The 124,047-nt window shown below is 42.1% G+C and overlaps 3 protein-coding genes across 4 annotated transcripts; 1 reads left to right on the top strand and 2 right to left on the bottom strand.

The window, feature by feature from the left end:
• Positions 1-29,542: 29,542 nt before the first annotated feature.
• LOC105982750 (cytochrome b-c1 complex subunit 7) lies at positions 29,543-33,557 on the bottom strand. Its single transcript, XM_013012422.1, has 4 exons — positions 33,493-33,557; positions 31,075-31,146; positions 30,650-30,816; positions 29,543-29,730 (listed from the first exon to the last, which is right to left on the bottom strand). The coding sequence occupies exons 1-4, from the start codon at positions 33,509-33,511 to the stop codon at positions 29,653-29,655; spliced, it is 336 nt and encodes a 111-aa protein (XP_012867876.1). The 5' UTR covers positions 33,512-33,557; the 3' UTR covers positions 29,543-29,652.
• Positions 33,558-35,633: 2,076 nt separating this feature from the next.
• Positions 35,634-52,438, bottom strand: Mterf3 (mitochondrial transcription termination factor 3). Of its 2 annotated transcripts, none has more exons than XM_013012583.1 (8): positions 52,215-52,354; positions 48,121-48,460; positions 47,242-47,394; positions 43,307-43,496; positions 40,836-40,983; positions 40,405-40,476; positions 39,199-39,360; positions 35,634-35,902 (listed from the first exon to the last, which is right to left on the bottom strand). In XM_013012583.1, exons 2-8 carry the CDS (start codon positions 48,443-48,445, stop codon positions 35,708-35,710), a joined length of 1,245 nt encoding a protein of 414 aa, XP_012868037.1. In that variant the 5' UTR covers positions 48,446-48,460; positions 52,215-52,354; the 3' UTR covers positions 35,634-35,707. The 2 variants fall into 2 exon arrangements, with proteins under 2 accessions (XP_012868037.1, XP_012868038.1); XM_013012584.1 differs by having other exon boundaries at positions 35,698-35,844; positions 52,215-52,438.
• A 121-nt stretch (positions 52,439-52,559) lies between these two features.
• Positions 52,560-106,189, top strand: Ptdss1 (phosphatidylserine synthase 1). Its single transcript, XM_013012533.1, has 13 exons — positions 52,560-52,915; positions 64,978-65,069; positions 71,292-71,336; positions 74,246-74,370; positions 79,615-79,773; positions 83,349-83,500; positions 86,532-86,673; positions 88,762-88,874; positions 91,455-91,520; positions 98,486-98,585; positions 102,427-102,495; positions 103,143-103,203; positions 105,115-106,189. The coding sequence occupies exons 1-13, from the start codon at positions 52,737-52,739 to the stop codon at positions 105,222-105,224; spliced, it is 1,413 nt and encodes a 470-aa protein (XP_012867987.1). The 5' UTR covers positions 52,560-52,736; the 3' UTR covers positions 105,225-106,189.
• Positions 106,190-124,047: the final 17,858 nt, after the last annotated feature.

Here is a 124,047-nt window from a genome sequence, read left to right as displayed (position 1 = left end):
CTGTCCCTCAGCTCTTCAGCTCAAGGCTAGTGCTCTACCACTTGAGCCACAGCGCCACTTCCAGTTTTCTGGTGGTTTATTGGAGATAAAAGTCTCATGGACTTTCCTGCCCGGGCTGGCTTTGACCTGTGATCCTCAGATCTCAGCCTCCTGAGTAGCTAGGATTACAGGTGTGACCCACCAGACCCAGCTTCATCTTTGCATTTCTGGGCCTGCAACTACTAAGGGGAAAAGGAAGAGAGACAGAGACAGAGAGACAGAGAGAGATTTGTCAAAGATGGTGAGTTTGAGATACTAAAACAGAGGGAAGAGAGAGTACTTCTACAATTGGTAGTCAACTTAATGTAAGGTCAAGATGGCAGGAACACTGAAATACCAGAGGAAAGCATGTAATTCCAATAGAGACAGAGGGAGGGAACGGTGGGAGGAAACAGAGTAAACTTTTTTGGTATTTGCTGCTGGTAACAAGGTAATAGGCGACAGTAGAAGCAATCTGATTCTCTAGATATTATAAACACAGCTAGGATTCTTCTCCTCATTTGTTGAATAATTCTGAGAGCACGTGCTGGACCTTATACGCTTATATGGCTGAGCCAACTTTGCATAGTACACATTTTCTGTAGAAATCAATACATGCACCAGATAGCTGGACAAATAGACAGGCTATTAGTGGTTTTTGCCACAAAAGCTATCTACCTCATGCCTAAATGGGATTTGTTGAATGTTCCTCTTTACCTGGCCTAGGTCTGTGCCAGTTGTGGGACCAGAAGACAAGCAATTCGATGTCCTATTTAACTGGTTAAAAAGTAGTTGTATAAAATCACCAGGTATCATTTTCATAGGGAACCAATTCACTCTCACCAAGTAATTCTAGAGTTAGGAAGCTTTCCAAAGAATTCCTGCAGAGCTATACCGGAATAAAATTTGGCCCTTCGTGAATATAAAATGTCAATTTTATTTAAACAGTTATAGCACTTTGGGTCTCTTCTGCTGACTCTAATATTCTCCTTGTCTATATTCTTTGGACACATTTTTCACCTCCTGCTCAAAGAGTTTAGTTGCTTCATCTTCTTGCTGGTGCCACCTCTCCCCTTCTAGAAAGTTCTGTTGGAACAATGGCATGACCTTTGCTTAGTAGCTTGTCAGTGGATTTCACAGATAGGTCATCCCATATCTCCCACATTAACCTCCATATCCCATCATTTCTTCAGCTCCGGAACTCAGTCACTGTCTTCATAAGGTAAGGGATGGGTAGCATTACCTTTCCACCATCTCCTCAATGAAAGGTTAATGTTTTTGAGACAGGGTTTCACCATATTATGCGGGCTAGTTTTGGATTCATCGTGTATTCAAGACTGACCATGGACTCGCAATCCTCTTGCTTCAACTCCTAAGGGCTAAGGCAACAGGTTGTACCACCACACCCAGAAATACAATTTTTGAGACACCAGAATTTGAATTCAGGGTTTGGCACTTGCTTGACAAATACTCTACCACTGAGCCACACTCCTAGTCCCTTTTGCTTCAGTTATTTTTCAGGTAGAATCACATTCATTTTCACATGAGCCAGATCTTCCTACTTAATCATTCCAAATAGCTTGAGATGATCGTTACATGTTACATGAGGTAGGGCCCCATGATCTTTTTGTCCAGGCTGACCTCAAACTACAATTCTCCAGATTTTCACCTCTCAGATAATCAAGATTATAGTTATGAGCCACCAGGTCTAGCTATAATCAAATTTTTGATTAGGGGAAAAAATAACCTAATGTATGCACCAAGAAGTAACCATGGTGTTTGTATTTCTATGCCAGGCTTACTGAAGTATGGTGGAGGGTGATGGATTTCTCTCAGTGATGAGAGAAATAGAATAATGGGAAAGTCAGGGGTACAATGGTTTCCAAGGCTAGGGGTCTCGGCAAAGACTATGCTAGGCAGTATCTCAGCAATGGTTTTGTCTGTGCCACTATCTTGGGCCCAGCTAAGGAAGGTAATAACTTTAGTCCTTTTCTCTACCAACCCCTTTTCTAAGATCAAATAGCCAACCCTCTGCCCTCACCAGGAAGGACTGGTTTACACTGTGAGGCATATCACGGCCGTGACGGCAGCCTACATCCTTATCCTAAAACCTCCCCTATGCTCTTTCTAACCTTCATCTCTGAACACTTTGCAAGAAAAAGCTGTGCTTACTGCTGCCATTATTTACTGTGCTTTCTCCTCTCCCAAATTCGCTTCGATGTCACCCAAGTGGGTGCAGTCCACCTCACTTTACTGCTCAAAACCTCTCCCCTGGCTTCCATGGTGCACTAGGCCAACTTCCGGGAGTGCTAACTAGTCATTTCTATCTTTTTAATAAGATGTGTGTGTGTGTGTTTATTGGCAGTGTTGGGGATCAAACTCAGGTTCCTTGCACAAGTTAGACAAGTGTTCTATTCCATCCCCAATCAGACATATTCTGAGAAAAATAGCAGGCTTTTATTGAAAATTTAACCCATGCCAGACAACGCACCTGCATCGTCTAGCTCCCTACCCTCTCATAGTACTCATTCCATATCTGGCTGGAAATATCTAGTGATTCATAGGATGGTTTTGTCTCCTATAGTGAAAGGTAAACTCCTCAACTAGAAGATCTTAATCTGTTCTCTTTTAGACCACTAAGAAAAGAAAAAGAACAGTAATAAGTAGAGTCAATCCCTAGTATCAGAGGTGCACTGGTTACAAGATAGGATACTCAAATCTGAGGACACAGGAGTCCTAATGGTATTGTATCTGCATATAACACATCATCTCATAGGCTCTCCATCATCTTAGATCACTCATAATCCTTTATGCTAAATAAGGGCCATGTAAGTAGGTGTTACTGTATTGTTCAAGGAATAATGACATAAAAGAATCTGTACGTGTTTGGTGTAGCTGCAGTTAAATAAATATTTTTGATCCACAGTTGGTTGAAGCCACATGTGTAGAACCCACAGGTACAGAGAGCTGATTACTATATGTTTTCTTGCATTACAGCAAGCACATAATGCATGCCTATAGAGTGAATGAATGAATGAATGCATGAATAGATGAATTCTGCAAGGAATTGTGGAGTCTTCAAGAACACAGATTGTGTTTCACTCATCCATCAACCTCCAGCATCTCCTATGGTGGACCTAGGACCAAAGAGGAGCTTAAGGGAAATTAGAGGTGCATGCAAAGAGCCACTGACTTCCACTGAGTGTGCAGGTGCAGTGCTCTGCTCTGTCTAAGGTACAATGCTTCTCTTTGGTCTCACCATGGAGAAAGTAGTTGCCATGGTCCTTACTTAGGAAGGAACAAGTCTTAATGTTAGGGAGATGACACACTGACCAAAGTTATAGGCAGGTGAAGGGCAGACTTTAGATTTGAGCCCATTTCTTAAATCATTATCTACATTTCTTCTTACACCCTGTTGCCTCTCTCTCTCGCCCAGCTATATTTAAACAAATGGACATTCAACTCATACAAAATCCTATCATCAATAAAGTAAATTAAAGTAAAAGGTAGACACATTTTTTCTAAGACATCTCTTTTACTCTCCCTGGTTTTTAAATTTATTTTTTTCCCTTCACTCCATGATATTTACAGAGAAGGTAGGATAGAAAGGATTATGATGCCATTGAAGCCAATTGTGCATATGAAGGCACGTATGCAAAGCACTTTGATTATCAGGCTAAGGCCATTGTGGTTTTCATATTAGTCATACTTGTTTGCAGCGAGATTCATGAGCTTGCTCTGTACCTCTTTCAACTTAACCATAGCCATGTTTAAATTTATTTTCTTTTAAAATGGGATCTCATGGACTCTATATTAGTCTATCCTTGAATTTGTGTTGTTTGGGAAGCATCCATTGGGGTATGAAGAACACATCACTGGGTTCTTGCCCAAACTCTGTTCATGAAGGTCTGTTTGGACACTGGCAGTATTTTGCAAGAGAAGGGAAGCTTGGACTGCTTTTTTTGCACAATCACTGATTTTTAAATCTTTTGCATTCTTGAAAGCCTGAAATCAGTACCAATGCCAGAGGACGTCATCATTTTGGTGGTGGAGATCCATGCGCTCAAAGTCAATTAAGGACACTTAAGGAGACAAGTACCATGAGGCAGATGTTTGTGCTCCTTTGACTCAATAACCAGGGCCACCATGTTCACGTCAATGTTGCATGTCAATGAAAACAAAATTAACCAAAGTAAGACCTTTTGCCCACTTGTTTCAAAGCTAACCTGCCTCAGCTCTAAATAAATCCTGCATGTGGTTGACTCTCTAGTTTCTATCTGCAGCTTAAGTCTCTCACATGGACCTTGCAGCATTGTATCTGTATCTATTTGGATGTCTTGTTCAGATATAACATGCCCCAAATGAAGCTCATAATGGGCATGACCCCATAGCTGGCCATGCCCCGCTTCCTACCCACAGTTGTTTCTACTGCCCTCTACCCTACCTGAGGAATGGCAGCTCTACTGTTCCAATGGCTCAGGCAAAAAAAGTCTTTATCATCCCTACTCCTTCCTTCTCCCCTTCCACACATCAGAGCTAGCAAACAGCCTCTTGATTTTAACCTTCAGAAGATGTCCAGAAACCAGCCTCTTCTCACTACCTTCTTTTCTGCAAACCTGTCCTAGTCACCATGATGGTGACTGTCCATCACCATCTCTCCACCATCTCTTATTTGGGAGAGAGAGTGCAGTGTTGGCAATCTAGTTCAGGGCCTCGTACATGCCAGACAAGCACTAAGCTACACATCCACCCCAGTTTTCACTTGAACTCTTGAAATCATCTCCTAAACTTGTTCACTGCTTCTGTCCTTGGTGCTCCTCAACCCGGCCTAATACCCATGTGTGTGTGTGTGGGGTGTGTGTGTGTGTGTGTGTGTGTGTGTGTGTTGGTACTGGTATGCTTAAATTCAAGAGTTTTATACTCCCACTCAACTTGATTGCTCACTACTGTTGCTTTTCCAGCCATGCCTCCAGACTGGCTTTTTGCTGATTGTTTTGGAGATGAAATCTCTCAGAATTTTTTTGCCTGGCTTCAAACCAAGATTCTCAAATCTAGCTTCCTGAGTAGTTAGAATTGCAGACTCAAAGAGCAATTGGTTCAAAGTGATTTTTTAAAGTGAAAGTCAGATCATATTGATCTATAGCTTGAAGCTCTCAGCTGTCCCTCAGGTCATTCAGAAGACAAGTCAAATTCCTGAGGCCTGTAGTACTTCCCTTGGGTTCCAGTAACAAATTACTACAATGTTGGGGGCTTAGAAGCACAGAAATTTATTCTCTCATAGTTCTGAGGTACAAAGTCTGGAATCAAAGTGTCCAAAGGACCATAAGCCTTTTGCAATTTCTAGAGGCAAGTATGTTTCCTACTTCCTCCAGCTTCTGGTGTCTGCTGCTACTCTTTGGCCTATAGCCACGTGTCTTTTGGATGTGACTAATATGAAAACCACAATGGCCTTAGCCTGATAATCAAGGTGCTTTGCATACGTGCCCTCATATGCACAATTGGTTTCAATGGCTGTCCTTTCCATCCTACCTTCTCTGTAAATACCATGGAATGAAGGGAAAAATAAATTTAAAAACGAGGGAGAGTAGAAGAGATGACTTAGAAAAAATGTGTCTTTTACTTTGATTTACTTTGTTGATGATAGGATTTTGTATGAGTTGAACGTCCATTTGTTTAAATATAGTTCTTGAGAGAGAGGCAACAGGGTGCAAGAATGAATGTAGGTATTGATTTCAGAACTGGGTTCAAATCTAAAGTCTGCCCTTCACCTGCCTATAACTTTGGTCAGTGTGTCATCTCCCTAACACTAAGATTTATCCCTTCCTAAGTGGGGACAATAGCAAGCAACTACTTCCTCCACCGTGAGGCCAAAGAGAAGCATTGTGCCTTAGAGCAGAGCACACCAGCCCATCATCTTGTCCTCTGGTGTCTGTCCTACAAGAATACATGTGATTGCATTTAGAGCCCACCCAGGTAATCCAGAACAGGCTTTCCTCTCAAGATCCTTAACTAAACCCTATTTGCACCACGAACATTTCACATAAAGGAACAAAAGGACTTAGGGCATGGATATATATATATATATATATGGTGGTGATGGTTGTGAGGGCTGAACTCTGGGCCTGGGCGCTGTCCCTCAGCTCTTCAGCTCAAGGCTAGGGCCCTACCACTTGAGCCACAGCACCACTTCTGGCTTTTTTCTGCTTATGTGGTGCTGAGGAATCGAACCCAGGGCCTCATGCATACGAGGCAAGCACTCTACCACTGAGCCACCTTCCCAGCCCCTGGATATATATTTTGAGGCAGCCACTATTTGATCCTCCATAGGGTCCTTTATGATCTCTCTCCCTCACCTTTCTGGCTTCATTTCACCTGTTCTGTCTTCTCCATACTCATTGCCGTCTTTCTTTCTTTCTTTCTTTCTGTCTTCCTTCCTTCCTTCCTTCCTTCCTTCCTTTCTTTCTTCCTTCCTTCCTTTCTTTCTTTCTTTCTGTCTGTCTGTCTTTCTTTCTGTCTTTCTTTTCTTGTACATTTTTTATTGTGAAAATACTGTACAGAGGGGTTACAGTTACATGCGCAAGGTAATGGAGTACATTTCCTATTGAGCATTGTTGACTCCTTTGGTTTTCCCCTACCATCCCTTCCCTCCCACCTCTACAACTACCTCCTCCCCCACCCCACCAAAGCTGTAAAGTTTGTTTTCAACATAGTGTCTTGTACATCTCGTTGTCAACCTGTATCCCTATTTAAACATTTTGTTTTCTCCCTTCTCCTCCCTGAATGTGCTCTCTTTCTTATACTTTGTGTAGTCCAAGTCACTCTTGCCACAGGTTCTTGTACCTGGTATCTCCTCCACTAGAATGAGATAGAGCTGAAAGGAGAGAAAAACTTGCAGTTAGGCCATGTGAGGCCCTTGGAATTTTGCAAGATGCCAAGGCACCACAAAATATGAGATCGTCAATTTAAACCAATGGCTCCCCAGGCTTGGGATGTCATTTGGTGTTTTTTTTTAACTTTGTTTTGTTTTGTTGCCAATCCTGGGACTTGAACTCAGGGCCTGGGCACTGTCCCTGAGCCTCTCTGTGCTCAAGGCTAGTGCTCTACCATTTGAGTCACAGTGCCACTTCCGGCTTTTTCTGTTTATGTGGTATTGAGGAATCGAATGCACAGCTTCATGCATGCTAGGCAAGCACTCTACCAATAAGCCACATTCCCAGCCCTGTCATTTGGTTTTGAGTGCCCTTACTTCTAGGCTAATGCCAAGAAAAGAAGCTGATGTGAACACTAGAGCACTATTCCATTGGTTTTGAGAGAACATTTAAAAATATACTGTTGGGGAACTAGAACGTTACCAAACCTTGCAAGGAAAGCCAGATAGATGGATATCTTATCTTGTGCCTGCTATTAAATATAAGTGGCACAATTTTTCTGAGACTTGCCTTTTCCACAGACCTCTCAGTAGAGGTACTTTGTGAAAGGTAACAATGCCTTCTCATTTCTGGCTAATTCTCAGACTTCTGCTTAGACCAGTGACAAGCCAGGAAATATCCTCGTGCTCTGGAAGACTTGGAGATACCCAGGTGCTGACACTCAGAATCATGAGCAGCTCCCATGTTTATTCACAACTCTCATCTTCTCACTCAGCATACATTCTCTCCAGTATCTGCCACCAGGGCTCTAAAGATATTTCTCTGGTTACCTGCCCAACTTATCATCCTGGTGCTCCAGAGAAGGAAGACCAGGATGAGAAGGTGGCTTTCCCACCTGTATGGTGGATATTTCCACATGGAGCCACTCATTCATTATCCACACACTTATCAGATATGTATTGGATAGTAAGTGTTCTAGATACAAAATTACATGAGAGGACATTATTTGCCTTTATGGTCTTTATGATAGCAGGATGTCATTTGGGCACATAAGCTCCACAAGCCCAATATACAACCCTCATCTTCTTTATTAAAATTTTATTTATTTATTTATTTATTTTGGGTCCAATTGTGGGGCCTGAACTCTGGGCCTGGGCGCTGTCCCTCAGCTCTTCAGCTCAAGGCTAGCACTCTACCACTTGAGCCACAGCGTCACTTCCGGCTTTTTTTTTTTTTTTTTGCTTATGTGGTGCTGAGGAATAGAACCCAAGGCCTCAGACATGCAAGGCAAGCGCTCTACCACTGAGCCACCTTCCCAGCCCTACAACCCTCATCTTCTATCTGTATGCCTATTCCTTCATATCTGAGAGAAGAAATCACCATCTCACCACGTGCTAAAACTTACAACTTTTTCTGTCTTCATCATCCTCTGTTGATTTTTACCTTTCTACCTTTGGCCTGGTTCTATCACCACTTGTCAAGCAAGAGCATCACAAAATTATTGAAACCAAGTTGTGTTGGCTAGACATGAATTTGATGGCAATACCGGAACCTCTATGCTTTCTCTTCTATATGTTAAGTAATCAGTTGTAATATCCCCATTAGCCTGGATGACGGTTGACAAAGAGTTGTACTTTGTGCTTTACTAACATTTACCTTTTGTCTTTAAAACGCGTCTCTTCCTCAGAGTTCTCATCTTCCGTGGGACAGTTCCTAAGACTTCAGAAAGTCTGACAACTCGATTGTGTAGAAGATTGAAACAAACCAACTGACATGGTCTGGTTTTTTAAGGCCAGGTTGGAGGTAGGGAAAGAAACATCTTTGCTGCTTAGAAAGATGCTGATGGTGCTATTCAGAAAGGCACTCTAAGGATTGCAGTTTTAAAACAAACTCTAATAACAAAACACTCCCAGCCAAAAGAGAAAGCTGATCTCCCAACCGAAACGGTGCCAGCAATACCTCCTCCCGTCCTTCAGTGACACAGCTGACACTCTCTGACGCATCTCCCACCCCACTTGTGGGAGAGCCCATCAGTTCCCTTTGAATGAAATCTTTATTCAGATGTTTCAGCACTCCAGGGAGAGGGGAGGGAGAGGACAAGAGATGAGTTTCAGAAACAAAAAAAAAAAAAAGGACCCAAGAGCCAAGTTTCTGTTCTTGTTACTGTTCAGGTTTTGGCCCCGTGAATTCAGTCTCAATTCCATGTTTTTCATTAAACCAGTTTGCTTGGCAAAAGTCGAATGATAAACACAAAGCTCTGAGGTCAGTCTCACCTGACGTAGAAGGAAGGCTACACTGGGAAGCTCAGCTTTCTGCGGTGCAGAAACTTTGGAAGCCACCGATCTGCCCTTGACAACAAGAGGCAAAGATGTGGGTCAGATAATGTGTTTTTCTTTACCAACAGATGCATCTAGGACTCCCCCCCACCCCCAACTTCAAAACTTTGCACACAAGCAATGCTTTGTTGATCACTAGGTGCTGGTGGTCAGGTGAGGGAGGACAAGGCTGATGGGGGCTGAGGATAGCATGGACATGTGAGATTTACCCAGAGGCCAAGCTCTGCTCTGTAGTTGTCAATATGTGACTAAATGTTATTTTTCCTGCCTCTTACCCTTCAGCTACTCAGAGGTGCCACCTCTTGAAAGGGCAGGTTATTAGGGAAACAGAAATGAGCAGAGGTCTCCACCTCCTCTGACCAGCCGGTCAGTCTGGTGTTGACTTGTTAGGAACCAGACTACTATCCTAACACTGCCCTCCAGGGCATGCTTCCTGGCCAGCTGCTTGTCTCCAGGTAAAACCCATCCCCTTGATTTCTTCTACCACACTGGTCATACCAAAATGAAGAAAATACATGAGGAGAAGTCTGTTTCAGCACTGGCGATCTGTCAAGGTGAATGTTTAGTTCTGTGAACTCATAAGGGGCAGTACTCTGTATGCCAGCCTGCTTCTTCAGCGCTGTCTTATGAAATGTGTAATAGAACGTACAAGTGAGTTTTCATAGATGAGGGAGCAGGAGTCCAGAGAGGTTAAGTGACTTGCTGATTAGCAGCAGATCTGGGACTTGAACCCAGGCAACCTGACTTGAAAGCCTTCTAACCATGTCCACACAGGCCCAGCCTATCTCCTAAGTAAAGGTATGTGGGATACCAGGTAGCCCCAACATTTCCTCTCTCTCTCCCTCCCTCCCCCTAATATTTCTGCTTCTATCTGTGTGTCTGTGTGTCTGTCTGTCTCTCTCTCTTTTTCTGTCTCTCACACCCCCGCCCCACACCACATTTTCATTCCCATGGTTGACAGGCAGCATGCTCAGGTTTCTAGGAAGAGCAGAAGAACCACAGGGGAGAAGGCAGTAGTCACAGAATTTCCTTGGACCTGGTCCTGCCAAAGACGCAGATCTCTACCTGCCAGCCTGCCAGCCCATGCATCAGAGAGGCTTCAGGACACTCTAGCACAGCACCTTCATTGCTGGTGCTCACTGGCAAGGAAGGAGAGAGAAAGTCAGATAGCTGCCTCACATGAAGAGGGGACGGGGACGCCAGGGCGTAAGACATGCATGTGTCCATCCATGGCTCACTAAGGTCACGCCACTTGAATTCAGCTCATGAACAGGTTCAGGCTCAAAGCACAGCCAAAAGGGCTAACAACGCCATCTTAGCCTGGTGGATCTATCAGGTATCATAACTGGAGTGCTTCTGCCTCAAGCATGCTCATCCGCTCTCATTATTCTGGGGCAGGTTAGTCCAAGATGAAGACACTAGTAGATTTGCTGTTTGAGGGCCTCCTCCTGGGGGTGGTAGAGATAAATGAAATAACCGCACAAAAGATGGAAAGAACAGGTGCCTGACAATAGCCAGGGACAGTTTTTGCCAAGCATCCTGTCCCACCATTGAGGCTGACTTTGGTTGAGGACACTTCACAGTACAGAAGCTGACAGTCCCCAGCCAGCAACCCCAACAGGGACTTCTTAATTATACCAGTTAGCCAGGGGCCGCATTTCCATTTCATTACAGTTGTGGTTTCATTGCCACACCTCCCTGCGAAGTTCCATCTTGTCCCTGAAGACACTTATTAGGGAAACCACTCCTCATTTCCTGATCTTGGAAAGGCCCTCCCATTGTGTGGAAAATTCCATAATTATGTGCATATACTTAGCATAATCATTAAACCCTGCTCATGTTAAGACTAGGGACCCAGGGGCATTTGATTGTTTGACCAAGCATCCTATCCTCGCTTCTCTTGGGGGTATATACTTTATGATCAGTTCTGCTTTAGTAAAATCTAGCTTTGGCTGAATAAATCTGCTCTGTGAAACATGCTTCTGTATGCCAAAGGCCTGCCATCCATTTCTCCTAACCTGTAGACAGCCATCTTCTATCTTCCTATGGTGGAGACAGGAAGAAAGTTCTCTTGTTGGTGGTGCTAGGGTTTGACCTCAGGGTTTCAAGCATGATAGGCAGGCACTCCACCCTGCTTCCAGCCCGTTTTACTTTGGTTATTTTTGAGATAGTCTTATTTTTTGCCCCCTCCTTGGCTAGACTATAATCCTCCCAGTTATGCTTCCCACCACAGTTGGGATGATAGGAGTGTGCCATCACATCCAGCTGTTGAGATAGGGTCTTACGAGCAACCCCCCCCCGCCCCCGCAGGCTGGTCTCAATCCTCAGTCCTCCCAATCTTTGCTTCCTGAGTATTAAAGGATTATAAGCAGAAGCCACTGGCTCCCAGGTTGTGAATCTTCTTATAAGGTACTAACCCTATAGAAGATACAGCACTCTCCTCCAGTGGTTCCATCTCCAAGTGCCATTTCATTAATGGTTAGGTTTTCAGCATATGGACTTGAGAGGGACATACACATTTTGTTTGTGCTTTACTAGCATCATCAAAAAAAATCACACAGTTGCAAGGTGTGATGGCTCGCATCTGTAATCCTTGATACTTAGGAGAAGGAGATTGAGAAGATCAAAGCCCAAGGCCAGCCCAGGCAAGAAGTACAAGACCCCATTCCCCCCCCCCGCAAAAAAATCTTGGTTGTCCCAAGTCTGTCGTTCCAGCTATGAGGGAAACATAACTAGGAGAGAGACAGTTGGGACATAGCTCAAGTGGTAGAGTGCTTGTCTAGAAGGAATATGGTCTAGCTCATCCCAGGCATAAATGCAAAAAGTTATTCATAAACCACTAAGCCAGACACTAGTGCCTGACATTTATAATCCTAGCTACTTGATAGGCTAAGAGAAAGAAAACTAAAGTTCAAAGATAGTCTGGATAGAAAATTTCATGAGACTGTTTCTCCATCACAACAGGTGCAGTGATATATGTCAGTCATCCTACAATACATGATATGTTGAGACTAGGTGAATCATGGAGCCAGAAGCATTTACCAGACTCCATCTTCACAGAGGGAAGCTGTATGAGTGGCTTGCCTGGGATCCCAGCATCGATGGTAAGCATAAATTAGGGCCAGGTGTAGGAATTGAGACCCTATCCTAAAAAATAGGGCTGGAGATGTGGCTGAGCCTAGTCCCTGAGCTCAAACTCCAATACATATATATCTGCATAATCTTTCTCTATATATGTAAGGGTATATGTATGTATAAGAATATATGTGTAGATATAGATTAGATGGATGGGGAGACAAAAAGACAGACAGAGATAGAGAGATGACAGTGTAGGTCTAGAAAGTTCACCAACCCCCATCTTGTTCTCAAATGGCTAGCTCATTGTTGGCATGTCACCGAGATGGACAGTTTATTTGTTTTGCGCACCAATGTTACCAGTACCATAGAAATACTCAGAGCTTTGGAGTTCAAAGCATCACACACCACCACAGAACCCTAATCTGCCTGTACCTTCTTCCTGAAGATGCAGGAAACTTGGATGTATCCAAGCATGTAGTATCTCTAGATTCTGATTAACCCAAGCTGCCTCTGTCAGTGCTCAGTAGAAATGGGAGTCATGTATCACCAAAGATCTCATAGTACAAATAATTCTGGGTTGAGATAGAAGGTTTTCAAAAATATCAAAGAGAAACCTAAAAATAATACGTTTCCATTTTTGCTTAATTCAGGTACAATGTCTCAACTTAAAAAAAATCATCAAATGAAAGAATCTCTATATATTTAAACAGTTTTACCAACCCCAACCCTCTATGCTCAGTCTCCAGAGATTTTTTTTCTTCCAAAATATTTGAGCTACGGAGTTGAGGTTATAAATTCCCTCAAGCCCCGAAGTCACAAGTTGGAGTGTCATAGTCTCATGTTGATATTTTGCTTTCAAGTCAACCAAGCTATAATTTGAAACAGTTGTTCATTGGAAAATCCATTTTCTTACTTTTTCTGATCTTCAGATAACAGTCTTGACAGAAGATTAAAATATGGGTCAGCAAGTTAAGTGATATGTTTAAGGTCATCAACAAAATCTTATATCAAAATTTTATTATAATTGGAAAAAAAACAATTCAGGGGAAATTGTAAAATGAAGTGTTACCCCAAACTAACTGCTCCCTCTTGGGCCCACTCACTATTACCCAGTATTACAAATATTTGAGTAAAGGGAAGACAGAAGGTGTTGTCTAACTCAGAAAGAAGTTCCAGTGAGTAGCTCATCATGTTCTTCACTTTCTCCACGAAGCTTGTTCCTGATAAAAGACATCTGATGCAATCCTTTCAACTCCACTTTTGATCACCAAGTTTTCAAGTTGATTTCAGAGTGTTCTGCCAGCAAATTCAACCCAAAATATTTTATAGATGATAACAATTATATTATTAAAAGAGGAGTTGAACGGAGGGAATGGAGGCATGACTCAGGTGGTAGAGTACCAGTGAGGGAAAATATCAGATGCAAAGTTTAAGTCCCAGTCACTTAAAAAAGAAAAGAAAAGAAGAAAGAAGCTGGTCAGGCTATAAGGTACACAGAACAGGGCTTTCCAGCTAGATGAATGATGCTCAGAAGTAGAAAAGAGGTGAAGAAATGAGCGGAAAAAGAACTTTAGAATCTTTAATGATCATAGTTACAAAAAAAGTGAAGAGGAGCAGGTGTTAGAGGAAGGTCTGGGACTGGCTTTTAAACATAGGAACTATAAACAGGCTTACAATTAGGAAATCTTTGGAGATCCTTAGCCAGGGTCATCCAAATGATTCTGATGTGTTTGTTTGTTTGTTTGCACAGATAAACCTGAATCTCATGGGTAGAGTCTGAGTGTGTTTGTTGTGGAGAAAGAAGCTCAAGTGGATAAAATATACACCCTGGGTTAAAAACTGCTTATCTATTAACCCTTCTTGATTTTCTCCTTATAGCACTAAAGTGTTAAGTTTTTCAATGCTATTACTCTTTGAAAACTGTGCTCTGTTTAGAAAAAAATGCATTGAAAAACTGAAAAATTAGGGCTGGGAAGGTGGCTCAGTGGTAGAGTGCTTGCCTTGCATTCATGAGGTCCTGGACCACATAAACAGAAAAAGCTGGTAGTGGCACTGTGGCTAGCTTTGAGCCGAAGATCTCAAAAGGACAGTGTCCAGGCCCACAACCAAAACAAAACAATACAAAATCTGAAAAATCTAGTCGTCCCCAATAGACTTCAAAAGACCCGTAGCCTGGAGCTCTGAAAACATATACAAAATTACTGTTCAATCTTATTTTTACCAAACTTATTTTTATTTTGTTTTATTTTTGTTAGTACCAGGATTTATAGTTAGAGTCCATGCTTGCTCAGGTGGTGCTCTACCACTTGAGACATACCTCCAGTCCTGCTTCTTTTGGTGCTTAGTTGGACATGGAGTTTCTTGGCACCTTTTATATGGTCTGGCTCCTATAGGCATGACTTGCTGGACCCTGGCTTCATGTGTGGTTTTTAATAATTTTAGTGTTATATGTTTGTTTTGAAAGGTTTTCTTCTAGTTATCAAGAATGTACATGATACTCCATCATTGGACAGTATTTCTTGGACAGTCACCACCCATCCTTGCTACTATAGACAATGTTGAAACAAACACCCTTATATATAATTGTGTGTGTGTGTGTGTGTGTGTGGTGGGTGGTGGTGGCGGTGGGACTGGAGTTTGAACTTAAGATGTTCTACCACTGAGTGATGCTTCCAGACATTTTTTACACTGATTATTTTAAGACAGGGTCTCACTTTTTGCCTGGACTTTCAAGATCAAGATCCAAGATCCACCTATGTTATGCTTCGCATTGTAGCTGAGAAGATGGACACGTGCTACCATGTCCAGCTTCTACCCTGAGGTAGGGTACACTTTTCTGCCTGGGATGGCCTGCATCATGATACTCCTGATCTATCTTGGCTTCCCAAGTAGCTAAGATAACAGGTGTCACCCACCAACGCAGCAATTTTTGTTGTGGTAAAGCTAAGTCTGCATTGTTACAGCTGCCATAAAGAACTAATACCTTCTTCTTGATTTCTGTGGGGTTTTCCCAATACAAAATTTCTTAAGACTGCCTCTTAACCTCTGGCCTAGTGCTGTGTCACCATTCTCTGTGTTCCCATATCCACCCTTTCTCCCATACCCTGAGTTGTGAGCGTCTGCTCACTGAGCTATCCCTTCTGTCCACACAAGAACTCAGTTAGGACAAGGGCTGCATAGATGTAGCATGTATGAATAAATATTGATTGCATGAACAAACAAACATATAAAAATGTGCAAATAAGGTAGAAATGGCTTAAGGGAAAGAAACTTTGGATAGATGCCTCTTCATATTAGACTCCTTTTCTCTTGACAATCTTTTAAGTTTTCTATTCTCTGAAAATAAAACTCTGTGCTGGCTTATGACATACAATAGGTCAGAGATATGCCTTGGATCAAATCAAAGGCAGTGATGTGTTTGAGACAGTGTTAATCCAAAGGGGATGGAAATGTCCTCCGATAACACTGGGTGTGGCTGTGTTTCTCTCACCTGCCTACAATTGTAAGGCGTTGCAGTAACTGTTTGCAAAATGCTGATGGTCTGATAGGCTCAGCTTTGTTCAGATTGCTGTGGAACATGTGTTTAGGCCATTTGGGCTTAGAGACATCACTTCTTGGCATTACAGGAAACCCTAAATTAATTTCTCCCCATTCCACCAGCTAGGTTCCCTGTCTAAATTGTCTAAGCCAGCAGGGTTTAGCCCACAAAAATTCCAAAGTACAAGTGCACAAAGATATTTACTGTGGCTCTCTTTGTAATAGCCCAGAATTGGAAGCAATCCAAATGTCAGCCAACAGCTAAATGGTTGAATAAATTATGGTAGATTCATAACCCACAGAGTTATGCATTCCTCAAAGAGAATAAGGTTGTTTCATACATTGCACTTCTGTCGTAAACATAGTTCACAGCGTCTCCTGGTCTTAACTGTCCGCCCACCCCCCACCATGTCCCAGTACCAGCTGTGCTTCCCTTTCTGAGGCTAGGGTCTGTACTGTATCATCTGGATTCAGTATGGTGGCCATCTCCATCAGTGCCACCCAAAGTCATTCCTACCCGGTCCTTTGCATTTGCTGTTCTCTCAGTTGGTTCTTCTAGACCAATATTTCTCAGCCTTGATTACACAACAAAGCCCTCTAACCTGGGCTGCATCCCAAACAAATTAATTCAGAATCTCCAAGGTCTCCAAGGTAGAACTCAGGCATCACTTTCTGGTTGTTTTGCTTTTGTTGTTTGTTTTTAAGGCCCCTCCCCCAGGTGGTCCTCTGTCCAGACCAACTTGTGCACCAGGGTGGTGTCAGATGGTGGCTTCTCTCCAGCATTCAAGGCAGAGTTCAAATGTCATCTTCATATAAGTTCACTATTTAACACCATTTTAAAAACAAAGGGTTTCAACTCACAGAGTGAGTTTAAGGAGTAAACAAAACACACACTGAAATTTAATTTGTAAATGTAAAAATGATAACTATGAATTGCACACATTGAACAATGCAATAAAAAAAGGCAGTGAACTACTTCCCTGCTTTTGTTTACTTTCTTTCTGGAGCTTTCCCCGCCCCCCCCCCAGTCAATTAGATACATGTGTCTTCTTTTCTGTTGCTAATAAACTTTAATACATGATAAAAGCAAAAACAAGAGAGTTGCCAGGCACTGGTGGTTCAAGGCCTGTAATTTGAGCTACTCAAGAGGCTGAGATCTGAGGATTGCAGTTGGACACCTGCTGGGGGAGGAAAGGCCAAGAGACTCTCATCTCCAATTAACCATACATGCACACAACAAAGCTGGAAGTGGAGCTATGACTCAAGTGGTAGAGTGCTAGCCTTGTACAAAAAAGCTCAGGGACAATGTCCAGGCTTTGAATTCAAGCCCCAAGACTGGCATAAAGCAAAGCAAAGCAGAACAGAACAAAAAATAAAAATAGTATAAAAACACCCCAAATCAAAAATTTAGCAAAGGGCCTGAATATGTCTTTGTGAAGCAGACATAAAAATAGCCAATCAGTAATGAGCAGTTCACGGCAGGTGAAAACCACAGTGCAATATCACCCACACTATTAGGATGGCTCTTAGGAAAAGACAAAGGAAGTAGTGGGAAGCATATGAGAAAAGGACTGTTTGCATATGACCAGTAGACATGCAACTATTACAGAAAACAGCAGGAAGGTGCCTCCAAAAGTTAGAAATAGAATTAGCACTTGATCCAGCCATCTCCTGTCTGGATATAAAATTACTACCTGGGAAAGACATCTATACCTACATCTAAAGATGTCTACATCTACACCTCAAGCACATGCACCTCTGTCCCCAACAGTAAAGATACAGAAACAAGTGAAATGTTTGCCAACAGATGAATGGATAAAGAAACTGCAGTGTGTATCTACAATGAAATATTATTCAGTCTCTAAAAGGAACAAGCTCTTGCCATTAGCAACAACATGAGTTAGGCCCCCAAAAGATGTTCCACGTTGTGAAATAAGCCAGATACAGAAAGAAATATCCTGAGCAATCTCATTGACATGTGGACTCAAAAAAGTCAAATATACACTGGATAGAACAGTGGTTCTCAGAGGTTGGGAAGTGGGGAATGATGGGAAAACTTGTCCAAGGATGGAGACTCACTAAGCACCAGTAGCTCACACCTGCAAATTGGGTAACTCAGGAGGCTGAGATCCAAGAATCGTGCTTCAAAGCCAGCCTGAGTAGAAAAATTCCTGAGACTTTCCCCTCCAGTTAATCACCCAAAAGTGATAAGTGGAGCTATGGTTCAAATAGTAGAATACCAGCCTTAAATGAAAAAGCTAAGAGACAATACACAGGTCCTGAGTTCAAGCCTCAGTACCAGCTAAATAAATAAATACACAAGTACATACATACATACGTACATAGACACAGATTCATAAGTGTGTATGATGAATAAATCTCACAATACTGCATTGTGTACTGATATTTTGCTAGGAGAAGAGATTTCATGTGCTCTTGCCCCATGAACACAAAAGAAGCTGGAGGTGGGTATTTTAATTTGCTTGATGGTAACAATCATCTCAAGACACTGCCTGCGTAGCAAAAGATTATACTGGACATCTTACATAAAGGTAGGACAGCCCAGCAGAAGTAGAGTGCACTGAACTTCCATTCTACTGTTCTCCCTTGCTGTGATCTTGTACCAGTTACTTCCCATCTCTTAGCCTCTGAAAGTGAACAGGAATGCACACCTTAGGGGACATTTTCAAATGTCTGAAGCAATGAGACTATGAGTGGTACCCAGCGAACACCCCGTAAATAGCACTCATTATTGTTAAAGAATAAACCATTGGTTAAAGCAGTCAGTGCTTCAAAAATTCCAAGCAAAGTAGGAATGCCAGGTGTCTGGGGGTCAGGGAGAGCTCCTTGGGGAAAGTAGAACTTAATGTCCTGAAGGTAAGCTAGGATCTGGGCAAGTGGAGGGAACAGTGAAGGTCACTAGCAGCATCCCAGGGGACATAGGTACAGGAGGAAAGGTGAGAGGTGGAATCCTGCAGTGTGTCTGGAGAGGAGGAAGGAAAGAACTTGACTAGTGATATGTCCAGGTGAGCAAGCCTTCTGCTTTCCATCACGTAGCATCTCTGTGGCGCTGGCATGATGCACATTCGATGGTATGGAAGGGTAAGGCTGTGATTGGAAGCAGACCTCTGTAGGCAGAGGGGTAGGGGATGGCAGGAGACAGGCTTTGGAAGGGTGCTCCCTTTCAGGGAAACTCGTGTGGCCTCTTGCCCTTTGACTCTTCGCTAACCTTAGGGCAGTAAGTTACTGGGTTGCCAGGAATAGATCCCAAAGCACTTTCAAGTGGCAAGATTTGGAACTCCTGTGGGATACCCACCTCCAGGGAGCCCAGCCTTGTCTGTGCTAGGCAAGAAAAGGGGTGGGGGGAGTGTGTGGTGGGAAATCCCACCTTTTCCCCTTTCTTCTCTTCTCCTCCCTCCCTTCTGCTCCCCTCCTCTCTTCTCCCTTTCCCTTTCTATCAATCTCCACGCTCTTTCTAGGGCTTTAACTCAGGGTCTTGCACTCTTTAATTTTTCTTCCAGTCCTGGGGCTTTGAACTCAGGGCCTGGGGGCTATTCCTAGGCTCCTTTTGCTCAAGGCTAGAGATCTATTACTTGACCCACAGCACCACTTCCTGCTTTTTCTGATTACTTGGAAATAAGAATCTCCCGGACTTACCATCATAGGCTGTCTTCAAATCACCATCCTCACATCTCAGCCTCCCAAGTAGCTAGGATTACAGGCATGAACTACCAGTGCCTATCAGCCTTGCACTTTGGCTTGGCTTTTCTTGCTCATCACTTGTGTTCTATTCACTTGAGCTATGCCTCCAGTCTACCATTCTACTGATTAACTAAAGATAAAACTCAGCTTTTCTGCCCCGGCTGGCTTGAAACGTTGATCCTCAGATCAGCCTCCTCAGCTAGGATTATAGGAGTGAGCCACCAGCTCCCACCTCCGTTGATTTTCTCTATCTGGAAGGTGACTCCTCTGTGGGATAAGCCCAAACCACAGGTCAGAAGAAAAGTGCATATTATACAGTCCATATCTATTAGCCTCTTAGGGTCACAGGCAGGATGGGGACTCAAGAGCTGATGTGGAATATCACATAGGAATTGTCTTACAGAACGACAAGCACATAGGAGCAAGTCATGAGCTCGTCATGTCCTTCCGCACCTTCCTCCCACAACCCCAATCCATCATCTAGCTTTGCCAATTGGACCTCCGAGAATGGCCCCCAAATACTCTGCACACACCATATACTTAAACCCCATATGGATGAAAGATTTATGGTTTGATTTTTTTTATAGCTAACATTACTAGGTGAAAACTTGACTGGATATTTATATAACCTTAGAGTAAAGGGAGAGCTTCTCGGAGTGAGACCTTCAGGGAAAAACCACAGAGAAGATTGATCGTTTGAACTACACAAAAACTGGAAACTTTCATTTGACAAAAGCCACCGTGAACAAAGTTGAAAAGGCATAAAAAATAACCAGGATAAACCTCAAACAAGGAAATAATATCACTTCAGCAAATTTAAGTAAAAGAAGTAAATATATAAATATAAAAATCTAAATATATAAAGATCTCCTAAATAGATAAGAACTGAACCAAACTTAGGAGAATAGGAGGAACTAAGAGGAAAGGAAAATCAAACAAATAAGGAAAAAGCTGTGAACATAAAAATAGATGCACAGGCAAAGGACATAAACAAGATTGATGAAAAAGGAAAACCAGGTAGGCTTTCGTGACTCATGCCTATAATCCTAGCTACTCAGGAGACTGAGATCCCAAGAGTATGCTTTGAAACCAGCCCAAGCAGAAAAGTCCACAAGACTTTTATTTCCATTCATCCAACAACAAAAAAAAGCTGGCCTAGAGGTGTGGCTTAAGTGATAGAATGCCAGCCATGAACAGACAAAGCCCTGAGCAAGCCCTGATACTGGCAATAAAAAAAAGGAAGGAAGGAAGGAAGGAAGGAAGGAAGGAAGGAAGGAAGGAAGGAAGGAAGGAAGGAAGGAAGGAAGGAAGGGAAGAAGGATGGCCAATAGGCAGGCAGGCAGGCCAACTTGAAAACAGCAGATAAAAAATGATTTTATTTTTCACTCTAAGAAACACAAACTTGAGCAAGAAACTTTCTTTAGCAAAATTCAAAGTTTATTTTTCAGAGGAGGTTTTCTTTTGTTTGTTTGGGCTTATTGCTGTTGTTTTGACAGAAGGTCTCACTAGCAATCCCTCTATAGCCTATCTATCCTCCAACTCAGGATCCTCCCGCCTCAGTCTCTAAAGGGCTGTGACTACCACACCTACCACAGAGACAGTTTTTCATGAAAGCACTCAATATAGGCAGAAAATAACTCTCATGAATTTTGTTGAGAAGCATAAATTATAATAAACTTTTAAAAAGAAAATCGGTAGTTAATAGCGAGAAACAAAATATTCAACCCCCATACCCAACACCTTCATTTCTCCAAATTTGTCTATATACTCAGCTGCTTGCAAATGAAGTCCAAGTAGCTAAATCTGACATGACTTTTGTCACTCTAGAAATTCAAAACCTAGGGGCTGGGAAGGTGGCTCAGTGGTAGAGCGCTTGCCTTGCATGCTCAAGGCTCAGCACCACATAAGCAAAAAGAAAAAAGCCGGAAGTGGCGCGGTGGCTCAAGTGGTAGAGCGCTAGCCTTGAGCTGAAGAGCTGAGAGACAGCGCCCAGGCCCAGAGATCAGGCTCCACAACCGGACCCAAAAAAAAAAGAAATTCAAAACCTATGCTTTGTATGTCCCTCCCCCACGGTATAACCCCTGCTTTCACTGTATTTGATGTTATAATTTGTGGAGGGGAAGGGAAAAAACAAATCGTTTAAATAGGGATACAGGTGGACCCATTGCAACAATGAGACGTACAAGTAGTATGTCGAAAATGAACTTTACAACTTTGGTAGGGGGGGAGGAGGGTTGGGTAGGGGAGCGGGGGGGGAAGGATGGGATGGGAAGGGGAAACAAAGGAGGAGGCTACAATGCTTGATAAGAAATGTACTCATTATCTTACCCATGCAATTGTAACCCCTCTGTACAGCATTTTCACAATAAAAAAAAAAGAATCATGAAAAGATGATTGTATTACAATTGCATTTTCTCTTCTATAAATTGCCTATTCTACCTATTTGCTATTTTCCATTGGTATATCAAATTAGTAGGTGTTTTCATATTGTATTGATATTAAAACTACTAAATATGTGATGAAAAATTCAAAACCTATACAATTTTCTGCTCATTATTTTCTTTTGCTTGGAAAGCCCATCCTCATCTTCTTGGTTTCTCTAGCCTTGCGGGCTCTTCTCAAATCAGCTAAATTGTTAGAGGGTCTACCCTATTCATCATCCATGTGAGTTTCCTGCTGTTTCCATAGCACCTATTGTACATACTTATTACAGAAAAAATATATTTGCTTCTATAGATGTTTACATATTTATGGATCTAATTTCATATTTGTCTCCACCATATTTGTTTCTTTCTCTGTATCCTACTACATGGGTAGTTTGCAACTGGAGGCAATTGTGTCCCTCAAGGGACTTCTGAAAGTATCTAGAACCTTTTCTTTTCTACAATTAAGAGGCAAGAGGGTACTAGTACTTGGAATGTAGTAGCCAAAGAAGTTGTTAAACACCCTACAATGTTCAAATAAGTCCCTAACAATAAAGCTATTCAGCCTAAGAAGTCAATTGAAATTGGGCACTGGTAGCTCACCAGCTGAGATCTGAGGATCATGATTTGAAGCTCAGCCAGGAAGGTCCATGAGACTCTTATCCCATTTTAATCACCAAAATGCGGGAAGTGGAGATGTAGCCTTGAGTGAAAAAGCTAAGGGTAAGTGATCAGGTCCTGAGAGCAAGCCCCAGCACTAGCACACACACACACAGATGTCTAACATAGCTGTAGTTGAGAAAGCCTGTCCTATATCTAGCTTCTGACTAGCTTGGAACATAAGAAAATACACCAGTCTCACCAAAACCATACAAAACTATAGACTGAAATGATGTAAAATGAACTTCTATTCTTTGAGACAGGGTCTTGCTGGGGTACCCCAACCTGATCTTAAATTCATTTTCTGAGCCTCCCAAGTACTTGGATTACATGTGTGTGCCACCATGGCTGGCTTTAAAGTGAACTTTTAAATTCTAATTTCTTCAACAATAGACAAGCATCTATGCTAGGATGTTGTACACAGCTGGTGCCTCATCCATATTAGTTCATCCTGAAATAGTAAGTGTGAATTAAATCAAAGGCCCAGAATGGTTGGTTCTGAAATGAGTATTAAAGGCTTGGGGATATTTTTTGCGGGGAAGTACTAGGGCTTAAACTCAGAGCCTCACGATTTCTAGGCAAGTGCTCTACCACTGAGCCATACTTCCAGCTCATTTTTTGCACTGGCTATTTTGAGATACAGTAATGTCTCAATGTATGTGGAAGCTTGCATGTAGATGGCAATTCATCTATTTTGTGCTTCTTGTCATATGACAAGAAGCTACCACACACAGCTTCTTCACTGTGTTGGATGGAGTCTTGCAAACTTTTTATGCTCAGGTTGGCCTGGACACACGATTCTCCCAATTTCATCTTCCCACATAGCTGGGATGACAGGTGTATACCACTGTGTCCTGAGACTGGTTGGGATGGGGTTTCTTCTATATACTTGGGCTGGCCTCAAACTATGATCATCCTGTCCTCAACCTCCTAACTAGTGAAGATTACATATGCGAATCACCAGCATCCAGTTTAATAGTGAAGACTTCATAGTCAAATGCTTTCATTGCATTGCTGAAAAGCCCCATGGATAAAGGCTAACGACCTTACCAAATTGTTGGCATCTGAGTTTCCAGTTTCATGGCAAACCACATTTTAAATGCATACATAAGGAAGAAATTGTAAGCTAACTCTCCTAAAATAAATAATTACCTTCTTTTGGCTTGGCTTATAATAACAATTTTTACAGGTATGTGTAAAACTTTCTTAAAAATAGTTAGAATACTAACGGAATAATTCAAGTGAATAATGTTACTAGAAGTTACAGAGGTTTATTTTAAAATTACATTTTTGGCATTTATGCAAAATTAGGCAAATATATTAAAGTACAAAGTTAAACAAATAATACATTCTTTCTACTAAAGGAGATATAGTCAGATTCCAGAATGACTATTTAAATAGTTTGTCATAAACCACTCAAATATTAACAGGCGTTTTGACATCTCTGCTAAAAATTAATTACCTTGCAATAACAGTTTTTTTCCTGTTCAATTGCTAATAAAAATTTCTTAGCAAAATATGACTTCGGGGCATCATCAAATTCGAGATCTCATTCACATGCTAACCTACGGCTTTTAATAAACACCCAGATAACCAGCATTTAAACAAATTATGGCAAATACAATACATATATTTTAACATAGATAGGCTTTATTAAGTGTTCCTTATATAGTCATCTGGTATTTTTAAAGAGCAATCATATAAAAGGAAATATGGTCATAACTGATTAAAGTAATAAAATCTCCAAACTAAATCACATCTCATAATTCACTTCACAGCATATATTAGATTTCATTACATCAGTATGTGGCTTAGTTGTAAATTCTCCCGATGGCCATAAACCTCTAAGGTGTTGTCATCCTGAAAAATGAGCAAGAGGGAGTTGGTGCAGGTACAAAATGGATAAATCTTCCCGGGTGTGCTGTACCTAGCGTGTAAGGCTGTAGTATGTCGCCACCTAGTGGCAGCAGTTCCCTCCTTGTTACAGTAAAGGGACTCTTCAAGTTTTCTGGAGCTATCTCATGCACTTGGTTATTGTTCATCTCTGATCCTGGAGCTCCTAAAATGAGCTCTGTATAGTGTACCCCGTCTGTTCTCCACTCACCGAACTGTGACGGATTTAGTTATGAGTTTTAATATTCGCCTTTTTTTTTTTTTTTGGTCCGGTCATGGGGCCTGAACTCTGGGCCTGGGCACTGTCCCTCAGCTCTTCAGCTCAAGGCGAGCGCTCTACCACTTGAGCCACAGCGCCACTTCCGGCTTTCTGCTTATGTGGTGCTGAGAAATCGAACCCAGGGCCTCAGGCATGCAAGGCAAGCGCTCTACCACTGAACCACCTTCCCAGCCCCTTAATATTCGCCTTTTAAATTTCAAACCCTTTGGTTATTTTCAAAGCACACATAGGATCTCTCTCTCTCTCCACAAACACACACGCTAAAAAAATATATTTTGTCGGGCGTGGGGCTTGAACTTTGGGCCTGGGCGCTGTCCCTCAGCTCTTTAGCTCAGGCTAGTGCTCTACCACTTAAGCTACAGCACCACTTCCGGTTTTCTGGTGGTTTTTTGGAGATAGAGTCTCTCGGACTTTTCTGCCCTGGGTGGCTTTGAACCATGATCCTCAGGTCTCAGCCTCCTGAGTAGCTAGGATTACAGGCATGAGCCACCGATGCCTAGCTTGGGTGTCTATATTTTTAAAATACCAACCTGTTTGTGACTTTGGAAGGAATTTAATGGCTATAGGACTTTGGGCTTTGATCTAATTTTTATTCTATTCTTGAATCAGAATTAGTGCAGAGCTAAACAAGAGAGTCCTTGGATTTTAAGACTCTAGAATTTAAAAGTAGTAAAAGTACTGTTAGTTAAGTTTACTTAGTTAATATTGAGGTACCAATACAGAGAGTCACATAGTTAGGCAATGAGAACTTAGCTTTAGAATATTATCAAATATTTCTATTTAATATAGAATTCAGACCAGAATTCACATTTGGAAAGTCTAAGGCCTTAAAGTGCCTACACTGAACAACATACCAGGTGCATGACAGTGAAGTTAAACCAATTGTCTGGTTTGGGGAAGAAACTGCAATGTATAGTAGAATGAAAAAAATAGAATATAACACACTTCTGAGTAAACAAATCTTTCTTTCTTGGAGGTCTAGGAAAACTATACACGCAAAGTCCAGGCCCACCTCAAAGTTTGAACACAGAAAGTTACTGAACATTTTAAACCCAAACTCTTAGCTGAAGACTCATCTAATCAAAGTAGTCACAATTCCGCTACTTCTCATCTCAGGTGATAAGTACTTTGTTCAGGTCTGGTATCCAAGGCAGGTGATGGATTACAAGTACTTTGAAGTAGATAGAACACCTTGGATTTTGCCTACTGGTCCATTAGACTTGATCATACTTAGCATTTTACCCAATTATTTATTCTTCTATTCACCTAAAGAAGCTCTTACACAGCACTTATTATGTGCCAGGAAATGTTCTAAGTGTTTGATATATAACGTAATAGTTTTCACAACCCTGTAAAATAGGCCGACTCATTAGCCCTATATTAGAGCTAAAGAAACTGACATAGAGGTTGAATTAGATTCCTAAATTTACACAGTAAATGGATTGAAGCCTGGTCCAGAATCAGCTGAGTGCTCTGCTGTTCTGTATTCAGGATGAAGGCCTGTGTTTCACACTCCATCATGACTTGTTATATGGGATGGCTTTTGATAACACAGAAACATCTCTCATGATTAAAAAGTTCTTAGTGGCTTAATCTCTCATGGAGCCAAATACTAGTTCTATTTTTCTCATTCCTCATGACAAGCCAAATAACAATCTATAATTAAGAACACTGATATAGCATCCTACAGTTTTCAAAGAAAACCATACTTGTTGGGCTGGGTAGGTGGCTCAGTGGTAGAGCGCTTGCCTTGCATGCATGAGGCCCTGGGCTCGATTCCTCAGCACCATATAAGCAGAAAAAGCCAGAAGTGGCCCTGTGGCTCAAGTGGTAGAATACTAACCTTGAGCTAAAGCGCTCAGGGACAGTGCCCAGGCCCAGAGTTCAGGCCCTGTGACCGACCAAAAAAAAAGAAAAAAGAAAAAAAGAAAACCGTACTTGTTCATATTTGTTTTCATTTATAACCAAGTAATCAAGCAAAGGTGAACTAGGCAGCTTGGCTGTAAGACGCTCCCGATTGCAATGTCACACTTTCTAGTATGAGCAGGTGGATCCTGAAGTCTCCTCTTCCTGTTATACTTCAGCCGGTCAGCTCTGTTGTACCCTTAGTATTCCCTTTGAATGTCTAAGGCACTAAACCGCTTTTCACTGGAGCAAAATCATTATCAAGAGGACCTATCTTAGGCTAGATAAAAGAGAACTAAGGACACAAATGTATTAATTGAAGTATAGGATATTCAGGGGGACATTCCAACAGTGCAATCCCTCAGAAAGGCACACAGTCCAATACAATAAACACCAGGAAATGGACTTGAAAAGGAGGTGAGATTAAGGGACAGGGAATAGACAGAGAATACAGCCATAAAATTCAATGCATATCCTACAAAATTAAGAAAATTGAGGGTAGGGGTAGAGTTGGTAAGGATATAGAATGATGAAAAGGGTGAAATCAATCAAGATGCAATATATTTATACGATGCCTTGTTGGAATGGCAACTCCTTTGTACAACTAAAGATAACGAAAATATAAAAATATAAATTCCTGATTCCTCCCTCTCCCCCAAAAAGAGAGAACTAAGAGAGTACTAAGGACGGAACCCAGGGCCTTGTACATGCTAGGCAAACATTCTATCACCCATATACATCTCAAGTTCCCTAATTTTCAGAACTTTTTTTTTTGGTCGGTCATGGGGCTTAAACTCTGAGCCTGGGTGCTATCCCTGAGCTCTTCAGCTCAAGGCTAGCACTCTACCACTTGAGCTACAGCGCCACTTTGGCTTTTTCTGCTTATTATGTGGAATCAAACCCAGGGCCTAATGCATACAAGGCAAGCACTCTACCACTGAGCCACCTTCCCAGCCCCAGGAGAGATATTTCAAACTATAGTCTAAGTAGCAGAGGAGAGGCTGTGTGTTATGTGTGTGTGAATATGCAGGTGCACATGTTAGTCTTGAGGCAGTCAGTGCCTGGGTGCTGTCCCTGAACTTTTGTGCTCAGGGCTAGTGCTCTACTAGAGTCACAGATCTACTACTAACTTTTTGAAGGTTAACTGGAGATAAGAATCTCAGACTTTCCTGCCCATGCTGGCTTTGAACTGTGATCCTCAGATCTGTCTCCTGAGTAGCTAGGTTTACAGGCTTCAGCTAATGGTGACCTGCAAAAGGGCTAATATTTTAGCAAAACTTTTAAAAGGTACTCTGCGATTATGTTGCAAAAGTCAAATGTATTATTTCAGCATTGTTCTGTGGAAAAGATGCCAAATAGACTTGTGTATTTTGATGAATTTTAAACATAAGACGAAACTTCTCATATTCTGTCATCTTGTACTGCACCTTAGGGCCTACCACTCCTGCCTGCTCACCGTGAGCCCAGATCTCACTTGTACCAAAAGCACTTCAGAATTTAGGAGTAAAAATAATAGTATTACTGAATTAGTAGTGTGTATATATATATATATATATATATATATATTTTTTTTTTTTTTTTTTTTTTTTTTGCCGGTTGTGAGGCCTGAATTCTGGGCCTGGGTGCTGTCCCTCAGTCTTCAGCTCAAGGCTAGCACTCTACCACTTGAGCCACAGCACCACTTGCGGCTTTTTCTGCTTATGTGGTGCTGAGGAATCGAACCCAGGGCCTCAGGCAAGCACTCTACCACTGAGCCACCTTCCCAGCCCAGTAGTTTATATTTTTTAAATTAGCTTACAATCTTAAAGCTTTTAAAGATGATGATACTTAAAACTTTGAAGTATCATTTGTTTTGCCCATATAAGGATATATGCATAATTCCTTTTTAAATGGTAATATGCAAATATGTCTACTGGGAGGATGGTCCTGACAAGCAAGGGAAGGAATGGTCCCTTCCGGTCCTTTCAGGTAAGATCCTGATATTGCACTGCATAGGACAGTCTGACATTGCCACTACCCATAACAGTAGCTACAGAACACTGTGCAATGCTAGTCCTTTCTGAGGCTGACAACCAGTCCTGTTTGCATGCTGTTCACTTTAGGAAAAACAGTCATTGGCACTCATTTCTTGCCCCATCCCACTCCTATAAGTCAGGCCTTGATGCAGTTTCCAAATATATCAGTAACCTATGAAGGCACAATCTAAAGGTGACTTTGCTTGGCTTATAAAAATTGTAAGATTGAGAAATTATCCAACCAATAAGCAAAAGATGAAAGTAGCTTCTGATCTTCAAGGTATACTTAAGCACTAAATGTTATCTTAGAAGTTTGGAAGCCAGGTGCCGGTGGCTCACGTCTGTAGTCCTAGCTACTCAGGAAGCTGAGATCTCAGGATTGCAGTTCAAAGCCAGCCAGGGCAGGAAAGTCTGTGCCGCTGATCTCCAATTAACAACCAGAAAACCGGAAATGGCGCTGTGGCTCAAGTGGTAGAGCGCTCACCTTGAGCTGTATGACCACTCCCCCCCCCCCAAAAAAAAAGTTTGGAAAGAAGCCAGGAGTCAATGACTTACACATGTAATCCTAGGTACTCAACAGGTGAGATCTGAGGATCAAGAGGTTTGAAGCCAGCTCAGGAAGGAAAGCCTGTGAGACTATCTCCAATTAAACAGAAAAAAACTGGAAGAAGAGGTAGATTGTCAGCTATGAGTGAAAAAGCTATGTGAGAGCACCCTGGCTCTGAGTTCAAGCCTCAGTACTGGAACAAACAGATAAGAGGGTTTGGAAAGAACTGTGACAAAAGTGAATTCAGGAGTCATCAGAAGAAGGTTTAGAATTCAAAAGTTCCATCGATGATTATATTTATTTAAATATTCTTAAATTGTATGTTTCAGATTTAATTTACTTCATAGATTCTCTGAGCACAACTGCATTCACAGGTTCCAACTTCGTGATTACTTGTTTTCCCATTCTTCTCTCTCTTTTTTTTCCCGAATAACCTCCTTCAGGTATGGTTCAAGGTAGAATTTATCCTATAAATAAATTAAAAGAATTATATCCTATGTTTGTATTCTGATATATCCCAAACACTTGATAGGTCTCAACAAATGAAACCCACAATTACTTTTTATTTCCAACATAAGAAAATAAATTCTCAACCAGACTGATAACTATGTCTTTATTTATTTAGCCAATACTACGGTTTGAACACAAGGTCTTGAGCCTGCTAAACAGGTGCTCTACCACTTGAACCTTGTTTAGCCCTTTATTGCTTTAGTTATTTTTCAAGTAGGGGCTTGCCCTTTTGCCTGGAGCTAGCCTCATTCCTTGATTTTCCTAACCATGGCCTCCCTGTGCCTGGGATCACAGGCACACATCACCATGCCAGTTTATTGGTATGGGTCTCAACTTTTTGTCTAGGTTGGCCTTGAATAGAAGTAGCTTAGACTATAGGCACGTGCTACCTTACCCAGACACTATTTGCTTTTTAAGATGTAAAAGTCCACAAAGATATTACAGGTTGCTCTGATAGGTTACAAAAGGGAAGAAAAAAAGAAAGAGAAAAAAGAAAGGATGATGGTCTGTAGGCTTTTCCCTAGTTCCAGCATAGTTCAGGGGTAAAAAGTCCTTTTTTGGACCTGGAGGGACCACTCAGTGGACTTGAATGCTAAATGTCATCTGAGCTGAGAGAGAGTGAAGAGGGAGAACGCCCTGGGAAGGAGAGCACCTGGTCTATCACAGGAGATTTTCCTTCTGACTTTGGAAGTCACTCTATTTCTAAGTCTCAGTGTGTTTTTCTCTAAACTGGGGCTAATACTTGCTCCACTAAGCTTAGCAGGCTGTGGTCAGGACAGTTATGTGACATCATGTTGAGAGTGCTAATGCAGTGGGAATCAATACACTTATCTTATACTCCTGTCACCAATGTCAATTACACTAAAGCTGTTCTACCTCTTCATATTTTGTCCACTGCTCCTTAGGCAAGATCTGCTGCCTCATGTTCAGGTCCAGAGCTCTCTTGATCCGAAACATCCTGTCATTATAAAGTTTCTCAGGAAGCCTTCTTATGGCTTCTTTTACATCTTCAGTCTCTTGTATGGTATCATCTCGCATTAACCCTGAGACAGAAAAATAAATCTATCAAAAAAAGAATAAAAAGGAAGTATTTTTTCCCTAATGAGCAAAATACCCTTATGAGTTATAACTCAGGACATGGGTGAAATACTGAGAGTCCAAATCACTAGGTACAATGGAAACCCAAAGGAGTTGAGAGGAAAATAAGGATGTCCTGCTACTATAAATCATTGCTTTCTCAAAGTATTTTTTAAAATAATAAACCTCTTATAAAAAGAAAAAGGAAACAGGAGTGAACTTACCCAGTTTGTTGAATCCTGCAGCACTGTAATACCATTTTCGAACACCATCCAGCCACCATCCAGAGGCTGAAACTGGTAATTATTGCATTGTTAATTTCTATGAACATAAGCAACCAGTACTCTTATAGCTATCTTCATGCAAATACAAGAAGGAATGTCCTATTAAAAATTCATACTCTCAGTCAGGCACTAGTGGCTCACACCTGTAATCCTAGTAACTCAGGAGGCTGAGATCTGAGGATCATGGTTCAAAGCCATCCCAGGCAGGAAAAGTCTGTGAGACTCTTATCTCCAATAAACCATTAGAAAACCGGAAGTGGCGCTGGGGCTCAAGTGGTAGAGGCCTCACCTTGAGCTGAAGAGCTGAGGGACATTGCCCAGGCCCAGAGTTCAAGCCCCATGACCAAAAAAATAAATCATATTCTCTACAGTATAGGTAAGAGTTCTTTGCTTTATCTATGATAAAAAATGACTAGATAAAATATATGGCACATCATGGGAGAAGAGGGTAAGCTCAAACAGCAAATATATAAAAAGATCGTTAGGTACAACTACTGCAGGTCAGCCTCCCTAAGGCTTAACAAGCCAATCCCTAATATCCCTGCAGAACTGGGGATGGGAAAGGAGCCCAGAACATTTCTACAATTTGTAGTTGCAGAAATAAATTACAATTACACTGTTCTTTTCAAAGGAAGAGGAGGTACATGAAAAGAGGGCTGGATTTCAGGATGGGTGGCAGGGCTACAAACCCCCACTCTCTTATATGTATTATTATTATTGCATCTGGTTATCTTCTTTGCAGCTAACTTTCCATTAAGGGAATGAGTATGTGAACACATAATGAATTTGAACATGAAAACTCTTTAGAGACTATGAACATGAAAACTAAAGAGGCTGAGTGTGGTAGAGCATACACTTGTAATTCTAGCACTGAGGAAGCTGAGGCAAGAGGATTGTGAGGATTTGAGACACTGTCTCAAAAAGTAATAAATTTAACAGCACACACACACACACACACACACACACACACACACACACACACACACACACCAACATCTAGGGCTAGCCCCTTACCAAAGAAGAAAATCAAACTGCCCTTTCACTTCAACCACAAACTCCTTAATACACTATACACGACTTTGGAAACTCTCCTTGGAAATAAAACCATGTATAAAATTATTTCTAGGTAAAAATATCAGTCAACTATCTAAAAATATAGTTAACTGTCTCCAAACATACTTGTTGTAAACATACTGGCAAGTGATAATGATCATGGTTATCGTTCACTAAACATTTCAGTGTGCCAGGCACTGTCCTGTTTGCTTTACCCATATTTACTAGGTTTATTTGTAATAAAGCTGTAGAGAAGTTAGCAATAACAGTGAATTATCATGGCCAGGCACCGCCGGCTCACCCCTGTTATCCTAGCTACTCAGGAGACTGAGATCTGAGGATCTGCTTTTCCAAGCCAGCCCAGGCAGGAAAGTCTGAGATTGTTTTATCTCCAATAAACTACTCAGAAAAAGCTGGAAGTGGCACTGTGGCTCAAGTGGTAGAGTGCTAGCCTTGAGCACAAAGACGATCAGGGACAGCACCCAGGCCCTGAGTTGAAGCTCTAGTCCTTTTTTTTTTTTTAAGACAGAGTCTGACTAGGGTAGTGTAGGTGACCTTTACCTTGACATCCGCTTGATTCAGCCTTAACTACCGGGTTACCCCGCGTGGGGCACCACCCACGGAATACATTCTTGAACAAGTCTTACGCACTTTCACAACTCAATTCACTGATGTTCCTTGACAGTTTCACCATTTCTGAAGCAGGGCAGAATGGCAACAGTATTTAATTACAAAGACAAAAGCGAGTCCAAATTCCGCTGCCCGAGAGCACGGGGGTGGGATGAGTGTGTGTATGGGGGGGGGGGCCTGACACTATCTGAAGTGCACATCCCCTCCACCCCTGCGTGTGAGTCCTCAGGCCCCCAGTAAACGCAAACCCCCCCAAGCGCCCCGGAGGGCTCAGGGCTCCAGGGCGCCCAGGACGGGAACTCAAGGGGCTTCGCCCCAAGCCTGCGCAGCGGCCCGGGCGAGGCGCGCGCGAGGGCAGGGGGGCCCCAGGCCGGCCTCCTCGGGCCTCACGCGCGGAGGCCGGCGCTTCACTCAGCGGCAGCCGTTCCCCCGCTGTCTCCCCGCCCGGAACGCCTCGAAGGCCGCGGGGAGGGCGCGGCGGGGACGCGGCGGGACGCGGAGCCCCCCGCACCGCCACCACCCCCAGGCCTCACCCCATTCCTCACACCCGCAGGCAGCCACACGCGGGCCTGCCCTGTCCCGTGTGCGCAGACCCCCCCGGCCACTCAGAACAGAGGAGGAGCGAGGTCGAACGCCGCGAAGCTCGTCACGGAGCAGAGGGGCCCGGCCACTTACCAGCCGACCTGCCCGCCATGGTGACCCGAGAACGAAGCGAGGCCTGCTGGGTAAGTCCTAGAGGGCGCCGGGCCCAAGGCGCAGGCGCCTGGCGTCGCGACGCGCCGGAGGCGGTATGCGCAGGCGCAGTTCTCACGGCCCACGCGAGCAATCTGCTTTGTCTCTCCACTAGAGGGCAGCAAACGGAGTATTTGCAAGGGGCTAGTGATATAATGGGGGGAAAATGTATGCACGAACACACACACACACACACACACACACACACACGAGCGCTGGTCTAGGTTATGTTACTTAGTAGTTAAGAGTGTGGGCAGTATTAATGGAGCAGAAAGAGCCAGGTAATGCGTATAGGACCGGAGGATTGGTTCTAGGACCCAGGGGGTTATCTTCGGATGCTTAAGTTCTTTATATAAAATGATGTCGTTTTTAAGTGAAACCTACACACATCTCTGTTCTTGCTAATCATCTCCACTTGGTGACTGGCAGTCCTGGGGTTTGAGCTCAAGGCTTGGCACTCTCGAGCCAGGCTCTGTACTGCTTGAGCCTACACTGTTAGCCTCTCTAGATTAGTTTCAATACCTGATACAAATTCAGTACCTAATTTCGATACCTAAATACTTGCAAGTATTGTTACATAAGGAACGACAACAAAATGCACATGTTCAATAGCAACATAGGTGGGTTTTTTGTTTTTATTTTTGTTTGTTTTTTGTCAGTCATGGGGCCTGAACTCTGCCTGGGTTCTTCAGCTCAAGGCTACCACTTGAGCCACAGCGCCACTTCGGGTTTTCTGGTGATTAATTGGAGGCCCAGGGACTTTCTTGCCCTGCCTGGTTTTGAACTGTGATCCTCAGATCTCAGCTTTCTGAGTAGCTAGGATTACAGGTGGGCTCTTTCATTAAAAAAAAAAAAATTTTTCCATCCCTCTTGGAGGGTTGAACATGTAATTTCCAGAGATGGAGGACCCACAGTTTTCTCACTTAATTGCACAACTATAGTCTAATTATCGTGATGTTCTCCACTGTAAAGTGAAAGTTGAACCTCATTCAGGGTCAGTAAAGTGTGAAGGGTATAACTAGAAGAATCTAGGTACCAACTCAGGCTTCCTTAATCTAGGACTGTATGTCACATGGTGCATCTGGGAAAGACAACCTCGCTGGTTTTCAGTTTCTCTAGCTAAAGATCTACATCAAGCCATTTTAGTTGGAAGGTTAGGTTGAACAAGTTAATAAAATATTAAAAACTTCTCATATGTCTGGCATTCAGTTGGTATGACAGGACCAGCTGGAGTTTGGCCAGGAATCTTCCACTTCACCTACTTTCTTCAGTAATTGGGCTTCTTTAAATATGGCTTAGGTCTCCAAGAAAAAGTTCCCAAGAGGACAAGCCCCATGTGCAAATGCTTGTTAACCTCTGCTTCAGAATGTCTCAGGGGCCAGTTTAGATTGGCTCAGAGTCACTGGGGTATTCTCAAGAGTATAAATTCTAGGTTTGGTTCACTGGGAACTACCAGTGTACCACAACCTGGTGATTGTAAGGCAGATGACTCAAGTGATGCCCCATATTACAAAGAAGCAAAGACTCAAGAGATTAAAATCATTTTCTCCCTTGGGAGAAAATGTCAATTCTTACTATAAATCTGCTTGCTGGTAGTAAGCCAAAGTGTTATTAAATGTTATTAAATCTCATTGCCTCAAACTTTTTCTCCCTATCCTTTCTCTTTCCTGATTTTCAGTGGCTATTTATGGACAACTGTGAATACCAGAACATAGGAATACAACACATATAGCTCAGGAATACAACACTATGCATAGTCCAAAACAATGTGTTTTGAGAACCAAGTAGTGGCTGATATGATGTATTATGCTCCAGAAACTTGTATTTTATGGTATAAAATCTAAAAAGTCTGTGAATTCAAGAAGAAGAAAGACCCTCTTGAACCTTCACAGGAATAGCAAAGCATCTGCTCCTAAGCTCTTTCTCTAAGCTTGCTTTTATTTCAGTTCTCTTTTTCCTGAATAGAACGGTTATGGTTGAGTCTAACAAGAATTGAGTCAGAAGGAACTTACAAGAAAGAATGTATAGACCCAAATATACAATACCAATAAATTATTTCTAATATCAGTTGAGACCTAAGACAGTTACTTTAAAAATAAATTTATTTATATATACATATATGTACTTTACAATACTTCATTTTAGCATTCATCAAAAACTAAAGAGTTTTAATGAATTTTTCAAAGTCCTTTACTGAAGCTTTGGCAAGTTCTTCACAAAATATTTTATCAGGAATAGATACTAATTTGTCCAAAGAGATGTAGTTAGGTTTTTGTGGATCATACTGTGCTCTTCCTAAATAGACAAGAAACAGATGTCTTTCTTTAATTTTAAACAACCGTGTATTAAATACCTAGAAAAGAAAAATGAAGATTTTGTTAAAAATAAATTTAAGAAAGCTATACAATAAAAGATAAAGTACTAAAAAATTACTTGGCTAAATATTTTAAGACGTTAACAAATAGAACCATGATTCATGTTGAAAAATTCAAATCTTAAGTTTCTGTAAAAAAAAAAGTTATGAGGAAACAGACTGGGGTGTAGGTTAATAATATAGTACATGCTCATTATGTGTGAGATCCTAGATTGATCCCCAGAATAGCAGTAAATATTATTAAAAGATAGGACAGGTGTTGTAGTATATGCATGCAATATCAGCACTCAGCAAGCTGAGGCAGAAAGATTGAGAGATGAAGTCCAGCTTGGGCTATAGGGCAAAACCCTCTCTCAAAAACCAAATAACAACATTATGATTTAAAAAAGAACTCAAAAAGCAATTAGGTGGGAGAAATAGTTGTCTTGTCAAAGCTCATAGAATTCACAAACAGTGAAAGCAGGGGTTATTCTGTGGGGGAGGGACATACCAAGCAACAAAGAAATCATCTTATAAATATGTTAGAAACAATTGCATGAGAGCAAAAACATTAAATAGGGATACAGGCAGACCCATTGCAACAATGATATGTACAAATCATTATGTCAAAAAAAAGAACTTTACAACTTTGTGGGGAGGCAGGAGAAGGGGGGGGGCGATGGGAAGGGATGGGAAGGGGAAGCAAAGGAGGAGGCAACAATGCTTGATGAGAAATGTACTCATTATCTTGCCCGTGTAATTTAACCCCTCTGTACGGTATTTTCACAATTAAAAAAAAAAAGAATTCACAAACATTAAAGACCATGATAATAGCAATTTACCTGGTGAAGGTTACAATGTGTTTCACATAAATTTGTGAAATTTATTAATCACTTAAGCTCAAGAAAAAAATTATTAAAAAAAACAAAAAAAATCAATTAGAACAGTTAGAAAGGAATTAAAAGTTACATGATGGGCAAAGAAAACAGACTACCCCAGAGACAGAAGGGAATGTGTTAGAACAAATCTCAGGCCTCATCTCCAACCTATCTCATCAGATACTAAGAGTAGGGGCTTAGAAACCTGCTTTATGAAGCTTCCTAGATGATTCTGATTATGTGCCAAATTTGAGAACCAATGTCCATGTCAGAAAAAAAATAGTAAGATTGCAAATCTGTGAAATTTCCTTTAAAGAATTCCTGCTGCTCCCCAACGAGAAGCAAACAGTGAAGCCATGAAGTTGATCCTGTTAGGTAGCAATAAAACTTGCAAAAAGCCAGGTGAGAGGTGAAAACTTTACAAAGGATCCGAAGGCCTGGAGGTCTGGCAGAAGTGTGGCCAGAGCCAAACTCCAGAGGCTGAGGGCAAGATGCTGGAGGGTGAGGGGAGGGATGTTTGTGGTAAGCAGGTGTCCCACTGATGGTGAGGATCCAGGCTTGGACAGAAGAACTCAGTGCAGGACACTGTAAGCTCTAGGCCTTTTTCCTGGTGTACAAAGGAAACAAAGTAGTAATAGTTCACTTGGAAGGGACAATGAAAAATAACTGCTGAAAACAAACTTGCTTTGACAACAGTGGCCAAAAAAATACAAGGTACTAATTAAAAAATGGAATCAATATGCTTTGGGGACAAAATGACTCTTTTTTATGTCTCTGCAAAAACACAAATGACGCTCTTGGTAACTAAATGTCCCTTACCACATCATTACTATTAATGGTATAAGAAGCTTCAGATGTCTTTTGTTGTTTGTCTTTTAAAGTACAGCTCAAAAACCAGGAAATTAAAAAAAAAAGACCTAAATTTAACAATACTTTAAAGCATTTATATAGTTTATGACCAGATACTGTGTTTACTTCTCCAGTGGTCTGAGGTTACTATGTAATGAATTCATGAATTTTTTTTTTTTGGGGGGGGGTCCGGTCGTGGGGCCTGAACTCTGGGCCTGGGCGCTGTCCCTCAGCTCTTCAGCTCAAGGCTAGCACTCTACCACTTGAGCCACAGCGCCACTTCTGGCTTTTTTCTTTTTGCTTATGTGGTGCTGAGGAATCGAACCCAGGGCCTCAGGCATGCAAGGCAAGCGCTCTACCACTGAGCCACCTTCCCAGCCCCTCATGTTTTTATTTTTGAGGCAGGTATCACTCTGTAGATTGTCTGCTCTGGAACTTGCAGTGCTGCCACACCATATGTCAAGGTTACATTATCATAAGAGAACTGTATGCTATTTCAGGTTCAAAAGTCACAGCTTAGATTGGGTTTCCTTTCAAAAACACTCCCAAATTACTCCCAATAATTACTCATTTTCTTATCCTAAGGTGAGCTGAGCCCAGCTTTGCCTTCACAAAAACTCTAATGGGAAGGTTAAGGCAACAAGGTTTTAGGGAACCTAAATATAGCCTCCTCCTTTAGACTAGTGATTTCCTCCTGGTCATTATCCTGAAACTGCTTTTATTTTCCTTACCTTTCATGATTTTTTTTTTTTTTTTGGTCAGTCGTGGTGCTTGAACTCTGGGCCTGAGCGCTAACCCTGCGCTCTTCAGCTCAAGGTGAGCACTCTACCGCTTGAACCACAGCACCACTTCTGGTTTTCTAGTGGTTTATTGGAGATAAGAGTCTCATGGGCTTTTTTGCCCGGGCTGGCTTTGAACCGTGATCCTCAGATCTCAGCCTCCTGAGTAGCTAGGATTACAGGTGTGAGCCACTGGCCCTGGCTTTCATGATCTTTTCTTGTGTGATAGTTCTTTCCCAGTTTAAAATTTATTGTATGTTATATATGCTAACCAGAACTATATCTATGAGAAAGTTAAGCTTCTTAGCATGCATGCAGTTTCAAAATCCTTGCAAAAATTTAAAATATCTGTTGGGTCCCTCAGTTTATCGATATATTTTCTTACTAATAATCTTTCTATCTTGTTTCATTTTCAATAATAGAGTTCAAGAAGCTGGAAAATCTCAAGCCCATTCTACAGTTGGGCTTGCCAGCTATGACTATGGTATATTTGTTAGCTCATAGTTTCCTCTACTTGGAAGATTTCTTTCCTTCTGGTAAATGCCACTCATTCTTTTACTGATTGACATCACTGCTAGAGTGGCAGGGTGTCTTGATAAAGAGCCTGGGTTTATTTAATTGTCTGGTTTTTGCCACCTGTTAAATCAGTAACTCTGGACAAGTAAATCACTTTATATTTACTTTCTTCACACAGTTGTGACAGTCACATAAGTGCCCCCACTTTGCATGTGGAGGGCAGCCCACATGTGGGGCAAGGGCACTATCACGAGAGCTGGGGTATACGTAGTACCTGTGGGAACTTGACAATGATATGATGGGGGATGCTCATCACATTGTGCACATAATCAAAGGTCTGCGTAAGCTTCCTTTTATTTGCAGTTAGCATCTTTGGGATTCTGGTGACCATGTGTTGAATTTCATTATGTTTGAAACCAAGTTCAAGACGATATACCTAGAAGAAAATAAATTTTCTGTAAGTCAGGAATAAAAATAGCTATTTTGGTAATATACCAGGAAACAAATTGACATATTTTTTTAAATGGAAAATAATGACATTAAAAAAATCTGGGAGTAGCACTATCAATGTCCTCAAGAGAGCGTGCCTTCCTGCTTCTGGGTGCAACTGAACTGCCAATTCTCTCCTAAGGATGACACAGCACAGTGACCATGATGGTCCCTTGAAGGAGCAACATGAATCTTAGATGGGATAATGATGTAAGGGAGACCTGGGTAGGTTGTTTGTGAGGACTACAAGCAGATGAGTGTTAAAGCTTTCCAAGTGCTTTTGAACTTTGTTTCCAAGCATAGCTACATATATGTTATTGAGAAACTATGTCAAGATTCCAGAGTCAGATGACAAAATTAGCCCATTTGGGGAAAGCCTTCTATGTATTTTCAACATCTTACCCATGACACACTCCCACATCACATCCCCTCTACCAAGCCACTGTTGTCACCTACACTAGATTCTCAGCTCTCCAAAGAGTATTTGGGTAGGTGGTTGGTTGGTCACTAACAATTTCCTTAATGACTGAATATGAAACATTTTAGCACCTCAGAGACCAGGCTTTACATTAATAATTTCAAATATCACTGCCACTTTGTATATTAACTAGTTCGTCTTGGCTTCTCCTTACCCTGCCTCTTTGGTTTGGTCCTGGGGCTTGAACTCAGGGCCTCGGTGCTGCCCCTGAATTTTTGTGTTCAAGGCTAGAGCTCTACCACTTTAAGCTACAGTGCTATTTCCAGCTTTTTGGTAGTTAACTGGAGATAGGAGTCTCATGGACTTACCTGCCTGGGCTGACTGAACCATGATCCTCAGATCTCAGCCTCCTGAGTACCTAGGATTACTGACATGAGCCACCGACACTTGGCTTTGGCTGTCTTTAGAAGCCTAGTTTTCTTTAACAAGACTAATAGCAACATCTATTCTCTCCAAAGAACTTAAACACATAAAGAAAGAAATGGACTTCTCAAATGCTTGAGGCTGTCCTACCTTCATATTTTCTTTTATAGGCTCTAGACTCCCAGTCAGTAGTCTTGGTAGACGAACAATCAGATCTCTAGTCTACAATTAGAAGCAAAACAATCTATTATTACTGTACACACACATTTAACAGTATTTGAAAAAAACAAAACAAAACAATATAAGGCTAAAGTTCAAAGGATGTCCAGAGAAAAAGCCTGGGAATATATAAAAAACAAACATTGAAAACCAAACTTAAGCAATGTGATAAGATTACTGAATGATGTAGCTTTATTTTAACCTTGCAGAGTAATTCACTTTTGTACAAAAATTATCAGGAATTTATGGGATTCTTATGGGCTAGGTATTAAGAACATGTTATTTAACAGTCACTAAAAGTATTAGATATTGAAATGTTATTTTTCTTTTTTTCTTTCTTTTCCTTTTTTTTTTTTTTTTACCTTTTTTACACTGAGTTCAAGTTCTTTCTGGAAAAATCCCAATCTATTGTCCAATCTTTCCACTGAAAAACTCAGCAAAAATGGTGCATTTCTGACCATCTGTGTAATATCTGCCTTACTGAAATTTTTTGATTGTAGATAAGCCACCCTAGGGAATAATACACATTAGTAAGAAATAAAAATATATACATAAACATTTACTCATGGCATGCTATTTTCCAAAAGAATTATTTTTTAAAAATAATAAGGCTCTTAAATCAGAAAAGATAAGTAAAAAAGGATAAAAACACTATTTTACAGCCCAAATTTGGAATATTCCTCAGTTGTTAGGAGCATATGTGGTCTTGAGCAAGTTTAAGGTCTAAATTCACTTTTTAAGTTTTCTTCAGAGTTACATGTAGGGGGATACTATGGTGTAGTAGCAAGGACTATGGAGCTAGATGAACTGGGTTTGAGTCCCAGTTCTGCCACTCACGCTGTGTACAATCTTGGATAAATTACTGAACCTCTCTGCTTCCCAGAGACAGTGATGATCATAATGTAGCTTCTAAAATAATGCCTAACTGCTTTACTTAAGCTTCCTGGAAGAAATCTTGGAGCAATCAGGGCAAGATGGTTTGGGAATCGTGAGGAAATTCCTGGCAGCCAGAAGGAAAAAGCTGGATGAGTTTCCTAGAATAACTTTCTCTCCCCTGTACTGTGATTGTCTATATGACACCTGCCTATGAGTCTCATGATAGAAGACAGCAAGTCTTTCATGTCTGAGACCTGGCTCAACGCTTTGAATGTAAGGATCAATGTAAGAAAGGAAAGCTGTTTTTCTTTCTTTTCCCCAACTCAGAAAAAAAAAAAAGGGGAAAAGGCATAAGATTATGAAGGTTCGAAAACTGTAAAGCTCTCTGAGATGTCGAGAGGCTCAACACTAGTGTGGACAACACAGTAGGGACTTAAGAGCAGACAGACAGCTAGGAGGCTACTGCCATGATCTAGGTGTGAACTGACGGGACCTGGGGTGGGGTATTCCAAGTGGAGACGAAGACAAAGACACTGGCTGGTCTGGGAGATAGAAAGATAGAGCTGATGGCCTGGGGTGATTTATCAGATGTGATCCCAAAGAGGAGAAGCCAAAGTTAATACTAGTTTTTCTAATTTGAGTAATATGGAACACAGCATAGTGTTCTCACATAGTGAACCCAGCAAAATAGAGCAGTGTTAGTTAGAGGAAGGGGTATGATGAATTAAAAGAAAAAAAACCTAAAGGACAGAAGCTTTGTCTTATTCCCACTTTGTCTTATTTCTTACTAACTAGCAAAATCATTCTCACGAGACTACTATCTCATTGTACAGCTTCTCACAAAGTTAGCATTTCTTTGAATGTTGAAGGAAGTACGAAGATATTTACAAAGAACTATTTAAGTAAAAAAAATTTTTTTTAAAGAAACAACAACCACAATAGCCAATTAAGTAAGCAAATTATACACTATTTTGCCAAGAGAATGTTAGTGTCTTATCATCAAAAATTAGATACAAAGGTAGGTGCCAGTGGCTCACAACTATAATCCTTGCTACTCAGGAGGCTGAGATCTGAGGATCATGGTTCAAAGCCAGTCCCAGCAGGAAAGTCCCTGAGACTCTTATGTCCAATAAACTACCCAGGTCTGAGTTCAAGCCCCAGGACTGGCACACTGACACACACACACACACACACACACACACAAGCTGAGCTACTGGTGTATCATACTTATATAACCACCGCAATGTGGGAGGCTAAGATTGGGAGGATCACAATTCAAGGAAAGCCGGGGCAGAAAAGTTCATGAAACTCTTTCTCAAGAAAGAGCTAGATGTTGTAGTATGTGTCTATCACCTTACATAAAGTAGGTATCCAAGTGCATTCAGCACCAGGCAAGATCTTATGTCAAAAATAACTAGCACAGTAAAGGCTGGAGGCATGGTTCAGTAGTATTACACCTGCTTAGCAAGTGCAAGGCCCTGAGTTCAATTGTAGTACCACCAAAAAAAATGGACAGCAAAGTCACCAGTGGTGGTGCATGTTTTCAATCTCGGTTCGTGGTTTCAATCTAAGCACATGTAAGGATGAAGAGTTTAAGGCCAGTCTAAGCTTAAGCTTAAAAAAACAAAAAAGAGAAACACTAAATGTCATGTGTTCAAAATTATTCAAGATAATTCAGCTTTTTGTTAATAGAAGCGTTTAGAAAAAATATACTCAAGTTTATGACACAAAACAGTTTACTGACTCAGCAATAAGTTGAAACGATAAAATTGTAATGGATAAATCACTAAAAGCACTGTTACATTTAACTCAGATGAGAGATTTGTAACAATACTAACAATTAACAATTAATGCTCATCATCCCAGAGTTCCCCATGCAACAGACTTACACATTTCTCACATCCATATATCTTCCCACTACTTCTTAGGTTATATGAGAATTATTGAAAAGCCCTACCTGGTCTTAAGATTTTCAAGGTCCTCAGAGAAAATGGCATAATTTTTACTTAGGAATGCTCCCAATTGGTTATCCTCCAAACCCAAATCCTTGAGAAAAAGTAGTATTTGCTTAATGTCTTTTTCAAAATCCAGTCTTAGGAGGAGGTTGGCTGCATCTGGATGTTTTTCTATCTTGGACAAATCCACTCCTCCAAAAATTAGAAATACAGTGTTAAGATAATTTATTATTCAGCCATGAGTTTCAAATAGATAAGCACAAGAATGACTCATCAACAGTCTATTCAAAGAACTGAAATAGGAGATTTAAATATTTTTAAATTATACTGGTTACAGGATTAGAAACAAATGCATTATACATTTATTCTGAAGACAAGTATACAGGAAAACAAGGGCATCTGAGTCTAAGTTTCCCCAAAGACAAATTCACTAAACCATAAGGACACCAGGCCATCACCTCTTGTCTATAGCTTCTTGGATAATGTAAGTATTCTGCAGGGTTCATCCCTCGGAATACGCTTATGTAATTTGAAAACTGTGAACCACAAAAAATACAAAACCTATGTATGGCTTTCTCTATCATATACATTTAGAAAAAGGTTTGGAAAGTTATTTAACAACTCAACTCATAGTGGTTATCTTTGAAAACTGGGAGAGGAAAAGAGGTTTATCTCTTGCAATATTTATACTCTTAACAACTAGATGTTATTCTTATATAAGTTAAAACAATTAATAGAAAAACTATTAATAGAAAAATAAGCCTAATTAAAAGATTGATAAAATAGAAACAAGTTCCAAAAATCGATGATAAATAAAAGACAATTAAAGTTTCAGACTTCACATTTAACTAGCAATAACAGCTTATATGTGTTCTAGGGCCTTGCTCTGCATAAGCTGTCACACCCTAACTATGCTCAAGCAGAGACCCTGAGGAGCTGTGTTCTAACAGCCCCAGGAGAGCAGAATCTCATCAGGAGAGCACAGGGTTCAGTCAACTCAGCTGGGCTCACTCATGATTTCATTAACCTGAAAACACGGTCACTGAATGCCTGCTTGGCCCTGGGCTAAGCACTGGGATACACAAACTGAACACTATACCATCTAACCAGTACAAGATCAGCTTTTGGGCTACAAATATTACTATGACTATTGTCTTCATTTACGGTTATATATATTTATCAGTCAGGGTCTGGTAGGCAACAAATACATTTCCTTGGAAAGCTCAAACAGAAAGAATTGTAAGGGAGGAACTCAGTACAGTGGCACAAGCAGAGTTAAGGGAACAAATAGGGCACCACACACAGGGAGGCCAGAGTGTTAACCAGAGCCCAGAGTGAGCCTGAAACTATTAAAGACAGGATGCTCCTGCAGACCTGTTGTCATGGAGGGACAGTTACAGGACCTAGAGAAGGGAGACATGGGGAACAGCCCCACCTGGCTTCCTAGCCTCCTCCCCTGCAGGTTCCTCCCACTGGCTGAACCTTCCTAGAAGCCAGCTGGCATCAGAGCCCCTGGGCCCAGGGATTGGCCTCCTGAGATATAGAACAAGCAGAGAAAAGCAGAAAACATCTGCCAAGCAAATTTTCAAAAACATTGACAAGCCATGGTTCTTCTATGTTTGTCATAGAATATATTTGGTCCTTCCGCTATAGTGGAAGGATGGAATATATTCCAAAGCTCTACATACACTATAAATTATTTAAAGGCAGGGGTCATGTCTTAAGAGTTATCTTGCCTCACCCAGGGTACTTCCCATAAACCAAGAAAATTATTCTGAAGAAAAGGTGAGTGGTTCTCTGGCCCTCAGCAAATGTCCCCTCTCACCTCTGAACTTACAGAACAGCTTTTTGAAACTATATATATTTGGGGGTATAACATGTTTTGATTCATGCACCATATGTAATAACTAAATCAATATAACTAATGTGTATCACTATACATTTCATTTCTTGTGGTGAGAACATTAAAATCTACTCTTAGTAAGTCAGGAGCTGGTGACTTATACCTGTAACCCTAGCTAATCAGGAGGTGGAGACCTCAAAGATCACAGTGGAGGTCAGCCAGAACAGAAAAGTCTGCTAGACTGCATCTCTAAAATAACCAGCAAAAAGCTAGGTTGCAGGCATGTCTCAAGTAGTAGAACACCAGCTGAGCAAGCAAGCCACACAAGCGCAAGGTTCTGAGTTCAAACTCCAACACGGTGAAAAAAATAAAAAAAATAAAAAAATTAAAAAACAATCACCAAAACTACACTTAGCACTTTCCAAGTATCAGTATATGATTATTAATTATAGTCATCATACTGCACTGTACTTTTCAGAACATGTATCTAATTGAAACTTTGTGCCTTTGTCCAACATTTTCCCATGTCCTCCTTTTCTTGCTCCTAATCCTTTCCCAACCATTTGATCTTCTGCTTCTGTGAGTTTGTAATTCTTAGTTCTAATATATTACAGGGAGATCATGATCTATAGGTCTTCCAACATCTGTCTTATTTCACTTAGCATAATGTCCTTCGGGTTCATTTATGCTGATGTGAATAACAAGATCTCCTTTTTGGGGAAGGAATTGTAAATTTGTAGCACTTTGGTTCATCTGTTCCTTAACTAATGGACACTTAGGTTGACTCATGGAAAACTTTATCTGCATCTTCTATTAGGAACTTCCCACTTTACTTTTCATCCTGGCACTTCAGTTGTTTTTCTTTTTGTTTTGTTTTGTTTGTTTATTGTGTTGGTGATGAAACCCAGAGCCAATAAAATGAGCCAATAAAATGAACTCTACAACCAGCTATGGCCTTAAATATGTGAGCTTCGATGTTTCTGAACATCTGCAGCTTCTTGAGAACAAAGGCCATTCTCTACATACTTTGGTAACCTCTAGGTAATTAAGCATAGGGACAGGTGAATAATTATCATTCACTCTTATTAGTGCTAAGATCCAAGTAAGCCAGGAAGAAAATGGGAGCAAAGAGGGAGATCCTGTCTGCAAAGTCAAAGAAAACATTTCAGAAGCTGCTGGAACTCTGAGCTAAGTTCTCAGGTTGGCCAAGGAACATGTAGCAGGTAATGAAGATGGAAAGATAAGGGGGAGGAAAGCAGGAAGAACATTGAGGCTTGGAAAGGCTTTGAGGAACTTTTAAGTTAAGTCACATTTACATTATAGAAAGAGCACTAACATAACATAGATTTTCAGGGCCAATATAGTGGATAAGATTATCAAGTCAGAAGTTACCCACAGTGGTCAGTAATAAATGAGCCCCTAGATGAAGGTTGATACTACAAGACTTGAGAAACATACAGAAATATGTTAAACTAGCTGAGGTGAAGTGATTCATCTCCCGATCAATCAAGGATGGCCTCAAGACCAAAAGTCTGGGTGCATGCAAGCAGCTGATGTCAGTAAGACTAGCTACCCAGGAGGATGAAATCTGAGGATTGTGGTTTGAAGCCAGCCCAGGAGGAAAGTCCATGAGACTTTCATTTCCAATTAATCACCAAAAAGCTGAAATGAAGCTGTCGTTCAAGTGGTAGAATGTTGGCAACAAGCAAAAAAGCTCAGGAACAGAGCCCAGGGGGGTCAAGTATAAATGGAATGATGAAAGTGGGGATGTAGAGTTAAATGGGACAGAGCAGGCAATACAATTTTCTACTGGAGGCCTGGACACAACACTAGACTTTTTTGCTCATGGGTAAATACTGGGATCATTTCATAATTAAATATTTAAGAAATCCAAAAATACTCTGCCTTTGATCAGATTAAAATGTTAATTTAAAAAGGGGAAAAAAATAAACCAAGAGTTCCTCAAGAAACACTTTTAAGGGAGTGGTTCAAGTTGTTAACTGTCTGCCTAGGAAGCCGAAGGCTCTGAGTTCAGATCTGAGTACTGCCAAAAAGTAAATGAAGAAGCAATGTACCTGTAGGTTGGAAACTTACCTAGCAGCACTAACTTCTGCAGAGTCTCAGAATGATCTACGTAGTCTTGAAGTGTGTATGAAGCTAGAGGCAATGGAGGGCATACAGTAATCTGAATAGCCTCCTCCTCAGAAATTGGCTGCAGTGGAGACCATGGAGGCAAGTCATCCAGTTCTTAGAGACAGCAGAAAAAAACAAAGCCAAGTTAGCACAGTAATGTACAAACCTACAAGTATTCTACATAGATCAGCTCTTTCCTAGTTTCCTATTTCACTGGTTAAATACTGGGATCATTTTATCATTAAACATTTAAGAAATCCAAATATTCTGCCTTACACCTTATTACTGTTTCTCCAGGGTAAGAAAATTTGGGGGTAACTTTTAAGGCACAAAACTCCTTTTTTCTCCCACCTCAGCATCCTAAGAGCAAGAACTACAGGGAATGTGCCACCATACCTGGTGGAGGGACTCTTTTCCTTCACTTTTCATTAACAGGTAAAAATGTTAAAAGTCAACTGATCTTCAAGCACATTTTCTTTTAAGAGACTGAGGCTACCACAGGTACTACCAAGGAGGCTGATATCTAAGGATCTTGGTTCAAAGCTAGTCCAGGCAAACAAACTTGAGAGACTTTTATGTCTAGTTAACCAGCAAAAAGCTGGAAGTGAAGGCACAGCTCCAGTGGTAAAGTGAGCCATGAGTGAAAAAGCTGAGCAAAAGCAAGGCCTTAAGTTCAGGCCTTAGTACTAGCATGCATACGTGTGTAAATGGAAAAACTGGCATTGTTTATTTTCTTGGCCGACACAAAATAAGACCTATAATGGGCTATCAGAATAGAAACAGGTAACCTTTTATACCCTAAAGTGGGCAAAGGGGACTTTTCCAGAAGTTTAGCATTACCTTCTAGGGCTAGTTCAGAATCAAAATTGGGTATCTTCTCTGGCGTTTCATTCACTGAAGGAGGTAGCGTGTCTTGAGCAGGCCTGCTGTCTGGCCTGCTGGAGTTAATAGGTTGGGAACTATTCCACAAGGAGGAAGTCTTGTATGTCTTAAATCCCCACTGGAGAAAGCAATTATCAGAGGACATCTGAGCTGGAACACAAAAGCCCTGTGACAGGGTTCTCCCTGGTCCCGGAAAATGTTTTGTGAGTTGTACAGTGTTAATGAAGCTACTCAATTTAATTGAGTTGAACCATCTGAATATCTGCTGGGCTGAAAGGGCCATTTTTCTGAAAGTAGCCTACAAAGAGAAAAATGTAACCATCAAAAGAGAAATTCAATTATTTAAATGTTGAAAGCAGTATTCAAACAAAGGATAAACTGGAATTTTTTTTAAATGAAAGGAGCTTAAATAAATTTTTATAACTAAATTAGTGAGATGTGTCTCATATAGGAAAAGCTACAAAGGCAATGACAAAAATGAAAGCAGTAACTTCTGAATTGGAAAACATAAAGATATGCTTTTATAATTAAAAAACAAAGTAGATCATTGGTGTAAGAAAAACATTTGGAAATGGTGCTGTGGCTCGAGTGCTAGAGTGCTCGCCTTGAGCTGAAGAGCGCAGGGACAGTGCCCAAGCCCAGAGTTCAAGCCCACGACTGACCAAAAAAAAAAAAAGAAAAAAACATTTAAGCCAAAAATCTGTAAATGTTCAAAGTCCAGATGAACTAATAATTTAGTTCACATGATTCTTTTGTTTGTTTGTTTAAGGCAGTTTCACTATGTAGCACAGATTGGCCCTCAATTCTCAATCCTCCTGCCCCAGCCTCTAAGTGCTGGAATTGTAGGCATTCTCCACCATAGTTTACACCTGATAGTTTCATTACTTCAATAGAAAATACAGTGATGGAATGAAATGTTTTTGGAATTTGGTTTGAAAGAAATTTTGGTAGAATCTCAGCACTCCAGAGACTGAGGCAGGACCAAGAGTGCTTTTCGACTAGTCTCCCCTTTTAGACAAGACAGGAAGCTGAGACCTGACCATCTCAGTTTGAAGCCAGCCTGGGCAGGAAAGTTAACAACCCAGAAGTGAAGCTGTGGCTCAAGTTGGTAGGGTGCTAGCCTTCAGTGCCTAGGCCTTGACTTCAAGCCCCAGGCCTGGTAAAAGAAAACAAACAAATGAGTTCAAGGTTAGCCTGGTTACACAGTAAGACCCTGTCGCAAGAACAACAGAGAAAAAAAAAACAAATATTGAATTAATTCAAATACAACTCTGTATAGTCACAAAATAAACAGAAAATCATTGTTCTAAATGGATCATAATATTAGTAAAGCTATATAAAACACTGAAGGTTGTTTCTTATTTTATCCTCAGAGATCACTGCTATTTCAGATAGAATACTATTCTTCAAGACAGAATTGAACAGAACTAGTTTTGCCAAATCCTGTTTCATTGTACGGAACAAGAAAAATAACAGCCTTCAAAAGTGAAAGGTCAAAACAGCTAGAAAGCCAGGACTGGTGGTGCATACATATAACCTTACTGCTTAGGATGCAAAGCAGGAAGATCCCAAATTCAAGGCCAGCCTGGGCTACATGAGACTCCTGTCTCAACAAAGCAACAAAACCAAGTGTCAGAAAGAAATAAGAGCAGTAATGCATAAATACATCATTTTACCAAAAATATACTTATACATGGGTATGTAAATATTCACACATATAAATATGTAAATACATATATTAAATATAACATACACATACATACTGGTGTCCTGAGCTTGAACTTAGGGCCTAGGTGCTGTCTCTGAGCTTTTTGCTCAAGGCTAGTGTTATACCACTTGTGCCATTGCTCTACTTCCGGCTTTTTTTTTTTTGGGTCTGGTCGTGGGGCCTTAACTCTGGGCCTGGGCGCTGTCCCTCAGCTTTTCAGCTCAAGGCTAGCGCTCTACCTCTTGAACCACAGCGCCACTTCTGGCTTTTTTCTTTTTTTGCTTATGTTGTGCTGAGGAATCGAACCCAGGGCTCATGCATGCAAGGCAAGCGCTCTACCACTGAGCCACCTTCCCAGCCCCTACTTCCAGCTTTTTGGAAGTAAAAGTCTTCAGGAATTTCTTGCCCAGGATGGCTTTTGATTCTTCAATCTCAGCCTCCTGATTAGTTTAGGATTAAAGACATGAGTCACCAGTGCCAGGCATTGTTTTTTGCTTAAGAAGAAAGGTTGTTGCCACTTTTAGCTTTTGAACTATCAATTTTACATTAGGCCAACTAATTAAGCAAATTTGATGTATATTAGCTTACACTAAATAATCTACATACAACACAGTATGGAGACAAGTGAATAAGAAATACTTAACAATGAGTCATTATTATTACTATTACTACTAGATGGTCAAATGCCATTAGTTCTTTCTTTCTTTTTTTTTGGGTCCGGTTGTGGGGTCTGAACTCTGGGCCTGGGTGCTGTCCCTCAGCTCTTCAGCTCAAGGCCAGCACTCTACCAGTTGAGCCACAGCACCACTTCCGGCTTTTTTCTTTTTGCTTATGTGGTGCTGAGGAATCCAACCCAGGGCCTCATGCATGCAAGGCAAGCACTCTACCACTGAGCCACCTTCCCAGCCCCAAATGTCACCAATTCTGTCCACTAATTGTATGCAACTTTTGATTTTTTTCTACATAGTGGAAGGTAGCTTATTTTAATGCTCTGAATTAGACTGCATATTTGAGGTCTAATCTCTGCGAGATTTGTTACCTGGAAAGTCTACTGAAAAGAGATTTATAAAAGAGGAAGTCTCACTTTCAAATAACCTTAGAAAGGAAGTTAAGTGTTCAAAAGTAATCTTCTGGTATTGATAGTATCTGTTAAAATTTGGTAGGAAATGAGCTTCCACTGACCTGTCAGGTGTTTTTTTGTTTTGTTTTTTTTCCCATACCAACTTGGCTCTGCCCTGAAGCCCATCACGGCATTAAACTGGGAGCCAGAAGACTTCAGTTATGCTGCTACCTAACAAGATGTTGCTTGTGCTCCTCTAGCACAAGGTCTAGCTCATGACAGTGGCTCAGTATAACTATTCTTCAAGTAACTTATTTTTTGTGGTGCTGTAGAGTCATCTCAGTGTCAACAGTGATCTTATCATTCAAAGCTCCAAAATAGTGCTTGCTGTAAAGGTTAGGGATACAGTAAAATGATTTTCAGGCCCGTATCAGCGCCTAACTTTTTTTTTTTTTTCATTTTAAGGATCCTCCTGTCTCAGCCTCCAGAGATTAGGATGACAGGCTGTGTGCCACAATGCCCACCATTTGTAGATCCCAAAGTTTGGCTAAGCATCTCATTCTGCCTCAGAGCAAACTTCTGAATCCCCAAATGTACTCTGGTTGATTCCCTTGTAAACCCCACCAGACTTTGAAAAGAACAATAACGTTTATCCTTTCGTTTTTATTTACAAGTGCGCTATCTTTACATGATCACATCACTAGTCTAAACAAGTCAGGTTGATAAAAACAAAACAAAAAAGGGTAAACATCCTGGGCAACTCGAGTCCGAAGAAACGGAGTCACGAAGCGTCGCTGGTTCGAGTCCAGCCTCGTCTACCTAGTGAGGCCCTGAATCCAAACCACAAAAAAGAGATCCATTGTCCGTTTAACACGGTATGCCGCTTCCCAACTGTACGCGCGGCATTTCGTTAGGAATAAACACTCCAAATGGAGGGCAGGCCCAAGTTTCCGCCGCACACAGACGACCTCGGGGCGAGGACGGAGCGGCTGGCGCGGCGGCGGCGCCCCGCAGGGGCCGCGGAAACCGCGCCGTCCCCGCCGAGGCCGTTGGAGCTCCCCAAACCCAACTTCCGCAGGAAGCCGGCCGACGCGCGGGCCTCCGCCCGCGTCCCTCCGGACGGGCGACGGAGCCCCCCGCGCCGTCACCCCGCGGCTTGGGGAAGGCGCACAACACAACCCATCACCGACCCCCCTCCGCCCGGGACCCGGCCACAGGACCTCCTAGTCGGGGCGGCCCCGTTCGGGCCGCAGCCCTCGCGCTCCGGGGAGGCTCCACCCTTACCGTGTGCGGCCTTGGGTTCCGCGGTGGCCTCCAGACTCCCGAAGCCGGGAGCCGCGCGCCCCCGGACTCCAGCTACGCGCGGGTCTGACCCGGCGCTGCCGGGCTCCGCGGCCCACGTGGGCTGCGCACGGAGTGGACGGTACCATGTGGCAACTGTGCGGGGGGGGGGAGCGAGCTGTGAGTCCGGGGAAGAGCTAGCCGTTGACCGCGGAAACCTTCCTTCCCACCGCCCCGTCCCTGAACATAACTGCGTCGGAGTCTGAAGGCTCGGCGGGTGCTCAGAAAGGCCCCCACTTCTAAGACCAAATCGGAGAGACCGATGGCATCCTCCTCCCGAGGGCGCATTGGCTGTGCCGCGACCCCGCCCTCCCGCGCCTGTCCTTCCCTCTGCTCCCTGCCTCTGCTGGGCGCCAGACCCGGCCCCGCCGTCCGGCTGTTTCTCGGCTGCGGCTTGTCACCTGCGGGGTCCCAGCCTCCGTGGGCCGGGGCCGCCGGCGCCGCGGCAGGACGGGGAGGCGGGCCATGGCGTCCTGCGTGGGGAGCCGGACCCTAAGCAAGGATGATGTGAACTACAAGATGCATTTCCGGATGATCAACGAGCAGCAAGTGGAGGACATCACCATCGACTTCTTCTACCGGCCCCACACCATCACCCTGCTGAGCTTCACCATCGTCAGCCTCATGTACTTCGCCTTCACCAGGTGAGGCGAGCCCGGCGGCGTGCGGGGCCGCGGGATGGTCAGGCGAAGCCACGGAGGGCGGTGGTGGCGGGGAAAGGTGGCCCGGTGTGGCCCGAGGTGAGGAAGTCGGCTGGGGGGGGGCCCACGCCCGCCCGCGCAACTGCTCCACCCGCCCGGTGCCTCGCCCAAAGCCCAGCCCCCAACCCCACTCTAAAATGGGCCTCTCCCTCACCGTGCCTGAGGCCACCCCAGGAACTCACGCCAGCCACCTAGCCAGACAGTGCACCCCTCCCTTCCCTCCTTCTCCACCCTCCCCATCCTCTCCACCCTCTGCCCTCAGCATTGCTCTACCCACGTCACGACTTGGCGCTCTTCTCTGCAGCCCCCTCCAGCCCTGCTCGGTTTCCAGCACATCGCATGAATCATCTTGTATGCACCACTTTCAGCACCCTATACACATAAAACCCCCCAATCCTTCCTTTCCCATGGAGCTACTCCAGTTTACCACTACCAGGTAGGTACACACACACACACACACACACACACACACAAGCGCACATGAGAGATACACAACACTGTCTTTCCCATACATTGCATACAAACCGTCTAGCATTAGTATCATCTTTCCCCCATCCTCAAACCTACCATCTATATCAGGACAGAGATTGGCCTTCTAGATAGCACAGCACTGCCTTATCTTTCTTTTCCAGCACAACCCCAATACCCATGACTTCCTGTGAAATGTGCCTTACAGACGCCAGCACTACCAAACATCCTGACATACACCTGCCAGGTCGTCACACACCACATGACTCCAGGGCAGCACAGGGGCCCCACACCCCAGAGCACAAGCTGGTTGGTTTGTTTTTTAAAATACACATATTCTACTTACCATTTTCTGCGATCTAAATGAATTTTTTTAAAAAGAAATTCATGCACACCATGCTATTAAGGCTTAAAAGACAGGAACCTAGGCTGTAGTTTTGGAGTCAGCCTGTTGGTTTTTGGTTAAGTTACTTAACATGCTCTGAATATCAAGTTCCACCCCTGTAAAATTGGGTAAAGTCTGTATTTACCTCATACTGGTTAGGATGAATGAATGACTATGTATAAATGCATTGACTAGAGTATCTGGTACATGATGCCCAATTAATGCCAGTTCTCTTCTCAGTTTTCAGTACTTATTTAAGCTAGTGCCTCACTGTATATCCAAAGCAAACCTTGAACTTGAAGTCCTCCTGTCTCAACCTCCTGAGTGTTGGAGGTGCCAGACATATACCTTCATACCTGGCCTCTCCTGATGGGTCAGGGGAAAATGTGTAGGGATATTTTGAGCATGTTGGTCACAAGAATGGAGAACACTTCTGATATTTAATGGTGGGAGAGAAGGCTACTACGTAGGGGACAACATTGTACAACAGAGACTCAGTTGCCCACTCAAGCATCTGTCAAGTGCCAGTGGTATCTCCCTTGGGAATCACTGCAGTTTTATTTTCAGATTTTCACAACATATGCCCTTTCCCATCATCATTTTCCTTATCTCCATAATCATTCAGACTCTTGTTTCTTATTATGTGTTTATTTGCACAAGTCATCAAAGGGTACAAAAGCATAGGTAACAATTACTTTTTAATAACTGGGAAGAGTGTAGGGCTACCATTTTTGTGAAGTCTGCTAATGCTATGCAGACCAGATCTTCCTTTCTACACCCTCTAACCGCCATATATCTAGCTTTGTAGAAAATCACCCTTGGTTCTTATTAAAGTTACCCTCAAATATTTCATCATGTCACCCAAATTTCTCACTTACTATATATTTGATCCTGCTAACCTTCAGTTACCTTGTCAGTATGAAAATGAAAACAGCAATACTAGTTCTTCATAAGATTGTTTGTGAGAATTAAATTCATCTTTTACTTTGTTTAGCTTAATACATAAAATGTATTGAATATGTAACACACAATTGCATTGGGTAAAAGGATAAAGGTATTGGAAAATAGACATTGAAAAACATACCTGTCAACTTTACATGAATAGCAATTTATTTTATATATGAGTTTGAAATGATGGAATTTTTGAAAGGATTTTGTTTTTTGGAAATGAGAAAAGTAATGCTATTTTATTTTAAATAATGAGGAGCAGGAATGAACAGTTCCTTACATCCTTTCATATCTGATAATATTGTAGGCACTTTCAAAATAGATCTTTCTTCTTTACTTCAAATACAGAAAGTCCCATTCTTTTGGAATTTTCTCTTGATGACCTATCCCACAAAAGCCACTGATGCACTGCAGCAGTGAAAGTGTAAGAAATGAGTATGAATTTTAATATGGAACTTGTGGAAAGCCATAGAAAAGCCATGATCTGAAAAGAGCATGGTCCTTTCAAAACATGACAATAATTTCACTTCTTACTGTAACTTCATCAGAAAACTGCGGTCACATCATGGAGAACTAATTAATAACGTTTTGCCTTATATGAAATGATAAGCCTGCTAATAGAATTATTAGTTTTATTATTTCTTGCTCATTTTGTATGAATTATGATACTTTGAAGTAAGATATGATAGCTCTCTTAAAATAGAAAATAATGACCTCCTAGATGAAATATTTTCATCCTACAGATTTTTATAGTGATCATAGCACCTTATACTTACTTTGGAAGGCTATTTAGATTCCTGTTCATCCCATACAGTTTTTCCAGCAAAAATTTTAAAAAATATGCCATAAAGTTTGTTTTGCAAAGACACGTTGTTTGAGAACACTGGAGAATAGTTTTGATCTGACCACTTACAAATATAGGAGCAATTAGTGTCTGTGTAGTGAATCCCAGGCGGCTGGGAGCTCCCTTTCCAATTGTGAGGAAATGGATAGTTCATACACAGATGTCTGAGAGAAGCTTGGATTTGCCAAATAGTTCTTTTGTTAACTTATGCTATGGTTTAGGAATGGTTTGAGTATCCATTGTGATTGGAGCTCTGGTCCCAGAGTAATGCTGTGGCTGATAGTAGAACCTTTAAGAGGTGGAGCCTAGAGGGGGGGAGCAGCAGGTGATCTTGCAAGGCGGTTCTTATGCTGTCCCTACCTCAGAGTGGTTATACATAGAGTAAACCTGTTATTTCTTCCTCTATTTTGACATGTAACCACACTTGTTTCCAACATCACTGTCCATGACTAAAGGTTGCAGTGAAAGGGTATCTCTCACCTTAGAGCCTGTGCTATGCTATTTAGACTTTGAACCCTCAAATTATGAGCTAGATAAACTCTTCCCTCTTTATAAGTAGCCTTGCATCAAGTATTTTATTACAGCCACAATGCTTACTGATACAGATAGCAACTAGGCCAAATTATTCATAAATCAGTATGCAGCCCCAATATCTCCATCACTGTTTGCTTTCAGATGCTACCTGATCATTTCCCTAAGATTTGAAAAGCTCATTTTGCCATATTTTAGAATACATTATAAAGTAGATGTGTGGGCAAATGCTAACTGTTCAGCCAAAGGAGACAAGTTAAGCCTTTATCTCCAGCTCAGACTGTAGTCATTGCTGAGTGCTCTCCTATTTAATTTGGCTTTCAGAAGTAGATAGACTTGGAAATACTGAATGGCTTTCTTTGCAAAACCTCAGGCCTTGGGTTTGAAAACATCAAAATGGACTAAATCACATTCTTAGACACTTCTTTCTCTAAATGATCTGCCATTAAACAGTAGAATGAGCCTGTGCTAACAAGCGCACACAAAAATGGCTTTTTGCCTAGAGGATACTGCCTTTCTGCAGAGTGCTGGGCCTGAGTGGTCATCATTGGTGCTAGTTTTCTCCTGGCATGGAGCTAAGGAGACAGAGAAGGGCAGGGAAATAGATAGGCTTCATTTATTGGACTCATTTGGTAATAATGGCTTTTTATTCCACTTCCCTTATTGGCTTTAGAACTTGAGTTTATTATATTTCTGACCTTCTGTACGGATCTCTCTTGGGTGCCTGCTAATAACCTTTCCTATATTTTCCCTTTCCTCCATGTTAATACCCAGTAGAAAATGTCTCCTGATACTGCTGATTCAGTTGCCTTGGTTCCATTTCCTCATGTACATCATGTTCTTTCTCTATAATAGAAGCCCTAGATGTCTTTGCTCATGACACCAGCAATATTAATTCATCAAGTATTGCATCTGTGTCCTGGGGTCAAACTAAGCATGGAGGTGAAGATGGAGTACTGTTAGGTTAGATTTAGTTGTATTGGATTGTACTTGAAGTCCAGTTGACACTGATCTTTACTTTTTTCTTTATTCTTTAGATCATATTTTTAAACTGGATTTAAGTACACATTGGGTAATTTTTTATTATGCTTATATATAAGGTATTTTTTATCCCTAATTAGATTGTAAGTTATTAAAGGGCCTGTAGTAAATAAGCATGTGGGTGACTCAAGTATTTATTTGGTTTAGATGTTGCCCTACCCCAGAGAGTTTATCTAGGAAGTGCTGCTTCTCAGACTCCGCATTCAAGTTGGTCTTTTCGATAATTGTTTACTATTTCAGGTATAAACTTGTTCTGAAACATAGCACAGTCCATCTTGTGATATAATCCTTATTGCTCTAGATTTCTAGAAGTTAGGAACATTTTCGCTCAGCTAATCTAGAAACTAAGACTAGTTAAGTCAGCTGCTTTGCTTTCTCAGCCCTGGCATCCCATCTAATCCAACTACCCAATTCCACAATCTCTGTTCTGCCTAGGCCCTGTCTCTGCCATCCTTTGGCTCCCCGCCTGGCTTCTCTTCAGCAAGTCTAATTGGGTCTTTGGACCTTTGGAAGCTATTCTCCATCCATTCCCAGCCTTAGCTCAGCACACCTCCCCCTCCACTGCTGGGAATTCCCCCTGCAGTCCATCTAAGACTGTATGTAATCCTATCAGTCTCACGTCACTGAAAGTCTACCACCCAATGGAAAGGACAAGCTAGACCCCAAAGTCTTTTCTTACTAGTTTTCTTCTCCAGTGAGAACTGCACCCTATCCCTATTCCCACACACCTGTATACAGGTCCCTACAGGCCTAGGTGGCTCCCTGGTTCCACACCCTGTCCTCTAGAACAGCAGCCACTGGTGACTCCTGCCCATCCCCAAGCCCATAATGTCCTTAATAACCCATTTGGATGTCCCCTCCTGATGGACAGCCTTCCTGATGTCCAAAGAAGCCACCAAGAAAAACACATTGATAGACTTCTAAATGCCCTATCATGTAATAATTGTTTCTATGTCAATTTCTTGAGGCCAGATTTCTTCATCATCCAGAATAGGCATATTGAATAAATGGCACACAGGAAATCATATACCCAGGGAGAACTTTGCTGAGAACTTCTATCTCAGCAATAATTCTTCACAAAGATCATGACAGGTTTAAGATAGAATCAAATCTCATTGACATTGGTCTAATTTATAAGCCAGGATTATATTTTCTGTTGGGGGAGAGAATCCTATACCTCTGCGAGTCTTCTATACCTGACACTGTATATGTGTAATTCAAGGACTCAAGTGAAAGATAATGAAGGAGAAAGATCGGAGGTGAGAGGGGCAATTAGTCCAGAAGACTAAGCAGTCAAGATAAAAGCTAGCCATTGTCTGCCAGCTTCCCAAGAGAAAGCCAAGGATAATGAGTGTATGGAGTTTGCTTTGGTTTCCTGAAGTCAACATCCCAGATAACAGATATCTCTCTCTCTCTCTCTCTCTCTCTCACACACACACACACACACACACAGAGTCTGAGTCCAAAAGTACATTTTATTTTGTTTGTTTAAACTCAGGATTTTCCCTTTCACTTTCTTTGCTTCCAGGACACTCTGCTTCACTAAAAACGTGTTCCACTGGAGTTAAAGTGTTTGAAAACCTTAGGTACTTGTAGATCATCATCTCAGTAGACTCTTGGAGGTGACCCTTTGCTAGGGGACAAGAAGATTGCCATTAGTAGAGTCTGAGTCAGGCTGGGTTCCCCTACATGTTATCTGAGTGGCTTAGTCCATGTTGTGGTGTCATTGGGCATATTCTTGCCATCCAACACATATTGCAGATACCTGTTACATGACAAGCATCGTGTTGGGTGCTGGAAGTCCAGTGGAGGGGCGAGGGTAGAAATTGTGCCCCAGGGGGAGCTTAAATGAAAACAACAATCTTATTTGCACCTACACTGGGCAGTATCTTCACTGTTGTGTCTGACATGTATTGAGAGTGTTCCTGACATGGCAGAGTGGGAGTGGACTTCACCTCCTTGTGCCTGTACCCAAGGGTTACTGGTGAATGAGCAGGCACTCCGGTGCCCTGGGACCTGCTTCTGCTTCCTCCACGTGTGGCTGTGGACAGGACAAACCCAGAGCTTCATTTCCCTCCTCCCTCAAACCAGGGTAAAGTTCACCCTGCCCCCTCCCCTTGGAGGCAGGGAAAGAACACCCAGCCTGAAGGGTCTGTGGAAAACCTGAGGTCCTCCAGATGGACCTCTTGCTTGCTAGTAGTTGTAGTAGACACTAGAGAAAAGTCAGGAACCTTCACATCTGGAAAAGTCATCTTTTCTTTTGCTGTAAAGCAAAAGATCCTCCCAAGAATATGATCCTCCCAAGAATATGGTTATGTCTGCTCCTCTCAGCCCCAACCATAGCCCCTGCCAAAGAACAGACACTTAACTTGATGAAGGAATGAATAGACTTTGATGAAACTGTTTGGACATTGGGAATTCATCATATTGGACACGTCTTGTTTGCCACTTATCTAAAATAAACTCAAGGAGTTTAAGTTATCTGCTCAAGGCCATCCAGCTGTCATTCTGAGCTGGTACATGCAGAGAGCTGACACTCCTTGTTAACTCCGCTATATGGCCACCTACACAGGAGAGAGTTTGCACTTCAGAGCTAGTGTTCATCAACAGTGAGTGTGTGCTTGATGTAGCACACAATCTATAAGTAAGGTTCTTGTCCCCAGGGATGGGGTTTTGTGAGTTATTAGTGTGTCTCTTACAGCCAAGTTCCTTCTCATGATCCACTAGGAAAATTTCAGTGCACCTTGGTACACAGTTAATTCTGGATTATTTGGAGTTTAGAGAAGATGGACTCCCCAGGCCTTCCTGTGTGGTCCTGTGTGCTCAGGTTGCTGTGGACCTGTAGGGTGTTGAGCAGCATAACACTACTTAGAAGGGCTGTGCTCCGTGCTCCAGAAACTTATACTGGAATGTGAAGGTGGACCCCATGATCTGCTAGGACTCAGATTTCTTCCTAAGCTTGTCCATTCCCATTCTTTGACTATAGTAGTTTGACCTTTCTCTGCTTATATCTTCAGCTTATCTAAATACCTCATCATCCCTCTTCGAAACTGTGTGTGTGTGTGTGTGTGTGTGTGTGTGTGTGTGTGAGAGAGAGAGAGAGAGAAAGACAGAGAGACAGAGAGACAGAGAGAGAGAGTGAGAGAGTGTGAATCAGGCTTGGGATTAGGATATCAGCATTGTCACTTAGTTTTTTTTGCCTAAGGCTGGCAATTTATCACTTGAGCCACATCTTCACTTTCAGCTTTTGCTAGTTAGTAGAAGATAAGGAGTTTTTTGAATTATTCTTCCTCGGACTGGCTTCAAACCTTAGTCCTCACATCTCAACCTCCTGAGTAGCCAAGATTACAGATGTAAGCCACCAATGCCTGGCTGATATATTCTTTCTAATTAGACAAATACGAAACTGCCAGTTTTTAGATTTCTTTTTTCTTTTTTTTGGGTCCGGTCGTGGGGCCTGAACTCTGGGCCTCGGCGCTGTCCCTCAGCTCTAAATGATATATTTACATTGCTTGAAATACAAGTCATAGCAAAAGGTATGTGGTGAAAAGTCTCCCCTTCCAGAACCTCCCTCCCAGCCCTTCATTTCTCTTTTTTTGTCAGAAGATCCATGTTCTTCATTCCTTGGATGGATGGCCATCCAGAATACATTCTGTGTATACATTCACACAAATTATCATTTACATTCCCATGTGCAGGTCCATTTATAGGCACAAATAGTTGTTTCTTATACCCACTTTACAGCTTTCTTAATTTCATGACATCTAAATTATTGTGACAGTTAATTCATTAAAATATTTTTTATCCTTCCTGTGGCTGCCTAGTTTTCCATTGTATGATGAGACTGTAACTTAATCAGTTTGCTCTGATGAGTATTTAGCTTTTTTCCAGTCTTTTGTGACTGTATAGTTTTGCAGTGCACAGTCTGGTGCTCATTTCATTTTTGCATACATGAGTTTATCTGAAGGATACATTCTCAGAATGGGAATTGCTGAGCTACAAGGCATATGCATTTATAGATGTAAAATATTGCCAAAGTGCCATCCAGAAAAGAGGTCTACATTTTTACTACCACTACAATATATGTAAAGCTGCAAATTTGTCTATTTCTTCTTGTTCCTCTCCAGTTTAGTCATTCAGTGTTTACTTTGTCAATAAGGTGCATACAAAGTGGTGCTGTATGCTGATTTACCCATCCCTTTAACTTAAGTGAGGTTGAGTGACTTCTGCGTTTAAGAGCTATTGGATTTCTCTCTCTGTCAACAATCTTTGTATCCTTTGCCTATTTCGGTTTACTTTGCTGTGTCCCCTTGTTTTTCTTTCTGTTAATTGATTTTGGAAGGAATGCTTTGCATATTAGAATTAACCCTTTGTCTTGATAGGAGCTGCAAATATTTTTCACATTTATGTCTTGGGTTTTTGTTACTCCCCCCCCCTTTTTTTTCCTGTATCCATTTCTTTTCATATGACTTCTGGGATTTGGGTCTTACTTCAGAGTTTTTCCCAATCTGAGATTGTTAACTGTGTGTGTGTGTGTGTGTGTGTGTGTGTGTGTGTGTGTGTGTGTGTGTGTGTACATACGTGTACACATGCTGCTACTAGGGCTTGAACTAGGGGCCTGGGTGCTGTTCCTTAGCTTATTCGCTCAAGGCTTACTACAGTCTACCATTTGAGCCATTTCTTCACTTCCAGCTTCTTTGCTGTTTAATTGGAGATAACATTCCTATAGATTTTCCTGTCCAGACTGGCTTCAAATCCCAATCATCATGTAGATTTCAGTCTTCTGAGTAGCTAGTATTACAGTTATGAGACACCCGTGCTTGGCTTGTTGATAATTTTTGTTTGTTTTTAATTCTCCTATTGATCAATTTTTCCAGTATATGTGTGTGTGTATATATATATGTATAGATGCATACATACATATACACATACAGTTTACCTTAAATTCTTTCAGTCATCCAGAATGTATGCTGGTGTAGTTTGAATTACAGACTCTCCCTTCTTTTCCCATGCAGCAGTTACTCACTTTTGCCTTGCCTTTAATTTGTAGCTTTGGTGTTGTCCAAGTATTTCTTACACTTTTGCAACTTCAGATGACAGATAATATCCCAATGGGGCAGAGTGATCCAGGGAGAAGACAGTCATGTTCAGGTTATACCATATGTGGGTACGGATACAGGCCTTGCAGCTTTGGGCAGCTGACTTGATCCTCCTGAGCCGTTGTCACTTCACTTTGAAGATGTGGTTGATAATACCACATCTATCCCTTGGGTGTGACAGAGGTAATGCCGATGCACTGCCTGTGGGGGTCTAGTTCAGTAGACACTTGATAGCAGGGGCTGTTGTTACCACCATCCTAGCTATATGGAAGATGTGTTCCTTCCCTGGGCAGCCATTCTTCAGTCACAGCTGGTGTTTTGGAAATCACCCTGGCAGGTTCCCTGCTGAAGCCAAAGGGCATTTCAAACACCCTGGTAAGAACGAGGCTGGCATTTGTAGGGCCATATTCATAACCTCTGGGCAGATGGCCAATTGTTAGGGTGTCCATAAAAATAAAATTGCATTTGTTGGCTCACGAAGGTGGCCTGATTCTGTGGTTTGGCTTTGTAATCTGATCTATGACAGTAACAGCACTAATTGTTCTTTTGTACTATCTGGGTACCTGTGATGATATGGGAAATATTGTACGCATTTATTTAAGAACCCAGCTCCAATCCTGTTGTACCTGTGGAAGTTGTTGAATTTGGTGCCAAACTTAGCTGCCTAGACAAAAATGGACTCCTTATGTATGTGTATATGCTGGTTCTGGGGCTTGAGCTCAGCGTCTGGATGCCATCCTGAGCTTCTTTTTTGCCCAAGGTTAGTATTCTACCTCTTGAACCATTGCTCCACTTCTGGCTTTTTAGTTAGTTTATTGCAGATAAGAGTCTCAGGGACTTTCCTGCCGAAGATGGCTTTGAATCACAATCCTCAGATGTCAGCTTTCTGAGTAGCTGAGATTACAGGCATGAATCATGGTACCTGTGAGCTACCTGTGCCCAAGCTGATTTTTGAAGTTAACATCTGTTTGTAAATGCATATCTTAGGACTGAGAGCTCAATAAGGAAATTTGTTGTGGTTGCATTCCACACCATCTCATGTCTTTTGATGATCTAGATTTTATTTTTCTCTGCAAACTTGCTTTTCCCTTAAGCTTTTCAAATAGCTCTCCTCTTCTCCCTAAGCTCAACTTCTTTGATCATCTTTAGTTGATTGCTGCTGTTTCATTGTGTCTAAAAGAACTCCTTCCATGTCATTCCATTTTCAAAACTGAAAATGCCTTTTTTAAACCTTTTTCTTCCCCAGCTTCTCAGTAACAATCAATAATTCATAAATCTTCTCCTGGCTGTCTTATTAGACTTTTCTTTTCCCCCTTTTGATTGCTTTTCTTCCATCCCAAGTGTGTTTCTAGACTCTTGCTTTTCTTAGATGAACTGTGAAACACCGAAGCCATCCTTATCTATCAATTTGGGAAACTTGCTCTGGTTTTACACAATAAATAATCTCTCTAGTCAACAGCAGCCCACAGGTATGTATGTGTTGAATGTTTTGCCAGGCTCAGAACAGGAGTGGGGAGTTGCCTGCTGCAGAGGTCTGCTTCCTGTGGGGGAGACAGGGACACAGAAGCCAACAAATGGGCTTGTTTTCGTCACTGGGTATTGAGACTACATAGGTCATGTGCTAGAAATGACAAGGCCTGGGAGAGGAGTGCTTATTCCTTCTCCTTCTAATTCATTCACTTGTGGTCTGGTTTTAAAGCATGAATTTTGTTTTCTCTTTAACTTTTATGTTTACAGGTATGTTCTTATAACCTAGCAATCCTTCCTCCCCACCACACAAACACTTCATTATGCCTCATCCCTCAGAAAGCCAACTGCCCATTTTTAAGAATAAATTATGTTATTGAATTGCTTTCTTTTTCATCATCTTATGCTTCCTTTCTGATTCATAACTTTTTAGCCATACTGAGGTTTGAACTCAGGACCTCATGCTTGGTAGTCTGGTACTCTACCACTTGAGCCATGTCCCCATATCTTTTTGCTTTACTCATTTTTCAGATAGTGTCTTGGCGTTTTGCCTACGGCCAGCCTTGGACTACAATCTTCCTACCTATGCCTTTTGGATAGGTAGTTAGAAGACAGTCAGGTAGCATCACCCCCCTTTTATTTGTAGAGATGGTTCTCGCTAACTTTTATCCTGGACTGTGGTTCTCTCCGTCTCTGCCTCCCAGTTTTCTGGGATTACAGACAAGCCCATACATCAAGCCCTTTTCTGATTCTTGACATTTTTCTTTGTCATATTTTATATAAACAAATATCATCTTTAGTTATTCTTAAGACTAAAAGACATTTCTACAAAATAAATCTTATGTTTTGACATCCTAGGGTTCAATTCTCAAATGAGTGTCTGAGTAAGAATGCATGTTGGTATACAATGCTGGTGTGTGTGTGTGTATGTGTGCGTGCACGCGCGCGTGCATGTTTTAGGGATAGAATGAAGCCTTTGTGCATTCTAAGCATACACAGAGCACTGAGTTATGCCCCCAGCCCTTCAGTTGTCTCTAGTAAAGAGCTGAACGTGGTGGTATACTATGAGATTTGTGATTTTAGGACAGGAAGGTGACTAGTGAAGACACAAGGACTTTGCTCAGAGCAGTCTCCCAGGGTTAGCTGGTGGAAATCTTGTTGCTTTCTGGTTAACTGTTTTGACCTGAAAATGAATTCTCAGTGTTGTTTTTTTTATTTCCAGGGATGACTCTGTTCCTGAAGACAACATCTGGAGGGGCATCCTCTCTGTTGTCTTCTTCTTCCTTATCATCAGCGTGCTGGCTTTTCCCAATGGTAAGTGATGTCTTGTGCTGTCACATTTCCCCTGCGCATCCTGTACTTGTGACTTTTTTTTGAGACATGAGCCATTTAGAAGCAGAAACTGGAAGATGGAGAAAAGAATAAACTGGGTTTTATATAGTGGTCAGAAGCCCAGGATTTGGAGGCAGTCTTGCTCTGCCACTGCTTCCTACATTTGTGACTCCATTGAAGCCCCTGGCTTTCTTAGTGTTTCAGTTTATCTTTTGTGAAATGGAGATAACAAGGAGGTACTGTTGTGAGAGATAGCTAAATTAATACATGTAGAATCCCATGTATTAGTATCTTTTCCTTCTCTGCAACAAGATACCTGAAGCTGTGTGCTTTGTAAAGAAAAGAGGTTAATGGAACTCCCAGTTGTTTTTTTTTGTTTGTTTGTTTCTTCCAAGTTGCTTTCTTTTTTTCTTAATCCTTCCTGCACCTTTCCCTAGAACATTCTATACGTATATGTCCTCTGATCATTTTTAAATAATCATTTTTGTGTTATATTTTTCTTTATACCTCTGATATTTGAGAATTATTCCAGTTTTAGAAACTAAACATCCAGCACCACATTTCTGTCTCTAGTGAGAGTCCCCTTGGTTTCACGTGTAGCCGTGGCATAGTGGAAGAGATACATGGTGAGACCTGAAGCCAGAGAGACTAGGGAGGGGCCAGAATTGGTTATTATGTTAACAAGGGTCCCAAGAGAATTGCACTGATAATTTTTTGAGGGCAACACCACCAGTAATCTCCCACCTCTTAAAGGTTTCATCTGTTAGCATTGCCATACTTTGAGGGGCTGGGAAGGTGGCTCAGTGGTAGAGTTCTTGCCTTGCATTGTCATACTTTGAGAGCAAATTCCCAGGGAGAAACCACATCAAAAACAAGCAAACTTTGCCCAGAGATTGACAGGTTATGAGCTTCCAATAAGCTGTTCTTTCCGTTGCTGTTATTTTTGTCAGCTGAGTTATAAAATACTCAATTATTGCTACTCACCTTCTCCCCACTAAGGAGTATTAATTAAATATTTCATTGTCCCAAATAGCCTATCACAACTAACTTTGCTGATTATATTTTGTAAGATGAATTTTTATTGTCAGGAAAAAAAGATAGTTGATTAAGCTGAGTGCCAGTGGCTCAAGCCTGTAATCCTAGCTACTCAGGAGGCTGAGATCCAAGGATCACAATTCAAAGCCAGCCCAGCAGAAAAGTCTGTGAGACTCTTATCTCCAATAAACCACTCAGAAAAAGCTAGGCCTTGTGGCTCAAGTGGTAGAGTGCTAGCCTTGAGCACAAAGAGGTTCAGGGATGGCTCTCAGGCCCTGAGTTCAAGCCCCAGAACTGTCAAAAAAAAAAGATAATGATTACCATGAATGTCCCAACCTCCCAAACATGATTCTAGAGAATGAGGCAAAGCTTTTTTTTTTTTTTTAAACAGAAAAACAAGTTTAGTCTGCAGCCATGTTTTGACTTATACTTTTTCTCTGAATTGTTTCTTCCAAGTTCTTTTTTTCTTAATCCCTCCTGTACCTTTCCCGAGAGCATGCTATACATATGTGTCCTCTGGTCATTTCTAAGTGATCACTTTGTGTTGTGTTTTTCTTTATACCTCTGATACTTGAAAATTATTCCTGTCTTATAGGATCTGTTCCTCGGGCCAGCTCAGGTCCCTTCTCACACCCTGGGCTAGAACTGGGCCTCATGCTTCCCTGTGCTCCAGTCTATCTGGAGGACAGGAATTCACAACTCAGAGGAGCAGATGTTAAATGGGTGTGAAATGACTGAGAAAGAGCAGTTGCTAGTTTTTACTTTCATGGCTTTAGACTTCCTCTGAGTTACTTGGAGAGGAGTAGACACATGACCATTAGCTAGTCTTTGCTATGACTAGGTGCTAGGGCAGCTCACTGTGTCCTAGAGGGAGACCAAAGGCAGCAAAGAGTATGAGTTTCTACTTCCTATTTCTCTAAGCTGTCTCTTGCCCCACCCGCTCCCCCCACACTCTCCTTTCACTTGTGGCTTAAAAAAAATTCTTATAAAATGCTATATCCATCCCAGTATAGCAAATGGCCCTGAAATGCAAGTGTAATTTTAACTATTTCACTACATCATGGAAGTGAAACAGAGAAACCTTTTGGAGGCAGTTTAGTTGAGAGATTTCTAGCAAACAACCTTCTGTTTCCTGCTTCGGAGATTGCTATCCACCACTGGTCCCACCTCCTCTACCCAGCCTTGTCCGTACCCCATGCCTGGCCCCAGCCTCCTCTCAGGAAGTACATGTTGACTTAGGTGATGAAGCAGAGCACTAAAAGGAAGCTTACCACTCTGTCTTTTCTCTTCAGTCTTTTCTCTTCATTTGACTTCTTTGAACTCAGAAGATCGCACCTTTTATTCTATTTGTTACAGAGTCTCCCTTATTATAACCCAGTCTGGCCTTAAACATAAGGTCTTTCTCCCTTCACCTCCCAAGTGCTGGGATGATAAGTATGAGCCACTATGCCTGTCCTAATCATGTCTTTTTAATGATAGAAAGTTATCCAGAAGATTTACTGTCTTCTAAATTAAAAAAGTATATTTATATAATATATAATATATATAACATATATAATAATATTACATGTGTATTTCCCTCATTATGTGACTTCAACTTCGGTACTATTTCTTTGAAAAATAGTAATTCATTCTTAGGTCTGAATATGCTTTCAGATAATTTTATTCTAAGTTTTTCTAAGTATTCTAATTTTATTCTAAGTTTAAAATAATCATTCTGAAAAGAAGAAGCAGGCTAAAAGGGCATACCTGGGTCTCTGGCTCAAGGTACAAATGGGTCATTGTTGGACAGGCAACTTCTTGTTTGGGTTAAAAAATTATACTTCCCCAAATTTTCATCCCTCATTATTTATTTACAAGTATAACCATTTCTGGTTAATCAAACATGATCTTATACTTTTTGAGATAGTTTTAAAAATGCTACTTTTCTCTCATGGCATGCTACCTCTTTTGAGATTAAACTTGATTGTAGTATCTGATGGAAGATTAATAATGGATATTAAGAAGTGGCAGTCTTTTGTTTCTGCTTCACCATCTGAAAGGTGTCCCATTTCTTCTATATGATAAATATTATATGTTATATAATATATATTTTATAATACATTTACTATATAGTGAATATATTATGTACATGTTAAATACCATATAAACTATAGAAAATATTTTATTACTATATTACTATATTTTATTAAAAATATAGAAAATAATTTAATTAACAGGATAGTTAATACATAATTTATTATATTACAATAAATAATATATTGCTTTACATATATGAATATATATTATGTATATTATATAACAAACATATTATTTTACACATAAAATATATCTATTTTATATTATATTATGATAATATGCATTTATATTATAATATATATAATTCTATATTTATAATATATATTAAATATGTCACAGAAGTATAAATATATAAATTATATAAGTATTTCAAATATATAATATATAGTTAATATAATATAAACTGTATTATATTATAAAGTATATTGTATTATACATTATTTTATTATAATAAAATAAATTTTATTACAATTATAATGTAAGATTATTTTATATTAAAATAATAAAGTAATAAAATAGCAATGGTCTTACTATAATAAAGCAATATAAAATAAAATTTATTAAATTAAAATAATAATATGCATTTATTATATACTATATATTATACACATAGGTAAATATAAATATATAAATTGATATAACTATATCCAATATTTTATATAGTTAAAAATAAGCTGCATTATATATACATTGCTTCTTAGAAGGTAGGTAGCTGTGACAAACCTCACAATTTAGGCTGGGTGGGAGTGGGGTGAGGCATACTTGATGAGTGTATGGCAGCCTGGATTGGATATGCGGTTGTTATACAACCTGAATTGGATATGATATCACCTACTAACAGTGCTACTTTATATCCCAGGACTTATTGTTACCCTTAGTGGGTGAAACCTTCTAGTAATTAAATAGCTGCTGACATCTCAAAAGGCATCCTAGTCCCTTTGCCTGGTCTTTCCTGTTTTCCCTCACCTTGCTCACGGATTTCAGTTCTTTCTAGTGTCACCAGCACTAAGCACGCTTCTCTGTCTCTCTCCAGTATACAACTGGCACTGAAACCAGTCCTGACTCAAACCTTGGACTCCTCCTTGCTTCTCTTCCTGAGGTGACCCTGCACTGTAGGTCATAGGAAGCTCTCAGAGTTCCTCACCACTTAACCTGCTGATTGAGTGCATCTCCACTGCAGGGACAGAGCCCTGTGGGCTGCATGGCCCAGTGCGATGCTCCTGCTTCAGAGTGGTGTCAGGAAAACTTGAAGGCTGTGTGAACAGGAGAGTCCTCTTTCTGCACTCAGGAAAGTGCTGCTGTAATCTCCAGGACTTGCTTGTGTCTGACATTCTTTCAACCTTGCTTCCTAAAAGAGTTCCTAGATTTTTACCATTTCAAAGGAGATAGCTATTTGTAGCCCTTCCTGTAATTCTCACTTATCTTAGAACTCAGCATTAAAAAAGAGTTGAGGGGCTGGGAAGGTGGCTCAGTGGTAGAGTGCTTGCCTCACATGCATGAGGCCCTGGGTTCGATTCCTGAGTACCACATAAGTAGAAAAGGCCGGAAGTGGCGCTGTGGCTGAAGTGGTAGAGCACTAGCCTTGAGCTGAAGAGCTGAGGGACAGCACCCAGACCCAGAGTTCAGGCCCCACAACTGACCAAAAAAACAACAAAAATAAAATAAAAAAGAGTTGAGATGGTAAGGGAGCTTGATCTGCTTTTTCTGTTTACTTTCTACTTTTAAACTTCTGAGTCTAGCCCTTTTCTATTTGTTAAAAATAATGTTGTTTCCCTGTCTTCACAGGTATCTATCTATTCTGCTTCATAGATATAATTTTTGACCAGTTCTCACCATCCAAGCCCTTCCTTCTGCCATCCATAGCTCAGGAAGCAGATGTGTCTGGATGAAGCAGAGTATTACTGTAGACACTCAGCAGTGGAGTACATTTGGATTTTGGTGGATATTATAAATCGAGTTCTTGAAATGAGCCTGATTTGTCAAAAGAAAGTAGTTTAAAAATGAATTCCAGAACAAAAATTAAAATGTGATGGTTGCCTAGGAAAGATTAAAGGTTGCAAGCAACAGAAGTTGGCTCTACGTGTTAAAGGATGTGGATAGACTCATCTAGTAAGGAAGGCTTGGAAACCAGGGGCCAGGACAGACTTTTAGGAATAGATTTCTCCTGCCAGAAAGGTGGGAAACAAGCTCAGGTGCCCTGGACATGTGCAGTTCATAATGTTGGCAATTCTCAAAGTGTAGAAAGACCTGGGAACCCCAAACAAGAACCCCCAACAAGAAAGAGCATTGCTTTTTATGGATCTGTGAGTTGTAACTTTGCAGTTAGAGATAACATTGCTTTGTAGCACAAGGCCTTAGCTTACTTGCTTCTTTCCTTTTATGAGTATTGGTGTATCCCTTGCAGCAAAGGTAAGTTTTGTCCTGTGATATGTTGGATTTCATTTGTGTGGAATCTAGGTCATAAGAAAAAGCCACTGTACTAGCCTGTTCCAGGGACCTCGGTTGTTGCTGTTGTTGTTGTGGGTTTTGTGTGTGTGTTTCCAACACATAGGTTTGTTCTTTTTCATTTTTCAGCCATCCATTGAGCTTCTCCCCCCCTACCCACTTTCTCTTTCTCTCACTCCCTGCTTAGATTCAGACATAGACACACACCCACACCTGCAGATACTGTCCTGAACCCCCTTCTCTGTCAAAGGGGCAGCCAGATTTCCCTTGAGAAGCAGAATGTGTATTACATATGCCAGAGGCCAGCCTCCTGACCTCCTCAATGTTACAATGTTGTTACCATGGGAAGTTATGTTCCCACTTTTGAAAATAAATCTTTACAAAACTTTCTATGCAAAGTGGAGCCTGTGATGATTTCTGTAACTAACTGTCATAGTGTGGGTAAAACATTCCAACCTTGACTTTGACCCTAGAGTGGAAGGCAGGAAGAAAGGGAGGGAGTGAAGGAGGGAGAGAGGAAGAAAGGAAGGGAAGGGAAGAAAATGGAGGCCTTTTTGCTGTTCAGGTAGATCATCGGGGTTTTCTTCAGTTTTCTCCTGTTTCAAACCAGTTTATTCTTTCTGACTTCTTGTGTTCTATCTGCAGGTCCATTTACAAGACCCCATCCAGCCTTATGGAGAATGGTTTTTGGTGAGTTGCATTAGTAGATGCAAAAAATATATTCTTAAAATTTTTTTTTCTATGTGTGACATCACAGTTATACTTAACCATTCTGCAGTTAAACTTTGTGTTTGTTTTGTTTTTACTTTTTTAGTGTGCCTAATACAGATTTTTTTTATTACATGTCTTTGACAACAACTTTGGTGTTGGTTTTAATGTTCTCCACATACCGGCTCCTCTCCACTTGCCCTTTTTGATGTCATGGCTCTGAGTGTGCACAGGTTTGACTCAAGCAAATTCCCCTCATTTTCCTTTGTGCCTCCATCCTCTTAATACCCAGAATGTTAGTCTTGTCAGCTTGAGGGAATGCAAAAACAACAGCAACTCAGCCTCCTCAGCGCTGTGAACATGAGAGAATTCTGACAAAGAGCCCTTATCTGAACTAGTTTATATATCAACAAGCATGTCAGTACTATCTTAGTTTCATTTGATTTTTTTTTGAGTTCCAAAAAGGGAAATTGCCTGAATATAAAATAAATCTTCAAAAAATTCGACTGTTTGTCTTCATCTTACTTAAACAAGACATCAGATACAATTATTTTAGGCTTGGGAAATATGATCTCGTGTAAAAACGTTAAAAGGATTCTAAAGAATGGTTATTTTGCTAAGTGCTTCCTGTCTTTCAACTTTCAGAGATCCTCATTCTCTGAGTTTATTGGTGGATTTTCATTCATTATCTCCTCACTGCAAGTGGCAGTGTGGCAGACCCTGCTGGCCGATGGGCCTCCATGGAGGATCACACACACAGGATGTGCCCTGCGTGTCCTTGGGATCCACCCTTAAGTCAGGGGAAGAAAGATAGCTATAGTGGACAAATTTTAACAAATCTTATCAGCTGTCACCATTGTTGAGAAGTTAGTTAAAGCTGGGTGAGGGGCACTCACGGGTGACTGCTTTAAAGCTTGAGTAGGAAGGGGAGGCTTAACTGAAAATTTGGCAGCAAAGAAAGCCCAAGACATCTGGGAGACAGGCCTTCCAGCCAGAGAAAGGCTGCTAAACTGGCCCCACAGCTAGGAAGATCTTTGCATGTTCCAAGCCAGCATGGCCTGGGTTTATTGAACACAGAGAATAGTTAAAAGGGAACAGTCAGAGTTGGCAGGTGGGGGTGGTGGAGAGGGGTAGGGAAGGGAAGGGGAAACAAAGGAGGAGGGAACAATGCTTGATAAGAAATGTACTCACTATCTTGCCCATGTAATTGTAACCCTTCTGTATGGTATTTTCACAATAATAATTAAAAAAAAAAAGAAGCTTCTGAGGGTGTGGGCCAGGTGGGGAAAAGGGTATGTACATTGGGAAATCTCAGCAAAGTTTTTCCCAGAGGAATGGTGCAGTTGCATGTATATTTTTAAAGAGTCCTGGCTGTGTTATACTCACAGTCCACAGACTGTGTATTGCTGCTTAAAGTGTTAAGTTACTTTCAATTCGTTTGGCACTTGTGAGGTGGTTTTTGTTTTTTGTTTTTTTCTTGTTCTAATGGTCGATCCATTGTAGCTATTGAGCAGTTTATGTCTTAATTTGAGAGCTTTTCTGGAACGTGAAATCCTTTATTAATCTGATAAGACCTGTAGACCTTTCCCCAGGACCTGAGCCAAGTTTGGGGTGTTATGTTCCAAGGCCATGTATATGAGTGTCTGCATGCCCACTGCTATGTGACCTGTGCACATCCTACTTGTGTTGTCCAGACCTTGAAGCCCAACGAGAATTCAAGCTTAAGACCTTTTATATCACAGAATGTTTCTTTCTCCCTCAAAATAGTCATTTTCAAGGACATAAAGGGACTTTAAGGTGATAGCTTATAACAGTGACTGGTACATCAATGTAAACCGAAGGCAATTGCCCTAATCACATGCCTAAAAATTTGTATTCCTGGCCTCAGGGATGCATATAGTGTGGATCATTCCTGGTCTTTCTTGGCCTCCCTGCCCTCCCTGAGGACCTAAGAAGCCCCATTGGGCAGCTTGCACTGTAGCACTTTCTGGAAAGTGGGGCCTGCCATGGCTGTCCTTTTCTGGGGAGTGTCTCTTTAGGATTGCAGCTGAGCCTGTGCTTGGGGCAGCTGTGCCCTGAGGTCACATGTATTAATGTAATGTTTTCCTTCTTACAATCTCAACTGAAAAAAGTGGGAATGCCCCCCGCCCCCTGTGCTTGACTTTCAAATCTTTCTGAGATATGGTGCACAGAGTTTGAGTTTTTTGAAATTGAATTCCCATTCTTTTTTAGTTGACATGGTACATGGTTATTAGGTTAGCAATTGTGAAGTGCCATGACAGGAATATGAAGCCTGAAAAGGCTAATTATTAATATGGAGGGCAAATCTAGGACCAGAGGCCCCAAGTCCACTACCCATGGTGCACCCAGCGAGACCCAAGGCTGAGATGTCCTCAACCCAGCTTGAGCCTGTCGGCTCCTTTGGTCTCCTAAGATGTTTCCTAGGTCACCTTATGTCCTCCTCATTTACCCCATGGTGGCTTCCCGCTTGTCACTTCACTGCCACTTGCTCATCCCCTCTCTGCAGGCACCTGAGCCATATTGTCACAGACATTCCTTGTGGAACCTCCCCACAAGCCCCACATAACCTTGGTGGCCAATCTTTCAAGGCTCAGTTCCAATTTTGTTTGTTCAATGACAGTTACACTGATTTCCTCTCAGTCTGACTTAGGACTCCGAATCAGCCTCCCTGGTTAAAAGAAAACACCTGGATTCGGATGTGGCTCAAGTGGTATGACACTTTCCAAGCCAGGCCTTGAGTTCAAACCCTAGTATCAAAGATACCTGGCTAAGGTCTCCATGGACAATGTTGCAGTAATCACACGGATTGTATTCAAGTCCATGTGTGTTGTGTATCACTGCTAAACACAAACCTACTTTTGTTTCTGCAGGACTCAGCGTGCTCTACTTCCTGTTCCTGGTCTTCCTCCTATTCCTGAATTTTGAGCAGGTCAAATCCCTAATGTATTGGCTAGATCCAAATCTTCGATATGCCACAAGGGAAGCAGATATCATGGTATGTATCTATCAGTGGCACTGGAGAGAAGTGGGTAGACTCTTGGGTGTACGTGGTAGACCTGGCATTTTAAGTTGGTTCTCTCCATGCTTCCTGTGTACAGAGTTAAATCATGGACTTTCAGGTGAGCTGTTAGGTTGCATGGTTTTCAGAAGTGATATGATCCAGGGAAATGTAATCTTGTCCTGAAGGGAAGGCACATACATTAAGGAAAGTAAAAACGTTTTTCTCAGACTTGTGCCTAAACTAATATTTTTTGGTACTGGGGTTTGAACTCAGGGCCTTGTACTTGTTAGGCAGGTACTACACTACTTGAGCCCCAGCCCCAGCCCTTTTTTGCTTTACCTATTTTTCAGTAGGGTCTCAAGTTTGTACCCAGGGTTGGCCTGGGATTTGAACCCTCCTACCTATGTCTCCTGCTCAACTGGGATTATAGATATGAATCACCAAGTTTGTCTTATTGCTTTAGATGGAATCTTGCTAGCTATTTGTCTGGATTAGCTTCAAACCACAATCTTCCTAATGTCTGCCTACCACTCGCTCCCTCCCACCCTCCCTCCCTCCCTCCCTCTCTCTCTCTTTCTTCTTTCTTTTTTTTCTTTCTTTCTTTGTTTCTTTCTTTCTTCCCTCTCAATATCTTTATCCTTCTTCCTCCCTTCTCCTGTCTTTCTGTCTCATTCTCTTTCTCTTTTTCTCTCTCTTTCTCTTTCTCTTTCTTTGTGTATGTACCAGTACCAGGCTTGAATTCAGGGCCCCATGCTCTTGCTTAGCCTTATCTCAAGGCTGGCTCTCTACCGCTTGAGCCATATCTCCAGTTCTGGAATTGTAATTGGAGATAATCTCAAGAATTTGTCTGTTTGGGCTGGTTTTAAACCGAGATCATCAGATGTCATCTTCTTGAGTAGCTAGGATTATCAGCATGAGCCACCAGTGCCCAGCTTAACTTCAGTTTTCTTAAAGGACAATTAAAACAAAGACAATGCAAAAGTTATAAGTAGCAAGAAGAACAGTTTGTTGTAGATTTCTTATTCTAAAGTCATGAATGGCAAAAGATGATTTAGTAGCTTACAATGATGTAATTGTATTAACCTTCCATTACTGTAACAATACCTGACACAATCCATTTAGAAGGAGGAAAAGTTTGTTTTTGTTCACAGTTTTGGAGATCAGTTGGCTGTTGTCAGCTGACAGGCGTCATTTGGTTTGTGGCAAGGCAGCACATTGAGGAGCACATAGCAGGAAGCTGCTGTTCCTCCAGGCAGCTGAGAAGCCGAGGGATGACATCCCACAGTCCTCTGCAAGGGCATACTTCCACAACCTAAGAACCTCCCACTTAGGCTCCACCTCTTAAAGGTTCCCCCACCTTCCTATAGGAGCAAACTAGGTACCAAACACTTAACACAAAAGCATTTGGAGGACATTGCAGCTCCAAACCACAGTAGTATTGAAAATGATGATAGCAGTTCCTGGTTCTCCACTGGTCACTTTATTGATAGTCCATATAAACCTGTCATACGTGTGCTCAGTGTTTGTTATCATCTCATTGAGGAGGAAATGGAAGCTTTTAGGTTAAGTATGTCACTCAGAGCTCAAGCTGCTATCTCTCTGGCTTCAAAACTCCATTTCAGTTCTGCTAGTTACAATTATAAAAAGTACTAGCATATTCGCAAGAGCCTTTGAAAATTGAAATTGGGAGGAAGATATTCCAGATAAAATATTTTCCCAGGCATCATTTTTAGGCCTTTGAGCAAAAGTGATCATATTTCAAAGCAAACCAACTTGCAGATGGTTGTGCTGGTGCCCTGTTGATCTAGTTCTCCCAGCTGCGAGAAAGAGGCTGGATCCAATAACATACTTGACCTCTAGCTCTCTTAGTAATCTCTTATCACAGGAACATCTAAGTGTCACAATTATAACTGCAACTGGCTTCTGAAATCTAGTCTCCCATAATACCTACTTCTTCTTGCCAAACTAAGCAAAGCATGAGTGTATTAGATGCTTCTAGAGTTCTGATTGGAGCTGGAATGGCCTGTTCTCTCTCCCTCATCAGTTTTTACTTTCTGCAGGTCGTTTTTACACTTTTCTGTGGATAAATGCTTTCTATATTGCAGGACTTGTAGAAAAAAAGCTGTTGGTACAAGACTGAGAGTCTGTGGCTCAGGTCCTGGGGTATCTGTTCTCTGTATCCTTCACCCTGATACCCACTTACCTTGATAACTCTGGCCACTGAAACTCATACTCCCTTTGTCCTTAAATTTTGTTATAAATTAAAATGGTGGTAGGGAATTTTTAATAGTGGACAGTTTGCTTCTTTCTAAAATAATGATTCTGGCTGAAGGTGTGGCTCATTGGTACAGTCTGCTTTGGCATGAATGAAGCCTAGGTTGGATCCCCAACACAAAATAAGTCAAGCATAGTTCTTATTGTATTTTTTAAAAAATATGTATTCTGCCAGGCACTGATGGTTCATGCCTGTAATCCTAGCTACTTAAGAGGCTAAAATCTGAGGATTGATGTTGGAAGCCAGCCCAGACAGGAAAGTCTTTGAGACACTTATCTTCAATTAACCACCAAAAAGCTTAAGTGGGAGTATGTTGAGCCTACCTTGAGCAAAGAGACTAAGGGAGAACAGGAGGCCCTGAGTTCAAGCACATGTGCGCGTGCGCGCGCACACATGCACACACACACACACACACACACACACACACACAGAGCAAAAGTAGACACAGGGTAACTAGTGAAACATCTTTATAGTTTTAAGCTGGAGGTCATTATCCAGGTATATATTACAGTATCATCTGTACTTTATTATATCCCTGAAACATGTTACAATTTTAGAAAGCCATTACAAAAATGTGAACACTGCAGTGTTATCTATGGAGAAGAGGGTGGAGCCAGCAGGATTAGCAGGAGGACAGGTGGCAGCATCATCTTTACTTACCATTAAGTCATATACCTGACCACTCAGCCCATTTCCAGGTACCTGTTTCTTCAGGTTCTTAGACTTGTGCTGTGGGAAGCTATTGGGCTCTACTACTGCTGGACCTCTGTGTCTGGGCTCAGCATCCATGGAGTCATCCTACTGTAGCTCACAGATACTTAGAAACAATGTTTCTCTTGGATTATTTCTCCAGCAGTACAGTTGTAGCTATTTAGAAAGCATTTGTATTTTTAGTACTTCTTTAGATGAGAAGTACTCTGGAGATAATTTGAAGTATAGAAAAGTTATGTATAAAAAATGTGCACATTTTGTATAAGAGACTTAAGCATCCATGGATTTTAGTATCCCGGGGTATCCTGGCACTGGTCACCAGGAGACCAAGAGACAGCTATAAATTGTAGTATCCCCTAAGCCTTTCCCAGGACCAGGACCTCAGGTCATTCACTAGTACATCTGCTTGTTAATAATTCTAATGTTAGTATATACCACTGGCTCTTTGTATTTTTAAATGGCCTCCTGTAATTGAAGTGTAGAAGTGTCATGGCCTTCCCAAAACCACCTTCAGCCTATGTTGAGAGTAGTCTGACAGTAGACATCCCCAGTCTTGACCCTGTGTCCTGGTCTAGCCTCTGAGCCTCCTTTTCCAAAGCAGGGAGAGGGAAGGGAGGTTGAGAAATTTGAGGATAGTGGCACCTTGTTACTTTCTTTGCCCTGATATATGACCTGAGCTAGGATGTTCATGCATCAGCCTGGGAGTCCCTGTGACAGGAAAATGCTGTTGAGAATCTGAGAATCTCTGCAACGCAGTGCTGTTTGTGTGTTTTAAGCTTTGACTTACCCTTATTAAATCTTCTCTCATTTTCTCTAGATTTCCCACTTACACATAGTAATTTCCCATCCCACCACTTTTCGGAGGTAGATTTAAAAAATAAGTCCTTCTAGCTGTGCAAACTGCAATGCTCTCTATCAGAGAAGGAGATCAGATATGGTAGGATTCAGAAGAGAATGGGAAGCACTTACTCTTTTCTTCTCTTAGAAAGTGTTACTTCTAGATTTTGAGCCTGGCACACTTTGTAGGAATTTTTTTTCTATTTGGGTTGATAATAGGTAGATCTTTCCCACTCTTTTCTTTTCTTAGAAAGTGTTACTTCAAGATTTTGAGCCTGGCACACTTTGTAGGAATTTTTTTTCTATTTGGGTTGATAATAGGTAAATCTTTCCCAACGCTTACTATCAGATTTGTTTTGAGAAGAAAGGATATGAAAGGAAGAGATTGCCTTGAAATGTGTATTGTCATATAATCCAAAGGTATCTACTTTTGTAAGTATATGGAGATTTAAAATTAGTGAGAAATATATGTCATAGTCAAAACAAGAAGATGGAACCAAAATTGTTTTAAAGCCTTAGAATTTTATAGTATTTGAATTCTGTAGAAGCTGGTGTATTTTTAGGTGGGGAATTCTATTTTCTTCCTATCTCTGAAGGTGGAATGATGGCAGTTCTGTGCTTCCAGTAGAGCATTTCAGGCTTTGTGTTTTCCTCAGAGTTCTATGTAACATTTACCCCCTCCCCCATTATTTTCATTCTTTGGTACTCAACTTAAAAAGTTTATTATGACCTCCTCTTTATATCATAATCTTTAGAAAAACATGTTAAATTTCTTTATCTACTGGAATTCTTTATATTTCTGTAACTGGCTTTCCCTTACTTGCCTTGTGGCCCAGACGAGTGGTCTGTGTAATGTGACTTCTTCAAAATGCCTTGAGACTTTGTAAAATTATTTTACTTCTCATTCTAGCCCAGCATTGCAATTCAGAGCCAAGTAATTATATGTAAACTCTAATACTTGATCATATTCTCCATGAATCTTATTTTAAAACTTTCTTAAAAATCAGGTACTGGTAACTCTTATCTGTAATCCTAACTACTCAAGAGGCTGAAATCTGAGGATCCAAGTTTGAAGCCAGCCCAGACAGAAAAGTCTGTGAGACTTGTATCTCCAATTAAATAGCAAAGAGAGTAGAAAGTGGGAGTGTGACTCAAGTGGTAGAACATCAGCCTGGAGCATAAAAGACCCTGAGCCCAAGCCCTAGTAACTGGGGCCCTAGTAACAGACAGACAGACAGACACACACACACACACACACACACACACACACAAATAAAGAAATGCAAAAAAAAAATTCAACAGTATATATAAACTTGGTGTCAGATCTTGTGAGTTCTTTGATTCCACACCTAAATCCTGGGAGGAAGTTGGTTTCTGCAATTCTGTTCATTTTCTGTTTTTTCTCTGTTCAACAGGAGTATGCTGTGAACTGCCACGTGATCACCTGGGAGAGGATTGTCAGCCACTTTGATATATTTGCCTTTGGGCATTTCTGGGGTTGGGCCATGAAGGCCTTGTTGATCCGCAGCTATGGCCTCTGCTGGACAATCAGTATCACTTGGGAGCTGACTGAGGTAAGAAATGGCCTGGGGCATTTCTGGACTCCATTCTACAATTTATGTGTATAGGAGGCAGAGTGGGCAGATAACAGGCACTGGGATTCAAAACTCTACTTACCATCCTATAAGAACATTGGATACTTTTTGTTGTTGTTGTTGGTTGTGGGGCTTGAACTTAGGGCCTGACCACTGTTGCTGAACTAGTGCTCTACCACTTTGAGCCATAGGTCTACTTCCGGTTTTCTGGTGGTTAAGTGGAGATAGGGTATCATGGACTTTCCTGCCTGGGCTGGCTTTGAACCAAGATCCTCAGATCACACCCTCCTGAGTAGCTAGGATTTCAGATGTGAGCCACCAGCATCTAGCCAGAATACATTTTTCATAAAAAAGAAAACTAAACAAAATCCTCATTTACTTAAGTCTGCCTTGATGCCATAAATCTTAAAGAATATTTTCATTTCTATGAAATCAAGCTAAAGAATGGAGTTAAAATCCCAAGTGAGATAAACAAATAGGAGGAATTCTGTGTATATGTAAGTCATTTTGCCCATATACTAGTTTCCAGTTTGGGAGAAATGGAACAAGGTGTTCAGGAATTACAAGGGCATCCAAAGCTATTTTTCTCACTGAAAACTGGCTTCCCAATATACTCCATTATCTGTGATCAAAGGTTTGTCTTATTTAACTAGTACAAGAGATATATTTTTGAGAATTTTAGCAAAATGAAATTTGGAGGCTGTGCTAGTGGTTCACACCTGTGGTCTAGCTACCCAGGAGGCTGAGATCTGAGGATCACAGTTTAAAGCCACACCAGGCTGGAAAGTCATGACACCCTTGTTTAGCTACCAAAGGGGGGTAGGGGGAGGGAACAAATGAAGCTGTGGCTCAAGTGGTAGAGTGCTAGCCTTGAGCACAAAAGCTCAGGGACAGTGCCTAGGCTCTGCATTTAAGTCTCAAGACCAGCACAAATGGAAAACAAAATCATTATTGTTCAGTTTTCTGTCATTATTAATCAGTCCCAAACAACAGATGTATAGTATAATTCTTGGTGTCAATCACTGTCTAAACCCTAACTTAGAGAAGTGTATTACTTAGATGTCTTCTGTCAATGTACCTTTCACCATGTTAGAAACTGAGAGTCTAAGGTCACTGCTGGCAAGACCACTTCCCTTTGAAGACTGTTTTGGAGACTTTCCAGTGACATCTCCTGCCTTCTCATAGTTTGTTGTTGATCTTTGGCCTTTCTGGACTTGTAGTTGCATCACCAAGATTGCTGCATTCTAGCTAGTATTTTTTCAAGCCTCCCTGGTGTTCTGTATATACAGACAGCAGTCATAATGGATAAGTGACTTACTCTACTCCATGAGACCTCTGCAATGACTCCACTTCCAAATTAATTCACTTCTGAGCAATTAGACATTAAGAATTTTGAGAAGATACGGTCCAACCCTTCCAACGCACTGCTCAATACTTTTCATATACAAATTTTCATATACCAAAAAAAAAAAAAGCTAAGACAGCAATGTATTATACTTGTCATACAGGTCAGTGTTAGCCAGGCTTGCAATCCGTTTACAAAGCCTGAATTCCTGCCCTTACACCACACTCTGCCTCAGAGACCAAGCCTTCTCTTCACTCAGTCACCACTAGGCAATGCACCTGGACCTCAGCCACTGTTGCCTATTTTTGCTCCATCTTACCCACCCTTCAGATTAGACATTCTGCCGTCCCATCTTCCCTTGTTCCCCTTCGTGTTGTGGTCCCCAGGTTATACCTGTAAAGTCCATCAAAATCTTCTCTCATTGCATCTGATCCTCCATTATGTCTTGTCTACAGTGCTTGTCTGAATACACTTTGTGGCCAAAGCAGATCTTCTTAGGCCTCAGATGAAGACCTTTTCCTCCTAGAAGCTCTTGAGCAATTAATTGTCCTTGGCTCTTAAGACAGAATCCCGACTTTGAGATAGCCTTTGAGGTTTGCGGGGAGTTGGCCACTGCCTCTCTGTCCAGCCTCACTGAACTCCTGCAGTCCAGCCATCTTTGCTTTCTCTATTTTGAAGACCTTGGGATTTTCCCCACAGAAGCCCTCAGCCAAGTAAAGTCAAGTCTCATCTGTGCTCCTCACCTACTAGCCTGCTGCCTCCAAGGCTCAGAATCTGAAGAAACACTCTCCCCACCCCAACATTAGCCAGATCCATGTTCAATCCTGCCCCTTCTTCCTTACATATCACAGACAATTCCTTCTGAGTGAATGAACACAGTTCCAACTCCTCACATTGGTTCTCAATGCCTATCTTACACTAGAATCTAGTACTTCCAGAGAGCTACTTTACTAGAGAGTATCCTTCCTGGTCATTCATAGATTTGGTTCAGAAAACATGTTGCTGGCTTCTGCTTCAGTATCCTGCTTCCTCATTAGGCCCAGATCCCCAGATCTTCCCTGTGACTTAGTTCCTGGGAGTGTACCCCATGGGTCTGGTCAGCTCTTCACCCAGTGCTTCCACTAGTGAAGAATGTAGCTATGAGCTATCTATCACCTGCCATCGCTGACTTGGAGCTTCTCAGCAGTATGCACCTTGAGAAGGAAACCTTATATTTATTTTTTGCTTATAGCTTGCAAAATGTTTTCATGGATACTAGTTTGACTTTGCAGTATTTATCCTATTACTTAAGAGGTCTGTGATGACAAGAGTTATTTCTTTCCAGAGAATTTTCTGGCATGGTCTTTCTAGTCTCACCTTCTTAAATTAGGCCTTCACACAGCAGGTCATGCTGCTCTGCACACAGCTCAGATACACTTTCTTTTTAGAGAACAGAAAGTTCCTAAAAGTAATCTTCCTGTTCCTCTTTCTGGAATGTTCTTATTCCCTAAGTGCCTTTTGAAATCAGTCATTTCCGATTTTAATTTTCCCACTTCAATGTGTCTTCCTTCAAGAAGCCTTTTCAACTTTACTTATAAATGAGTGTCTTTTGCCCCAGCTTTCTCTATACACGCCACTCTTGTAATACTTGCTTGAGCCAAGCCTAGTTTGTGATTTGTAGTTCTTTGGGTACACATCTGACTTTACCCCTTGAGATCAGCAACCTTGGCTTCCTTCTGTCTTACCACGGTGCACATAGTGTACGCCTAATAAAAATAATGTCATCAGTTTGTGGGAGATGTCCTGTTACGCTTCATTTCGAATCAGGGACAACCCTTCTGCTTTAGCAGTTCACTCACTGGTTTACCCACAAATGTATGGAATATTTCCAAAATGCACAGCTTGAATTCTCTCAAGCTGCTCATTTTGAGGATTGTGCCAGTACTTTGTTGTTGGGGACATACACTTTTTTAAGAGGCACTATTGTTTTTTGTTTTTGTTTTCGTTTTTAAGCCCAGTGTCAAGTAAAGAAAGCTGTTGGGATACATGTTGTTTGCAAACCATCTGCAAGACTCGGATTACAGACTTTGAACATAGAGAGGGGTGGGAGAGGAAAGAACACTTGCTAAAACCATGTGTGATTGGAAGGAAATGTGGCATTCTACGTGGCATCCCAGTTTTGCTTTTTTATTTTTATTTCCCCCCAACAATCTTCTCTTGTGTTCCTCAGCTTTTCTTCATGCATCTTCTGCCCAATTTCGCGGAGTGCTGGTGGGACCAAGTCATTCTAGATATCCTGTTGTGCAATGGAGGCGGCATCTGGCTGGGCATGGTCGTCTGCCGGTTCTTAGAGATGAGGACTTACCACTGGGCGAGCTTCAAGTGAGTCCTCTTCCTCTTCTTTTCAGGGTTATTCACACTGTTGTATAACATGTTGAAGTGCTTTGTGAGGAGTGATCTTAGGTGGGGTCTTTGATGATAAGGAATAAATTCCACATTAGCAATTGGAACTGACAAATAACTGTAATCCTAACTTCAACCATTCACCCAGAAAATGCTATCCTGTTACAACTTTCCTCTTTCTCATCCTGTATATGTAGAGGATTCAAGCCTTCCTTAATTTCAAAGTAATTCTCAAGTCTGTCCCTTCTCTTTGATTTCTGTTTGCCTCAGCCTGTGTCCTTGGAGTAATTAGTCTCTGGTCCCTAAGGGAAGCCCTCCTTCCCATCCCAGCCTTTCTCACTCTAATGCTTGAGTGTTACCCCCTGTGGTGGCTTCTTCTGGTCTTTAGGACAAATTGTACATCGTCCGTGGGCTGTGAGGGAGGAGCTTCCGATCTTCCCAGGTACCCAAGGCTTGTGACCATGCACCTACTCCTTGATCTCTTTACCTAGGATTTAGTCCATTTCTGGGGACCAAGCTACTCATCCTTTTTGTTGCTCACTCACTTTGGGAAGACACTTAATTATACTCATCTTCCCTATTTCCAAGGAGAGCAACACAAGTCACTGTTGTTACTTTATTCTGCTTGCTCCACCTTGCTTCCCAGTTTATAACAGGAATCTGCCATTTGATAAAGAAGAGAAGCATGGAAGTGATCATGAAAATAGTAATTGTTTTCACCACATTTAAAGTTTAATTTAAAATATGAGCCTTGCCCCATGTTATACTATATTGTTCTGAAAAATGATTTTACAATGCTTGTAATATCTCAACATATAGACAAACTCATTTCCTTTATGGTTCATTTGTTCTTTCAACGTTTTTTTTTAACTTCTATAAGAAGGCTACAATGAAAATTCTTAGACATATATCTTTGTGTGTATCATTTTTTGTAACCAAATTCTTAGAACCATGGTACACAGTTTATATTTTCACCTACTATTTGTGTATTTGTGTTTCCATTCACTGTTTCCTTGAATTTTTAAAAATTTTAGTCAACTTTATCCTATATAAAATGGTGTGATAATGGATTTCTAATCTAATATTTATTTCTCTTAGCACTGCTTTTTAGAGTTCTGGGATATTAACAATTTGTAGCTTTATTTTTCATTTTGGAATCTTCTTTTTAATTCATTATGTGGTAGATTTTTAAGTTAATACTCCAAACACTTTTTATTCTTTTATTAGGTAATGTGAACCTATATTTTCTTCTAATCTTTAATAGTGGTATCTTTTTTATTATTATTGTTCTTATTCTTATTGTTATAAGTAACTCACTTGATCTTCCTCAAATTTATTTCAGCATGTGCTATAAGGGTGAGATTTCACTTCACACTTATTGCCATAGCTAACTAATTTTTCCCATCCTTGTATTAATAATTCATTCTTATGATACTGTCTTGAACAGATTTCTTCATATTTTCTAAGGCAGTATGTGATAAGACATCAGTCCTGAAGGCCAACACTACAATTCACTTAGTCTCAAGGAGAGTGATACTGAAGCTCAAGTTTAGTGATTTTCCTGATGATCAGCTAGCTAGCAAACTATGGGATCCAAATTTGTACCAGGCTGACCTTCTCAACATGATATAATCCTTCCCATTTTTTTTTTACATTCATGCTTCATATTCAACATCAGAATCATTTTGTCAAGACTCCAAATTAGAAGCCCAATGACTATAATGAAAAAGTTTTATTTGAAATCCCATTAAATATGCAAATGACTATAGATTAATTTAAATTAAATTAATCTCTTCATTGTATTAAATACTCTGCATCTGATATGTGTCATATCTCATTTTCTGTTTTCTAGGTCTTTTCTTGTACATTTACCATTTTAAAATACAGGGCTTGGCTGGGCATTGGTGGCTCATGCCTGTAATCTTAGCTACTCTGGCTGAGATCTGAGGATCCTGGTTTGATGCCAGCCTGGGCAGGAAACTCCATGAGACTCTTATCTCCAATTAAGTACCCAAAAAAGCCAGAAGTGGAGCTGTGGTTCAATTAGAACAGCACTAGCCTTGAGCAAAAGAATTCAGAGACAGTACCCAGGCCCTGAGTTCAAGCCTCAGGACTGGCATAAAAATAAATACATAAAATAGAGGGCTTTCACACTTTTCATTTTTTTACCATTGGGCCGCAAATCTTTTTACTGCGATATTTCCCCCATATATCCTTATGATTAGAAGGCAGAGGTATAAAGGACTAGATCTTGTTTCTTTTACTGCTATGTTCTTTCCCTTTTAAAGAAAAGGTTTGTCATCTGCCTTTAGTACTTAGCCTACTGTCTGAGATATAAAAACCCTTTGCATAAATATTAATTGAATTTAATACCAGGTATTAAATGATGCTTACCTTAGATATCAGCTCTCCTGACCTAATATGCAAGAGCTAGAATCTGCACTCAGCTCTGAAGCTTTCAAAGCTAGTCTGGGTAAACCCTGGGACTATTTGTTTCTGTCTTGGGCATATGAAACTTTTTACTGAATGATTGTTAGGATTAAAGTTGAAAAGCTAAATGTTACTGTTTGTCAACTCCCAAAGTATGGGGAAGAAATAAGGATGTGGTGATCTGAGGTGTGTGGGTAGAGCAAGTATCCTTTTACCTAACACCCCCGCTAGAAGACAGCCAAGCAACGAGAAGTCATTTAATCTTTGTGGACAGCCAGGCTCCTAGGTGAATTCCAATTCACAAATGAAGATCTCTCCTGACTCCTGACACTAATGACAGCTCTGGACCCTGCCTGTCAGCACTGAAGTGTTCCCCTCTTGGGTGTGTCTCTGTCACCTTCTTTACTTGTGAAGAGCAAGACCTTGCTTTGGGTTGTTCAAATAGAAAAGACACTCTTCTATTTGAGCATTTGCTAGAATATTCTCAATACACATGTTTTTCCTTGCTGTTTGTATTTCCCTTGTCTTTGTATTTCTCTTGTCTCTGTGGATTTTCATTGGAGCCATTCTTCCCTTTCAGGGACATCCACACTACCACCGGCAAGATCAAGCGTGCTGTGTTACAATTCACACCTGCTAGCTGGACCTATGTTAGGTGGTTTGACCCCAAATCTTCTTTTCAGAGAGTGGCTGGAATATACCTTTTTATGATCATCTGGCAGGTAATTTTTTCAGATGCCCATAGCTATGGGGTAAAAAGCAACCAAAAAGCTTCTGGAAATTTAGAGTTAATGGTGGCTTACATCTATAATGCCAGCTAGATGTTTACAAGATAATACTACTCTGTAGCTGGCATATGGAATAATTAAGCCTAAATCTTTGTTTATGTGATATTGTAAAATATCAGTCTTTGAATTACAAACCAGAAACAGATGAGTACCCACAAAACATCATGCAAGGAATTAGGCATTGGATTGCTTTTCATTGTTTTTCAGATCATTTTCAAAACTAGGCACAGTGACTCATATCTGTAATCCTAGTTACTCAGAGGTCTAGATCTGAGAATCACAATTTAAAGCCAGCCTGGACAGCAATGTCTATGAGACGCCAGTTAGCTGCCCAAAAGCCAGAGGTGAAGCTGTGGCTCAAGTAGTAGAAGAGCACCAGCCTTGAGTAAAAAAAGCTAAGGAATAGTACTCAAACCTTGACTATAAGTCCTCATACCAGCACACACACACACACACACACACGAACAGACAAATTTTTTTGTTTTTTTTTTTTGTCAGTTGTAGGGCTTGAACTCTGGGTCTGGGCACTGTCCCTCAGCTCTTCAGCTCAAGGCTCTGATTTTCTGGTGTTTAAAAAATTGAAGAGTCTCACAGACTTTCCTGCCCGGGCTGGCTTTGAATTGCAGTCTTCATATCTCTGCTTCCTGTTTAGCTAGGATTATAGGTGTGAGCCACTGGTGCCTAGCTTTATTTTAATTTTTACTTGCTTTTAATTTTTGCACTTCAGGGGATCAAATCCAGAGCCTTGTCATGCTAGGCAAGTGATCTACCATTGAGCTCCATCTCCAGCCTGAGTATTTTTTTTAAACCATTCTAATTTAGTGCTTGATGTTCAGATTTGGGCATTACACTTTGGGCAATGTATAAAGAGCAAAATTGGCTCTCAAATATCTGTGGGAATAGGGAATGGGGCCTTTAGGATGTAGGTCCTACAGAGAGCTGTCCCAGTAGAGAGGAGCTGTACTTTGAAATGTGCTGTTACATAATAATAATAATCCAGATAGCCAAAAGGATTCTCATATCTCTGAAAACATCTCTGTTTTCTAGATACAGTCTTTTTTTGTATTGAGCCTCCTGTCCCCAAGGTATTTGTGCAACTTTTGGAGACTTACCAAAGAAAACCAGCTTTTGATTAAAGAATCTTTTCAGAATCATCAGAAATGTGGGTCAGGTGCCATGGCTCACTCCTGTTATCCCAGCTAACTTGGAAACCCCTAGAAGCAGTTCTTGCAGCTTCCATTTCTCATGTCTGCTTTTTATTTGTGTCCTTGAAGTCATTGTAATTGAAATGTACCTACCACTCCATTGCAATGTGTTTTCAAAGCACAGTGACCTTCCCGTGGTCTGTGCCCCTTGCTACAGGTGTGGAGACAAACCCTGGGTAGAGGAGACACATTGCAGAATGTGCTGAGGGCTCATTGTGGTGATCTGCACAGTGATGCTAAGCTTGGGGAATGGTACCACTGTTCCCAGGTGGGGCTTGAACCAAATGTTAATACCTGCATTTAATATCTGCATTAAGTGGCCAAAAGTCTGGTCCATCCCTGAGGTGTGCCAGCCACTACCTGGGCATTTCATCCTTCCTTAGAGTTGTATCTCAGGCTTCTTTGGATATAAGCTAATTTATCCATGGTTGGGCTTCTTTTAGACCTCACCTAATTTCTGTAATTTAAATGATTTGTGCTGTGCTGAAAGCATGTCTGTCAGGACCATCCTAGCAGATCACTCATGACCCAAGTGACAGTCATGTAAAACAGTAAACATGACAAATAGCTTATGTCCTGAGCCCTCATATGCTTTCCTGGCACCTGGTACCCCAGCTCCTCCTACAGGCCCTGGGCTGGGCAGAGCTCATGTGATAGTTCTTACTAGTTTGAATAGCAACCCTCGGGAGATCCCAGATGTTTTCTGTAAATGCTTTGGATGCTTGACTTATTTTTAGCTGTAGAGTATCTATTTGAGGATACAGGCTTACGATTTAGTACAACATAGCAGATGACTAATCTCTTCTCTTTTTGTCAGCTAACTGAGTTGAATACCTTCTTCTTGAAACACATCTTCGTGTTCCAGGCCAGCCATCCCTTAAGCTGGTGTAGGATTCTCTTCATTGGCTGCATCACAGCCCCCACAGTGAGGTAAGCATGCATTCCACGCTCTCCTGTTGGCTAGTAGATGTCCATGAAAAGCCATGCTAAGGAATTATGCAGCCAGAATATGAAGAAAACATGGTGCTGTCAGACCTTGGTATCATACTTGGGCTTTCAGGAAGGAAAGTAAATAATCAATGCCACAGTAACAGTACTAGTCATTATTTTAAAACTCCTTTACAATCTGTCACCCTAGTCTTCCGTTCTCTATTCTAGATGGTGTCACATACTGTTGCTTACTGACAGGGCAGTTCAAAGCCAAACACATTGACTTGTTTCAGTTCATTTGTATTGAAAAAATAGCCCTTGGGTTTTAGGGAGTATACGCTCTGGTCAGGCCAAAGATCTGCCCTTTCTTTGTGCTGCTGAAGAACACAAATCTGTAACTGGTGATCAACTAGTTATAAACACTACTGCCCTCGGACCAATCAGAATAAAGACACATAGGCTGTTAAGAGTTAGCTTTTCAGTCCTGGTGCCAGCTGTTAGCTATTCATGAGGCTGAAATCCAGAGGATAGAGGTTCAAAACCCCAATACTGCCCAAAAGAAAAACACCATCATGTTTCAATGTCTGCCAACCACGTAAGTCAAGAAGTTCACTTGTTAGGGAGAATCAGAGCCCCCAAATAGAACATTTCTTCCTGTCACCACTCATTATTATATTTAAAAATGAAAAAGCAACCTCCCAGACCCTAGATTGAACAAACCAAAACAACTAAGACATACCTGAGTACTGTGGAATTACATCCAAAATACCATGTGTCCTTTTTATTTTGAACCAAGCAGTGAAGTGTCAGTTTGTAAGCCAGCAGCCCTTTGAAGTCCCAGTCTAATACATGTTATTCTCTTGATTTAAAATGCATTTCGTTTGAGACTTCACAAGTATTTTGTTAATTTAGGCAAACTATTTTTGTTTTTGAGATAGAGCCTCACTGTATAGCCTAGTCTGGCCTTGACTTTATAATCTTACCCTGCCTCTGCCTCCCTAGTGCTGAGATAACCAGCCTGTGCCCACCTAGGAGTTGTTCTTATATAAAATTAAGAGTAAATCAATGAGAGGAGAAAAAAAAAGCCTCAACTGGTTGATCATGAAATTTCAGCATTGTTAGTATTTCCAAACAAAGAATGAAATCTAAAAAGTCAGTGTTTTGAATTTGAGAGTTCAGAGGTTTGGCCACTAACTATGGATTGCTACATAATTCATTTTTTGCTTAAAAACCAACCACTTTTCTTTTTTAAAATATTTTTTATTGAGATTAAGTGATTACATAAATTTCACATCTTTCACAGTATTGTGAGATAGTGATACTTAGTTAAAAGTTACAAACACATTTTAACCTTTACAAGGCAAATTGTCATTATCATGGTCTATAATGTTTGTGAGTCCTATGAGCTTTTGACAATACAACTATTTCTTTGACATCGGTTGATATGTACATTTCTTTCCTTTTGCTTAGTGTAAGCTGCTGCCTCTTTCCCTCTCATTCCCTCCCTCCCATCGCTGCCCAGTTCGTTTTTATCAATGTCTAGTGCAGCTGATGGGCCCCCCTCCAACTACTTTTCTTAAAGTGCTAGCCTTGAGCACAAGAAGCTCAGGAACAGTGCCTAGGCCCTGAGTTGAAACCTCAGGATGACACAGATATATATATATATATATATATATATATATATATATATATATATATACACACACACACACACACACACACACCCAAAAAACCTTCAAAAGATCAACAACTTTTTATGCTTTTACATTGTTTTTTGAGCAGTGTTATATAAGTAACTCTGGCAAGGTACTTTAGCAAAAATAAAATTAAAACTTATTTTTTGTGTTGGTGCTTAAATTTAAGACCTCCACGCTCTTGCTTGTCTTTTTTGCTCAAGGCTAGTGCTTTACCGCTTGAGCCACACCTCCACTTCTGGCTTTTTTTTCTGGTTAATTGGGGATAAGAGTTTTGAGACTTTTCTGTTCATGCTGCCTTTGAACCATGATTCTCAAATCTCAGCTTCCAGTGTAGTAGGATTACAGGCATGAGCTGTTACTGGAGAATTTACGGTGGGCACCTGTGGCTCATAACAGCTATTATATGCTGCAGCTCAGCATTTCAATACCTTTTCTGTTCTTGTCATCAACACTCAAGGTCAACAGTGTTCTGAACTGAGGTCCTGTTCTGGCTTCAGAGAGCCAAGTGTGCATTTCTTACCCCATTACCATCAACATCCTTTGTCCTAGAAGTGCCAAAGGAGACAGTTGATGAGCCCAAAGTTGACCTTTGGGAATCACCTCCAGAGAGGCTGAATTAGCCACAGGACTGCTTTGGCTCTAGGCTGAGAGAAGGCCCAGATCAAGACCATCTTGGCTGACTGCGGTTCTTCAAGTTGTACTCCCTCCCTCCTGCCCACCTTAGTGGGATTCCGAATTCCTTACAGGACTATTTCAATGGCCTGGCTTTCTGCTTCCTTGAGTAGAACTAGACCAGGCAGCTTTTACATTCACTGCCAGTGATTTCATTGTGAAGTGTCTTGTTCCAGAAGCACTTAGTAAATTCCAACTCTTCTTCTTTCAGACAGTACTATGCTTACCTGACCGACACGCAATGCAAACGTGTAGGGACGCAGTGCTGGGTATTTGGGTGAGTATCAGCTATTGCAAGGGTTTAAAAGCCATGTACAACCCTTGGCTCTGTGTGAAGTGCCTTATAATGTAACTTCCCAGAAAGAAAGATGAATAATGAATACTGTTTTGTTTATAACATGTTTCATTCTAATTTCCTCCTGTGATTTATATTAATAAGAATTACTTGGGAAATTATAGAAACAGGGAAGCTGCTGCCTTTAAAAAATGTATTAGGAAATCAGAAGATACTTTGCACATAGAATGAGGAGACTTGGTTTTGTGAAACAGAGAATGGATTGGTTGAGTTTCCTCTGAACCTATCTTGAGTTTGAGGTCTCCTCCGTCATGGACTTAACCATAATCCACCTTCTTTTGCTGTTAGGCCCCTTGAAAGAGTTGCTGGTTGTATTTTTATTGTTCAAAGAATAAACACAGACAGTGATGATAATGTATTGTCTTGTGGATACAAATGCTGTGATTTAATTTACTATTATTTAACCAGTGTGAAATAGTTCCCTTTCTTCCTTTCCCCACCATTGTACATGAGCCCCTCTTCAGTATTTCAGGCCAGTCATTGTTTTGTGTGAACACCAACCAGGCCTAGCATATCTGTATAGGAAGTTCAGTCCCTGAGGTATATAGTAGAAGATCAAGACTCAGTGTTAGTGAGTGATACTGCATAGGGGAGTTAAGGAAACTTGAAGTAAAAAAGTGACCACTTCTAATAATTTTACATAGAATAACCTTTTTGCAATTAAGAAGTCATATAAGCTGGGTGCCTGTGGCTCACACTGTAATCCTAGCTACTCAGGAGGCTAAGATCTGAGGATTGCAGTTCAAAGACAGCCTGGGCAGGAAAGTCTGTGAGATTCTTATCTTAAAAAAAGAAAGAAAGAAAAAGAAAAACTACTCAAAAAAGCCAGAAGTGGCTCTGTGGCTCAAATGGTAGAGCACTAGCCTTGAGCAAAATAAGCTCAGAGATAGTGTGTAAGTCCCAGATTTCAAGCCCAGGACTGGCAAAAAGAAAAAAAAGAAAAAAAAAGTCATACAGCCTGGTAGTGATGGCTCATGTCTGTAATCCTAGCTACTCAGGAGGCTGAGATCTGAGGATCTCAGCCAGCTAGAACAGGAGAAGTTTGTGAGACTCTTAATTTCCAGTTAACCACCCCAAAAGCCAGGTGGCTCAAGTGTAAAGCACTAGCCTTGAGCAGAAATACTCAGGGATGGACAGCATCCAGGCCCTGCCCCAGGACCAATACCAAAAAACTCCACAAAAGACAGTCCTGTATATACGTGGATGAAACGTGAGAAAGGAATGTAGAAGAAACAAAAGTGCAGACCTTTGGAGATGTAATGTGATCTTTCATTTCTTCCAAACATCTTTTGCATGTGTGTCTGTGCATGTATGCACAGTCGCAGGACCTCTCATTCCAAACAGAGATTATCTGTAGTTTTTAAAGGATAAAAACATTGATAACTCAAGTTGGATGTCAGCAAGTCCCTCTCACCCTCCAGAAGACAAAGAGCTGTTGTCAATTTGTTTCTCCTAAGTTCTGTTATGTAAGCCCATTTTCCCACTCAGGAGATTGCAGCTTTCAGAGTGATATGGCAGGTTAGGTCTCCTTTGTTTTTCATATGTGTGGCAAGAAGGAAAATTTGAATACCATCCAAAATTCTGCTGGACTGGGCAGAGGAGCCCATGTAGGCCATGGGCCTGTAGACCATTCCTCTCAATGGCTTTGCCAAGCTCTTCTTTCTCACGGATTCTTCCATGTGTGTTTTTCCTTTCATAGTTAAAAGTTCTAGATGCTATTGTGGATGTTTTATTAATTGACCTACAGGGGAGGTGGTAACAGGATAGTTTCTTTCTCATTGGAGCTGAAAACCATAGTCACTATAATGAGAGAAGCGGGAAAGGGAAGAAAGAGGGTAAGACATAGGTATGAGTAATAGAAAATCCTAGGATAGAAATCTGCTTCTTTGGACAGTGATTAAAATAAAGTAAAACACCAAAGAGGGGTGATTTAGTTTGCCTTCTGGAGAATTGAGAACTTCTAGGACAGTGATGCCAAGATTAAGTGATCTGGGGAGAACCAGTAGGCCGTACTAAAAAATAATAAATCCCTCTTCACATATGACACACAGGGACCCAGCTCAGTGCTTGATGAACCTCAGGAACACTGCCTTTGCCTGTGTTGTCTGCACTTGTCAGCAGGGGGAAATATTTACCACCCAACTCCCTGACCCAACCACTGCCTCTCAGCCTTCTTCTCCCCCTCTGCTCTACCTCTCCCCTATCTCCCTGTGGCCCTCTCTTTATTTCTTCTGCTATCCAAACAGAAAACAATCTGGCTTCCTTTTGTTAACTAGTGGCTGCTTTATGGCTTTTAGGAATGACCCCAGGCTTTAGCATCGCACATTTGGGGGGCAGGGGAGGGGAGGGTGTAGGACAAAGGTGAAACAGCCTCCCATCTGAGGCTTCCTTCCCAGCAGTTCACATATTTTTCTCCACAAGGGGGCACTATCTCTCCTGCAGATAATCCATCAGACTGTTTCTGTGAGATACTTAGCTAAATTCGGACTAACCATGTCTTATTTAAGTTGAAACATGAATTTGAACTTTAAAAAAAGCCTACTTATACTATATATACTTGTTTCACATGACAGAGCAGGGAAGGGATAGAAACTCTTAACAGAAAGGAGAGCAGTAGTTTGGAAAAGCTGGCCCCTTCTCTCTTTCCTCCCACCTTTCTGTTTCCTTTGCCAGCTTCTCATTCCACTCCACTCTAGAATTACCCCTTAATGGCGCTTTTGTTCTTCAGGCTCATAGCTCCAAATTGTCCTTCGCAAGGGCAGATGAAACAATAAAACAGAGACTTCTCTGTAGGGGGTATCCATATGGGTGACTCTGCCCAGCACTTCCAGGTCACTGTCATCACCTGGTGACTGTACTTCCGGGTCACAGTTATCCTACAGACTGACCTGTCTCAGCCTTCCTTCTAGCCCTAAGCACTCGCCTCTGTTCACACTTCCAGTGTAGCTTTAGAGACAATTTTCTTTTTATTTTGGTGGTCATGGGGCTTGAACTCTGGGCCTGGGCGCCTGTCCCTCAGCTCTTCAGCTCAAGGCGAGCACTCTACCGCTTGAGCCACAGTGCCACTTCCGGTTTTCTGGTGTTTCTCACGGATGTTGCTGCCCCAGCTGGTACTGTGATCCTTAGATCTCAGCCTCCTGAGTAGCTAGGATTACAGTCGTGAACCACCAGCACCTGGCCAAGAGACAGTTTTCTATCTGCAGTATCTTTCCTATCACTCTAACCTAACATTGTTGATCCTGTCTGTATCCTTCCACGCCATACTCCTTGGTTCAAGACACTTACCACCACCACCGCCCTCCATCCCCACCCAATGACATCTCAAGAACTCCAGCATCAGTATGTAACAGTGGTGTAGTGAGTACCCAGGATACTCTGCTCTTCTTTTCTTAAAATTCTCTGAAAGTCCTCCAGCTATTTCATCTCTATTAAGCCCAGCTCAGTTCTCACTTCCTCTAGAAAAGTATCTTGGCTCACCCCAGTCAGAACTGGAACCATACTGTTGAGCCTGGCGAGCACTGTCTGGCTTCCTGGATGTGTGTTAGTTGAGTTTCATGAACAGATACACAGCTCTTTTCCATTGTAGGGGACTAGCTACATCACGGCAGGAGAGCTGACCCTCCTATCCTTCAGGGAATTCTGAAAGCCAGTCTTGTGCCTCTGTAGGGAGCTGTGTACAGGACTCCAGGAAGGTGGCCTCGTGACCATAGCCGTAGGAGGTATCCTCAGTCTGAGTGCAGGTTTTGTTGGCAAAACAAAAGCCCTTCCTCTCCTGCCCTTGGCTTACACTCAAGCCTAGTGTTTTCACGCCCCAATTTCCATAAAATCTCTGCCTGTAGTTTTGTTCTATTTGCTGAGAAACTACTCACTCTTGGCTCTGCATTAGCATCACCTAATGTGTAGCTCTGCCAAGAGAAGCAGCAGACCAGGAACAATGAGGATCCTCTAGGGCCTACCCCAAAGCGCAGCACCTCAGCCCACCACATGTGTGTATTTGCCTTTTAACCTTGCTAAAGAAAGACGAAGGTGGCAGCAGGCACCTAAGGGTATGTAGATACATTGGCTGAATTCCATCAAACTAGAATTCGGGGCACCTGACCCAGCAAATCACAGATATTTACTGAGTTAAGAGACTTACTTCAGAGTTGTGCAATGAGAGACCCCCTACTCAGGAGGAAGGTAAGTGGTATCTCCTAATGCTGTGCCCAAGGCTTTGGCCTCAGCCCAAACTAGACTATTCAGGTCTTGATATGACAGGGACATTAAGCTTCTAGAAGGTGGTTGTTGATTTAGATTCCCTCTAGTGGCTGGGGGACAATAGCTGGTATGAATCCCTGTAATGCATCCCAGTTCCTACCACTTCTCATGACTCCTTGTCCTCATACCTGAACTGACACAGAGCCTCCCTCTGTCCATTCCTGTCTCCTCTCATCAGAAGGATCTGATTAAAATGTGAATCCTATCATGTTAAACCCTGTATTTCAAACGCCACAACTCCATTGACTAAAAGCCGAGCACTAGCATAGCCTTCAGGACCTAGATGACCCTGACCCTAACCTCCTGAACCCTTCCCCTCACTCCTGCAGTCCCTATGCGCAGGCCTCAGCCTGATGCTCCACACCCAAATCATTCACGGCTGGCTCCCTTGTCTGGGTCTGCTCAGCTCTCCCCTTCTCAGAGATGTGTCCTCGTGCACACACAGAGGCTTAGCTAAGACTCCGCCCTCCAGAGCAACCCAGACCTGGAGCTGCTGGCCCTGGACTGGTCCGTGGAAAAATTCTTCTCAATTGAGTGGATTCACATTAGTATTTAGTTTTTTTTGTTGTTGTTGTTGGTGGTGGTGGTAGTTATAAGGCTTGAACTAAGGACCTGGGCATTGTTCCTGAGTTCATTTGCTCAAGGCTAGCACTCTACCATTTGGAGCCACAGCACCACTTCTGTTTTTTTGTGGTTAACTAGAGATAAGAGTCTCACAGACTTTCCTGCCCAGGTTGGCTTTGAACTGGCATCCTTAGATCTCAGTCTCCTGAGTAGCGAGGATTACAGGCATGAGCACCTGCTTCTGGTCAATATTTAAATTGGGAAGTTTGCTCTTGTCTCTAATTCTGACTTCTCAGGTGAGATAAGCAACTAAGTTTCCCTTTGGTGACATGGAACTTCATGCGTGACTTCATTTTGATTTTCAGTCTAGTCGATGGGTGCCTGCTATAGGAACTTAGTCCCAAACAACACCCTTCTATCATTTTTATTTAATGAAGGTGTGTGTGTGTGTGTGTGTGTTTGTGTGTGTGTGTGTGTGTGTGTGTGTGTGTGTGTGTACATGCTCACACGCTGCATTATAATGGAAAATGTGTTTCTTGCCAATTCTAGTCTGCTACTCACCACAGTTTGGCAAAAACCTTCCAAGTCAACTTAGAATATTCTGTCTGGCCTAGTATAGAGGGTCACACTTGTGTTCTAAACTGGTATAGGAGTTGACAGATTAGGCTGAAGTAACCTAGCTTAGCCACCGTGTAATGTCAGATCACCAGCTACAGGGAAAGGCCTTCTGTGTGTATTGTATTGCACAGCTGAAGGGATCCTTTCTCATCTTCTCATCTATGACTGGCTTTGTTGTACCTGGGGGCTAGGGTTGGGAGGGGCAGTGGTCTTTCCAGATTCCTGCTGACCTCTCTTAAACCTTCTTTCATTGAGACTGGGAGGACAATCCCACATTGGTGGGAGGTAACGTTCAGTAGACTTTGGTTGATTTTTCTGTTTTTGCCAAAATAGTCATTTGAGGGAGCCGTATGTCTGATGCCCCTGCCATTGGTCGGGGACCCAGCCAGGCCTTCTTGGCCCCCTCTTGCCTTTGTAGCAAATACCTGTGTGTGTAGGAGCACAGCAATCCCTGGCTCTCCAGATTCCTTCTGGAACAAGGAGTCCCACAGGTGGAGTTGTCTGAAATCAGTGTCCCCTGCTGCTTTTGGGAACCATGAACAACTATATAATCCTCACCGCTAGCCTCTGAACCTTAATCAAAACCTCAGTGTTTTAATTAAAGGAGACATGGGGAGAGGATGGGGGGGGGAAGTTTTGTATTTAGCAGAATTGCTTCCAAATCAAGAGAAGGTGGGAGTGTGTTGTGCCTGTAAAAGCAGAGGATTTTTCATCTGGAAATTCTTAGAAGGCATGCAGAAAATGCAGTTGAATACTTTCCAGGTGTCAGCTGACCCATTGGTGGGCTCTGGCGCACCCTGGTGGCGGCTGAGGGCAGTGGGCTCCAACTCAATGGTAGAAGGGGAAGGAGCTCTCCAGCAGCTAGAGTGAGTGAGCGAGCCATCTCACAAAGGATGTGAAGGATACAGGTTCCGTGTTCCTGAGAGTATCCCCAGGGGCTCGGATGGGAGGAGAGGGTCTGAGTTCTGTGATACCAGGAGCCCTCAGCTACTGAAATCTGAGGTGAGGAAGAGGTGAAAGGTATTCTTTCTTTCTTTTTTTCTTTTTTGTCAGTCATGGGGCTTGACCTCTGGGCCTGGGCACTGTCCCTGTGCACTTCAGCACAAGGTGAGCGCTCTACCACTTGAGTCACAGTGCCACTTCCAGTTTTCTGGTGAGTCATTGGAGATAAGAGTCTCACAGACATTCCTGCCCCAGCTGGCGTTGAACCACTATCCTCAGTTCTCAGCCTCCTGAGTAGCTAGGATTACAGGCATGAGCCACCAGTGCCCTGCCAAAAGGAAGTACAGTGGGCTGGCACAATGTGGGTCTGTAAAGGGCCTGCTGTGAGGGCTGCAGCAGAAACCTGTGGCTGTTTACCTTTTCTATTTACTCGTGCCTGTTTCTGAGGACGTCCATGCCCTCATAGGAAGAATTCATATTTATCCTCTTGTTCTGTGTCTCCATAGGGTCATTGGCTTCCTGGAAGCTATTGTCTGCATAAAGTTTGGACAAGATCTCTTCTCTAAGACTCAAATACTCTATGTTGTGCTTTGGCTCCTTTGTGTGGTAAGTGATTACTTTTATGTCCACCCCCTCCCAATGTTAATTAAACCCCCATGGTGTCTCTTGAAAATACAAAACTAGAATTATTTTGGGTACCAGGTCTTCTTAGAGATTCATAGAAGGATGTTCTTAGGGGAACGTGCCTGACGAGCATGGAAATTTTCCCCTCTGGCACAATCTGGACCTCAGGTTTGGACTGGAATATGACCTGACTGGGCAAATGTGTGGAGAAGGAAAGAGGGAGGAAGGAGGGAGGAAAGAGAACGGCTGTCCAGAGGGTCTGAAGGACCATCATGTCCCCACGGTGCCTCAGGGTGCTGATGATCTATTTGGGGAGTGACAGGGTGCCCAGGGCAAGTTGGAGGAGGACAGAGGTCACGTGACCTGCTTAGGCCAGGCTGTGTATGCCTGTAGTTAGAGCCTCAAAAGGTTGGTAAGTGAGGAAATGATGTGCTCTGATTTGTGTTGCAGAGAACAGGAAGATGAGTTGGTGCTGTGGGGTGGGTCCTAGGTGACAAGTGTCTGGCATTGAAGTCTTAGGCACTGAAGTTCAGAGGAAGGCCTGCTTTTGAGAACCGGTCCAGAGGTCAGCTCAGCAGGGCACCCGTCCCCTGTGATTGCTGAGGGGGAGCTTGAGGACAACTCTAGGTTTCCACTTTGAGCTAATAGATTGAGGCAGTAGGGGAGGTGCCCGTGAAAGGAGGAGGCTGATTTGGTTCTGGGTTGGGATTGCAGGAACCTTTTGAATTTCCAGGAAAAGACCTGTCTCTTTGGGAATTCTAGTCTGCCCAGGGCCAGTGGAGTGTCTCGGTCATTGGAAATAAAGGATGTAGGAGCTGTTGGGGGAAAGATGGGGGGTGGGCAGCTCGTTCAAGCCATGGGATTCTGTTGAATTAGGAGACATCAGGGAAGCTGAGAAGCCAGTTGAGGATGAATTCCATGGAGCAGCTGGATTTAAGAGGCAAGACAGCAGGAGGAACAATCACAGGGCAGGGAGACTGAAGGCAGACAGAGTCTGTGATTGAGGATGAAGGACTTTGGTAGAAGAGGCCACTGGATTAGTCAGCTTCCTATTTCTGTAACAAACCTAAGATAATCAACTTGAAGAGAAAAGATCTGTTTTGGCTCACAGTTTTGGAGGCTTCACAGATCATTTGGTCCTATTGTATTTGGGCCTATGGTGAGGTAGCATATGGTGGTCTGAGCACATGGTAGAACAAAGCCTGTTCACCATGTGGTGGGAAGGGAAGATGGAGGGGCCAGAGACCCATTTTTCCCCTTGAAAGACACCCCCATCCCCTTGGACCTAAGACTCCCCACAGTACTTGCTTCGGCAGCACATATACTAAGACTTCCCACTGTGTCCCACCATTTAGAGGTTCCAGTACTTTGCAAAGTTTTAAGTCAGGGGAGCATGCCTTTAATACATGGGCCTTTAGGAGACCTTCAAGACCAAAACCCATTTACTGACGAAGGAAGAATGGAAACAAGATCCTTGCTGTTTTACACACACACACACACACACACACACACACACACACACACACACACACACTGTGCCCTTTCTTAAAGAGCACGAGTTAGCTCAGGAACGAGACAACCATTGTTCAGTAAGAGAGCATTAAGTTACACTGTGCCTCCTACACTATTCAAAAATGAAGCCCCTAATTATTCCCCTTGCTGGGCAAGAGACGTGCATAGAGCTTGAGATTAATGTGGAAGCAAGGATCTCCAGTGCTGATGAATACAGTTGTCTGGTCAATAATCACGAATCTTAATGCTCATTATCATACCAAGGAAACCAAGCCAGAGCATTTGCACCTTCCTTGCTACCACACCTGCAGGTCACTGCCGGCCTGCCTCTCATCCCATACGGTGTTCTTTTCTCCCTTCCCCCGCCCGTCTTTAAACAACATTGGTACAATTGCTGGTTTAAACCCAGACTTTGACACTTCAAATGGGTACGTGCCTACGTATCCACAGGTGTGATTGCAAACCTGTAAATTACAAGCTTTTGTCTCCTGGCAGGAGTATAAAAATGAGCCTCTTTTACTCAGGTAAAGTGGTAGATTTAGCAACCACAGCGGGTCCTTTGTGCAGGGATCAAATGATGAGCACCTGTTGCCTGCCACTTGCCCAAGTTTTTCTGGCCCCTCTGCAAAGCCGGCACTGCCTGCGGCTGGAGGGAGCCCCAGCTGCTGCCTCACTGAAGAAGGGAAGAACCCTCCCTCTGGTGGTGAAAGTTTGCAATGACAGGCTAATGGAGGGTTCCACCTGCCTACCCTCCCCAGCCCACAAGCCAGCACCAGGTTTGCCAGGAAGAATCTAACTTCCAGCCTTCTAGTGACGCTCAGGTCAGCCCGATGTGCCCACTGCAAAGGACCTAACACACGTACAGTCTGGTGCTGTTGAGCCCAGGACTTCACATTTGCTCTGCCACTTGAGCCATTACACCCTGCTCCTCCAAAGCCCTTCGGTTTGTTCTTTGTTGTTGTTGTTTTTTTTAATTGTTGTTTTGCTTTGTTTTTCATTTGGTTTTGCTTTGTTGGGTTTTGAACTTGGGGCCTTCACTTGCTAGGCAGATGCTCTAGCACTTGAACCACACTTTGACCCTTCTTCACTATAGTTAATTTTAGGTAAGGTCTCTTATTTTTGCCCAGACTACCTGAGTATGATCCATCTATCTGTGGCTGCGTGTGTAGCTTGGATAACAAGTGTGCACCAGGCATACACAGCTTTTTGGTTGTTTGAGATGTGTTCTCCCTAACTTGGTGCCTGGCTTGGCTTTCAACCTCAGTTCTTTGCAGGTGTGAGCCACCACACCCAGCTGAAGTTTTGGACTCTTGTATAGTCATCGCTTGATATCCATGGGGGATACCAAGGTCCACTGATGCTCAAGTGTCTTATATAAGATGAACAAAGCCTTTGCACATAGCTTCTGCACATCTTTCATGCATACTTGTAATTCACCTCTAAATTATTTACTATACTTGATGTATAACACCAAGTGTTAATAATACCTAAATGTAACACTTAATACAATGTTATGCAATATGGACTGTTCAGAGAATGGTAGTATAAGCACAGTTAATATATTTGATCCACGGTTGAGTGGGCACTGGGGGGAGCTGTGGTACAGAGAAACAACTATTTTCTTTCCTCATGTTGGAGTATCATTTGAGGGAAAGAGTGTGGGTAACCCTCTCGGGTATGCATGGACACATGTCTCATTTCGGTCAGATCCTTTTAAAACATGGCTACCTCTTTATTCTCCTGTCTACTTAAGTAAGAGACCCAAAAGCTATAAGAACAGAGGTCAGGATGGGGCTGGTCACTCAGAAGCCACTGGGAAAGGGCAGCCTTGTCTTGCCCAGCTCTGCTGGACACTGAGCTGTTTGTCCTTCTTGCCCTCAGGCACCTTTGGGGCAGGGCCGAATGAGACTTCTTTTCCATTCAGAAATTCTCCTTCCCCACCCTGAGTCTTAATGCCAGTGATGAGGGCAAGAAAATCAGCAGTCCAGAGCCCTCTCATCCAATCGGATTCTTCCTGAACAGAAGTCACAATGCCACTCCCCCATCTGAGATCATTTTGCAATTCTGATGTAGTCAGAAGTGGCCACTGTGGCCTCATCCTAACTTTCTTGGTTACAAGCAGGTGGCCCAAGGCCCACTCATTTTCCTGTCAAATCTGGTCATTGTGTAACAAGCCTGTCTGGACAGACGGCAGAATTGTGCTTCGCCCTCCTCTGTGGTTCCCATGGAAACCCAGAACTTCCCGGAAGTAGAGCACTTTTGTGCGTCATCATTTGTAACATGGCTGTGTGTGTGTGTTTCTGTCTTCCAGGCCTTTACCACATTCTTGTGCCTGTATGGCATGGTCTGGTATGCGGAGCATTATGGTCACCGGGAAAAGGTGAGCAAGCGGCAGAGTTGGCCTTCCTTTAAAGTAATCTCCTCAGGCCTAGAGGGTAGCCCCAAGCACATTCACGGAAGAAGGGGGCCTTGTGGGGGAGGGGGTGGTCCTTAAGTTCTGTTCCAATAGAAACTTAACTGAGCCAGGATTCATTCTTTCACTAGCTGGTCCTGCTTCGGTCTGGGCAGTCAGTAGGTCGGTATTTGTAAGAGGGGTTGAAATCTTAGTTATATGTTTTATAAAGCAGGTAGAAGTGGGAAAGCCTTGGACCCATCTCTTGGGGGGTTTGCCTCTTCATGAGATCCCGCCTCGCCGGTCCCATCTGCAGTCAGCAGACACCTGCCTTCCCTCTCTTAGTCCCTTAGAGGCAGAGCAGTAGAGACTAGGTGTGAATGGGTTTAAACACTAGAACCATCTTTGTCAGCAGTGCTTTTTTTATGCAAAAATAATGCCTTTATCCTTTAAACCTTTAATGTAAAACATAAGGCACTTTCTAGAAAGTTGCTTCTCTATGACTTAACAGAAGAGCTTTTTTGTTTTGTGGTCGCTCTCTAGGTTAGGATGAGCTCTAGGGTCAATTTTTGCCCAGCTAGTCCTCATAGAGAAGCCTGAAATTCTTTTCTTAGTAAGCCTGTCTCTCTCCCTAGACCTATTCAGAGTGTGAGGATGGCACGTACAGTCCGGATATCTCCTGGCATCATGGGAAAGGTAGGAAAATTATCTTTTTCTTGCTTATTGTTTAAAACTTTCCTGGGTCCTCCCTCTGTGCCTCTGGGGTGATTGATACTCAGTCTCTGAGCACTGGTGATGTAGACCTCAAAGGCCTCAGATCTCTTGTCACTTACTAAGTAATACACATGGGCTGGAAGTGATAGTGATACCTCCAGATACTTGGGAGGCTGAGGGAGGAAGATCACAGCTGGCTTGAGCAACGGTTAGTGTGAGACCCTACCTGAAAAGGCAAAAGCACTAAGCACATGCCTTGAAGGCTAGGCACTTACCTAGCACGCAGGAGGCTCTGAACTCAACCCCTGGTACTACAGGAACAAAAGGAAGGAAAAAAAAAAAAGGAATCCTGCACCACACTCACAGAATCACAAGAATGTTCTTCCTCTGGGCTTTTGTCATGAGTGAAAGGGTTAGAGAGCGCTGTCCGGGAGTGGGGAGGAGGAGGAGGAGGCTTTCAGAAGTGGGTCAGCTTAATGGTATTTGTGCAGGAGGCAGAGCAGGGGAAAAAGGGAATTATAATAGTGTAGTGAAGGATCATCCATTGGGCTTTCTCCAGAGAGGGCCCTGTGGTCATTTGAAAGAATGAGATTTGGTGGAATCATGAAACTAGAAGGCCTCATTGGCCAGTGGTTCCTTGTCAGTTCTTATGAAGTTATTGGGAAGTAGGGCTGAGGGGAGACAGGAGCATGTGGGGAAGATGCTCACTGAGCCAGAGCGGTCTCCTGCCTACAGTCCCCAGGGCCATGCTTTTACAGATGGCCCTGGAGAAATGCAAGTATAAACCATGCTGAGTTGCTGTACAGTTTCTTACAAATCCAGGAAATCAAGCCACAGCTGTTTTGTAATGTTGATGTAGATGGAGAAGGAATTGTGCCTCAAGCCCACCTTCTTTAGAACCATTCACTTTTAGACTAATCTTGGTCTCCTTTGGATTCTCCACTGAAAAGGATTCAGCAGTGGTAGACAGAACTGACCAAAAAAAAATGCCTGCAGAGTACTAAATGTGTGATTTCAACTAAGAAATGATATTTACAGTGAGACAAACCTTTTGTCTGGGGACTTTCCCTTTTTTTGATGTTGGTAGAGGTTTCCCCTAAGGCTACATTGGAGTCCTAGAGTAGAGAGTACTTTGGCTCAGTGCTTGGCCAGGGGTTACCTGTAGCCCAGGAAAACTTAAGACTCTGAGGCTCCATCATGGTCATCAGGGATCTTTGTAAGAGTGTTACTCCTCCTTAATGGCATTAATTTTATAAAGTCAAGAAACATTTCTGTTGGGCTCTGGTGGCTTATGCCTATAATGTTAGCTACTCAGGAGACTTGAGATCTTTTCTATGGCTCAAATGGTAGAGCACCAGCCTGAATTCTAAAAGCCAATGGAGCATGATCTGACCCAAAGTCCAAGCCCTTGTACGTCTATAGACACAAAAAGAATCCTTTCCCAATTGAGAAGTTTAAAACCGTGCAAGGTATGCAAACTTGGCCAGCCTGACCTTTGGTTTCAAGGTCAGGATGGACACCCATGTGGTTTGAGTTTCAACAGTCCTGTAGTTTGTGCTTTGAGTTCATTGGTACTTGCTAAGCTCCTCCCCTTTGTCATCATCACAGTCTATCTTATACCATGTGAATGTAAAACTTCAGAAACCACTTCATTTCTGTATGGTTGTTGCCTTAACACACCCAAGGCACCACCTGAACCCAATTCAGTGCTGAGCTTTCTGCGTGGTCAGCCTTCATTTCTTAATGAGGGCGCTAGAGGGCGAGCGGGGATCAGGGATGAGCCTGTTCCCAGCTGAGCAGGCCAGGGCTGGTTGGTAAAGGAAGAGCCACATCATAGGAGTTTTGGAAGCCCAGCAGCGCCTGGTGACCATGGACTCTGCTTCCCTTCACCAGGTTCTGAAGATAGCCCACCCAAGCATTCAGGCAACAACGAAAGCCATTCTTCCAGAAGGAGGAACCGACATTCCAAGTCCAAAGTCACCAATGGAGTCGGGAAGAAATGAAAGACCCTGGTTGATCAGAGATGTTCCAGAGAGTGCCTAGAACTGCAAGGAAACAGGACTCATTTGGACCTTCCCATCAGGAGATCAAAATATACAGGGCAAATAGGAACAGGAAGGGAGTCAGGGAGGGTCCTGATTTGAGAGCATAAGTCTTGTTTCCCCAAAACCTGGCCACATCAGACAGACCGTTGCCTGGAGTTCTTTGCCAATCTGGGGTCTCTCCTAACTTCAGCCCTTGGCATGAGGTCATTACTAACACTGCGGTGTGTTGGAAGGACAAGGTAGCTACTGGCTGTTCCCGAGAGCAGCTCTGTGCTGCTGTATCTTTTGGATGCAGATGAGCTTCTTCATTCAGAACAGCCTTAACCAGGTGGTTAATGGACTGGTCACTGGCTTTTATTTTTGTGAGTCTGTCTTTCCATTTGATTTAAGTTGAGGCTACTGGACTGTCTCTTATTTTGTTGCTTTCAAGTCAGGAAATTTAAAAGCCTCCAGAATCCACTGCTGAAATTGAACACAAGAGGGGGCTTTCCTTTTAGAGACAAATTGGGGGGCAGGGGGAGGAGAGCAGGGAGGCTTTTGTGTTCCTCTCTAGCAACTCTGACCCCTTTGAGTACATCAAGCTTTCCACGTTAGGTGACCAGCAGTCTGCGAAAGGCTGGCTGCCTGTGTTCCCAGTGGCAACCTTTTTGTTTCCTTCCAAATGTTACGTGTCCAGATTTATCTACAGCACACAAAAGCCACCCTGCTGCAAAAGGGCATGACACCATGGCTCTTCCTCTGCCAGGTGCCTTCTCCGTGTGCTCGGGTTCCTTCCACGTTGTGTTTGCCTGTGTTGTCTCTTAGTCCTGTGTGAGGTTCTGGTGAGTATTACCTTTCATCCGTGCCATGCTCTAGCACATCCTCATAGTTTTCCACCTCTGATGGATTCCAGTTTTAAATAAAACAAAACAATTCACATTAAAGCCTGTTGAAGGTCTGTCTTTGCAAAATTCCTATCACTGGTATTTCCATGGTTGGCAGGAATCTGTATTGTTCAGGTACCTTTAGGGGAAAAAGTATTATGCCTGTGTGGTTTATATGGTGATGAGGAACAAAAGAAAAATATTTATTGTAAAAGGCATATATATATATGTATGTATGTATATATGTATCCTCGTTCTTGACCTTCCCATATTCTAGTTCATGCCCCATTGGAAACAAACAATATAGTCATTGTTTTTCCTCTATGGTATGGTTACTGGGTTGTATTTTCTTTCTCTAGCAAGTAGAAGGGTCATACTTTTTTTTTTCCTGCTAAAGAACTCTGAGGTGAAGGGGTTAAATGAATCATGCAGAGCCGGGTCACATCCTGTGCTCTAGGCAACAGCTCTGTCCAGAGCCACCCACAGACTTGCTCCTGCAGCCAGACATGGCAGGGAGCAGAGCATCCGCGATCGCTGGCCCACACCATGGGACAGATGTATGGGGAGCTGTTGGGGGTGATTCTGAACTTCCCTTTGCTTTCCAGCAGCATCTGAAGCCTTCCAATAAAAGTACTGAAGAGAAAGAGGAGCCTACTGCATACCTGCCTGCACCTCCACCACCGCCCCTCCCCCATTTGAACCCAGGGTCTGGAACATATTAAGCAAATGGCTTTGCCAGGAGCTTTTGCCTTGCACTCTTCCCATCTGAAGCGTTTTTGAATATAGTTACAATTTCTCTTCTTTTTCTTTTCTTTTTTTTTGCTGGTCTTATGGCTGGTCCTGGGCACTCAGGGCTAGTGCTCTACCACTTGAGCCACAGCACCACTTTCAGCTTTTTTGAGTAGTTTATTGGAGCTAAGGATCTCGCAGAGTTACCTGCCCATGCTGGCTTCAAACTGTGATCCTCAGATCTCAGCCTCCTGAGTAGTTAGGATTACAGGCATGAGCCACCAGCCACCTGGCTTATAGTTACAATTTTTAACTTTGCAATAGATAACATTTGTTTAGTTTCACTCTGCATTTTGCTTTCTGAACTGGGAAGGCTTACATTCTTCCTCCATGGTGTCTGTACCCAAGGCATATCACTGAGAGTTTTCAAGTTTGTTTTCCAGCAGAGCTGGGCCTGGTACCAAAGCACTCTGATGGCTAGTCCAGTTCCTCCAGAAGAGGTCCATGACTTTTCTCTACCACCAGAGAGAGGAGGTGACCTATAGATTGGGGGGTTGAGTTCAACTTTGCTGTGGCATAAATCAAAGAGCAAAATATACATGAGACAATTTTTCTTCTGTGGCTTTGTAGGAAATAGCTAGGAAAGCCCTTCAATACTTTCCATACATTTTCATTGAATTTAAACTTTCTTTTTCCCCTTTCAGTCAGTGCTGTTGACTATAGCAGTTACAAAGCCAGTACTTTCCATGACTGGCCAGAGCCACAAGTACCATTTCTCCTCCCAACCACACTGCTGGGCTTGGCCTACTTTTCCACCATCTCTATGGCAATGGGCTTAACATTGATGAAAATAGAATGTCTCAAAGTCAGCCTTCAGGATCTGAGATGATTTGATTGTACATCACCTCATACCAACTACAAATTACTGTCTTTAAAGACAGCACTGCTGAGGGCATGAAGCATGATGATTGCTTTAATGCATTTTTCTCCATAGATCTTACTGTATTGAGTGTTAGGCACTCTAGTTTGCTTGTCATTCAGTTCTTAGAGTGACGCTGAGTTGTCTCAGGCCTCATCCACTGTTTTTCTGTCCACTTCACCATTTGTAAAAGCTTTGGCCAAACTACTCTCCTGGTTGTGCTAGTATTTGCCACTGACATGTTTATACAATGACAGAAAGCATCCTGGAAATGCCTGTCTTCCTTACATCAGGACTGCTATTTTAGCTCCAGAGTCAAGTTCTCACCCAGGAGAAAGAAAACTCATTAGCAAGTTCATCAGCTTCAGCCCCATTGGTCTTTCCTCATAAGCCACTGACTCCATAGCATCCGGATGCAAAGCCTGCTGTTGTTGAAAGTGGACTTGCAGAGAGTTTTGGGTTCAGTGGTGCACTAAGAAGGAAGGAGGTTGGACCCAGAAGGGTAGGTCTAGTCTATAGATTGGGAAAGAAGAAATGTAACTGTTGGAGCTGGATTGCAATGAGCCTGTTGAGCCTGCAGTGTATTCTCTGCTGTCTACATTGTACTCAGTGGCTTCTGTGAACTCCTGCGCCCAGCAAGATGTGTACCAGATGAGTGTTGTTAGGACAGCTAGAAACCCCACAGGCAGACCATTACAGTGCTTGATGTATTTCCCATTCGTGTGATGGAAATCAGAATGTGAGAGTGGGCTGTGACTGTTGATAAGTATTCCATCACCTAATGGAACACCTCTTTTTTATACATGTACGCACATTTCCAGGACTAGTTGAGATTTTGTTCTTTGCAAGGGTCACTATGGGAATGGTTGAGCCTGGTGGATTGCAGTATTGCTAACTCATAATTACAGCATTTCTGCTAACTAGTTTTTATTCTAAACCTAAAGATACATAGGTGAGCGTTGCAGTACTTTTTAAGACCAAATTTTGATGCTGTAAATAAATACGGCCTTTTGAAACTGCTCTCTTCGGTGAATTTAGAGGAATCATTGACGTCTACAAAAGAAATGAGGGACTTGTATTGTTTTTATTGGTAAGCATACTGAAACCCTTGCCTCTGATGTCCACTAAAACTGCCATTAGTACATTCCAGAAATGTCATCTGTGGTTAGGCGCTGGTGGCTTGGACCTGTAATCCTAGCCACTCCAGAGGCTAAGATCTGAGGATTGCAGTTGGAAACAAGCCTGGGCAGGAGAGTCTGTGAGCCTCTTATCTCTAATTAACTACTCAACAGCCAAAATCGGAACTGTGGATCTAGAGGGCTAGTCTTGAGCAAAAAAAGGTAAGGGACAGCAACTAGGTCCTGAGTTCAAACACCATCCCCTTTGTGGCCACAGCCCGACACCTACACAGGCTCACAATAAGCCCAGATCCCTTTCAGGCTTCACATGGCTCAGGTGAACTTACACTTTGTAATTCTCAGAAAGTGTGATACTCTTGCTTGTTGAAAACCAGTCTCCAGGTTCAGCTTACCTGGCTGGCTAAAGAGGTAGGTGACAGACAAGCTTTCTACCCAGAGTCATAGTAAAAGAGGCTCCCAAGCCAGCAACCTTATTGTTCTCATGGAGAAGAGATTGGAGCATCCAGTTAAATCTGCTCCTCTTCTTAAAGCTCAACAAAGCCACTAACATCTTTCAGAAAGATATTGCCAGAGGGCTTTGCTTTCACAGCTGAGTCAACTCCTAAGCCACTTCAGCTGACCTGGGCTCTTGTACTTTTTGTGCTTTTGTGTTAATGACTGTGTTTTCTTCGCTGTTGGAATGTTCTAAAAGCATCATGCCGCCCAAGGCCTGCATGTTGCGGGGCCCCATGATGCTCTGGGATAGCAAGAAGATTTCCTCACCACCGCCTGACCTCCTCCTGTTCCCAGGAATCAGAACTAGAGTTCCAGGGCAGGGTGTGTCTCTTTTCTGGATGCTGAGTAAAGGGGGCTTGTGGCTTTACAGACCACAGGAAATGAGATGGTGTTCCCGCCCCCCTTTTTTTCTTTTTCTGCCTTTAAAAGAAAATGATTTCTTAACATTTCAGACCAAAGAACCAAAAGATTGCATTTTCACATCTGAACTATACACACAATAGCCTTAATGACAGGGTCAAGTTGCAGGCTGAGTTGTAGAATGCTCTGTGCTTGGAAATGTGTGCTATAAGCCTGACTCATCCCACTGCCCTAACAAAGGGGTGCTTGCGCTCTTCCTGGTCCATCTGACTGCTATGTAACATCATGGGCTGGTGAGGTAATTTATGGGGCAACTCCCAGGACAGAATAAAAGATCTTGAGCATGCACAATGTTTAGGATCCTTCACCTTTGAGTGAAGGAAACCCATTCAGGAGCAGGAGAATCTCTCCAAGGCTTCCTTATGACTAATCTTCCAGACAAAGTCTTTTGGGGGATAGATGCCCCTGCGTAGGGCTCTTAGAAGCTCCTTTTGCTCATCAATTTCCCTACCAGCCAGCAAGATTGGGTTTGTTAGTGAGCCAAGTGTAACATCTTAATTCTAGAGGAAAGGGCATCGCAGATCCCCACAAAAATAGCTGTTCTTTCTGAGTCCTGTGACTGTGGTGCTATCTTCTTATTTCCCAGGAACCAGAGGCAAAGAGAGGCTGGGTACTTGCCTCAGGCACATGAATCTTGGAGGAGGAGGGTGGTTTTAGGTCAACCTAGGACCTGAGATTCTTTCTGCCTTCCAGATTCCTTGGCTTGTGGTGTGCACAAGTCTTATGCCCCGTTGCCAGACCACAGGCCTCACAGATCCCTACCCACCTCCCTCCTGACCACCCTGAGCAGTTGAAACATGGATGATGAACAGCCATTTCCTTTGTCTCTCTCTCCTTACAAATAGCCTCAACTCTCAGGGACTCACTTCCTGATCAAATATCAAGCTACTCTGTGGATATTGGTTCCAGGTAACATTGACTGGGTGTGGGTGTAGTAGAGGAAATGACTGGTGTTAGCTATCAGTGTCTGCCATGTTGGATGGGTAAATGGTTCCCAGTCTTTCCACTCCTTTGTGGCTTAAATGGGCCAAGATGTCATACAGATCTCTGTATGGGCCTCCCCTATACAGGGTTTTACCTCTTCTCTCCACCTAGGTACTTTTTCTGGTGGTTTGATGCATGCTTTAAGCCATTGGAAGGCAAATCCTGTCCTCTGTAGCAGCTCCCTCTGCCCTCAGGAATGTGATTTACAATCAGCAGAGGCCATAAAGCTCTGCTCCTCACCTCTGGAAAACAGCAAGTATGGGAAAGAATGTAAATCATAAATTCTGAATTCCTATGGTCAGCGATAATGTAATGGTCTGGGTAGGATTTTTTTTTTTAATATGGGATGCATATGGCTTTAATTTCTGAGACCTACTCTCTTATAAACACCTCTCTCTCTCTCTCTCTCTCTCTCTCTCTCTCCCATATATCTAGGGAGAATAGATAAGAGCAGAAAGTCCTGCTGAGGTCCAATGTTTTTCCAAAATGAAAAAAAACATTTCTGAGATGACTTACTAGCCAAATACTGCAAAATGTCACTCTTCACAAAAGGGGACAGGGCAGTAGAGGATGATGAGACCCCATACTATCAGCTTGGTGATCTGGGATCTCACCATCCCAAACTACTCCCCCCCCCCCGCTGACACCCTGCAGTGTCCACACTTAGATACCCCCAGCTTTAACTTCATAGGAGAAGATTGTGAGAGTTGGAATTTTCTTCGACTTCCTCATGGGTCAAGATTCTGCTCACTGATTGGGAACAAGTTATTGCTGCTGCAAGCAGTTAAGGCAACCACAAAGCCATCCGAAAGTTTTCATTCCAGTGGTGGGTCAGCTCCTTCCTTAGGTTTCACAAGCTGGGCAGCAGTGGCCCCTGGCCACGTGAATTCCTGCTGCCGGAATCCTCAGACCGCAGAAGCCAATGCCTGGTATTGCTGTGCCAGTGTTCAGCAATTTTCCCCCTTTTAAACCTAGCCCTGGCCCAATTCAAAATGATGGGTGAAAGCTGAAAAAACACAAAGGGCTCAGAGTTCCCAAGCTACTGTTGTAACAGCTTTGAGTCTGCCAGAGCACCTATTAAACTCATCACCAGGCTCCTGTTTTTCTTGGTGTGGTCAGAAGTCTGCTAACAGTGGAACAGTATACACACTGTGTGTGAGAATATGATGCTTAAAAATCACAGTCATATCTGCCACAGAATAGATCACCTCAGGAGCACCTGTTCACTCCCGCATTCATTCTGTGTGTTTTCCTGTTGTTCTGTTTAGACTACATGTGGTTCACAACATACCAGCCTCAGCTTGAATATGGAAAGCCAGCCCACCTAGCACATGAAAAAGAAATGGCCTTCGAAAATGCACACTTGGGCCATGCAGATAAACTCAGTTAGGAGTCCCTTCCCCAGCATCTTTTCCTTATACAGGATTGTAGCTCATGTGCATCTAGACATTTCAATAAGAAGAAGAGATATTCACAGAAAATATATATGTCAGCCTCAGATTTGCTTTGTAAGCTTAAAACATGAAAGAAGTAGCCAGTCCAGGACATACTGGTATATCAATTTAACTTGTATTGTCACTGTTTTTTTTTTTTTTTTCTTCCAGACATCATTGCTGGGAACAGCAGAGTTGCTGCTTAGTACAATGATATAAACACCACTTCTACTCTGTTTCTACTACTTTACTAATGTGATTGGAAAGTTAAAAACTAACACTTAGGTTGACTATGTGCCAGTCACATGCTTGGAGATTCCCATGGTGGGGGGAGATGATTGACTCCTCACCAGCTCCTCAATGGTGTCATCCAATTTTACAGATGAAGAAACAAGAGGTTTGAAGAAGTGGGCTGACTCAGGTAACCTAATTCCAGAATGTGAGTCTTGATCCCTTGACCTGAGAGGGGATAGTGGGAGAATCCTGACATACACACCTGACTTCCTTGTTTCAAGTCCTGCCTCCTCCACTCACAGTTGTATGACTTTGTACAGGTTATTTTATTTGTATCTCCCAAGTTTCCTTGTCTCTAACGTAAGAATAGTAACACCTACCTCATGTGGTTGTCAAGAAGAGGGAATAAATGCTTCCTTTTAGATCATATCAAATGGGATTCAGCCTGTTGTAAGTGCACAATGATCACTGTTAAGGAGACAACCTTCTTTTCAGGCAGAACCATTAAGGGGGCATATTCAGTAAACTAATCAGGACCTATTTAGGACCTGAATTAGAGAAGCCACAAGATGGAGAGGACTGAACAGGCAAGAGTGCTCAGAGAAGCAGTGAGATTTGATACTCAATGGGAGGAGAATCCTGGATAAAGCCCATGTTGTTTGGTATCTTTAGGGTCATCATACTTTGACCTAGCCATTTGCCCAGAATCCGCTCTTCTTCATCTTTAACCACCCTTATACCTCATGCTATGGGACTCTGGGTCTTCTTCATGGCCAATCAAGTGCACCATGCTTCAAAGTTCTCAACATTTTAGCCTAATCTCTGAGCATTCTGCCTGGCAGGCCCCACTCATCCTTCCAATTCATCTCAAGTACACCTTGCAACCCCCAAATCCCTTGTGCACATGGGCAAGCTCCCTTCTCTTAGGTTCTGTTGTTTGCCTCTAATGGTGGTTGCATCTCCTCAACTAGTCTGTGGGCTGTTTGAGCTCTCCATCCCCAACAGCTCACCTACCATCCAACGTTCTTTGAACCAGGTGGGAGAACAGAGGCCATGGGCAAGCCCTTTCAGATAAAGGACTCCTGTAACCCAACACAGGGGTTCCATCTGATTCTTTGGAAGACTTTGACAAGGTCCTCTGGTCCAGCCACACCTGGCCACCTTGACTTTCTCAGCCCATGTTGAACTGAGACCCCTCCCATGTCCCATGGATGCTAGTTCAAGGATATAACTCACCCCTCCAGGTTTTTGTGGGGTCTTATGTTTGAGATTCACAATCCTAGAAGTCCTCAGAAAGATAATATGGGAAACTCTTGTTCCTGAAAGTTCACACAATCCAATACTGACTCCATCACAAGGCTGCCCCTTGGAGTCTTGGAAGAGCCCATGCAAGGTACTTAAAATCATTCCTTTGCATTAACTTCATAGTCAATCCGCACCCAACCCCTATAGAACCCGCATAATTTTCTCCACCTGGTTAGAGTTCAAGCAAGCCACGTGTCATATTTTTCCAATTAATCTCAAATCCTAAAGTGCCATTACCAGCAGGAAGTGTAACATTACACCAAGGCCTACCACCTTACTCAGATTTTCTGAAGCATACTAGGGGTGTCTTCATTCCACTAGTATCAGTGAACTGGTCAATCCTACCAAACTGGGAGCATCAGAGGTGTTCCACCCTCCTTCCCCAACACAGGGCAAGGAACAATGACCTGATCCACCATGATGTTTCCTCACCAAACCCACCCCACAGTAGCAGTGTCCCAGATCTAGCGGCCCAGGTGGCATTGTGGACAAGCAGTCATTCCCAAAGCATGAAAGTAAGAATGTGGTCAAAAGGTTGAGCCTCAAACGGATCCTCCCTAGACCCAGCTCTTGCTTCTTGTGGAGCCTGGACAAGGTCCACCCTCTTTCCTCATGAGGAGCTTTCATTTGGTCTTCATCTGAGTACCCATCCCTTCCAGGACCAATGTAATCAATCCAAGAGATTTCTATAAGGACTGATCTAAAGGAAAAGGTGTAGCCCTGTTTCTTTCTTCCATTTTAAATGAGCTCCACTCAGTATCTTCTCCCTAGGATCCTATGCTAATAGAGCTTGCTGCAAAGTATCTTGCCTGGCTGCAAAAACAGATGGAAATGTTCAGCTGCTCCCCCATCCCCACTTTTATGGTTCTTTCTCTATGTTTTTTGTACCAGTACTGAGCTACACTGCTACTTGTGGTTTTCTAGTGGTTAATTGGAATAAGAGTCTTAAAGACTATCCTACTCAAGCTGGCTTTGAACCCAAATCTTCAGATTTTAGTCTCCTGAGAAGTCAGGATTACAGGCCACTGATACCAAGCTCCCCCACCCCCTCTTTTTTAAGGAGCTGTCAAGATCTGCTACCTAGGATTTGAAAGTTTACAAAGAAGTTCTGGTTTCTGATGGGACCTATAGCCATTCTGGTTTTCAGATAGACAGCATTGGTGGAAGGTTTTTCTGAAGCTTTGTCAACAGCAGGTTGTGGGCTGTCAGGGGCTGCATCTGCTTCTGAATCTGGAAAAGATGTCCTGCATCTTGCAAAGGCTGCTCACTGCTTTCATGAGCCCAGAAGAAAAGGCCATTGGTAGCTGTTCCCAAAATGAATTAATCATTTTCATCCAGCTAATTCTATCCTGCTGCGGCCAATTTAGTTGGGGTAACTATTTTTGCGTTTTTGTTCTTTCTTCTTGCATCTAATCACCATAGGCTTTTCAGATAGGTGACGATAGATTCTTGAGTAAAATGCATTCTAGTGAATAAAACATTTTCTAATATACTTCCTGGAGAAAACTCCTCCTTACTTGCAATATCCTCATTTTATGAGCCCTCCGACTTCCCTCTGGCATTAACTGAGCCCCACACTACTCATTCACTTGGTTTCAGGAAGAATCTGAGCCCCACACTACTCATTCACTTGGTTTCAGGAAGAATCCGACCCACTGTTCTGCAAGATTCCAATCCTGTAATCACTTCCCAGCCCCTTCTGCTGATGGAAACCGGAAGACTGGACTGTATTAAAAGATGGTTGAGGAAATGAAACAGAATCACACATTTTCACCCCTTTCCCACCCAAAGAAAGCTGCTCCCAGATGCTGTGTCTGCTGTCCAGCTTCTGACTCACAAATGCTTCAAGGAAGAGGTGGTAGCCTTAATGGCTAAAAGCCCGTATTAGAGCATAGCTATCACATCGCTACATGTTCACATTCCAACCTTGGGAAGAAGGGACCATGGAGAACATCTCATATTGCTGACCAAGGGCATGGCTGGCTGTGCTAGAGCCAGGTTTAAAACCATCTCTGGATCTCTACTATTCCTGCTGTTGAACAACATGTCATTAGCAAGACACCAAAGAGGACTCTTATTGCTTGGGAAAGCTCCAAGGCTTCCTGCAATGGGGAATTTGTTTTATTGTTTCTTTTTCCTTTCCTCAACCTCCACACTTTCTCATCTTCAGAACCCAGATCTACTCTCCAAAGCCTTCTACTACCAACAGCTCAGAACTGGAAAGATAACACACACACACACACACACACACACACACACACACACACACACAATGTACTGCACATAGCAAAGGATCTTTACAAAGAGTGACGGAAACTTTAAAAAGAGATAGTCTTCCCATTGATAAACATGAGATATTTAAAAAGAGATGTGTTCAATTTTCTAAAAAGGAAGTGGCTAACACTTTCCAATGAAACATATAGCACAAGGAGGGAAAACAAAAGAGTGTCCTTGGTTTGTTGAAAGAGATCAGTGCAATGGTGTCTTTGTGCCAGGAGCTCTGGGAACTGAACTCTAGTTCATATATGCCTTGCATATATGCCTTGCATATGTGGTTGAGTTCACATATGAACTCAACCAACTGAGCTACATCCTCAGCCCACTCTGTTTCTTACCATGTCTTGTAAGTCAGTCTCTGGTATCTGTACCCTCCAGGAACTTTCTTTCCTCATCTTTGTCCTTCTGATCAGTTTTCGCTTCTTGAAAATGCATTAGAGTTTCCCCATCATACCCAGTCTCCTTCACCAACACCAGGCCAGTGTTGTCCTCCCAAAATCTATCACCTATGAGCAGCTTTGAAGTCTCAGGGAGGACCATTTGAAATCAACCTTGACCATGAACCTGATTACTTAGATTTCCTTTATTAAGTTCTCAGTCAAGATATAATAGAACCAAAGCCCAAGACAACATCTAACTGCATTTATAAGTCTGGGCTCCTGGAATAGGAATTCTCAGGGCACTAAATTTCAGAGGTATTAAGCTCTGATGAACAAGAAAGTGTCACATCAGGAAAAAGGAAGGAAAAAGTAGATTTTGAAAACTATATCAGCAAGCATAGCATTAATCCACAATAAATCCTAGAGCTGATTATTAAAGGGTATCCTGGGCCTGGCCCCACAGGAAAGCAGAGGTTAAAGAAGAACAACTTGCATGAGGCCAATGCTGAGTCCTTGTCCGATCAGGAAGCCAAGAGAATATCACAAATGAACAAATCTCAGAGCAAAAATATAACCTAAAATAATTAACCAGGCACCAGTGGCTCTACTCAGGAGGCTGAGCTCTGATGATCACAATTCAAAGCCAGCCCGGGCAGGAAAGACCAAGACTCTTATTTCCAATAAACTACTCAGAAAAATCCAGCAGTACCTCTGGAGCTCAAGTGGTAGAGTGCTAGCCTTGAGCAAAAGAAGCTCAGGGATGGTGTCCAGGACTGAGTTCAAGCCCTAGGACCAGCAAAACACAAAAAACCTTATATACCTTGAATTTTCGAAGCCCGGAACGCTAAGATAGCTCCTCTTGGAGAGCTGAAATGCACTGTAAGATGTTAAAGGCTCTAAAAAGTTGCATAACAAGGAAATATGTTTAGTGTTATGCTGCTGGAAATAAACTGTTCTACAGAGCATATGTGGAGAAAGGATGCTTAAGACCAATTTCAGCAAGGTGTTTTTTAAATTATATAAACTGTGAAAGAAGAGAATTATGAGGTTAAAACAGCTCACTGCAATCATGACAACTATACCTAAAGGGCATGAATTAATCAATGAATAGCCACTTGGTAGACTGTCTGTAATAGAATGTCTCCAGGTCCTACCATTGGTCCTAACAATAGTCTCCCTGACTTGCATGATATAGTACTGAGAACCTTCTTTTTAATTTTTCAGGTAATCTTCATTCAGAGAGGCAAACACAGAGAGGCAATCAAGAAAAAAAACATATTGAAACACTCTAAACCAAGAAATTAAGAGAATCCACCAACTTAAGTAGAGATAGAATGTCTCTGGAAACTACCATATGAAAAAGACCTTAGGTATAACTACCCCAACATGAACCAAGGCCTCACGTGGGCCAGCCTACTGTTTCCTCATGTCAATGAAGCCTGAGTAGGCCAGCAGGCAGTCGAGATGGTCTGCAGTCACTGAGTACACCACCCTCGCCTCACGTTGCATGTAAAGAGGCACACTGACACACGGAAGCATGTTCAGAGATCATGCTCCACCATCTTGTCAGAGAGTTCTGGACAACAGGCCCTGAGAAGGAAAGGTTGAAAATGAAAGACTTTTCCTGTGGTCTATAGAAGAGAAGAACATGACAATGACAACTGGGATGGGATAGTAGAAAAGAAGTATATTTGGGCGTAGATTCTGTTCCAATGTGCTAGGCTGTATAACCTGGGACAAATTTCTTAAGATCTCTTAGCTTCAGAGCCTTTACAAAAGACATCATTATCCATCTTTAGGGAGGTTATTTAGAACAGGCCAGGAGCTAAGTCAGTGGTTGATGTGTGCTTCTATTCTCGTTCTCCAAGTAAAGAAAGCAAGTCAAAACAATGAGAAAGGTGATCAGTTTGGTTTGGTCTCAAAGAGGAAACTGGGACCAATGGAGAATTCCCCAAAAGGAGATAGATTTGGCTGATGAAAAGTAGAAACTGTGAAACCCCAAAGGTTGGGAAACAATAGAATGACTCAATGGCCTTTAAACTGACAATGGGATTGCTCATATGTTACAGGAGAGATCTCTGCGTTGAGTGAGAAAGGGAATCAGATTCCTTCCAACTCTAACATTCCATGATGCAGTGTCAGCCAGACTATGTATTGCCCTCTTCCTTGTATAGGGAATTACATACTCAGCCTGCATTCATGAGCAATGCTGTGCAGTTACGTAAAACTATTCCTTTGTTATGCCCTATGGATGGGTTCTTTCTCTTCTGTTTTGATGTCTCCACTACTTCCTACGTCAGAGACTTGTCCACAACTGGGCCCTTCAGAAATGTTGATAGACAAACAAAGACCACACATTCTCTGTGTGGGACTTATACCAGGTATACACTCGAACCTTAGTTTTACATCTTCCTCATGTTATTCTCTGGGAAACCATTTCCCCATCCGAAAGCTGGAGGTAGTAATTACAGCATTATGAGATAATGTTGAATAGGGAATTTTAAGTCCTTGGAAAAATAGCACATACGCAATAAATGACAGATACCATTATTTTTGCAGTTGCTATCAAAGTGAACATAAATCCACCTAATACTCATACAGAGGTTTTCTGACTGCAAAATATGAGGCTTAGGGAACAATTGGTTCTTCCTACACCTCCTTATTTCAAACTATTTTCTCTTAAACAGTATTTTTGGTTACCATGTCATAAGCTTACTTAAGTCTGTTCATCTTGTTCTAGCAGCATTTGCGATTGGGGAAAAGAAGAATCAACAGGAAATGAACAAAAATGGAGAGAGAAGTGAGGTTGACTCACCCTAGCCAGAAAAGAGAGCAGTCAGTTCAACCTAGCCAGCCTGGAGCACTCTGAAGCACCGAGAAGGGGAACACCTGGTATGCAGTCTACTCATGGTGGCTGCCTATGCAACAGTGACAGTGGGAGCTGATTTTGCCCACATCCCTTCTCATGCCCTGTAGAGGAGGAAAGGTAGCCAGAGAGGATGCTGGAGGAGCCCCATGACTTCTTCTGGACAGGGCCTGTGTCTTAAGTAGTTAGTGCCTTACCTCACTTAGACTCTAGCCTGGCCTTAGAGATGTGACCAGAAAAGGAAGAAAAAATGGAGAGAAGGCTTCTCAAAATGTTTTAATTATGGTGTTCCCCACAGACACATACCCATTCACAGTTTAGCACCTAAACAATTGTAGATGGATAACTCAATAATATCAAGAATATTCATATTGTTGTGCAATGAATCTCCAGAACTCCTTTTATCTTACAAAACTTAAAACAGGACACTCAATAAACCACAGTGCTTGCTCCTCTCCTTCAGCCCCTTGCACCCACTAATCTATTCTCTGCTCTGTGAATTCAATTCCTGTAGATACCTAGTGTAAACAGAACCATGTATCTTTGTCTTTTTATGCCCAACTTATTTCATTTAACATAATGTCTTCAAGCAGCATTATTGACAATAGCCAAAGGTACCAGAAACCCAAGGGTCCATCAATTGATGAACAAATTGTCTATTCGTATAATATATTCATTCAATACTCACTGTGTACATTTATTCGTATATATGGTCATTCCACACATTTGTGTTTAGTTATACATGAAAATAAGTAAAATAGCAATACATGCTGCAATTTGGATAAACTTTAAGGACATCATGGCAAGTGACAGAAGCCAGTTACAGAAGGTCACACATTACATGGCTCCATTCGTAGGACATGCCAATAGTAGGAAAAACCTCTAGAGACAGGAAGTGGCTGAGCAATGCTCAGCATTATAGAGAGGAAGTAAAGGGATAGAGGCAAGAGCTGAAGATGACACAGGCTTTTTTTTTAATCGAAAAGGTGATGAGCAGGAGAGTTACTGTTACATATGTAAGGCAATGAGTACAATTGTTTTCAAATCATTGTTACCCCATCCCTCATCATCTCTCACTTACCCCTATCTTTCCCCCCAGGTGTAATGTTCATATCCAACATTGACCAAGTGAGTATCAATATTTCTTTAGTTCATCCATTATCCTGCTGTTTCTGTGATTCCCTTTCCTTTCCACATATTGAATATTCTTATGTGCAAAACACGAGGTTAAAAAAAACTGAGAAAGGAATAAAAAATAAAAGAATAGAAAAAAAGAACACACTACATACAGGGTTTAATAATTACTTCTTGTTTCCATATACTGGAGTTCATGTTGATGTGCTTCATTATATATGGTCCTATGCACTAAGCCGTTGGGTTATTGAGATGCCCCATTAAGAATACCATATACATATTCTAGTTCTTACAAGGGAATCATGCAACCTACTTTTCTTTGGGTCTGGCTTACTTCACTTAATACAATTTTTTTCAAATTTTTCCATTTCCTTATGAATGGAGCAATGTTATTCTTTCTGATGGAAGCATAGAATTCCATTGTGTATATGTACCACATTTTCTTGATCCATTCATCTACTGAGGGGCTCTGGGTTGGTTCCATGTCTTAGTTTTGGTAAATAATGCTGCAATGAACATGATTGTGCTGGTAGCTTTAGTGTGTCCTTGTTTGTGGTCATTTAGGTAAATGCCCAGAAGTGGGATTGCTGCGTCATAAGGGAGCTCTATGTTGAGTCTTTTGAGGAACCGCCACATTGCTTTCCAGAGTTGTTGAACAAGTTTACGCTCCTACCAACAGTATAGTAGTATTCCCCTTTGGCCACATCCTCACCAGCATCTGTTGTTAGATTTCTTGATTATGGCCATTCTAACTGGTGTAAGGTGGAATCTCAGTGTTGTTTTGATTTGCATTTCTTTTATAGCCCAAGATGTTGAGCAATTTTTCATATGTCTCTTGGCCATTTGTATTTCCTCTTCAGAGAGGTCTCTCTTAAGGTCTTTAGCCCAGGTTTTAATGGGGCAGTTGTTTCTTTGGGGGCTTTAGGGGAATGGCTGGTGAAAATATTCTCCCAGTCTGTAGGGTTTCGATATATATTGCTAGCTATGTCCTTTGCAGTGCAGATTCTCTGCAGTTTCATGCAGTCCCATTTATTCAGCTTTTCTTTGATTTGTTGTGTTTCTGGGTCTTCATTAGGAAAGTTTCGTCCTGTGCTAAGGAGCCCTAGTGTTTCTCCAATTCCTTCTTGTAACATTTTCAGGGTATCTGCTTTTACCTCGAGGTTTTGATCCATTTGGAGTTGAATCTGGTGCAGGGAGATATATAAAGATCTAACTTTAGTTTTCTACACCTCTTTAGGCAATTCTGTCAGCACCATTTATTGAAGAGGCTGTCTTTCTTCCTTCCTATTTTTTTTGGCTTACTTGTTTTTTGTTTTTTGGGTCCAGTCATGGGGCCTGAACTCTGGGCCTGGGCGCTGTCCCTCAGCTCTTCAGCTCCAGGCTAGCACTCTACCACTTGAGCCACAGCGCCACTTCTGGCTTTTTTCTTATGTGGTGCTGAGGAATCGAACCCAGGGCCTGGATCATGCAAGGCAAATGCTCTACCACTGAGCCACCTTCCCAGCCCCTTGGCTTCCTTGTGAAAGATTAGGTGGCCATGGTCTGTGGGTTCATTTCTGGGTCTTTGGATCTATTTTATTGGTCCTCAGGCACAGACTTCTTTTTGAAGTGATGAAGATGTGCTAAGATTGCACATATCTGTGAATATACCAAAGATCATTGAATTGTATGCTTTATTTTTTAAAAACTATTTAATTAAGAAATGATTGACGTACAACCACTGTATGTAATCCAGTGAGTACCCACTCATGAGACTGTCACAATCAAGCCCAAAACTTATCCACAGCCTCCAAAAGTGTCCAACCACCCACTTCATGTATGTATATGTGTATTTACATAGGTATGTATTCATCATTTTACATATATATGTATGCATACATATATTTCAATAAAATTCCTTTTGTAATAAAAGCACTTAACCCGATACTTCTCTCAGAAAATTTGTAGCAGTACAGTACAATATTGTTTAACTATGGACAATATTCAATAAAGTGGATATATAGAATTTACCTATCTTGTATAATAGAAACATTGCACCCATTCATTAATTTCTTCCCATTTCCCATCTGTCTTGACATGCACTCTTCTACTCTTTGCATCTATGAATTTCACTTCATTTGATTCCTCATAAAAGGGGATCACACAATATTTGCCCTGTCTGACTTATTTCACTTAACATTACATTTTATTCTGTCCAATCATGTTGCAGTTGGCAAGGTTTCCTTTTGAAGACTGAGTAATATTCCATTTTGTATATGAATCACAGTTTTTTATTGTCCACCCATAGACCCTCAGTTATTTCAAGTTAGACAGCTGTGAACATGCAAGGTCATCTTTTTGTGATTTTGACTTCACATTCTTTGGAAATATACCAAGAAGTAGTATGGTTGGAGAATGGCGTAGATCTATTTTTCTATATCTTTAAAGAAACATCATCATGTATCTTCAGGCTTGGAGCTGGTACCTCACTATTTTGATCTCCATTTCCCTGGTACTCTGTGATGTGAATCATTTCTTCATGCATCCATTGCCATTTTGTATATCTGGTGAAATATCTCTTCAGGTCTTTTGCCCACAAGTTATTTTGTCAATTTTCATTTTTGTGTTTTGTTTTTGTTGTTGAATCATAGCACACCCCTACATATTTTGGAGATCTGCAAATACTTTCTCTAATAGCATAAAGATACCTTTTCCACATTCTATTTTTTTGTTCTTTCACTCTGTAGGAGCTTTTTTATTTTATATAATCCCAGTTGTCTGGCTATGCTTTTGTCACCTGTGCTTTTGGCAGCCTAGCCAGGAAGCCATTGCCAAAACCCATGGGTGGAATCCTTTTCCTCATTTTCTTATAAGAGTTTTAGTGACTCAGGGTTCACATTTAACTTTTTAATCCATTTAGAGATGACTTTTATGCATGGTGTGGAATTATGTAGGAAGATAAAAAACTGTGAGACTTTTTTTTTTATTGTGAAAATAACTTTTCAACTTTGGCAGGGGCGGGGGTGGGGGGAGGGATGAGAAGAAAAAACAAAGGAGGAGGCAACAATGCTTGATAAGAAATGTACTCATGGAGGTTCCGGGAAGATGGCGGAGGAGAAGCTGGAATCTGAACAAGCTCTCGCATAGAAAGCAGTTTTAGAGTTCCAGTGAACAGTCCTAAGCCAGAGAATCACACCAAGTGTGCCATCACAGGACAGAGAGTTAGACAAGAGAGGGGAAGCCAAGGCAAGGAGACACATCTGAGCGCTTGCCAGCAACCGCCGCAGCGGCAGCAGGAAACCACCGCAGCGGCGGCAGGAAACCGCCGCAGCGGTGGCAGGATCGCGGCGGCGACTCCAGGGCACCCAAACCTGAGCCACAGAGAGTCCGGGATGAAGGAGCCAGACGCAGTGGGCGAGCGGATTCTACTCAACACCAGCAAGAACCGACAAGGAGAGGACATCTTCATCCTGCAGTTTGCAGACCAGAGACGACCCAGGATCCAAGACTCGGCGTGAGTAGAAGCCCGACGTCCTCACTCCTTCTCAGGGAGCAGAGGAGGGAAGGCCACCCCTCTCCCCCCGCCCAGTACCAGTGATCTCCATCTTGGATACCGACAAAGCT

Source organism: Dipodomys ordii, unplaced genomic scaffold (genome assembly GCF_000151885.1).
Source record: "Dipodomys ordii isolate 6190 unplaced genomic scaffold, Dord_2.0 Scaffold17, whole genome shotgun sequence".
In the NCBI taxonomy this organism is placed as follows: domain Eukaryota; kingdom Metazoa; phylum Chordata; class Mammalia; order Rodentia; family Heteromyidae; genus Dipodomys; species Dipodomys ordii.
This window is presented reverse-complemented; position numbering and strand designations above follow the sequence as displayed.

Bases quoted from the DNA above. Each gene is read 5' to 3' on its own strand.
- LOC105982750 (XM_013012422.1), bottom strand. The intron at 30,817-31,074 runs GTAAGTTCACTC...TTTCTGTCTCAG, and splicing joins TGCAGGATTCAACAAACTGG to GGTTAATGCGAGATGATACC. The intron at 29,731-30,649 runs GTAGAACAGCTT...ATTTATTTATAG, and splicing joins AGTGGACAAAATATGAAGAG to GATAAATTCTACCTTGAACC.
- Mterf3 (XM_013012583.1), bottom strand. From the start codon at position 48,445: ATGGCCCTTTCAGCCCAGCAGATATTCAGATGGTTCAACTCAATTAAA. The intron at 47,395-48,120 runs GTAATGCTAAAC...GCTGTCTCTAAG, and splicing joins TTCTGAACTAGCCCTAGAAG to AACTGGATGACTTGCCTCCA. The intron at 39,361-40,404 runs GTAGGACAGCCT...ATTTTCTTCTAG, and splicing joins CTATAAAAGAAAATATGAAG to GTATATCGTCTTGAACTTGG.
- Ptdss1 (XM_013012533.1), top strand. From the start codon at position 52,737: ATGGCGTCCTGCGTGGGGAGCCGGACCCTAAGCAAGGATGATGTGAAC. The intron at 65,070-71,291 runs GTAAGTGATGTC...TTCTATCTGCAG, and splicing joins CGTGCTGGCTTTTCCCAATG to GTCCATTTACAAGACCCCAT. The intron at 102,496-103,142 runs GTGAGCAAGCGG...CTCTCTCCCTAG, and splicing joins ATTATGGTCACCGGGAAAAG to ACCTATTCAGAGTGTGAGGA.